Source organism: Thamnophis sirtalis, unplaced genomic scaffold (genome assembly GCF_051295495.1).
Source record: "Thamnophis sirtalis isolate CommonGarterSnake01/CBP01778 unplaced genomic scaffold, rThaSir2_p1.2 scaffold_3, whole genome shotgun sequence".
Taxonomy (NCBI): Eukaryota; Metazoa; Chordata; class Lepidosauria; order Squamata; family Natricidae; genus Thamnophis; species Thamnophis sirtalis.
The window spans coordinates 128,958,472-129,094,725 of NW_028261383.1; the positions used below are offsets into that span (position 1 = coordinate 128,958,472).

The 136,254-nt window shown below is 39.7% G+C and overlaps 2 protein-coding genes across 7 annotated transcripts; one reads left to right on the top strand and one right to left on the bottom strand.

Moving 5' to 3' along the window:
• Positions 1-5,163: 5,163 nt before the first annotated feature.
• SPAG9 (sperm associated antigen 9) lies at positions 5,164-112,473 on the bottom strand. Of its 6 annotated transcripts, XM_087710036.1 has the most exons (30): positions 112,034-112,472; positions 107,601-107,721; positions 95,788-95,858; positions 88,669-88,763; positions 80,434-80,587; positions 70,791-70,998; positions 70,092-70,191; positions 69,232-69,353; positions 62,855-62,912; positions 62,053-62,205; positions 61,919-61,970; positions 61,107-61,237; positions 57,783-57,839; positions 50,034-50,207; positions 45,900-46,029; positions 41,005-41,100; positions 40,267-40,434; positions 38,655-38,826; positions 36,381-36,608; positions 34,173-34,368; positions 28,910-29,029; positions 27,654-27,734; positions 26,396-26,463; positions 21,356-21,504; positions 19,611-19,782; positions 18,106-18,219; positions 15,690-15,728; positions 14,507-14,683; positions 10,894-11,040; positions 5,164-8,800 (listed from the first exon to the last, which is right to left on the bottom strand). In XM_087710036.1, exons 1-30 carry the CDS (start codon positions 112,337-112,339, stop codon positions 8,685-8,687), a joined length of 3,975 nt encoding a protein of 1,324 aa, XP_087566162.1. In that variant the 5' UTR covers positions 112,340-112,472; the 3' UTR covers positions 5,164-8,684. The 6 variants fall into 6 exon arrangements, with proteins under 6 accessions (XP_087566162.1, XP_087566164.1, XP_087566163.1 ...); XM_087710038.1 differs by lacking the exon at positions 50,034-50,207 and having other exon boundaries at positions 112,034-112,473; XM_087710037.1 differs by lacking the exon at positions 15,690-15,728.
• Positions 112,474-129,105: 16,632 nt separating this feature from the next.
• On the top strand, positions 129,106-135,229 carry LOC106546746 (nucleoside diphosphate kinase). The gene is made up of 5 exons (XM_014063700.2): positions 129,106-129,261; positions 131,089-131,221; positions 132,600-132,701; positions 133,663-133,775; positions 134,982-135,229. The coding sequence occupies exons 2-5, from the start codon at positions 131,093-131,095 to the stop codon at positions 135,097-135,099; spliced, it is 462 nt and encodes a 153-aa protein (XP_013919175.1). The 5' UTR covers positions 129,106-129,261; positions 131,089-131,092; the 3' UTR covers positions 135,100-135,229.
• Positions 135,230-136,254: the final 1,025 nt, after the last annotated feature.

Genomic DNA, 136,254 nt, shown 5'->3' on the forward strand with positions numbered 1-136,254 from the left:
ACGGTCGTACCAGTCAGGATCGGCAGCAACCCACCACTGGTCTGGATGAGTTTACTTGCCAAACTGAAAAAGGATGATGAATGTGTATTTAGAAAGACTCCCCCCCTCTCCTTATTTTACTTCTCCCTTTCTCTTTTTGACATTGTGAAAGTGGTGCATGAATAATTTCAGCAATGTTAAAGGATTTCCTAATTAACAGGCACTGGCTGCAGTCCTAATTATATCAGCTCCACTTCTCCTTAGAAGTGTGTTGATCTAATGCAGCTTGAATCTCTAAACAGGCATATTTCCACTGTGTACAAAAATCTGGGGGGAACATTTTTTTATTAACTTCAATTATGCATATCAATTTGTTTTGATATATACATTTCTCTCTGTGTTAATACTTGTTTTGGTGCTTAACTTCTGTACTTTCAATATTTTTAGAACTAAGATATCTAATGCTGCTTGCCGCAAAGCCTGGTATGGTCCCATTAGGGCTTTGATTTTGCCTGTGTACACAAAGCCCAATCCCTGTCAGATGTGCTCCAGGTTTTCCTGGCTGTTCTCATCCATGTCAAACACTTAATTGTTTGTTTGTTTGTTTGTTTGTTTCATTTGTATGCTGCCCTTTTCCCCCGAAGGGGGACTCAGGGCGGCTCACAACTCAAACCAGGGAAAGGGGATACAGACAAATTAACAACAACACAAAACAATACATAATTTAAAAACACGCAACAATCATACCATTCGAGATAGGGGCAACGGTTCTTTAGCCCCAGGCCTGTCGGAACAGCCAGGTTTTAAGGGCTTTGCGGAAGGCCTGGAGGGTGGTGAGGGTGCGAATCTCCACGGGGAGTTCGTTCCAGAGGGTCGGAGCAGCCACAGAAAAGGCTCTCCTCTGGGTAGTCGCCAGTCGACACTGGCCGACGGATGGAATTCGGAGGAGGCCTAGTCTGTGGGATCTAATCGGTCTGGTGGAGGTAATTGGCAGCAGGCGGTCTCTCAAGTACCCTGGTCCAATACCATGAAGGGCTTTATAAGTGACGACTAGCGCCTTGAAGCGTATCCGGAGACCAATAGGCAGCCAGTGCAGCTCACGGAGGATAGGATTGCTATACCTCCCCCACATATTGCCCAACAAATTATGTCATAGTGGGCAGATCTAGCCTAAGATACTGCTTAAGATGGCTCTGGAGCAGTGGTGAAATTCAATTTTTTTGCTATCAGTTTTGTGGGCGTGGCTTGGTGGGCATAGCAGTTGAAGGATACTGCAAAATCTCCATTCCCACCCCACTCTGGGGCCAGCCAGGAGTGCCATTTGCCGGTTCTCCTAACTACTCAAAATTTCTGCTATCTGCTGAATTTCATCCCTGCTCTGGAGCCCTTTAGAATTGAAGGGCTGAAGTTTGTTCAGTGTACCAAGCTGTGCACCTCCCAGTTTCCAGGAATTCCTTAAATACAAGGTAGTCATTGCAGGCAAGACTTGGCTGCTTTCAAGGGCTACTGACAAGATTTCTAGCTGTGCCCCACCTACCCACTTTTAATCTTAAAAAGACATTTTTGAAAATTATATGTTCAAACTAAAAGTACAATCTAAGAAGAAAAACTACCTTATATTTCATACTTACCAAGTCACTAGTTTACCAATAAATTCACTATTATTATGAACTATACAGTATTTAGCAGTATCACTTGGACTTAGATACTGCTTCACAGTGCTTTACAGCACTAAGCAGTTCACACAGCATCTTGCCCCCAACAATCTGGGTCTTTATTCTACCGAACTTGGAAAGATGAAAAGTTGAGTCAACCTTGAGCCAATCAGGATCAAACTCCTCACAGTGGGCAGAGTTGGCCTGCAATACTGCGTTCTAACTACTGGACCACCAGGGCTCTTTACAATATTATTGTAAGATGTCATAGAATCCTTGCCATAGTAGTTGCCAAAGTAACATATTGCTGCACTTTTTTATTAGTGGAAAGTAATGCCTTTTCCAAAACAGATAGATTGTATAACCCTAATTGATAAACAGTCAAAAGTATGTATACATTTCCTAATTTTGTATACATGATAAGGGCTAGCTGCAAGAAGGGTGGTAGAAGCTGAATGAAATGCTGATTCAGAATGTGGTGGTTGTAAAAAACAACAACAAATTACATCCTGGGGACTCATATTGAGAGAGAGATCAAAAATAAATTGCTAATATAACTTGTAGTACTATTTTGGCTACTGTACCTCAGCACTGGATATTGTAGCTTGGAAAATATGCCAAAAATGATGCAAGGAATGAGATCTGCCTTGCAGGAAAGCATATGTGGTTGAACACTTTTAGCTTTGAACACAATTTGGGCTGTATAACAGAAATATTTACAAAACCAAATGCATAGCAGGGATAAGTTACAAACCCTTGAATATCTTCTCCTCTGTTGGGGTCAAGTTCAGTTGGAGGATTTTACAAGGGTAGAAAAAAGATGGCTGTAGGGAAACAGCAGACCTGACCTCCTCTTTTCAAACTGAGCCTCCAGCAGTTGTGGCTCTACAAATGTTACTGAACTGAACCTCCCAGTGTAGCCCATTAACCATACTGGTTGGGCTGCTGGGATCTGTAGTTAGCTCAACATAATCTAAAGGGGTGTTCCATAACTTGTTGTCATGTCTCTCAATCTTCACACTTCAGTCAACAGAAAAAAAAATATTTTATTTCCAAATGCCCAACATTTTAACTTCAAAAGAAGTCAAGCTCCTGAACAGATGAAATTAAATCAAGAAATCAGAACTTACTTTTAGTTCTTAGGCTTGAACTGCTAGTCTTTTAGGTGGGTTTCAGTGCCAATGCTTTATCAGTGTGCATTAAAAACATTGAAAGTAAAACCTAGTGTTAATGATTTTTCCATTCCAGCTTCATTCATTGGGAAAATTATATTCATTTTAGCTCAATAATCATATTTAATATTTTGCACATATGCAAGAAAAAATGCAAATTGAAAACAAAGGCAATACTTTAAAAAAAACAATGCGAAGTGCCTTTAAGAATGAGAAAAAATTGGGAGAATAAGCGTAATTATTTAAAAAGTCATATGAATAGTGAAAATGTTATCTGGAAACAAAGTAAATGCTTTGTTATAATTCAATATTCAGGAGGTCAATGGCTACGCTAAACTTAATGTAAATCTAACATTACTATTCAAATTGTATATCAGGTATTATGCAGACATCTTTAATATTTTCATAGATTCAAATGCAGGTTTTCTAAAAACACATGCATATTTTATAATCATTTATTACAAGAATTTTGTGCAAATTCGTGAAACATAAACATATCTGACATGGGATCTATTTAGCTGCAAAATCTGTTCTTACTCAGCTTCTTCTTGGCAAAATTTCATAGTGGTTACCCAGAATTACAATTTTAGAGAATTACAGAAATAAACTTGAACCTATTTTCCAACTTTTATAAAAACATTTCATTGCCTAGACTTTAAGAGTACCATTTTTCCTTGAAGGGGGAAATAAGTGGCAAATAGCCACTTTCTTCACTAAAGTATTTCATTTTGAGCCTAGCAAGGATTACTGTATCAATTTGATTGTCACAGATAATTTGCCAGAAACAATAATTCCTTTTGAGACTGGATGGAAAGAAGAGCTATTTTCTGAAAATTATTGTATTCTTTCTTAGAATTGTATCACAAAATAAGCAAACTATTCAATGGCCTTATACCTTGTCCCCAGGCATCACTGAATCAAAACTTGTGGAAGCTACTAGAATGCAATAATGGTAAGCATATGGAAATATGTTTTATCTCTTTGATAAACTAGCAGCAATCTGGTTTACAATGGTAGAGCTAAAACCACTTCTCGCAGTTATAGATTACCTATTTATGAACATATTTTTGAAGTAGACTATTTTACCATTAGCTTAGGTGGTAAGAAACTATCATCTACAAATAGCGAGATAACTTTTGTGGTTAGAAGAAACCAGTAGCTTTTAAACCAAGCATCTGTGCTGAATCTTTTCAAAGTTTACCTAATCCAGAAATACACAATCTTCTAGTGTCTTCTAATACCCTTCACATTCCTTTAGAAAGCAAAGCCACAAAGATTGGAAATGATAAAGTGCACAGGGATGTGTCACACACATGAGTGCTACAATATGCTAATTTTTTAAAGAAAATATTGGAAGCTTTTCTTTAGAAATCAGTACTAGGTCTTGTTTACCACTTATATAGCAATAGCAATAGCAGTAGACTTATATACCGCTTCATAGGGCTTTCAGCCCTCTCTAAGCGGTTTACAGAGAGTCAGCATATTGCCCCCAACAATCTGGGTCCTCATTTTACCCACCTCGGAAGGATGGAAGGCTGAGTCAACCCTGAGCCGGTGGGATTTGAACCGCTGAACTGCTGATCTAGCAGTAGCCTGCAGTGCTGCATTTAACCACTGCGCCACCTTGGCTCTTATTAATTTTAAACTGTCCCCACCCTTGGCCACCAAAATGACAAGAAACCATGGTGACAACTTTTGGCAAATATGAGGGCCCCTAGACAAGGGAAGAAAACTGGGAGTCCTATGTGACTGAAGGATCCCTATCTCTGACTTAAGCAATGCAAATCAACTTGCACAAACTTTTGAGTCATCAAATTTGTAAGAAAGCTTTGGACAAATCACTCTCAACTTTTATCTATTACAAGCTTGTCCTAAAGAGGCTTCCTGGAAAAAAGACAAAATACAAATAATTACAAACCATAAATGACTGGTTTGTTGGTTAATTAAAATATATCCTATGAATAAAAAAAAGAATAATTAGTATCATGGGCTTTCAAACAAGTTATATCTTTATTTTCATTTATAGTTCAAGTAAGGAAATTATGTGCTAATACAAATTTGGGAAGTTTCATAGATGACTTTAGAATCTTTTTTCCCACCCTATTCCTTCCAACATGATAGCATGTTTATTTTTTCCTTTTTTCAACATTAAAATTAGGATAATTTCACTGTTTCATATTTGATTTAGATAAATTTGGGAGTTGTGAAGAAGTTTCTACAGCCTCAGAAAATCTATGTTCTTTAATACATGACATGTATTATTTTATTTTTTTTAAAGTTATTTATCCCATGTACAAATTACATATAAATTATAATTGCTGCTGACCAGATATAAGAAATACACCAAAACAAGAATGTTTTTCATATACATATTTATATATTTCATGTACAAAGTTACATTCTGAACCCCCATGGATTCAATAATAAATACTGAAATAATTTCACTGCTATATGAGCTTATCAGCTCACAGAAAAGAAGCCTCAAGTTTAAACAGACAGCAAGTTTAATGCTGCAGTATTGATCTCAAGGTTACAGAGGAAAGTAAAATTCAGCATAAAGTGTCTAGACAACATTTTCAAAAAGTTAATGACCATAAAATGTTTTAAAACATGTTTAAAAGATAGAGAAGTGTGTAGAAATGACATTGTTAGAGAGAAGTATTTAGCGTTCAATGTTTTGAAGTGCAAAACAAAGGTTGTTACAATATGGCATAACCCTGTTAAGAAAATAAAGTTAGCATCCACAAAGAAGTGTGTTTTTCAGTCTGTCGTTTTTTTTTTTTACAAACTTGGGATCTTTACAAAATCCTTTATGCACAGGGTCAAACTGTAAGCGTGCCAAGTCAGTTTCAGTCCTTTGGTAGCTTTCATAATACTCACATGGAAATAAATACTTAATTAAACATTATTTTCAGAACGCCATGTTCTTTAGAACAGTTAGCATATTAGAAGATTATAAAACATTTTAGTTACTAAGGCAGCCTATGATAAAGTGTCTACACTCTGCCAGCTCTAACTGATCCAATGCAGGAAGACCTTGCAAGAAATGAACTAAATGGCAGAATACATAAACTTATTATCTTTTACCATGCAAAACACATTTACCCAAACAAATCATGTGCTGCATTTTTTTTTGTGCTTGAAATGCTCTCTCAAACTATTAACAAAGCTGTTAACTATCAAGAGATTCATTCCTACTTCTGATTTTAGAACTATAATTACATTAAACATATGTCACTCTCAAAACAGATTTGTTAGGCATTCATTTGGGTGCTTGAACTTTAGCAAATTTTTATCATCTACAGAGTGTGCTGGAATAGGGAGTGTATAAGTATAAGTGAAAGGGATCTTCTACATCCATCTTTTAAAACTGCAATTCTTTAGGACAGGGAATAAATTTTAAAATGGAGGTTGAAAATGGTGCTCTTTCCCTACTTGCACTAATACAAGTGTTGATCTCTCTGGTGGACTCCTGTCTTTTCTGCTGTGAATGACTGTTGCCCAAATGAGGACAGAATGGCAATTTACCATCTGGAACGTCATAAAACATTATCAGCCAGATGCATTTTGGTCTGAGCAAGAAACAGCTCACCAATGGTTTTGAAATGAAAATGTTTAACAGAATTCAAAACCAATATATGTGCATTTCATTCCTTTTTCCAAAAACTATTTCACCACTCATGAAAAGCCAGGAGGACATTTCCAAAAACTCTCCTCCAAGTAAGATCCCTTGAAAGGCAACGGGTAACAAAGTTAATGGAACTGGCTGTCTTTTGGACGTCTAGAATTATGAACTGCATGAATGGTTTCTACTGCTCTGAGGACAGGACAAATACTTAAGAATCTGTCTTCTTTTGGCAAAAGCTCCTGGGTGCCTTAGAGGCACTTATGGTGAAGCTTTCGCCAACTCACCTGAACATCTTTCCCAAATTGACTATTAAATTTTCCTAAGATGGAAAAGTCCAAAAGATGCAACAGAAATGTGAGTCTGGTATGGATTACATGAGTGTAGCAGAGGCAATTTCTGAGGGGGAAAAATCCATATCCTCTTAATTCTTCTTACAGGTTTTCCATCAGTGTTTCTTTTATTAAATTCTTAAACTCAGTTCAGCAATTGAAATTTTTAAGTCTGTTGTGATCAGATCACATTGGGCATATCAGAGGGCAAAATATAAAGGTATTAAACATTCAACAATTCTCAGTTATTTTTAGCCACACATTTTGTGGTTAAAATACATACCTACCAAGATGCATTCATTGTGTACAAAATAGGGTGCTTAAAAAGTATTTATACATATAAAACTATAATCAATACATCTGAAGGGAAATGTATTAACTTTTCATCAGATAAGATTATAGTTTCTTTTATTAAAAAGCTGCCTAAATAAATATTTACACAATAGACCTCAGTTTAATGTGATTTTAAAAAGGTGTAGGGCTGTGTGTGTGTGTGTGTGTGTGTGTGTATTGAATACATGTTTCCTTGAGAGATGACAAACTGCTCCTATTGCATAAAAAGTTTTAGGCAGTTTTCCATGACAATTTCTGGTTGTAAATGTTGGCATTTCAAATTTAGAAATTCTTCCCTTTTGTCACGTAGATAATAGCAACTCCCATCTAACTGGAAGAGCTAGAATCTCTTAATGAACATGAGCTGAATGTTAGTGTGTTCACTCCTATTTTATAACAAGGAAAACATTGAGAACCTGTTTATCCTCTGAGTGATTAAAACGATAGCATTTAATTTACCTTTGCCATCCGTTGGATAGCAAATGAGTATACTCAGTCCAAAACTTTAAATGTGAAACGATAGAATAAGTTGCATGATAGTATCTTTCCAATTCCTCAGATTTACAGATGGGTCACTCAGATTTTATACACAGGTGTTCATTCATTAAAATGAGTGAATACACCACTTTATTAAGTGCACCACGCAACATACTGTATAGACCTTTCTTTTGAATGGCATTTGTAGGCTGATAATATGGATTGAAACGTAATATAATTTAAACTTATTTGAGGTTATTCATTATTACTGCTAGCTTGCTCACTACTTACAAGCCCTTCTATATCCCATGGCAAGAGCTGGAATCCCCAGGATCCAATAAATAGGAGCACACAAAGGTACCTATCTTCTGCTCAAGACATATTTAAGGAAGATGCTTTGATATAAGAATGCCCTTTTGAGATTAAACTGGATGCTTCCAAGCTACGTTAAATAAGGAAACAGGGAAAAGTATCCCCCCCCCCCTTAAAACACCACATTTTAAATTTATTCAGGATAGCTGTAGTGATTTTTGGTGTGATTAGCAACTTTAAAAAAACCTTCCGCAACTAAATGTCTGGTAAAGTTTTAGCTCAAGAATCTCAATATAAACAAAGGTCCACAAAATTGGTAGGATTCAGAAATGAAAAAGCAAAAGTCTTCTAACTTATCATAATCATAATTTGAGGTGTTCAGCAAATCCCATATATTACATACATCTTACGCTTTTGAAATACTACCCAGAATATTAATTTGCTATTTTACTCTTATGCAAATGAATTTAAAATGGTTCAAAATATAAACGTAAATTCATTGTAGAAAGTAAGGGGGAGAGTTGTGTTACAGATTGCAATGGGGGCCTATAAGGTGCATTCAGGAGACAAAATATGGCATTTATCTGCTTGGGAAGACCAATTTATTCTCGCTTTGTAACACTGATGCAGTAAAACAGCGTGAGCTGGTTCCTGTGTTAAGGTTTGAGAGGTTTATGATATAAAGTCAAATGACAAAGAAACGTTCAAATCATCTGCAATGAAACGGGTTCCACAGAAACAAAACAAAACTGAAGACATGCAAAAGCTTTTGCAGTCTCAAGCCATTTTCCTCTGGAGCTTATTCACTGCCACACATAACCTGCCACACTATCAGGTGGCTCCTCTCAGCTTTGGCAACGGAAGGCTCAATCGGTAATGCTTCTCCAAGAAGTTCAGATTCACCAACTTCATCACCTGAAAGCAAGAATATTTATGTTCATAATATATAAGTGGATTAGAAAGAATTATACTCCCTGCCGCCCACCCATTCCCCCAAAGCTGTCACATTTTATTATCAGTTTGAGATGAAGGGGAGATAACTACCCCTCATTCTAGAAAATGCTAAAATTTTCAAAAGATATTGAATTATAACTTTAAGAAGAAATTGCTTCCTGGCCTTTTCCTTTTGTATAATAATATATAGCTAAAGAATAGAAACAAGGTCAACTGTAAAATAACATCAGAAATTTCCCTTTAATTAAAATGAATACTTTCCAGGAAGTATCTTGGCATTTATCCATGCAAACGTTCTGAAGAAAGTGAACAGTTAAGATACAAACAATTCTAATCAATACAATGCATGTATAAAGTAGGAAGAGGAAAGGTCCAATTTCTGAGTAACTACAAACTTGAATAACTGGGAATATTTTTGTCATAATGTAGGAGTGGCCCATGTGTTGTTGCTACTATCCCAGGTTTCCTCACCATTGGCCAACCTGACTGAGCTCCTGGGAAATGCAGCTGAGTAGTATCTGGAGGTCCCCAGGTTCTCATCTTGCCATTAAACAGAATTATGGAAAGGTGGTGAGAAAGTACAGGTAGTACTCAACTTACAACTGACTGTTTAATACTGTTCAAAATTATGACAGCTCAGAAAGAATGCTTTGCAATCTATAAAATACTTCCAGCTGTCATAAAACACCCCTCCAAGTCCTGTGATCAAGATCTTGGGCAATCTGTTTGCACTTAGGAACAGTTGCTAAGTGCCTTGTGATCATGTGATTGCCATTTGCAATCTTCTCTGCCAGCTTCCCTGCATAGTCAATGGAGAAAGTTGCAAGCTGTTGCCTGACAAAGGATTTCTCCTCCGCTCCTTGCACGTAGGAGGGAGAGGAACTCCTGTGCTGGGCTGAAGAGCCTTCTCAATCCCTCCTTGTTTCTCCAGCCCATAGATTTCCTTCCACACAAAGAAGGGAGCCCTTTCACTCCATCTGCTTAATGACAGTTGCTTAACAACTGCAACCAACAGCCAAAATTAGTCATTGAGGTACCATATTTTTCTGAGTATAAGACATACCTTTTTCTCCCCTAAAAGAGCGTGGAAATGTTGGTGCATCTTATACACTGAATACAGCCATTTTTGGCCTTTCGAAACCCCACCCCTGCATCCCATTTTTGTGAAAAATGGGCAAAAACCAGGCTGTTTTTCACCAAAACAGGAGTGTTTTTGACTTTCCCCACCCCCCAGAAGCACTCTGTAGGCTTCAACAGGGCTGGGGGAAGGGAAAATGCCCCCGTTTTGGTGAAAACTTTTTTTTCTTACTTACCTCTTCAAAATCTTGATATGTCTTATACACCGGTGCGTCTTATAGTCCGAAAAATATGGTAAGTAGTCATATGGGAATCTCACTTAACAGTCACTTTACTAAATGACAGAGCTTTCATTTTACTGAACACACCCAATATATAGTTTTCATTACTATCACACTTTAGTAAAAAACAGAATAATTTAATAGGATTTTGCATAAGGGAAAGTGTATCTATATTAGTGAGGCTAGATCAGATTTCAATGATCCCCTGAGTTTTATGACCCTAAAAAGCTAATTACAATTTGAAACACAGTCAAACTATGGGGAATAATTATATTTCCCTGCTTTTAGTGGCATTATTACCTGACAGGAACAGATTGTTCTGCTTCTAAAAAGAAAACATTTTTAAAAATCTGGCCTGCCTATAAGGTTCAAGATACATATTTAATTTTCTGTCCGTACAAAGAAAGTTGCATTTTTTTTTAAAAAACCCTCAAATTAAGACACCCTCACACCTAATTCAAATGCTACCTTATTGAGCATTATTTTAATGGGAATGTTCTAAGGTGCCCATTAAAAATGAAAAATATTTGTATATTTGATATTTTATGTAATTATTGGATTAGATTACCAGAATGTAATAATATTTTAAATAACAACAACAACAACAACAACAACAACAATAATAATAATAATAATAATAATAATAATAATAATAATAATAATAATAATTTTCTTTTTGAAAGTTGAAGTTCTTACCCATCCTGAAGTCAATGTATCCTTCTCCTCCACTTATCACCAGTATTGATTTTAAAGGAGTCTGGCTATTGGGTTCCTGTGCAGAGACGGTAGTTCTTTCACCAGATAATTCTGAGCTTCCATCCACTTCAGGACAAATCACCTGACCTAGAAGTGGACAAAGTATTGGTGTTACTTTATTGTAACAGCAAATTGGCAATGCCCAGTTGATTACATGGATCTTTTCAAAAGAGAGCCTTAATGTACTTCCCCCAAAACTCCTCACAATATCAAAAGCAGAAAAAGGAATGACTTCTTCATTTCACTTTCCAAAGCTACTTGGCTTTTGTAGCTGGAAAGAAAATTTAGGGCCATTTTGGAGGAATAGATTATCTATTTTAAGAACAGTGCATATTAACTATGAGAGCTGTACTCAACTCTTTCCATCAACTATAAAAATGCCCTGTTCTGGGAATTAGATTAAATTCCCGCTGCTGAGGGGCCTCAAATTTGTGCTTGAAGGTTGGAGAATACTTCAGAACACACCTGAGTGTAAAGAGAGTTGGGGGAGTGAGGTATCAGAGAAAATATATGTCTTATTTGTGGAAATTGGCTGCCGTGGCCTTCATATACTCCAAAGCCCAAAGTGTTTCTCCATTTCAAATAGCAAGGCAAATACAAAATGGTTATGAAATATGACTAAAAGAATATTTTCCAACTAGATTTGACCCACTCAAATCCATAGATTCCAAGACAAGCTGCTATCAGCTTTTCACTTTTACAAGGCAAACCAACTGAACTATTAGACATTGTTCAGTCTATGATGGTATGTGAGGGTTTTTGTTTTGTTTTTGTTTTTGTTTTGCTGACCAAGGACTGGACACATCACAACACAGCAGATCTGTACATATACTGCTCATCACAGGTTATGTCCTGCTAGCTGGCTGCCTATTAACAGTTGTCAACCTCCAAATGTCACCTCCCACTTCCCCATCTGCTTGCTGTCTTCTTATCTCCTTTTCTCCTACACACCATACAGTCTCTCTTAGCGTTTGCATTTGTAAACTAAGGGCTTGGGTGGGATGAGGCTTCCCTTGCATCTTCAATTTCTGGCCGTTTGGGGAAAAGCACAAGCTGCGCTGAACCTCGGGGAAGTGGGAGTGGGGAGGATTTCTATCTGGCAGTGGCAGCTGCTTTTCCAAACCACAGAATCCCAGCTACACTTCCTCACATGGATGCCCTATATCAATGATGGCAAACCTTTTTTGCCTCACATGCCAAAAGCGGGGGGAGCGCAGGGGGGCATGTGCAGGCGTGCCACACCCATAATGCAATGCGCGACCCCAGCACGCATGATCAGCACTCCCTCCATTTTTTGCATGCTTCCCTCCCCCGGAGGCCCTCCGGAGGCTTCAAGAGCTTCCCTGAAGCCTCCGGAGAGCAAAAAAACAGCCCTACGGGCAAACCAGAAGTTCAGGAACGTACTTCGGTTTGTCTGTAGGGCTGGTTTTAGTCCTCTAGAGCCTTCAGGGAAGCCTCCTGAGGGCTAAAATCGGCCCTACGAGTGCAAAAAAACGCCCCTACAGGCAAACCGGAAGTTCAGGAAAGGACTTCCGGTTTGCTCGTAGGGCCGATTTTAGCCCTACGGAGGCTTCAAGAGGTTCCCTGAAGCCTCCGGAGGGCCTGCAGGGGGGCAGGGGGAGGCTGTTTTCACCCTGCCTAGGCTTCTATAAAGCCTTGGGAGCCTGGGGAGGGTGAAAAATGGCCTCAAAAAAAGGCTGACATCAGCTGGCCAAAGCACATATGAATGGCCAACTGACAGGGCAATGCCTCACGTGCCCTGACAAATGGCTCCGTGTGCCACCTGTGCCACTCGTGCCATAGATTCACTATCCCAGCCCTTTATTATGGAGTTGTCTCCCCTTGGAGATTTAACTGATCCCTGCATTGCTGATCTTCTGCAAGTTTCTAAAACTTAAAATTATGTTAGAGAGCTTTGGAGACTACTAGATGATCCTATTATAAATTTCTGTGGCTGTTTGATTGGTGTTCTTAGCCATCTCTAACACTGCACTATGGAAGTGTTACTTTAAAAACTTCCTTTAAGATTGTACAGTTAACCACCACGAAAGGAAGAAAGCAAGCAGGCTATCATCCTTGTATTAGCTCTCATCCTGATAAGATAGGCATGGTATCTCTGCCAGAGTATTATAAACTATCTGGATTAGATTTAATGAAATGGAAGTAATGCTGTGAATATCAGCTTTTGGGCTGCTACAACACTGTTTGTGATTTATGCTTATTGCAATTAAACATATTTCTTACTACACTAGCCCAAGTCTAAGAACGTAAAACCGTGGCAATGATGTAAAAAAGAAGATTCAGCAACATGCATGAGCAAGTATCTTAAGGTTATCCTAACACATGTGGTAACAGTAATAGCAGTTTGATAATCCAAATATTGCAGCAGTAGCAAAACACTTTCTTTGTATTGAGTCAATTGCCTCTTGTAAGTGAATAAAAACATAAACTGAAAATCTTGTCAATGTTTTAAAAACCTTTTACCTACATTCTAGTAATCCTTTCCTTGATGGTCTTTCCAATGATTCAAAGTTTCTGTGTTAAATATTCTGTCTCATAATGATCACATACTTTCCAATGTTCAAGAATTTCCATATGCTGTTACTCTAAGACTGGTTCACATAATACTACCAGCTTAGTGTATTGTGTGAATCCAGATGGTTAATTTACAATACAATATTCCTTGCTAACCCCCCAAAAATTATTAACTCAGCAAACCAAAGTTAAAGCACTGACTAGGATGATACACAAACACAGCCTAAGCATCAGGATAAAATTTAATTCACATTTAAAGTCTCTTACTTCGTTTATAATTTTGTGACAATTTCCTACCCTGCCACTATTGTTCTTACTTCCTCCTATTACTGTTCTTACTTTCTCCTACATGGTGCCTCATCTTGTTGGTTTTGATCACTGATGATACTACTTATGCTTATAATTGAATAGGTGCAGTATCTTCAAGACAGATACATGCAAATCCATTCTTTTTCTGATACCATAATGAGTTCTCTGGTTATTCTAATGAAGTTTGAGGCAATTTGTCATGTGCCATGACAACTGTGGGAGGAAAGGACCCTTCCTTATGTGGAAGTATAAGTGGGGGGAGGGGGTCTACACTTGCAAGTGCTTTCCCTCCATAAATTCTTGAAAATCCTATAGAAAAACCTTCCCAAAAACATAAAAGACACCCAGTTTATACTTGAGTATCGTGTGGCTTTCCCCTAACTACATGGCTGCTGTCTCAAACTATTCTCCCATCTGTATCTTCTCCTATAACAAGCAATTTGCTGAAGCTTTATGAATATGCAATCATTGCTGGTTTCAACATCTTATCTGAAGCAACGTCAAAGATCAGAAGTAAATATTTTCTCTGGATGAACCAAGAAAAAAACTGTGCTTTTATAAAGAAATTCCTCTTCTGAAACCTTGAGAACACTAATGTACAACAATTTCTCCTCAATGGATGGACTGTAAAAGTACTTTATGATGGAGAAGAAACCAAGTCACCTATTTAAATGAAAGGCTAAAGGATACAATTCTACACAAAGCTTACCAGGTACTGCAACAAAAAACTTAACAGCATCACGATGCCCATGGAAACAAAGTTGTGCATGTGCCATTGAACAATAAGGAATAAAGGTTCCAGGGGTCACTTTGTCACTGTTTTCATCTCCATACACACGTATTACATTGCCAGGACGGTTGCCAGAGCTTGCTGCTGCTTTGTTAGCTACAACGAGAGAAATAAAACATTTTCCAGTGAAAGGGCAAGTTGTAAAAAATAAATTAAGGAACCTTGTGATATCCAATCTAGAAGCTAAAGCAAACTCAGGTAAATAAAATAAAAGGGCAACAAAATGCCAATTCAAGGCAAAGCTAGAAAGAAATAAAAGATAGCATGCTTAGTTGTTGGAAGTACCTCCAGAAAAAAAAATGGAGAAGCTTGCTAGTCGAGCATAACCACACATTTTGCTATTTCAAAGGTCTATGTTCAGGATGAACAATGTTGAATAGGTTATTTCAAACTCCCTAAAACAACTATGTGTAAAACAGAAATATTCAAAATATTAACCAAAGGGGTTTTTTTTAATTTTAGAAGAGGAATTCTTAGGGCAACCATGCTAATTTGTTGTAGCAAATATCAGAGTAGTTTAAATACATTTACTCTACTATCTTTCTGCGAATAAACACAGCTTCTTTTAAAAAGAAGCCTTCCTTGTAAGTTACGAATCTTGGATTTCTTAAAGTCAACAGTACAATTATAGGGATGAGGAAGAGAAAAGAAGAATGTTGTTGGCCGATTCATTTTTCAAATACTATGTTCCTCTGCCAATTTTTTTAACTTACAATTTTTGCCCTTTTTTCATGCTAGACAGACAGAACTATCTCCATTTTGAAGAGTGCTAGAAGAAAGAAAGAAAGAAATGTGATATGCAACCAAAGAAAAATGGTGTGGATTAATGACAGGTACAATGTTATGGTGTCACAAATGATACTGGAAGAAAAACAAGAAGCCAGCATGAAAAGTTCAGCTGCAACAAAATATGAGGCCACTAAACTGTTGAGTAGGATTGGTGGTCATTCAGCAAACATAAAATACTGCAATGCAGGTAACTCCAAGTGGAAATACAGCTTAGGAACAGGGAGGGGGGTGAATTTTAGAGACGTGGGAACAGCCTTCAACGGGCTATTAGAGAAGCCTGAGAATACAGGGTAGGTTCAGGATCAGCACTTACCCCTCAGCCCCAGTAAACGTCCCTGGTGGAGGATTACAGCTAAAGTAAGAAAGGAGGAGAGGGGAAAATGGGTAGGTGCGACAGCAAAGGAGAAGGATTATTCAGAACCCACAATTTGTGTTCTGCTGTTTGAAAAGAGCTTCATGGGTGAGCTCCTACTAGCAAAGGCACAGTAAGGTTACTAGAACAAACACACCGTTTCTTTGTAGGGAAGAATATGGGCAAAACAAATAGCAAAATATTAATATTACCCTTGCTTTATTGCTACAGCTACTGGCTACCTACTGTTATACTGTCATTCCCCTTTCCCTCTTTCTTTTTAAACACATGGTAAGATAGAGAGAGGGGCCACAAATTCAGTCTCTAACCCTCCAAAATTTTGGGCATGGCCCCAAGACTATCAAAAAATGTCACTAAATAGTGTGTGTTAATATGTCAGAAAAGGGGAAGTATTAGGTACATGACTAGAGAATATGATGATTCGGTTTTTTTTTAAAATTTCAAATGTAATCAAAAGTAAATTAGATGGCCTTTTTATTTTAGTCCCAGCTACTAATGGTCTGGACAGAACCACCATCAAAAGCCAAATGTACCTCTTAGTTAAGAAACACTGTGCATGGCCCCCTCCCCACACCTCAAGAATAAAAAAACCTATCCATTTCTTGGGGGGGACACACACCCAGATAGTGAGCACTATCTGTCAAATGTTAATTTGCCTGTTGGTCAAGCAGAATCCAGAGTATCCAGCTTGTTAAACCAGCAGCGAAAAGATAGCTTTTTGGATATAAATACTTACCTAGTTATATGCTGTTCCAACAACGCTTTCATAGTACCTCTTAAAGGAGGATACTAAAAATTTGTGCCTTATGGAAAACTGGCGGTGAAGAGTTGCTTTTTTTCCAGATTACAAGCCATTTCTAGAGAGCGTAATAAAGGAGGGCATGCAAGCCCCAATAGGAATAATTTCTTTCCTTATTTATTTTTGTTGAATTTGAAAAATAATTTTCACTGTTTAAATATATGCATTATTTGAAGTATTTCTGTTTATTGAAGACACATAAGCCAAACCAGACATTTAATGAATGATCAATGAATGGTATAGCATGGAAAACAAATGCATATGGTACTCAAGCAATTAATATGAAAAAGGTTCATTATTAAATTTCTTTAAAAGGAATATTTACTATATAGCAATGCTCTATAATGATCTTTCACCTCTCTCTCTAAATTGCAGACAGTAATATAGAAAAAACTTCTATTTGATATCAGTATTAATAAATCTGGTTGATTCCCAATGTGGAAACCCTAAACAGAAGAATTTGGATGAAAAGACTATGGGCTTTCAATGCAATTGCAGAAAACTAACAATTTAAATAAAATAGAATTTCATAACTATATGTACACCATTCATGCATTCCACACAAAAAAGTAAATAAAAATATAGAATTCATTAAAATTAAAGTGTTGCTCAGAACAAAAGCTATCCCACCCCCCTATTTTTTCCAGCTGCATTATGGGGTTGGAAGAGCAACAGGGAAAGAGACAGCTGCAAAGTCTATCCAACTAAAAAGAAGAGAAGGAAACAAAGTGAATATTAAAGTAGTGGGCTAGAGAAGAGAGGTTGTGAAAAGAAATCGAACTGCAACAAAGTTGTTAAATAAGTGTTCCTTATAACCATTTATTTGTATTTTTTTTAAAAAAAAACTCCTTTAATGCATTTAATCTTAACATATTTGGTCTCATGCTATCTCTTAAGGCAATTTTAATATCTATTCTTTCTGAATTGAAGATCGTGGCTCTTAATTATCAAATCAACAGAGAAGAACTGAGGTCCTCCTACACATATTTTACCCAGAACAAGGCCACATTTCAGCACTATTAACATGCAGAAAATTCCAGTTGCCAGACCTTACACTCCCACAAGCAAAATTCTTATGTATTTGATTTTTGCCACATCTTTATTACTTTATAAGTGTCTCAAGACAGTGAACATAGTAATATTCCTTCTTCCTCCAATTTTCCGCACACATAACCCTGGGAGGTGGGTTGGGCTGCGAGAGAGAGTCACTGGCCCAACATCTGCCAGTCAGCTTTCATAGTTTTTTTCCTCTCAGTTCAACTGTCTTGTGTTCTAAAACTGCATGAATTTCTGTCCCAACATTAAGTCCTTACCAAGATTTAGTTTTAGTAAGTTAAGTTGCCTGGCAGAGAAGAAACTGAAAAATCTCTGTACAGTCCCAATTGACTGACTGATCGATTTTTTTACAGTTTACGTGATGATGCAATCTGAAGATCCTGAGAGCTTATAAAATAGATTACACATCATTGGAAAAACGCTGAATATTGGTCCTATATTTCACACTTGGTTTAAAATTGCTGGCAATCTTGGGTACCCTGCTCATTCTTATAAACTTACTTTCTGTTAATGGTATTGAGATGATGACTCCATTTCCTGTCCCAACCCACAAACGATTGCAAGATACCATCAGAGCTGTGATTCTCACAAATGAAAACCCCAGTTTTCCTGTACCTGAAAGAAGCATGCAGCATTCATTAAAACATCAAAAAAAATCTTCAGAGATCTATGAAATGTTTACATCTAGCTTCTTGTTTTGTAAGCAACAACAAGAAAACCAGCTTTGAAAACTCTTTAAATAACAAAGAAATCAAAAAACCCTGTAGAGTCTAAAACCAGTTTCTCAGTTGCTATTTTGAAAACAGAAGAATTGCATTCACAAAGGAGACAGAGATCCGATACAATCTTCTACTGACTTTTTTTTTCTTCTTCAACCTGCCAGTCCTAGCACCACCACCACCACCATCAATGCTGTTCATGGACTCACTGATCCTGCAGAATATCTTTCAGGGAACAGCACGAAGGGCAGCAAGAAATCAAATATGGCAAGCTCAAATGTAGTTACATAGTTCAACCTTTCCCAACCTGCCCTGTTTCTGATCTGGAAGGACTATGCTGATTCAGAATATAAGAGTTATCAGTACTGTAGCTGAATATTCTAGAGCAGTGATGGATAACCTTTTTGTCCAGGGGTGCCGAAATCACACACGCAACAGCATGCACGTGTGTGCCCACATTGATATTGCAATGAGCCCCACCACCCTGCGCATGCACGTGACACCCCCCCCCGGCAGCCCGTTTTGGCAGGCCTCCCTGAAGCCTCCTGAAACCAAAAATGGGGTGCCCGGGGGAGGAGGGCGCACACCCGCACCCCGCCCTGCATATGCGTGTGCAACCCCATGCATGCACGCAAGACCGCCCCACGCATCTTTCACATGCGCAGCAGAGCCCCAAAAATCAGTTGGCCAGTGGGAGGTGTGCGCGCATGTGCCGTGGAGCTGAGCTGGCCGACAGCTCGATTGCCAGCAGAGAGGGCTCTACATGCCACCTGTGGCAGGCGTGCCATAGGTTCACCATCATGGTTCTAGAGTAAATGGTACAGATGTTGCAGTTGCTGGGATTACAGTATATTACATAGTATCTGCTGTGCATGTGCACACCTGCACCTGTATGCATATACCTGAAAACAAATATATACCATAGTAAGAAACCTTTTTCTTGAATTCATTGTAAACTTCTTTACATAGAAGTATAAAATGTATGTACAGTGTATAGTTTGTTTTCAAATAAAATTATATATTTTTCCTTTTCCAAGGTAAATGTCCAAGTTTCCCTTTTCTCTATTTTTTTTTAATTAGAGATTTCTTCATCTCAAAAAGATAAAGTTTTCTTTTACTTCTTGCAAGGTGATGCTATTGTCAGTGTCCCGCCTAGTATTCTTTCTATATTGAAACATGTATCCATAATTTGGAGGATACTTTTTAAAACACTTAAAATATTATCTACCCAAGGAATTTACTTCATCCAAAACAACAACAACCTCTCCTCCAAGGCATGGGACTTACCTAGCATTTTGCTTACATAAGGCTCAATGTCAACATCTTGTAGGTGCTGGTAAGTGTGTGCATGGTAAAGCCGGAGGGTTGAATCTAAACGAATGGATACCCACACTCCATCTCCCACCCATGCCAGCTGTCTCACTTGGCTCTCCTTCCTTGGATGTGCATCAAATGATTTCTAAAAGAAAATTATGGCTCAGTTATACTTTTTAACAAAAAAAAATTCTCCACACTCCTATTTTCCCTTTAAAATACACTCAAGTGTCTAAGAATCTTCCTTAAATAATAACACATGAACACATACATTTTTCCTCTCTCCCTCTCTTTATATTGTGAAAAGATTTTCAATGCAAGCCTTCTCATCCCTTGATTAGTATCTATTGTGCTATCTTGTGAGTTCTGAAAATGCTATTTTTAAAATGCTCATGCTAATGTCTCATTTTGTTCCATATGTTTGGCCTTCAGTGATATTTTCTCTATACTGAATATACTCATTTCCTTTTAAACTTCCCCTTTTCTATGTTAGTTCTCATTTGGTGCTCTCGTCTATGGAGATTCTCAGTCATCCAGGTCATGGTTGTCCCAAACATGCTTTTTCAAGCGGCAACTGGATTTTCTTGTTTTTCTTTGAAGACGTTTCATTCCTCATCCAAGAAACTTCTTCTGCTCTGACTAGATGGTGAGGAATGGAAGGTGGTCTCAACAACTCACCTGAGGACACAGATAAATCTCCGTGGCCTCAACCACTCTCTAAAAAGAATGCAATGGACCAGCTGTTTGCAAGAAATATAATCCTTCCATTCCCCCATCATCCAGTCAAAGCTGAAGAAGCTTCTTGGATGAGAAATAAAATGTCTTCAAAAAAAAAACAAGAAAGTCCAGTTGTCTCTTGAAAAAGCACCTTTGAAATTTGGTGTGTCCTCTCTTCCTCTCATCATGATAAGATCAAAGGGTTTAGAACAGGTAAAGCTGACTGTTACAGGGAGGAGCAATGGAACTTTGCTATCCTTAAAGCAGCAGGATCATAATCAGGATCGAACATGTATTTCCAGTTTCAATATCACTACTGGATCACTGTTCTGTGTTTATTACTCCTCAAGACAGACCTACAGTTGTGAGTATGGGCAACATATATCAATGTAGAAGACACTGAAAAGTAGAAGAGAAAACCAAATTCCTATTCCTTTTTTTTAAATGAAAAAAATTATCATTTGATATTGGAGGAAAAAAAGAATCAAGGAACAAGGTATAAATAAGGAAATGTTAATTGTTTTTTTTTTGTTTCATAAGTTTATGTTTTGTCCCATTACAAATCAGGCACTGTGCCAAAACATCCAGAGATGGGCTTCAAAAAGGAATATTTAAAAATCTTCTCCAAGCAGAGAGATTATTATTTAATAATCATTATTTAAAATTGTTTTAAGTGAGAAGGCTTCTGGATATCAAGTAGTAATAAAATTGAAGGTATGTGGTCTATGGAAAGGGATGTACTAAGAGTTAAGGAGCAAATATAGAGAAGGAATCTCTGCTATACCTGAAACAGTACACAAGCCAGTGTAAACACTGAAGGAGGAACACTTTTCATGCTAAAGGACCTTTACTGAATAAGCTGCATAAATATGTAAAGAGGTTAATTGGGGCCCTTAGCTTCAAGCAATATAGTGGCTGTTTATACAGTGTTTTTCCTGGTTCTCTGATTAAGTAGCAAAGAGATCAATCCAGTCTGAGGGGAAAAAAATGTTTTCACTTGCCTCTATTTTCATTGCTTTCGGCTGAACCACATAGATTTTATTTCTGTACCCACACCAGACTTTATCGTGCACAACAGTCATACATCGGATTGAATGATGAGGCCGGCCAAGATCTAAGAGATGGTAATTTGTCAAATCCCATTGTCCATCTATAAAGAAAGAAACAGTTAAGGAAGTCAGAAAAACTCATTTACAAAAATATATATGAATAGGTATTATATATTCACATACTTCTAATTTTAATACTTTTAGATGCAACTGTATTTTAAAATCACATAATTGGTGAATGAGATGATGGCAACAGCTATATTATATCCCCCCCCACACACACAAAAAAAAAACCTCAACACACATATACTTTAAAGATAGCTCCTATTCTCATGGCTTTCCATAAGCCATGAGACTCATTTAAAAATATTGTTCATTTGGAAGACTTTGGAGATTGGAGCTATATAGAACTCCCAGTTTCAAGAATGTTATATTTTATTTTAGAATTTTAGAATTTTATTAGAATTTGTAGGCCGCCCTTTTCCCTGAGGGGACTCAGGGCGGCTCACACAAAAACTGGGAAAGGGGAATACAGACAGTAGGACAAAACATGTAATAAAATAGCAAACAACAAACACTCATCATTCGGGCGGGTAACTATCCTATCCCCAGGCCTGACGGGCGAGCCAGTTCTTCAAGGCTATGCGGAAGGCCTGGACGGTGGAGAGGGTACGAATCTCCACGGGGAGCTCGTTCCAAAGGGTCGGGGCTACTGCTGAGAAGGCCCTCCTCCTTGTAGTTGCCAGCCGACACTGGCTGGCCGATGGAATACGGAGGAGGCCTAATCTATGAGATCTTATCGGTCGTAGGGATGTAATTGGCAGAAGGCGGTCTCTCAAGTATCCAGATCCACTGCCATGTAGGGCTTTATGGGTGATTAATAGCACCTTGAAGCGCATCCGGAGATCAACAGGTAGCCAGCGCAGCTCGCGGAGGATAGGTGTTATGCGGGTGAATCGGGGTGCACCCGCAATCACTCGCGCGGCTGCATTCTGCACTAGCTGAAGTCGCCGGATGCTCCTCAAGGGCAGCCCCATGTAGAGCACATTGCAGTATTCCAGCCTAGAGGTCACAAGGGCCCGAGTGACTGTTGTGAGAGCCTCCCGATTCAGGTAGGGTCGCAACTGGCGCACCAGGCGAACCTGGGCGAATGCCCCCCTGGTCACAGCCGTTAAGTGGTGGTCAAATGACAGCTGTGGATCCAGGAGGACTCCCAAGTTGCGAACCCTCTCTGAGGGGTATAAAATTTGACCCCCCAGCCTGAGTGGTGGAATAATAGCCAAATCTTTGGGAGGGAAACACAATAGCCACTCGGTCTTTTCTGGGTTGAGCACAAGCTTGTTCACCCTCATCCAGTCCATAACGGCCTCAAGACCCCGGCTCATCACGTCAACCGCTTCATTGATTTGGCACGGGGCGGACAGATACAATTGAGTATCGTCCGCATATTGATGGTATCTAATCCCGTGCCTGCGGATGATCTCTCCCAGCGGTTTCATGTAGATGTTGAATAGTAGGGGGGATAAGACCGAACCCTGAGGCACCCCATAATTTAGGGGCCTAGGGGACGATCTCTGCCCCCCCACTAACACCGACTGCGACCTGTCCGAGAGGTAGGAGGAGAACCACCGTAACACGGTGCCTCCCACTCCCACCTCCCGCAGTCGTCGCAGAAGGATACCATGGTCGATGGTATCGAAAGCCGCTGAGAGGTCAAGGAGGACCAGGATGGAGGAACGTCCTTCATCTCTGGCTCTCCAGAGATCATCCATCAATGCGACCAAAGCGGTTTCTGTGCTGTAACCGGGCCTGAAGCCTGACTGGAAGGGGTCTAGGTAGTTTGCTTCCTCCAAGGACCGTTGGAGCTGGAAGGCCACCACCTTCTCAACAACCTTCCCCAGGAAGGGAAGGTTGGAGACTGGACGATAGCTATTAAGAACAGCTGGATCCAAGGATGGTTTCTTCAGGAGGGGTCTCACCACCGCCGCTTTCAGTGCGGCGGGGAAGTTCCCCTCCCGAAGGGAGGCGGTCACAACCGCCTGGATCCAGCCTCGTGTCACCTCACTGCAGTTAGTAACCAGCCATGAGGGACACGGATCCAGAACGCAGGTGGAAGTACTTACAGCTCTCATGGCCTTGTCCACATCCCCGGGGGTAACGTCTTGAAACTCAACCCAGAGCTGTTCTACTTGGTCCCCCTGCGCCTCGGCTGGAACTGCGGGGGTGGAGTCCAAGTCCGACCGAAACCGAGCAATTTTGTCCGCTAAGAATTGGGCATATTCTTCAGCTCTGCCCTGCAAGGGTTCCCCCGCCTCCCTTTTGTTCAATAGGGAGCGGGTTATCCTAAACAGGGCGGCTGGGCGGGACTCAGCGGATGCTACCAGGGTGGCTATGTGCGATCTTTTTGCTGCCCTAAGTGCCCTGGTGTATTCCCTGGTGCAGGTGGTTACCATTGCCCGGTTCGATTCGGACTTATCGGACCTCCAACGGTGCTCTAGGCATCTCCTCCGGCGCTTCATCTCCCGGAGTTCCTCGGTGAACCAAGGGGGTCTCCGGGATCCGCCGCCTCGGAGGAGCCGCAGTGGCGCAATCCGGTCGAGGGCCTCCGACGCTGCCGAGTGCCACGCAGCAGCCAGAGTCTCCACCGGATTGTGGGCGAAAGAGTCAGGAATAACCCCAAGCTCTGTCTGGAACCTTACTGGCTCCATAAGACGCCTGGGGCGGAACCACCTGATCGGTTCCTCCTCCCTACAGTGGGGGTTTGGCCTCCGGAAGTCGAGCCTCAGTAGGCAATGGTCTGACCACGACAGGGGTATGATGTCACTCCCCCTCAGACCAAGATCACAAATCCACTGCTCCGAGAGAAATACGAGGTCAAGCATGTGTCCCGCTGAATGGGTTGGGCCCCGAATTACTTGGGTCAAGCCCATGGCTGTCATGGAAGCCATGAACTCCTGCGCCCCATCAGAGTTTTCACCGAGCGACGGCAAATTAAAGTCCCCCAGGACCATCAACCTAGGGAACTCAATTGCCAGCTCGGCTACCGACTCGAGGAGCGAGGGGAGGGCTGCTGCAACGCTGTTGGGAGGCAGGTACGTTAGCAGCAGACCCACTTGACCCTTGAGGTCCAACTTTAACAGCAAAGACTCACACCCGACAATCTCCGGAGCAGGGACCCTACGAGGAACTAACGACTCTCGGATAACAGCGGCCACACCCCCACCCCTTCCCTGGGCTCTCGGCTGATGCAGCACCTGAAATCCTTCTGGGCACAGCTCTACAAGGGGGACTCCTCCCTCTGGGCCCAGCCAGGTCTCAGTAATACATGCCAGGTCTGCCCTCTCGTCTAAAATTAAGTCCCGGACGAGAGGAGCTTTATGTACAACAGACCTGGCATTTAGCGACAACAGCCTGAGACCAGGGTCCTGACTACTTGCGCCATCTGGTCTTGGAGTGGGACTCCTAGGGCCGGAAGGAGGGATCTCTGTAATGTAGCGAACCCTCCTTCCCCGGTAATGGCCTGCCCTAAAGTCCCCGCCGTATCTGCCCCTCCCTGTTACGACCGCAATACCCCGACCCTCTCCCGTGTCTCTGGTCCCCTCAACCACCCCCGTGGCCCCCGCAACTCCCGGCAGGTCCTCCGAATCACGCATACTCATACACTCCCCCAAACAGTCCCCACGTAAGAAGTTAAAAACACAAAATTACAACAATATGATCATAAAAAAGTGGGACATTCATCCATCTCAAGCGTACCTCAAGCATAACCCATACAAAGACAGAAGAAAAAGGTGAAAGAAAAGAAAGAAATTATAAATTGCGCATAAAAATTGATTGGTTTAAAGTGCGAATAGTTCTGGGAAGGTCCAAAAAAAGTCCAAGATGGTTAAGGCAAGCAGAGGGCCTTCTATGTACTGTAAGTACCCCCGCTCGGCCAGTAGTGGCGCTATCTGTGGCCGCAGGTCCAAGGCGGCATCAGGCAACAATGGCCGTGGCAGATGAAAGTGTAGATAAAAGAGCAGATGAAGATATACTCCAAAAGGTCCAAAAGCCGCATTCCAAAAGGAGTCTAGTCCCACCCAACAAAAGGCCCTGCAATGGCAATGGCAACGGCCCAGTGGGGGGGAGAATGCACCAACAGGGGAGGCCAAGCCGAGGGGAGAGGAAGGGGGATGCAGTAGCAGCAGATGAAGACAGCCTCCCATTCTCTCCCAGTGCTGTTCCAGGCTAACCGCCTTCTCCCTGGGGCACTGAATAATCCAATGCAAGTCCACAGCAAATTATATCAAGTATAATTTTTTAAACTGCATTTGTTTTGTGTTTTATTGCATGGGACATTGATAACTGTTGTTTTTATATACCACTGAGAGCCACCATGACTGAATTGCTTTATAGACTGTATTTATAAATTAAGATTAAGATTAAGATTAAATTTATTTGTATGCCGCCCTTCTCCGGGAGGGACTCAGGGCGGCGAACAACTCAAAAGGGGAAAGGGGATACAAACACAATACACGTAATTAAAATACACAAGAGTCATACAGCCATACAAGTCGAGAGGGGAGGGGAACTCATCAACCCCAGGCCTGCCGGCACAGCCAGGTTTTGACGGCTTTCCGGAAGGCCTGGAGAGGGGTGAGGGTCCGAATCTCCGCGGGGAGTTCATTCCAAAGGGCCGGAGCTGCAACAGAGAAGGCCCTCCCCCGGGTGGTAGCCAGATGGCATTGGCTGGTAGACGGAGCCCGGAGGAGGCCGACCCTGTGCGATCTAACGGGTCTGTGGGAGGTAATTGGCAGCAGGCGGTCTCTCAAGTAAATAAATATGCAATGAATGAAGTACTGAAGTAAAACGTTATTGGTTATAGGACTTCAAATTACAAAGTGAACAGATCATCTCTGAAAATACACAAGGTTTCTAATGCATACATCTTTCAGAATCAGATTAATAGTGTAAAATACATGATAGTCTAATATATTGGAATAAAGCACTTACCAACTCCTCTATGAAATATTGCTAAGGTTCCATCAGCTAGTGCAACTAGTACTATTCCTTTTACATGTCTAAATAAAAGAAATGTGTCGAAGTTATATTTACTACAGTAAACAGCAGTAGACTGTTTATTGATTCTATTCAACTTGCATTTACACACTCAGATACAGTTAAGCTTCTTCTCCCTTAAATACTATGCTGTAGGAATCCATAAGGCATGCCATCTGTAAAAGACATATGAATATTGGGGAAGGCGTCTCTCTATAAAAATCGTATCAACAACTAGCTAACATACTGAGTCAAATGTACTCAAAGGGCCTTCAGTTTCTGAAATATGTTTATTGGTCAAACTTATGAGAACTTTGATCCAGTATTTAAAAAGGAGGAAAGTTTTCATGTTCTACATTTTATACTCTTGGCCTCCCAGAAAGGCCTAAAAACATGGATCTGGTGCTTAAGCCTGAGATCCCAGTAAGAGGCTGTTACTTTGGGAGTAGTTGACAAGATAGAGATGATTTTCACCCCCAGGCTGCTCATCATCTTGGGTTTTAATTTTTAATCTTTTTATTCTAATTTTAATTGATTTTTAGCACTTTTTAAAATTTTTATTATATTGTAAGCTGGCCATAGTTGCTGTATTAGTGAGATAAGTGGCATAGATATTTAATAAATAAATAAATAAATAAATAAATAAATAAATAAATAAATAAATAAATAAATAAATGGTGGGCAACTGTAGCAGTAAACTAATATTGATAGAAGGGGCAAATCTTAGGGACAAGATAAGGCAATGAATTAAACACCAGCAACCTTGTTGTGTACATAAAGGGTGCATATAAACAGGTGTTTATATGAGTGCAGTCTCATCCTGAAATTATATAGTTTTTACAATAGAACATTTGCTCAACCAGGAAGAAGACTTAAATAAATCTAAAATGTCTATGTGCAGTGTAGGATCACTCAGCATAGAGGAGACATTTAATCTCTCACATCATCATATCAGAAAATATGGCTGAGATTTTTTTTTAAATTTCTTGAATAGGCATCTTCTCCAACAATTAAATATATCCAGGATTGATCTTTATTAATATATTCATGATCAAAAGCACACCTCTTTGTCACTTATTACCACCTCAATATTTATTTTCTTAAAAATAAAAATGTAAGCAGTTAAACAAAAATGCATATTCTAAAAGTAATTTTCACTCCACATGAATTAATTTTAAATTACGGAAGTGCAAATTAATTTGTAACTACTTACACTATACTGAGAATTGAATCTTTAAGTTTAATTGCATGAACACATTTTCTCCACTGAGCCACTGAAGAATGAACATATAAACTGCAACAATAAAATTAAAATAAGTTAGAAATTCAATATCCTGATGCCCATGTTAACATTGAAGAACAGCAGTATCACTTAGTGGTAGTTTTAAAAAATTACAATAGTAGAAGAGAGGATGTAATTAACTTAAACATTACTTCTCTACAGAAATGTTTCTCAACTTTAAGACACATGGACCTCAACTCCCAGAATTCCCTAGCCAGCATGGTTCAAATATGGAGTCTCTAGTTGTCTTGGGGCTGCAGGGATAGGTTTGTCTAAAAACTCTTACAGGACCAAAGCCTCCATTTTGTTGGTGATACATATCAGTTCAATAAAACCAAAGCAGTGATGAACATAATAGGAGCACCCTCTACCTAATCCTTAGTTCAACCAGACTGTATACTGTGTATCTATTTTGTCCAATTCAATTGGTTTAGTCCCTAATCAGGAAATACTGCAGTGTTCACTTTTCTTTTTAGGTTTGGAATTCATATTTCCTCAGACACACTTTTTCCAGAAGCAAAGGAAAAAAGAAAGCAAGACATGTTTATTTTACAAAGTGGAAAATTGTTAAAGTGTACGTGTTAAAGGAGAGGAAGAAGCTAGCTCTGTTCTGAGCAAAAAACAGGGAAGGACTTGGGATGAACAACAATCTATCACTGAAATACAGAATACATGATTTGCAACTTTCCTAGTTGATGACAGAATGATTGCTTTCTTCTGACTGTCTTTCTCCTTCTGCCTTCACATCAGTGCACAGGCTAGTCTACATTTTCTTTTTCCTTCTTTCTCAATAAGAACCACAGCATAAATAGTAACACTTATCTAAATCTTATTTCCAAGCATCAGCTTTAATTAGTTGAGTCTCACATCATAAGCAGGCCAATGAATGACTAGGGATAAGCTCCAATTAGTATCCATTAACTGAAAACCTCATCTGAAATTAGAATTTGTAACAAATAGTTAAAAATAGGTATTTGGCAATGGTATAAAACTTCAAATTCAAAATGTCTCTAAAGTCAAAACATCTGGTTTGATACCATTCCAACCTTGTCTGAGAGAGAGAAAACTGCTTTGAGCTTCCCAAATTGTCCAGTCACCAATTTCAAACTTAAACTCTGTGTAACACCAATCTTTAGTATTCTTACTCTAAAAATATTACTATTAGCAAAAGTACAAAAAAGGCTTACCATCCATTCTGTGCTCCCAGCCACATAGTAGGTAAAAGGCTACTCATTTTTTGCGCTTCTTCCCTCACAAGATCCTGCTCATTTGGTAATTCAGCAACATCTTTAAACAATTCAGACTCACTGCTCAAAAGGGAAGAAAAAGTCAAAAAAATAAAAAGCATGAAAAAAAAATTCCTGGAATCTAAAAGAATTCTATAGAACATTAAGTCAAATGTTTGTGTTTTGAGGTAATTAACTCTATGGAGAGTTAAATGAATTCTTATAACTACCATCTGATGTAATATTTTTAATAGTTCCTCTGAAAATTCTCATTCCAGAAACTTAATTTGTAGCATGAATATGTTTTTAAACCAGGGTCTTATAGTTTTTTCCCCTATCACTACAAAACAGCTACTGTACATCAGCCATCATCAATATTTGACAAAGGGACTATGCTTAAGAGAAACACTAGCAGTTGACAACAAATCAAATACAACTGAGCTTCCAGTCCTAAAATTACAGAACTGTCACCAACGGTTTCTATTTATGTCGTAAAAAATGCAATCTCTGGTATAGAATGGGGATACTAGGAAGTGAACTCCAGTTTGCTATTTTCCTAGTTCAAAATGCCCCCTTTCCCAAACTACCAATTATTCAACATCCTACAAAAGTGTAAGTTATTGCAATGAAAAATACACATTATGTAGGGGGCAAGGAACAATCTGAAAACAGTATGTTTTTCTGACTACCCTAACATCTTTGAGCTCGGCTGTAGTGCAGGAAAAATGCTGGTTGTTCTGACAAACAATCTTCTGAGGAAGCATAACAAGAAAAATATATCCTTACATGTGCTCCTTGATTATTATTTTTAACGCCATTGATCTTGGTATCTAAGACGGCTGAAAATTAGTAGCCCAGCTCCGAAAACAGGTTTCAGTCATGGTACTGGGGAAGTTGCCACATAGCCTTCTTCCCCCCAATGGTGTGCTACATCTACATGTTGGAAGCAATCATCTCAAGAGAGTGACTGGGTGCATGTTTACGTGGAGAATAGGCAAGTCTAGTGAAACTCTTGCATTCATTCCTGCTTGGACTGAACTGCAGCCTGGCTAAAGCTGCATTCAGAAAACCCAAGGGTCTGGGTTTTCAATCAGAAAGAAAGGACTCTTCCTGTTCTTCATGGAGTTGTTTTTCCCTGCCCCTTGGGGCGCTCTTTGTCCCTCTACTGTATAACACAACTCAGCACAATTTGGAATACAGAATTGAAATTTCCCATATTACAAATCAATGGTGCCAGGTTTTCAGAACTATTAAATAGCTTTCGTATCAGGATTGGGTTCCTGCCGGCGTTACTACCAGATCGGCGCCCGTAAAATTTTCTATGCTTAACATTAAAAAGGGGAGGGGGAAATTACATTTTTTCAATGAAGATTGTTCTGCGCATGTGCTGAACAGAAAATCAAGATGGCGCTGCTGAGGATAGAACCGGTTTGGTCATGTGTCTGGCTGAGTTATTACCTATTCAGCCAAACCTGTTCGAACCAGTACGAACGGACCTCTGTTTCGTATGATTTTAAAACTTTCCAACACATTTAATAAAGAATGGTTATTGTCTGTCCCATAATGGAAAATGTAACTTTGAAGGTACATTAATGAATAAGCTTTGGTGAGGACCCAGATTGTTGGGGGCAATATGCTGACTCTGTAAACTGCTTCGAGAGGACTGTAAAGCACTGTGAAGCAGTATAAAGTCTAAGTGCTATTGCTATTGGTCATATCCAATGGCAGTCTCCTTTTTCTAGATATTATTACCATGATGAACCAAGTCCTTGGGTGGAAGGTAATGCTTAAAACAATGAATGTGCTGTTAAACTATATACCTCCTTGGTATTTTACAGTATTGGAAAATATCATTCTACAGGATCAAGATTTAATTTGTTGATAAATCTGTAGCATTTTTTTGTTTAAACATATGCATCAATTTGTATAAAGATGTGATTAGTATTTTAGTACTATTAGGAAAAGGAATGCTTTATATAGCTATTTTTAATTTTTTAATAATGATGTCAGCTTATCAAGTTTTTTAATTTAAACTTTTATTTAGTTTTGTTTGAATTGCTCAATCTACAATGACAAGTTTTGCATTTTATTTCTACCCTTATTTATTGGGTTTATAAAGTCACTAAAACATATATTAAAAGCCAGCCAATGATAATGAGTGTGCATTTCCAGCTGCAAGTGATACATTAATTATGTCCTTTTTGGGATACCAAAACTGGTTAAAACTGATCATTTCTTATTCAAATTATTGTAGCATATTCAATGTGAGATAAGCAGAAAATAACAGCCAGGCTTCTATCAAAAGCTTAACACACCAATTCTAGCCAATGTACTCTAGCCTCCATTAGATAGCAGAGTTAAATTCACATTGCTTATTATTACACATAAATAAATAAATAAAAAGCTTGGGCTCTGCTTATTGGAAATGGCTTTCCTCGTATGCAGTTTTCTGGAAGCTATGATCTTCATTTGGGCTATCTGAAGAATGCTTGAAAGCTGGAAAAGACAGAAGGAAAGAGAAGACGAGAGCCAGCAGTATGGTGGATAGACTTAATTACAAGACAATAAGTGCACCATTGGAAGACCCGGAAGATCTGGAAGAACAAGTTAGGGAAATCTATCTATGAAGTTGCTACAAAATGATAGTAACTAGATGACATGTAATCAATCAATGAACTTTGATAAGAAGTCTTCTTCCGCACATAATGTCTCACCGGGTGGAGGCCTAGCTTAACTGAAAACTACTAGGACCAGGGCATTCTCAGTGGTAGCCCTGGCCCTGTGGAATTTTCATCTGTTTTAATTGATATTTTGAAACAAGCACAAAAGGGGCTGTTAATGATTTACAAGTTACATCATGAGTATGCATACATTAGAACATAGGTGGCAAACTCGCGGCATCACATTGGCATCACGTGACGTTTCGTGACATTTCCATTCATGGAGCTGGGGCGGGCATGGCCTGCATGTGACGCATCCGGCCCACGGGCCGTCAATAGCTAACTGAACTTCATAGAAGGAGGACAGCACAGGTACACTGGTAACCATTGCCAAAACTTAAGGAAACTTTCTCAAAAAAGAAGAAATTTTTTTGAGGGACAGTGATTCTTCATCCAGGTTGTTATAACTGTGGATGTCCAGCTTCTGCCACTATTTTTTTCAGATGAGTGGGCATCTGAAAAAGATCCTGTTATCAGAAGAAAGTTTAACAGACATTAGGGCATAAATTATATTTGTATGCCAACAGGATATGCTCAGAGAGCAGATTTTACAGATGTTAAGAAAATAATTTTCCAAGTCAGAGCCATTGTATAAATGGTCTGAATGTGTCACAGATCAGGGATTTTAAGAACAGATGTAACTCTCATAAGAATAATTGGTATATATACGAAGACTTCAATAAAAGGCATGTGAAAGAATAACTTGATGTGGGAGTGTGTGGATAAAGACCATCTTTCAGCCTCTGCAAAAATTGGTGGCAATATTGAGAATTTCCATTTTAATGTGCTCAGTTGCGGGCACTGATCCAGTCCAGTCTGAAGAAAGACAAGCACCTGAGGAACCAAGATGCAGAGGGACCAAATCCTCTTTGTCCTGCTCCAAATGCAAAAGGACTGTAGACATTCCAGGAAGCAAACAATAACCTCTAAGATGACTACTGGCCTAATCCACTGGCCTAATTCTGGATGAAGCATGGCTCCATCAATCACTGGTAGAGGAAGAATCTGGAAGAAACCTCAGATTTCTTATCTTTTATGGGAATTGAGGATAATTCGATTATCCCAAAGGACACTGTATGATATTCCAAGTCTATCCTGCTATTATCAAACAATCATGGGATAAATGAGAAGATCAGCCATCTACACTTTGGAAAACTGGTACTTAAAAAGCACAAGTGTCATCAGAAAACTCTAAGGGGAAAAGGAAGCTGTTGGCCTCTAGAGACGCTGGAGTGATCAGAAAGTATAGAATGAAGATAAAAGTAGAAGAGGGGTTCCTGTGACAACTTGTGTACCAGATTGGGGGATTGTCGTCTTCTCTACTGTTAAGGACACAAACAAAGATGGTCTTGGCTACAGAAGTTAGAGAGAAGAGTACCCCAAGCTAGATATCTTCCTCCATTGAATAAAACAAGCATGCTGAAATGCACCATGCAATTGGGTCTACTGGTTCTTCCCATCAGGAGAAACAGCAGAACTAGGAAGGCTTATCTCACGTTAACTGAAATCTCTGCTTGCTATAAGACAAGAATTAAAACTCATATACAAATCATGACTTCAGATTCCAATTTGTTAGGGGAAAAAATGGTTGGGATCCTCATACATGAATAACATTAAAGAAAAAATAGACAGCAAGAAGAAGGAATTTAAATAAATACATACCAGCATTCCTGACCATTCATATAAAGCAAGTATTTCATCTTGCTACTTTTGTTTCTGACTCTAAATAATATGTAAAGACTGCCAAAGATTCTCTCATTGCAAAAGGATACGTTAAGCCTGAAGTATTGAAATAACCAATTCGGATGTGTTTTGTATTTTTATATTATTTCATTTGTATTTATTTTATTTTTATTATTTTGTATTGTAAGCAGCACAATATTATTTATTAAGATGGTGTGTGTGTGTGTGTATGTGTGTGTTTATTCTAAATGAATAATATTGGAAGTTATGCTAATGCCATGCTTACCTGTGCCATTTAAAATCTGAGTGCTGCAACTACGTGAATCACAGAATAATTTGCTTATTTCCTTATTTGCTTGGGCTTAAATGTCACTGTAATTTATGGAGAAGATTACAAAACCCTTTCCAGTAAGAGAATTGCAAAGAGTACATTAAAATGGCAAAAGAAACAACAAGACCAAGCAACAAATTACAAGTGCAGTGAACTTTATGCCAAGGAATACACCAATGCATACTAAAGAGGGGACCTCCTTTTCCCCAATAATGTTTCACTCCAAATTCTTTGGAACAGTCAGGGTTTGATAACTTTCTGAAAGTTAATAGAGAAGAATGTAGTCTAATTAAGGAATGGGGAGTCCAGTTCCAAAGAATTGAGATTGAGAAAGTTTGTCCTACTTGCCCCACCACCAATTCATGCAGATGACATTTATTTGAAGAGATCCAAAGGCGGACCACTCTTCCAGATTTTATTGGATGGGGAGAAACCATCCAATAAGTATTTCCAACCATCGCTTCATATTGCTAGTACAAAATAGGCATACCTAGCCTGGAAAGCCGGAGAACCTTCCACAGTATCTTGGACTCCCAAAGGATCTGTGAAGACATGCTCTGTGTAAACGCCACTTTGCGCAATATCTGCTACTTCTTCTCCCAAGCCAGCACTGACTTCTGTTGCTTCAGTGGCTTCCTCTGCTGTCTGAATATGCTCATCTACTGCATCATTTTCAGCTGAAACATCTGAGTAAATTTTTCAATTATAGGTGAACTTGAATGATCATTCAGCTCCCTGCTGTTATGAAGCATGCATGACTTTAAGTATATTAATTAGTAATTCCTCTTCAGTTCCTTCAAACACTCCCTTCTGCTTTCTCCACTAAGAAGCTGTACTTAAATTAAGATACAGGAAGCCTGATAGTGAGAAGTGAGGAATTCACCCATCTTATCGACTTGCTATGTAACATCAGTGTATACGTTCTTGATCCTGGCCCTCAAAATAACATATTGCACCCACAAACTGAAATAGATTAAAAATATGACACTACTCCAAGAGGTTATACATTTAGATTCTTTCCAATTGAACGTAGCCTTCTTTGTGAACTTAGCAGTGAACATAGAATTATTTCATCATTATATACAACCTATTTTAATTTTCCAGTTCATTGGTGACTGTCCTTATTTTTTTAATTTAATTTATACACCCTATTCAGTTCAAGCAAATATTTAAGGCAACTATTTATTAATAGAATCTATTTTTTCCTTCCAAGCTGAACCACACTAAAAGACACTGATAATCAGTCCTAATATAATTCACCCAGAAACAAAGGACAAGCTACCTCAATATAAAGGCTTTTTTGAAGGCAATGCTTAATACGGTTAGCATTTTGTGAAGGTACTTTTATGCGCACTCTCATCCCCGTCTTTCCTTTTTCCACTCAACTAGGAATCATAAATTGTTAAAACTAACCATTGCTCACTGTTGTCTTTAAATTTAAAAACAATTATTTTGGGAACTAAGACAATTTTAAATTATTATTGAGGAACCAAGAATTACAGCTTGGGTGTTGCAATAAAACTCAAGTCCCATTCAGTCACACACTTCTTGAGAAATACTAAAAAAAAGCATGGAGAAATGTATTTATTCCACCCAATAAAGTTGAACTGCTTTTTCCACATTCATTGAAGTTAGCATAATTTCTGAAATACAGAACGTCCTATCTACAGCTTGCAGTATAAAGCCAGGCTAAGATTAATTGAAAATAGGAATTAAAGTTTTGGTTTGTCTTTTTACTGTTGCAGGAGTATCAAGCCTAAAGCTTAAGCACATAACAATAAATGCCGATATCAGCATCAGTATACAGGTAGTCTTTGACCTACCACAGATCGTTTAGGGACCATTCAAAGTTATGACAACACTGAAAAAAAGTGTCTTATGACCGTTTTTCACACTTATGACCATTGCCGCATCCTCATGGTCACATGTTCAAAATTCAGAAGCTTGGCTACTGGTTCATATTTATTACTATTGCAGTGTCTCCGGGTCAAGTGATCACTTTTTATGACCTTCTGGCAAGTCAATAGGAAAACAGATTCACTTAACAACTGTGCTACTAACTTAACAACTGCACTGGTTCATTTAACAATGGTGGCAAGAAAGATTGTAAAAGGGGCAAAACTCAGTAAGTGTTTCACTTAGCAACAGAAACTCTGGGCTCAATTGTGGTCATAGGTCGAGGACTACCTGTATATCAGAATTATATCTAATATAATAGTAAGTAAAGAGGACATATGGAAATGACATTGTCCTCTCCATCCCAACCTCTGCTTGGAGATTAAAATGTAACTGGTTTGTACGATTAATGTGTTGTGATATTAATGTAAATGCATCTTAGAATATTATAAAACAGTATCTTTTCCTGCATTTTCTAAAAGAATGAGATTTCCCTCTTCAGCTAGAAATGTCAGGGGCAGTTAGAAATAAAATTGCCTTGTGGAATGAATATAATGCTAAATAATAATGTATTTGTTTTCTTAGTTGCACTAAGCTATGTTCTAGAAGCTGAGTAGGAAGAGACCTCCTACTTGACTAGCAGCGTTGTCAGTTTGATTGGGAAATCAAAACTAAAATCCTGGAGGATGGCAACCATTTCCATATTGTTGCTGAGGACACTACATCATTATACCTACAAGTTCGTAGGAGCTTAACCCAACATAAAGGAGAGTTAACCTCTTTTTCACCGATTTTTTTATACCTGGCTGTTTGTTTGTCTCAGGCGAAGCAGCATTGGAACCGTGGGTAGCAGCAGAACTTGTAATGCCTTCAGCTGTACATCCAACTACTGTGATTCCTCCCAACAGACTGTCTGCTTCTGCTGAACTATTGCTATTTATGCTGCCACTCAAGGATGACTTATCCACTACCCCAGAGTCTGGTTCCTGTGATCCTTCTTCTCCTGTAGGGTAGTCAGTCTCTCGAGCCCCTGAAAGAAAATGTTACATTTGTCAGGTTGATTATCATTATTGTCCAACAGAAGGGAATACTTCAGGGTTGAATGTGGAGTCCTAGATACTCTCTGAGAGATAAACCACATTTACATGCCATACAAAAGAAAGAACAAAGCTAAGAAACATCACATCATTTCCATCAGCCAACACCAGATAAACAGGGATTAATATCAGACAAACTATCCAGTAGAAAACAATACTCTAATAAAAAAAATTACCAAAGAGAAAAACCATACTCGAACCAACATTAGTAAGCTATATAAACAGGGAGCAAACCCATTAGCACTGACTAGGCTACCTACTTGGGTAACGAAACATCTACAGACAACAAGCTGAAAGAACACCTAGAATTCTACAAAAGAAAATATTTGTAGCTCAGGGTTGAAATAAGGGGTTCTTGGTGCTCTCAGATCTTAGCTGTTTTCTTTCAGACTAGCACTGATGATGTTATCTAGTTTGGGTAGTGAAACATCTGCACCTAGAATTCTCTACGCCAATCCCTACAAGTTTTAATATGTGAACTACTAAACAAAATTTGTCAGAATCTAGAATAATAAACTCCTCCAGCAGAGAAATACTCAAGAAGAGGCCTGGGCATTAAGAAAAAATAGTATTTAATGTTCTAATATAAATGTACAAAGCCTCTTATTTAACCTGCAAAAATATACAGGAGTGCTATTCAACTTAAACTAGAATAAAAGAGAAAACCCAAAGATCCTCTATAATCTCACTAAAGTTTACTCAAGCTCCACTTCTGTATAGGAAGACCATTAGGAGTAAACCATAAAAGCAAAGTCTGTTGTGGTAAATTAAAATGAAAAGATATTTATTATGGCATCTGTTTTCATTGTCTGCTGCACATGAAATCTTGGTCCTGCCTATGCTGGGTCCTTGAGAAAGACTCAATAGATGCCAAATGCTAAATCCAGTCTTAACATCAGGCTGACTGTGCAACAGGTTTGTTCCATATACAAACACATAATCAGCAGCAAGGATGAAATTATACAACTATAAGCACACACTCCAAATCATACATCAATATAATCATCATCTCTGGACTATCTTCAGGGTCCCACCAGATGACATTCTTTCATAGATGAGCCCCATAGCTGGTCTCTCCTGCCAGATCTGATGGGTAAAGTAAATAAAATGGAGGAGAAATGGTGCCCCAAATAACTTGGTACCATGTCATGTAGGGCTTTATAAAGAACTACCAGTACCTTGATTTGAACCTCAAAATATACTGGCAAAAAACATAGATCAAGGAGCAGAGGTATAACATGCTCTTAGAGTTCAAAACTGCCTACACTTCAGCATTTTTATTATTTAATTAATTATTAATTTGACACTACATATTTTAATCATATCACCAATGCCAATAGGTTACGATCAACTACTTTGATTGATGCAGCTACTTCAAAGTCATTTTAGAAAATTAAAGTATTTTAATTAATGAGTTTTTAAAGGCCATTGCATATAATTCCACAATTCATACAAACTCCTCACCACTTACAATTTTACTCCTATTCCCATCACAAAAGTCAACAATATACATGTACTCCTATCTGAGAATGAACCTTCCACCTGCCAGATAAAGTAGCATAAATAAATAAAGTACTTAATACAGTTATTGGTTCTTAGAAATAACTTGCTCTTTTTACCAGAACTCAAGTCTTCGAAATACAGTATTCAGAATAGATTTTGTGTTTATAAAATCTCAAGACTTTTTCAAATAGATTTTACATATTTTTCCTGAGCCACAACAGAAACGGTTGGCTTCTCTAACAGAATTTAGCCACCTAAGATTTTTGCAATTTACCAAGTTAGTTATATATTATGTAGGCACTTCTAACAGTCAAAACTATCCAAGAGAAAGATTAATAGCTAATTTGCAAATGTTGTTTGAGAATGACTCTACTCTTTAGCTGAATTTAACCAAAGCTGGTATATCTAGCTTTGTTGAAACAAGTGGAAAAAGAATCCTTATTAACTTAAAACAGTTGTTACCCTGTGTCTCTTACCTGGCACACTAGCTATACAAAGCACATGCGAATTGCAAACAATGAAACTGTCTAGGATGTTTCCTGGCTGGTTAGCATCTACAATGATAACTTTTGTAGCAGAATGGGTACTGGTACAGATCCAAACAAGGCTTGATAGTTCTTCTCGGTTTCTCAGTTCTTTTTGCTGGTCCTGTATAGGGAAAATCAAGAACAATAATTTTAAACATACAATTGTATCACACATGATGTGTTGTAAAGTGTGCAATAACAACCTCTGTTTTATGATGAGAGAGCAGTAACACCCGGTTGCCAGATACATATTTGAAATATGCATCTGAATTAAGAAGGTGTTAATAAGATGCAATAAATGGAGTTGGATACCCAATAAATTTAAATAAATAATAATATTACTGTATAGCTACTTACATAATCCTCGCCTCAAATGTGTACTTTCCTGAGACTACACCGCAGCTCTGTGAGCCCAGGAAAAGATACAACTTATTTAAGACAGTGACAGTAAGTGCTTGAGTGTACTTACTTCCCCTCTCAAACACTTTTTCTTTTCGATTTTCATTAGCTGCATATTTCTAATGAGTGAATAATTCCTGCAATAATCACAAATACATGCTCATTGCCAAATTTTGATCACATGACCGTGGGGATGCTGTGACAGACATAAGGGAGAGGATCGATTCCCCCCCTCCCCCCGTGCTGTTGTAATTCTGAATGGTCGCTAAACGAATGGTGGTAAGCCAAGGACTACCTTTAATAGCTTAGCAGGCAACGCAGGAAGTGTTTCTTAATAGTTTGCGGCAGCTTGCAAATAAGGAAGAGAGATGCAAATGCCACAGTAGATTAATAGTTCCCTTTTGAAATGTATCAGGTGGTTACTGGGTGTGTTTGGTTGCAGAGAGTGTGTGGAATACTCCATAGTTACCCAGAATGAGCAAAAGCCTGGAAGCATGACTAGTTTTCAAAGAGGAAGATTTGACAGGGAACAATTTCCTAGCTACCAGAGAGACCCAAGTTCATTTCTCCCCATATAAGAACTTCAATGACAGGAGAGGGAGTTAAAGAGACTGATCCCCAGATCAGTCTCCAACTGTAATTCCAACTGTAATTCAGTCTCTTTAACTAACCAGAGATGACTTAGATTACTTCCCTCCCAATAAATCCAATGGAAGGCAATATGTTTTTGTTTGTCATGAAAGAAAGAAAAAATAGTGGGAGAGAAAAAATGCTCCTACTCTTTAACGTCTTTTCTGGCAAGCTTTTCTGAAATAATGATTCAACTGTCTGCTATGTAAAGCAAACTGTCAGGGGGAAAGAATCAGGACCATTCGTAAGGTTGTAGCCTAGAAGATTTATTCAAGCCTATATCAAGAATCCAGTCAACTAAAGTTCAACATTAAATTGACGCCATATAAGGGTCAACGGTATTCAGGAGAGGTTGGGCTTGGAGTGCTTGTGGGAATCCACAAACTGATGATGCACTTAACTCTGCCCCCCAGCTCTGCATCCCTTTTCTCCTACACAAACACATTTCAAATTCAGGACTACGAACTAAAGTATTGTCAACTACAACACAAAGCAGAAACTATTTGCACTTTAAATCTACCTCTAGCATTACCTTGAGTTCTTGATCCAATCTATCCAAGCTATTTTGAGACGCACTTCTCGGTTTGCCGCTGTCCATGTCTGTAGCTGCAATATCATTGTAGAAGACACTGGCACCAACTACTGAACCACCATCCCGTGTCTTCCCTCCAGATAAGTTCGCTCCTACAGCACACCATAGCTTTAATGACAAGAGAGCTTGATAAACATTTTATCAAATTAAGCTTTAGGAAATGCAATAAGATAACAATGTTTTAAGTACAGCCTGTAACTGAATTTAATAATCAGTACCCTCATCCATCATAAGATCATGAATCATGTACCTTGACTACAAGCCAACCTGACATTTAGAAACAATCGCTATAATCCAGGGCCATCATGGATCCAATAACCAGGCATTGAGGGTAGAAACAAGGGCCAGGCAAGTTGGACCATTTTCAAATAACACACCCAATATCTCTAAGTACATCCTCCCTTCCCCACCATCATTTATGTCTAAGGAATAAAGGAAAATGTAATACTGATTTGATATGAGATTGCCTGCCATACTTATTTCGGTCCATTACTGTCAGGATGTTTCGGTCCGCTCTCTCAATCCCAACTCAGATCATGCAAGGGTTTAATGGACCTCCGCACCCACCTGACACATAACAAATCAGCTCACCCCTCACAGGTTATCCAACAATCCCCCAGCCAATTTGGCATTTATTTACAGTATATGAGAGGAGAAAGAAAACAAAAACTCATCTACCTTCATGGAGGTATCCTTTTCATCAAGTGGTCTCAGATAAACAGGCACAGGCAAATTCCTCATCCTGCTGTCACCCTGAGCACCACCATTTATAATCTAAAGAATGAAAGAAAAGGTAACACTGATTTTGATATGAGGGTGCAAGACAACAGTGAGTTAATCCAGGAAGACAAGAATTCTGACTGCATTTCTTCCTATCAGACCCTTAAAACACAAAGAAGAAGAGATTGATACGGGAAGAGTTTTCTGCTACAAATATAAAAGTCTATTCCTCACCAATTACAGTAGCTTAAATTTAGAAGCTTTTATCTCAGAAAAGCAGAAACAATTCAGTGACCAATTCCAACTCTCTGGTGTGAACAGGCATTCTGAAGAGAAATATGCATAAATTAATTTAAGTCTTGGTAAATTAAAGATTTACAGTACACTTTTTCCAAAGGCCTTCACGCTGAGATCGGGTGACCAAAACTGTAGTAGTTACTAAAAAATACTTGATATAATCCGCAAATATAACTCAAGAACCATGCCTTAGCGATGTTTCAAACAGCTATTCTACTTTACTACTCTTATAGTTTCAATGTCTTTTTGCCTGATGTAACTTCCAGAAGAAGCCCTTATCATCCTTAGTTCTTAGTGTCACAATTGGAGACTTGGGTAAGGCCATGAGGGAGGACTATTGTAAACTCCCAAATAGCAGCATACAATGTAAGGTAGATTAATATGTGACTCGTTTTAGAAAATTCTTCAGGTATAGGTAATTGTGGTTTTAACACATCTGAATTATAATGAAACCATATATATAATACCCATGGGCTTCAAAGCCTAGATTAAGGACAGCATGTTTAAGCTAAAGGAAATCTTTGAAGACCATCTAGGAATTATTCCGTGCTTGCTGAATTCTAATGAAGCATTTTCAATAACCTCTTTAATATATTTAGCATATTCCAATGTTATGAGGATATGACTTTCAAACGCCAAAAGGCTAGGCACAAGTATTTTGAATCTCAGCAGACCCTAGGCGCCAGATGATTCATGAGTCTATTTCCCCCATGTGAAAGATCTCTGACAGATTTTATAGCCCATAGGAATCTTCTAAAATTACATTCATTCATTTAGCTCTGAGCATCAGCGTATATGTTCAAAGTATATACAGGCCTCTTTGATCTCTGTTGAATACTTTGAGGGAAACATATACGTCTTGTGATTTGCTGGGCTATAATGAAATCTAGGTTTTGGTAGCTAAAGCATCTCTAGGAAATCAGGAGTGGTTGAGCAGTTAAACATTTAAATTCCTAGGTAAATTATTAATGGATTTGGAAAGTTAGTGATCACCTTGAGCCATTTATTGAAGTACAAGCGATTACTGGAAATATTGCCTCTGCCTACCCAGTACCCATTACTATCATGTGTTATGTTTCATGCTGGAAGCAGTAATACCTGGGGGACTTTTGTAAAGGAAGTTGGGAGAGGGGGAAATAACACAATTTAAACCTTAAAACAAAGTTTTGTCCTTACCCATTCTCACTGCCAGAGGCTACTGTAATAGAGAATGAAGTTATGCTTATGGAAAACTGCCCACAAAAACAATCTAACTTAACTACTATAGCAGAGATATCAGTCTCTAAATAAACTGAAGCAGACAAAACGGATGCACCTACATTGTTCAAATGAGACTTCCAAAAACGTTCAAATGTATTTGTGGGAAATGTTTATCCAACTTATGGGCATTTTCCTTTTGTTAGCTTTTAAATCAGAACACAAAGAACTTTATCTCCCAAACCCCTCTGCCTAATTCTTTTTAATTAGGTGTATCTCTTGGTGGACAGAAAAGCCCAGTGTTTCTAAATAATCCATCCCACTGTATTGAAAAATAAAAACAGTTACAACTACTTGCATACAACTATCCAAGTTAAATCAAGTTATTTTCTAAAGCGTTAAACCACGCCCAAGCCTTATGACTACAATAACATCCCTAATTAGATTTTTAACAGCAATCAAAGGTCTCTTGTCAAGATTTCCCCTTGTGAAGGAAGTATGGAATGGTGATGCTGAAATTACTATGGCAATATTGACAGGAATCAATGCCCTAATCCCGTCATTTCTGAAGCAGCAAGAATTCCAAACAAGACAAAAGAAGTGTTAACCACAACGGTAGCAAACATCAGACCAAGCGCACTATGCCAACATTCTGCATATTCACCTCTTTTTCTTTTGACCTTCTTTCACATTTCTATAATATCTATCACATGTTGACAGAATTAGCCTTCTTTCTCAAGGCAGCAATAAAGTGCTATTACTCAATGCAGGAGTTGGCAGAAAAAGACAATACCTTTAAATAATAACTGCACTTTGACTCTCTAATCTGTTTGGCAATAAAGAAAAATGGGTGTTATGGCCACTTTGATAACCTACAGGGAAGGAGGACAGAGGTTAGTGGGAAATATTTCCTTCAGTGCCAAGCAACTGGCAGCACAAGATCCATATGTCATATGCCCTCAGTTCCCTGATCCCACAGAATCATCACTCCTTGGACAGAAGAAAGGGCTCAAAGGGAAGCAAGCTACAGAGCTATTATGAAATAGATCAACATCTCTATGGTACAGTTATCCACTCCACTTTGCTACAGAAGTGCTACAGTTACTAAATGGCAGCAGGGAAAGATTTCTACAGTTGTTCAGCAGTATTCCAGAAGACGGTTGGACATGAATCAAGAAGATCCTCATGGCCAAAATGTTGCAGAGAATAGAAACCTTAACATTAGACCTGTCAGCTGATTACAGTCCAACAGGCCACGGACCTCCAAAGGCTCCTTAGAATAACAGCCTAGGCCAGGGCAGTCAAACTCCCAGCCAACGGCCCAGATGCATCATACGCTGGCTACACTTATGCCTGGTTTAGCAAAGGGTGTGAAAGTCCTGATATGTCACGTGACGCTGCTGTGATGACGTGAGTTTGGCACCCCTAGCCTGGCTATCCTGCATTGCACTAAAAAGAAACAATTATTTCAGGCAGGCAGGCAGGCAGGCAGGCAGGCAGACAAGACAAGATGAGTGCTGTCTTGTGATGACATGTCTTCAATAGACAATTAGTGGGGCATTTTCCCATGATAGTATCCACAATGAACTCTTAGCTTCTACTTGATTTTCCCAGGCACGGATTATATTGTCATTTCTTTATAAGACCAGAATAGGTTCCATTTGTTTTCTCTCTTTGAAAAGATTAGGCTTTTTGTTAAACTATTTTTTGTTTATAGGCTTGATAACATTTTAAACCAAAAAGCCCAAAGATTTAAAATACTGAGATGATCATAAGATAACTAAACTAAGTAACAGCAAGTTTGGGCAGTGTGAGAAAAAGAATTAAAGAAACAGAGAAAGAAGACAGGAATAGAAATAAAGATACAATCTGTAGCCAAATCTATTGCATGTCTCCTAATGTCCCAAAGATTCTTCAACTGAAGAAGCTTCTTGGATCAGAAGCGAACCGTCTTCAAAGAAAAAACAGAAAGTCCAGTTGCTTCTTAGAAAAAAGCACCTTTGGGATAACCATGACCTGGATGACTGAGAATCTCTATAAACGTCTCCTAATGTCACATGTTTTCTTTATTTTACATTAAGATATGCCTGGCATCCTATAGATAGATACACACAACCACATCCCATTTTTGATGGATTTGACACAATACAAAAATATTAAACACTCAGGCATATGAAAGTTAACTGATACTTTTAATTTAAAATAAAAAGACCAAGGGGTAGATATGCTTCTACCCAGAGTAGTACAATACTATTATTTTTTTAAAAAGTTTTCCACATCCCTATCTAAGAATATCCTAACAGATAGAGAGAATGGGAGAGAGATCTACAGTTCCCAAGATATATAAAATATGCAAGTTGCAGGGATGCTTTCCACTTTTCAAAGTGCAGCAACTATGTTCCATTACAAAAAAAAAACCATATGGTAGGCCACCCCACTCTTCTTACAGTTTAATATTTTATTGAGTAAAGTACCATTGTTTTACCCATTTATGCCCTGTGGTACAGTGCAACTTGCAAAAGAAGCCTTCCCAGGATTTTCCTTGCTGCAGGAAGCAAGAGGCTTAAAAAGCCCTTTCAGTACCAGAAATAAGAGGAAAGTGGTAAATATTCCTATCCAAACCCAACTCTTGAAATTTAATGAGGTTTTCTTTTTCATTTTTGCCAATACTTAAAAACTTCCATTACCCTTTCAAACTGGTTGTTAATTTTTCATGGCTATTAGTTTTATATAATTATTTGTTTCAGTTCATAGTCTTATTTTATTTAATGGATGCATCTGCATAGTGACATAACATGTAGCTCTAAATCCTCAAACTATTGTGTTTTTCCGTTTTTGTTTTATAAGCAGAAATGCTTTCAGTGATCCCCTTATGGAACAATAATACCTAAACAATAAAGAACAGATAATAGCAAAGTTGAGTTTACCTCTCCTTTGCTAGGTACTGTATATTTCGGAGTATAAGATGCACCTTCCCCCCCCCCAAGGGGTGAAAATCGGGGTGCGTCTTATATACTGAATACAGCATTTTTGACCTACCGAAACCCCTCCCCCTTTGCAAAAATCGACGTGCAGAGGGTTTGGGAGGCTTGCAAAGTGCTCCTGAGAGCTGGGGAGGGCAAAACGAGCAAAAAACTGGCTGGTTTTGCTCATTTTTGCTCCAGCCCCCAGGAACACTCTACAAGCCTCTCAAAGCTCTGCATGCCCCCCCCTTTTTTGTGAAAAACGGTCCATTTTTTTGCTCGTTTTTTGGGAGACCCCCCCAGCCCCCAGGAGCACTTTACAAGCCTCCCAACGCTCTGCATGTCTGGCGCGTCTTATAGCCCGAAAAATATGGTAGTTAATATCTAACTCAATACCTGTTTGTATTTCTGAGGAAGACTCCAGCCAAAAGCTTGCACCCGGCCATCTTCTTTCTGAACATGAGCTTTCACTTGGCGATACTGTTCTCTTTTTTGCTCTCTTCGTGAGGCCATACTGGCCTCAGACCTAGACCACAGGAAACACTTTTTTAAAAAATCCAAATAATTTTATTCCCTTCCATATTGTTAAAAAGAGCATTTCAGATATCCAGATTTAGTGAATGCAAAAGCAGGTATTCTTTAAAGTTACTATATTTGCCCAAATAGTACTCCTGAATTTAAGATAATCCTCCCCTAAAACAGATTATATAAAAGAAAATAATAATTATTTCCTCAATTATTGTATTATCAATGAATCTAAAATATCCCCATTTTACAATAAATCATTTGAGGAAAAAATTAAGACTTTTATTGGGGTAAATATAATAATATTTAAATAACACCATACAAAAAGAGAATGTATTTTCTTATTATATAGAGTAGCAGAAACTGTTGTAGCAAAAATTACTTTCACTGAACATTAAATCAACTTCTGCTAATCTAGACAACATATTACTATTGTATTTTTAATAAAAGTTCATTTCTGAAGCCAGAAGATTTTTTTCCAAGCTGTTTAAAACTACAAAATTAATTTACATGGTAGCAGGCTGAATTTTTTATTTGAATAAAGTACCCTCCACTGCTCTGCAGGAAACCTACAGAAAGTTTTATGCTCTTAATTTATTTTACAAAGTTGCATGTTAATATGAAGATCTTTCTAGATACCCAAATTGCTATGAAATACACACATACACACACACACACACACACACACACACACACACACACACCACACACAATCTTTCTGACATGGCATGTTGTTAACTATCATGGGTATACTATAACTTCGAAGACTGATATTCCCATCCTAAGTAGGTTTGCCCCTCTTCTGTTTTGTCTCATATTTCGATGTCCACAGTATGACTGGAAGCTGGAAATGAGGACAGTCAGCGTATCCCTTAGCAACTTCTAAGAATTTAAACTTGATCTGATAGGAACTTGTCAACACCGATTCAGATTTATGTTCCTTAAAGAAAAGTTGTACCATGCCCAGTCCCTAAGATTACTTTTTCAAAAGTTACTATCAACACAAATGGAAAAATCTGAATAGTATTAATTGTATTTAATTAATTTTAACTAATATTACATTTAATTTCAGTTCCAGATTAAAATTTGGTCTTGGTGCCATTCATTTCTTTGCTGTAATCTAGTTTACATTTTGACAGCAGCCTGCCACACACCATTTGAGTACCATACAAGGCCTGAAAAAAAATTCTACCTATGACGGACCTAAAGGTTAAATTATGGAAGCCACATCTCAAAACTATATAAAAGCTTTAATTACTATAGAGTCACAGATAGGTTTCCAGAAAGATATTGTCCTAATACTTTTCTGTATGTCCATGAGCCCCCTACTCTTTTTCATGGTATTGTGCATGATCTGTCTTGCCTGACTTACCCCCAGAATATGATGGGGCACACAGGAAGTTGATGGTCTCTTAAAAACTTTCTGTATGCTCCAATGGAATCACTGACATTCCATTAGGTAAGAAAGCTGGGAGGAAGAAAGAAATTTAACACGTACATTTCAAGTTTGCAGAGAACTACTGGGCAGTTTCTAAAAATTAAAGAAAGGCTTAACTTGTTTCTGCAAATGTTTCAACAAAGGAATGTGATGGAGGAGGAGCCATGTCCCTCTCCAACATAAATTACACCTACAAGTATCTGTCAGATTCACGCAAACAAAAACAACATAGTTCTTACAGAAGCTGAGTTATTTATGCCTATATTGCCCTTTCCCATTTACTATATAAAAGATAATGCTTTGGGTATTTGTCCTTTTCACAAAACTGCTGTCTGTGCAAACGATATGCAAACTAGACGCTATACATAGAAGCAGTGTTCAAAAGAAAAAAGAAAAAAGTTAAAATAATTTGGGTGATTTTTGTAGTATGTTATGCTAGATTCAAGTAGGACAACAAAGGTTCTACTTTAGCGATGTTGAGTGACTGCCATAGACTGTAAATTATATACGCTTAGACATGTAATAGTTGACTACATTCTTTAGGCTTATGCAATACTCAGAATATTCATAATACTTATCAATAGAAATGCTGGTAACAAGTGAAGTACATATATAATCCCACACAAGGTCTTATATAAATGTGACTTTGCAATAGAATTCCTAGAAATAATCAAACTAGGTGTTTTCCATCATAAAGAATTCTATTGTTTTACATGACTACTGAAACATAGAGAAAAATCTCTCTCCATCAGATAATCGATTGCACAAGCAAACTACTCTGGAAAAATTTGTTCTTTATGGTACTCATCTTGAGTTCTTTTATGTTTTGAAAAGCCACTGGTCTGAATTATGGTTGCAAAATTGTAAGAAAGATGGCCTTTGAGGGACTTAAAACAGAGGTGGTATTCAGCCAGTTCTGACAGGCTCTGGAGAACCGGTAGTGGAAATTTTGAGTAGTTCAGAGAACCAGCAAATAGGCTGGCCCTGGCCCCATTACCACCCAGCTGATCTTCTTTTGTTGCCCTGAACAGAACGGAGCTGGAAAACAGGTTAGTGGAGTGGGGAGGGAATCGGGAATTTGCAGTAACCTCCCCCAGGAGTAGGGAGGGAATGGGGATTTGAAGCATCCTTCCCCTGCCACATCCACCAAGCCAAGCCACACCCACCAAGCCATGCCCACAGAACCGGTAGTAAAAAAAAATGAATCCTACCACTGGACTTAAAGAACTATAATCCTTTAAGAGAAGAGCCACCAGTGTTACATTCTGGGCCAGATGTAGTTTCAAGATGTAGCTTGAATTGCAATAATCCAGTCTAGAAGTAATAAGACCTATGTCACCACTTCTAGTTTTGTCCTCAAGAAGACACCCAATTAGTGCAACAAGGTCAAGCTGCATTCAACACAAATATGAGTCCAGGCATTCCCAGAGTGCAAAGTCCAATCATCAGAAATATATTGACCATGGTCACTATCAGGGACGTGCAGTCAGGGGAGGCAGAGCCTCACCACTGTCATCATGAAAAGAAAAAAAATGTAAAAGGAAAAAGGCAAGAGCTGAGGTCAGGCTGAGCTAGTTGCTGCCAGAGTCACCATGGATGACTCTGCTTAATTATTTTAAAAAACTCTAAAAAAGCACCCTCTACAAGAGGAGGCAGGAGAACGACGTGCCTCATCTAGTCTGACTTTAGGCGTTTTATGATCACTTGAGCAGAGTTAAGCAAGGGTTAAAAGCCTAAAAATTCCCGATGTAGATGAGGCACGTCATTCTCCTGCCTCCTCCTGTAGAGGGCACTTTTTTAGAGGCTTTTTAAACTATTAAGCAGAGTCATCCACGGTGACTCTGGCAGCAACTAGCTCAGCCTGACCTCAGCTCTTGCCTTTTTCCTTTTACCTTTTTTTCTTTTCATGATGACAGGCAAGAGCAGAGTTGAAATCCTCTCTGAAACAGCTGGAAAAGGTACATGTGGGTCGGAGGGAGGGGGAGGAATTCAAACTTCATCCTTAAGTATAGATCTCTCCCCAAGTGTAGTTTGATTGCAAGCAGAGCCACGTTGCCTTTTCAAACACACACACACACACACACACACACAGCTGGATAAAACTATATAAGTCCAGCTTCACTGATTACAAGTTTGAAAAGGCAACGTGGCTCCGCCTGCAATCAAAGGCTTGGATTGGCTCCAATCCAACTTCTGTGTTTGTGTTTGTTTGAGAGAGTGAGAGGGGGAAGGAGATAGTCCAATCCAACTTCTGTGTGTGTGTGTGTGTGTGTCTGTTTGAGAGAGGGGGGAGGGAGGGAAAGAGGGAGGAAAGGAGGAGGAGAAGAAAAAGAATGAAGGAAACTTTTTCGCAAAGGAGAAAAACAAATGCTGTCGCTTTAAATTGGAACTGAGCATGCCTGGCTGTGGAATTCTGGGAGTTGAAGTCCACAAGTCTAAAAAATTTGAAATCCACCACTGTGTCAGTTCCTTACCAGCCATAAACCTCACCACATGTCACTGGTCACTATATAGTTGGTAAGTTCTGCCTACACGTATTTTTGCTCTGTAAAGAAAACAGAACTTACTCTTCACTGAGGAAATCAAAAGCTTTTGATTTGTCACTTGGTAGCTGAGATAAGGTGCTGCTTCTTTTCTTGACTGAAGGAGTTATGTGTGAGGTTGGTGCATTGTACTTAACATTAACTGGTGGTTCTGGTTTCTTAGCAGTGTTGCCCGATGAACTGAATAATCTGCTAAAACTGGAAAGGAAAAAAGTAAAAGCACTTGAATATATAAGTACAGACAGCCTCTTGATCATCGGAGTTTTACATGTACATGCGCATTGAACACACTGCCTTACACAAAACAGGGCAGAAAAGAAGAGCCATTCACTGCTCAATACAGCCACACCATTAGAAGGTAGCTATGAAGATCATCAGAATTAAACCATATGCCTTCAAGTCGAAAATGTTTTGAGGATAGCTAAAGGCTAGTCAAATGTCTAAAACTGTGGTTCTAAAAGAAGGAATGGTTTTCTTTAGAGATGCACAAAAAGATGATGCCGCATTATCAAATATGACAAGACTCTGGTCCCTGATAATTAAGGTCATACTAAGATTATGACCATTTGAAGGTCTGACAGCACTGAAAAAAATTTACTTATAAATGGGTACTTATAAGGACTGCAAGCTCCCTTAGTCATGTGATCAAAACTTGGGTGATTGGCAACTAGCCCACATTTATGATAGTTGAAATGTCCCACAGTCATGTTCTCCTGCCCTGAGCAAAACGACCGTTGACTTACCTGAACGGTCCTTCTATGTGTGCTGCGAGGGGAATCCAATCATGGGTTAACTTTGTCCATTAGCCTAGAGACTGAGTATGTAAATTTTGACCACGCCTCCTCTGACTGGACCGGGTCAGTTTTGCACAAAGTCAGCCATTGAAAGATGTATGTCAATATCACTCATGGCCATAGCCAAAACAGGTATTCAAAGTCATGTCCAGAGTAGTCCAGTCAGGGAAAAAGGCAAGGTTAGTCATAGAGTCAGAGTCAAGGTGGAGCCCTGGCCAGCTGAAACTGCGGGCAGGTTTGGATTCCCCTTGCAGCACACATAGAAGGACCGTTCAGGTAAGTCAACGGTCGTTCTCCTGTGTGCTGCTTGGGGAATCCAATCATGGGACATGCCAAAGCAATTAAGTCCCAGGGCGGGAACTAGGCTGGTCAGGATCCTCCGCATAAGAAAGAACCCTTTGAAACACTCTCCGCCCAAAGGAGGCCTCAGCCGAGGCATACATGTCAACCTTGTAGTGTCTAATAAATGGCGAAGGCGACGACCAAGTAGCCGCCCTGCAAATCTCTTCCACTGAGGCTTGTGTAGCCCAGGCCACCGTGGTGGCCACACTCCTGGTAGAATGAGAAGTAATACGCCTGGGAACCAGTTGGGAATGGCTGTCGTACGCCAATGCAATGCACGCCTTCAACCATCGGCCGATGGTGTGGGAGGACACCTTCTGTCCCATGGACGACGGCTGGAATGAAACAAACAGTGCCTCCGACCTCCGGAATGATGCCGTGAGCTTCACATAACATCGGAGGGTTCTGCGAACATCGAAATGATGCTACTGGCGCTCCTGAGGATGGGAAGGATGCAGGCAAAAATCCGGGAGGACGAGCTCCTGAGCCCTGTGGAACAACGTGTTGACCTTCGGGAGGAAGGCAGGGTCCAAACGGAGCACCACTCTATTGGATGAAATATGCAGAGATCCGCACGAACAAAGAGTGCTGCCAACTCCGACACCCTTCTGGCTGATGTAATGGCCACCAGGAACACCGTCTTAAGCATCAGTAACCGAATGCTGATAGAGTAGATGGGCTCGAATGGGGTAGATGTGAGTGCCCTGAGCACCAAGGTTAAGTCCCAGGTAGGATAACGGTGCACCGTCGGAGCCTCAGATTAGTCGCACCCTTCAGGAAGGCCTTGACCCGTGAATGCTGGGATAAGGAACGGCCCTGACTGCCTCCAATCACCATGGATAATGCTGTGACCTGTCGGCAAAGTGTGTTGGGCGCTAGGCCCTTATCGAGTCCTGATTGTAAGAAGTCTAAGACTTGAGGCACCGAAGCCTTGATGGGGTCGGCCCCGGCGCGGCGGCACCACCTACAGAAGGCTTACCAAGTGGCCTCGTATATACGTGTAGTGGATGGTCGTCGGGCCGCGTGGATAGTGTCAATAACCTTACTTGAATAGTGAAGGCCGGTCAGAATGGCCCGCTCACATGCCACACGGCTAACTGCAGGAGCTGGGGGTTCGGGTGGATGAGAGCCCCCTGGTTGAGCTGGATCTGGTCGTCCGTAATCCTCACGGGCGTGAAACCGACAGGTGCACAAGGTATGCATACCAGGGCCGCCTGGACCACATCGGGGCAACCAACAGCACTTCCGCCTGTTCCGTCAAGATCTTCTGGATGACTGACGGAAGGATCGGGAGAGGGGGAAAGGCGTAAAGGAGGCTGGCCGGCCATGGACTGCGTAGAGCATCCACCCTCTCTGCCCCGGGAGTCTGGTACCTGGTGTAAAAGCGCGGTAGTTGCGTGTTGTGCGGCTGCGCAAACAGATCCACCTCGGGTTCGGCCGAACCGGCGAGAGAGTTCCCGGAAGAGGTCGGGATGGAGTTGCCACACCGCTTGATACACGGTAGCTCTGCTCAGCCAGTCCACCTGCGTGTTGGCCACACCCGAGATGTGCTCTGCCCGGATTGACAATAGCCTGTTCTCCGCCCAGTGATGTAGCTTCTCTGCCTCCAGCATCAGGGCCTTGGAATGGGTGCCCCCTTGGCGGTTGACATGGGCCTTGGAGGCAACATTGTCGGTCAAAACCAGCACGTGGTTGTGTGATACAATGTCCCGAAACTCTAGGAGAGCTAGGCAGATGGCACGTAGCTCCAGCCAATTTGCTGTTTGACAGTTCCTGACTCGACCAGCGCCCCTGAGCTACTCGGTCCAGGGCATTGGCCCCCCACCCAAAGAGGCTGGCATCCGTTGTAATCTGGATGCGGTCCGGTTCCTTGAAGGAGCACCCTTGGAGGAGCTTGGAGGACGTCCACCATCGAAGGGACCTGAGAGACTTGTGTGGGAGTCGAACCTTGGTCTGGGAATGGCTGGTGTGCGCCCTTTGGAAGGGAAGCAGGAACCATTGAAGTGGGCGGGCATGGAATCTGGCCCAGGGAACCACGTTGATACAAGAAATCATTTTTCTTGATTTCCAGTAATTTGGACAGCATTGGCAATGGCAAGAGTCTCTGAGATAGCACCTGATTTGTCAGGTGCTGGATGCTCTGTCGCCTCTCTGGAGACAGGGAGACTTCGCACGTCGCTGAATTGATGATGGTCCCCAGGTGAAGCAGCGATGTGGTTGGCTGCAGGTGGCTCTTGGGGAGGTTGAGAACTAAACTATGACTGCGCAGTGAGTCATCGTGACCTGCAGATCTCGTAGGGCCTGGTCCCGAGATGAGGACAGAACCAAGATGTCGTCCAAATAACAATTCACTCGTATTGGGACCGAGCGAAGTGATGCCGCTACAACTGCCAGGAGTTTGGTGAACGTGCGTGGGGCTGATGACAGGCCGAAGGGTAAGGCCCGGTACTGAAAGTGACGGCCATTGAACTGGAAGCGTAGGAATCACCGATGTGCCTGATGGCTGGGCACGTGGAGGTACGCCTCCTTGATGTCGACTGATGTCATCATGTAGCCTTGGCGGATGGAGGCCAATATGCTTTTGAGAGATTGCATTTTGAATTTTTGATATTTGATGTACCGATTGAGCCTTTTCAAATCTAGGATGGCCCGCCATCCCCCCGAGTTCTTGGGCACAAGGATCAAGATGGAATAGAATCCTAGCCCTTTCTGACCCCTTGGTACCTGTTCTACAGCCCTGATGGTGAGAAGGTGATGTATTTCGGCGTCCATGAGGCGCTTTTTTGTCGGGCACCTGGGTACGGGGCACTTGATGAACCGCCTCGGGGGAATGGAGAGAAATTCTAGAGTGAGGCCCAGCCTCACGACCTGAAGGGCTCAGGCATCAGACGTGATCTCCGCCCACTGATGAGCGAAGGCCAGGAGATGCCCTCCAATGGGTTCTTCCCCTTGTGAGTCACCGGTACCTCCGAAAGGACCGGTTTCCAACTCCACGAAATGGCCTCCTAGCCTGGGACTGCGCCTGGTTCTGCTGGCGACCCCTATCCCTGGCGCCCGCGCGATCCTGGCCGCGATCCTGGGACTGGGAGAAACCCCTGTTGTAGTGAGGAACATAGGGAGCGGGGGCAAATCCGGAGTCCCCGGCCCAAAAGGGCTGTCGCCTATTATAAGGATGTTGTCTCCTACTGGCACGGCCACTGGTGGAAGGGAGAACCTTACGCTTATCCCTGGTCTCAATGAGGATGGGATCTAGAACAGACCCAAACAAGGCTCCACCCTTGAAGGGCATGGACGCAAGGCGCCACTTGGACTTGATATCAGCTTGCCAATGGCGGAGCCACAGCAAGCGCCGAGATGCCACGTTAGAGACTACAGCTCGAGAGGCAAATTTTGCTACACTAAGAGTGGCATCTGCAGAAAATTCCAAGGCTGCCATCAATTTGGTAATATCTTGGTGAAGGCGCATTTCCTCTGGGGCAAGCCTACTCTGCAATTGCTTAAGCCAGACCAAGGAGGTTCTATTAAAGAAGGACGCCACGATAGCTGAGTGTAAGGCCCAGGCCGCAGCCTGATGGGTCTTGCGAATGACTGTCTCGGCCTTACGGTCCTCTGCCTTCAAATCCTCCGAAATTTCTGGTGGAATCAATGCAGGAGAGGCGAGGGCAGCAATAGGAGCATCTACGATGGGGAACTGGAGAAGACCTTCCAATTCTGGAGTAGAAGTGTACACTTTCCTATCCCCATTGCTGGATGGGTTAATCCCACTGCTTTTGAATCAGATCTAGAAAGAGTTTGGGTGAGGGAATAACATCCTGCAAAGCCACTTGCTCAGCAAAGAGGCGTTCAGTTGCATCTAACCCCACAGCTGTGCTATCCTTAGAGGCTGCCTCCCCCATGTGGGTGGTGGTTTTAGCCTTATACAGTAATGACTTAAATAGAGTGCCGGAACAATCCAGGGGCAGTAGGCTGATCCAGGGGTAGTCCTTCATCATCGGAAAACTTCCTATCTATAACCTCACCTTCCTCCACTAAGGCCGACTCCTCGCTATAGACTGAGGGTAGAGGCGAAGGTGGGTCTGTCTGAGGAATAGATGAATCCCCTTGCACTGCCTGGGGATCAGGGCCAGTCTGGGCCACAGTGGCCCTAGGAACCTGGGCTCTACAATGCAGCTCCGCATCTACCCCCCTAGAAATAGCTGCAGATATCAATTGGTACAAGTCAGGAGGAAGGCCCAAATCCTGGCCTTCCATTGGTCTGAGGCCTGTAACAGTAGGAGTGAACGTAGCAGAAGGCCCTGCATGCGGGGGCGAGCGGGCCGAAGCCACACTTAGATCCGAAATGGGAGGAGGAGATTGGGGCCCCAAAACCCCTTCCGCAGAAATGGGAGCCCGAGGCAATTGGATATCAGGAAAACAACCCTGATATGTAGGGTGCACTGGGGAAGCACGTTACGAAATCAGCACCGGGGGTGAGCTGCTAGGTGCCCCAGAGGCCTTAGATGGGGCCTTGATCTTATCCTTGCGCTTATGGGACTTGTCCCTAATGGCGGATGAGGCCCGAGGCCTATGTCTGGTGGCCCTAGTAACGGCCCTGCCGGGCCTTGGGCTAGGCCCTCCCTCGCCAGGGGAATGGGGCTCAAAAGTGGGCTCCACAGTACCTTTGGATACAGACTGGTCTGCCATTGCAATGAGATATAGGGATTTGGAAAGGCTCAACCTCATTTAATGAGTAAACGCCACGAATTGCTCCACCACACAAAGCGCCACGTGAAAAACAGAAGCTGTGCTGAAAAACGACCTCCTCACTGACTCAGCAAGCTGCAAGTGAGGGAAAGAGGAGGGCCATCGGGGCGGCGCCAATACCTGGGCGCAAAATTACACGCCCTGCCTCCTCCGGCAGATTCCGGCGTGTGCGCAAATCCCGATTCAAAATGGCGACCGCCCCAGATGGCGCGAATATTCAAACCGCCAAGGCCCTGAATGGATGCCCGGGGATCCTGCAAGCTGTAAGCCCCATGGCAAAATCGGCCACTGTTCCGTCCAACTAAACGCCATGTGGCAAGGGACGATGCCTGGGGTGAACTGTGCCGCGCAGGCGGGTCGCTCCCGGCGTGAAACGGCGCAGGGCGGCGCACCAGCCCAGGACGCGCACAAAAAGCGAGGGGGGGGGAAAAACACCAAACTCCGCTCTTGGAAGTGCCGCTGCTGTGTCCCGGCGTGACGAGCCTATGGACCTCGCAGCTCCCGATCCCAGGCAAGAGATCCGACGGTGGGGAGGGTCTGGGCTGGCAGCGAACTGCCACCTCCATCTCTGAGTAAATAGATCAGATTAAAACCGCAATATGTGATTGCTGAATCCAATTAGAAGATGAAATTTGTCAATTAGTCTAGAGAGAAAATTGAGATGCGTCTCATTAGGCTGGACTGAGTAAAAAAAACTGACCCGGTCCAGTCAGAGGAGGCGTGGTCAAAATTTACATACTCAGTCTCTAGGCTAATGGACAAAGTTAACCCATGATTGGATTCCCCAAGCAGCACACAGGAGAATGCTTTAGCTTCAACCCTCCCCACCTATCTCCCCTACCCGGAATCTCTGTCCTTTCGCTGCTGTGCACAGCATGGCCAAGATGAAGAGGCCACTGTATTCCAGAATTGCTGTCTCCCTCTGACATTCATGGTCTCATCTCCCCTCTGTTGGGATTGCCAACATCAGCTGGCCTCAAGTGGAGGCTCTGCTGGAATGGGGCTTACCTCTCTTGCCCCCACCATCCCAGTCACCAGGTTTCTATAGTGGGCTTGCCCCAACTTCAGCAGTCTCAGCCAGTGGCACATGCACTTCAGAATGCACTCAACTTTTGAAATTCATGACCTGTTCACTGTTACATCTTTGAAGGTTGCTCCCTTCACCCATTTCCTCTTGTTTCTTTCCCTACTTTTTCAATAAATCTTGTTTTCATCTCTTTTTTTTAATAACAGACTAGCCAAAACATGTCTAGTTAAACTAAAATCAGGGGGTATATATCCAAACATACTGGATTATCATGTTCATAAATCAGTCTTGGTAGTAGAGATTTATAATCCCTGTATATCAGTCCAATACCACAGCAGAAGTAAGAACAGACAACATGAGGAGCAATAAAAGTATTATGAAGACACAAACCTGCAGGATTATGAATCTTTAGCAGCTGAGCCCTGCAATTTTTCCAGTTTGTAACATTTTCATCAACCAAATAATCCTAAATTATTCCTCACAAAAATAAAATATAAACCTCTGAGGACACAGGACAGTCATGCAATCTCTTGTGTACAATTTTAGTAATTATAGCTTTAGTAGTAAACAGCAAGAAGCAAAAATCTGAACTCCTCTCAAACAGATTTTGTGAACTGAAGTCAGTAAGCATACAAATAGCATGGTTTTAAACTGCCACAATTAGAGAAAGATAATTATGTTTCTCTGCTAAGTGCGTAATAAGTGTTTCAGGATGCATCTTACAATATAATTCAGCTTTGACATCTTACCTGTCTGGCATACTAGACAATAAAAGAAAACAATGGGTAGTCATTACTAATTAAAGGTCCATAAATGAGTAATAATATAATTTCTAATAAATGCAAGTATTTGTATCTTTATACTTACAACTGCCAAAGACTCGATCTCTTCTTCTCCTGCATAGCTGGATTTTCTCTTGATGCCCTAAAGAAAATAATAAAAAGCCCAGATTTATAACATCTCTCACACCTGAGCATTTCATACAGTTGGAACCATGTTGGCATTTTATAAGTAAATCCACAATAACAATTTTCCAAATTCTGAAACAGAATTTGAGATTTAGACTAAAAAAAAAACCTACCACAGCTGTACATGAGGATATGGTATTATTGAAGAAAATCAGCATTTGTGCACTGTTGTATCCCCTCTTAAATTCAATTGTATCCCCTATGAAAAGTAATTGCAACCATCCGATACAATAACTAACTCACAACAATAACAATAATCACCTGTACAGGTTGAAAGTATACCTACTACATGAGAACAAAATGAATTTGTTTTGCTGCAATTTGTAACTGAAAATTTTCCTCATGCAGAATAATTCAACCTAATCATAAAAATGAATGATTTTGTTTTCTGTAAAAACTAACTGCTAAACAGTAACCTATCATGCCACAAGATGGCAACAAAATAGGGATGATATAGTTTACCTTAAATAGAAATTTAAAAAAAAATAGTTCAAACTAATTGGAGAAAGCCAATTTGATGTAGGGTTTAAGGCATCAGGCTACAAACTTGGAGATCTTGAGATCTAGTCCTGCCTTTTGCACAAAGCTGGCTTAGTGACCTTGGGTTGTCACTCCCTCTCAGCCCTAAGAAGCAAACTTCTAAAATCTTACCAAGAAAACCGCAAGGGCTTATCCAAGCAGTCAACCAAGAATTAACACTGACTTGAATTCAGTGTCCACACACAACTGGGTACCACTTTAAAAAGAACATGATCAGAAAGGAGCTGAGAAAAGCCAAATAGAGACGTGGAAAGGTATCTTGGCATGCCTACTGCCAAAAATGGATGGTCTTATGCAGTAGAACCTCTGGTCACGAACGCTTCTGACCATGACCAAATGGGGTTTCAACAAAAAAAAGTCCACTTTTTTTCGCGGCTGATTTCCCCTTCCCCGCCATTTTTTTTGTAAGCGTCAAATTTCGGGTCTCAACCAAATTGGGTTGCAACCCAAGTTATAGAATGAATTATGGCTATGACCACAAGTTCTATAGTATTCAGTAAGTGGAACAGATGTTTAATCAACATATTTATCATAGAATCATGGAAACGGAAGGACATTTAGGTCACCAAAACCATCCATTGCTCAGTGCAGGAATTTAAATTAAGGCCTCATAGACAGATGTCTGCATAGCTTTCACTTGAGCACATTGAATGAAGAGGAACCGCTACCTCTTTGAATTGTTTATCATGCAAGTTTTTTCCTAAATTAATCTGAAGGCCTATGAATTACATAAATATGTGCGCGCATGCGCACACTCACACACGCACACATGGCCAGCAGAAAACATTCTATGCTCTGAAAATTATAATGCATGTCCAGCTCTATGCAACAAGGTCAAAGCCAGCCAAATGTACAACAGGACCTAGATAGGTTTAGAGTTTACTATTTAACTGCCTCCATGTCAAGTTCGTTTACACCAGAAGCACAGCTGTAATCAGTAATCTATTCCTAGAGTGATCATGTCATCTGTCTTACTGCAATTAGAATACCAACTTGGCCAGTTTTAAATCTGAAACAGATTTCATTCAGAAATAGCAACCTGGCATTAGGCCTATTTTCTACTAATGGCATGCTGCTTCCCAGTGGTATCCCTCCCAAGAAACAGCTGTTACGAAGCTACTCCACTCCCACAGCAGAAACTGGATCAAACTTCTAAGGACCAAGTGCCACATCCACTTTTGCTTTCCAGTTAGCTATTCCTTTTTCTCTTTCCCTTACTTTACCACTCTGCTTTTCTTCTTGGTGCTTCGACTTTTTCTGCTGCTCCTGCAACAACTTTCTTGCTTCTTGTTCTTTACTTCTTCCATCTCAACAGAATACATAAAATAATAAAACCCATTTTTTCCTCTTCTGTACCACACTTATGCTGTTTTTCATAGCTCATTTCTGAAGTGAAAGCCAGTCTGGTATAGTGGTTAAGATGCCAGGCTGGAAACCTGGAGCCCATGAGTTCTATGCATGGAGACCTTCTTAACCCTAACTTTGGATCAGTCACTCTGTCTTTTAGCTCTAGGAAGGTGGTTATGTCAAACTATATCTGAAATCTTATCAAGAAAACTCCAGGGACATGACCAGGCAGTCGCCAGGAGTCAACAGTGGTTTAAAGGGTGTGCACGCACTGATGTGCACACAGAAACACACATTTCTGAAGGCCTTTAGAACAGTCCTTAAAAATAGTCTAAGCAAATGATGAGAGATGCCTATAAAACCTGGATCATTTTATCATTCTCTTGCAATGTTTCCACATGTCATTTGTTATTGTTAGATGCTTTTTAATTCATTTTCTTAAAGTTAATTAATTGACAAAAATTAATCTTGTCCACTGATGGAAATTTGCCTACAAAAAATAATCTTAAACTTGTTTATATCTATAAAAGCACCACAAAAACGTATGTTATAATAATTCTGTTAACCTTTAGCAGTGATGTTTTTTTTTAAATAAATTCCTTTTGTGAAATGTTTATGTAAAAAAAAACAAATAGTGAAGAATTTTAGAAAGAAAGAAGCATTTTTCTCATGCATAGTAAACAAAATGTATATTAATCTGTCTACAACACTGGTGGGTCCCAGATCCCGTTGCAACTAGTACGATGCAACGGGGCCGAGCGTCCACCACATGCATGGGTGCAGCACGGGCGCAGCACGCACATGCTTACTTACCGCCCACGATGCTGCAGCTGCTGGGCGGAGCGTCACACAGGCGCCGTACGCTCCGTGCGCAGAAGCCCCAATCAGCTCAAATACAGGTAAGGATGGCGGGCGGGCCCTCTGGAGCACCGTACCGGGGTGTACTGGTTGTATCCCATGGTTCACCGACAAATGCGTGCTCGACAAAAGCGCACCGATGAAACCGCGGTGAGAAAACCGCAAGGTCGAAATCACGCCAACGAATGAGCACAGAAGCGTGCCGACAACAGCGCGCCGACAAAAGCGTGCCTTCAACAAAGAACTAATAACAACCTAATAACCCTAACCCTAACCCTGAACCTAACCCTAAACCTAACCCTTACCTTAACTTAAATCGCACTTTTGTAGGCCGGTTTTGTCAGCGCATTGTTGTGGGCACGTTTATGATGTCGCGGTTTTCTCGTCGCGGTTTTGTCGGCGTGATTTTGTCGTGCACACATTTGTCAGTCACGGTATCCCACCACTGGTCTACAATATTACCAAAAATTGCACTTGCCTTATCATCTCAGTCCATCGCACTGCTTCTTGAAGCTCCATTAGCCTTTCTTTGTACTGATTTCGTTCCATGAGAACCCGGGCCATCTCAACACGTGTGAATCGTTTTCTCTGAGCAGTAGGAATATCACTCTGCAGGGTTGAAAAGATACCAAACATGCTTAATCAAGTAGACTGGGAAGCACAAAAGCATACACAGTTTTACAGTACAAGTAGTCCTCGGCTTACAAGACAGTTGTTAAATGAGCTTTGTCCCATTTTACAACCTTTTGCCACAGCTGTTAAGTGAATCTGACTTCCCTTTGACTTTTGCTTATCAAGAGGCTCACAAAAAGTGATCATATGACCCAGGACTTGGCATCCCTCATAAATACATGTCAATTGTCAAGCGTCCAAATTCTGATTATGTGACCATAGGGATGATGCAATAGCTGTTAAGTATCGAAAACAATCATAAGTCACTTCTTTTCAGTGCTGTTGTAACTTCAAACAGTCACTAAATAAATGGTTGCAGATTGAGGACTACCATTTCAGAGCTTTACAGGTAAGTGTGAGTATTGACAGCAGTGAGGGAAAAAGGGCCTCGTGACCAGTTTTGGCCCAAATGGAGAAAAACATGTTAATATCTTTCAGAATCTCTGATTCTCCTCCCACCCCACAACAGAGTATGTTACAGGATTGGGGTATACAAGCAACCTGTAAACTCACATTTCTCTACAATAATGCCGCAGAAAACTAGGAGAATCAACCCCACCATAGTTCTGTAAGAATAAGAGAAAACGTATATCCGATGTTATTAGTATGAATACATACATCATCCTCTTCCTTTGATTTTTGCCTTGCTTCTTCAGCTTCTGCACGGGCTCTAGACAAGAGGAATTAATCAAATTAGTCCAAGAATTCTTCTAGGAAACTCACTATAACACATTCAAGAATTTCATGCTCACTTTCTAAGCTCTTCCTCCAACTCCTTATTCTTCTCTTCAAGCTTTTGTTTGGCTAGTTTTACAGCTTCCAATTCTCCTTTCAGCACATCCTTTTCACATGTCAGTTCATCAACTTTTGCTATTAAGTCGTTCTTCACCACATTCAAGGCATTTCTAGAACACAGATGTTTACAATTAAATCACTTTTAGCAATATTCATTGATAGAAATAATGTCACTCTCACGTCATCACAGCAACATATACAATAAATAAAGTACATGCATGCAATACATACAATATACAAGAAGCAAAAATAAAAATCTGATTTTACTTTTCTAATAATCTATTATTTTGCTAAGTGAAGCCAATGTACTTTAGAAAGGTCTTTTCAAGAAAAATCTTGTACACTCTCATGTTCTGAAGTAAAAAATCCTCATTTCCAGTTACCCTACCTCTTTCGCAAAATTCTATGCCTGTATACATGTGCCATTACACACAAGATTTACAGCAGGGGTTCCCAACATGAGGTGCTCGCACTCTCTGGGTGCGAGATGATATTCCAGGGGGTGCAAAAACTTAGGTTTAGAAGTTTCAAAATTGTAGTGTATATGCATAATTATATGTATATAATTATTCATTTTTGTAAGGGTTGTGAGAATATATCAGAAGCATTTTAGGGGTGCAGGGTATAGAAAAGGTTGGGAACCCCTGACTTAGGGGAAATTATTTTATCCTTTATCAGACAGCATCTCATGAGTATGCAACATCATGTTTAATTAAAGAAACAGGTTAGTGTATCTAAAATGGAGAAATTATTACTCACTTGGTTTCGAGTAGTTGTGTATTTTCTAGAATAAGGTTTTCAACTTCACGTCCCATTCCTTTCAAAAACCGTAGAGAATAAACAAACATTAAAAGACAGAAATGTGCTTTAACAACTGCAAGTTTTAACAAATGCACTGATCAGTATATTCAGCAAATGCTCTGGAGCTCACAATTCTACTGCACAAGACATTTCATTCATTCCCATCTTATAGAAATATGTACAAATTTGTATCCTTAATAAAATGAAATAATTTCACAAGCAAGGATGTTCTGTGATCAGAGCACTATGATCATAACCACTGATCAGAAAAAAAAATCAGATATAAAGTATTTTGCTCTTAGGTTGTAAATGAATCCAGTGTGGAGTTCAGTTTTGAAACCCAAAGGAGAGAGGCAAAATACTTTCGGTCCAAGCACATAAAACAAAATAAATTCTATCTCCATTTGGTAACCACGGTAAAACAACAGAAAAACTTTACATTATGTAATCTCATACTCAAAAATAGGTGACACCACAAGAAATGTTGAATAAAAGAAGCTCAAATGATAGAAAGCTCTTGTAAATGAGATGATGCCTTACCAAAGAAATCATGGTCTTTAAAGCCCATGCATTCCATGAAGAGCAAAAGGAAGAAGAAATATGTAATGAGAACAGTAAAAATGAAGTACAGAACAGTGAAGGCTGAGAATTTGAAACAGGGGTGATTTCAGGGTAAAGCCAGCATTAAATGGCTGCAGTAAGATATGTAGAGCAGCAAAACAAACAGTTAAAAGAGAGCTGTTTCTCTCCAAAGATCACAACAGGTCTGAAAGGGAGAATATCCCATCCCCAATAAGGTAGTATTCAGAAATACTGGTAAAACCTGATTTCACTATCAGAGCTGATAATAGCAGCCATTGCTACCTTTAATGCAAATGAATTTAGAAGTGAACATTGGATTACCCGTCCTCTTTTGTTTTCCCCTCAATAATTTTCTTTAGGGTTTTTAAATAAATGGGGCATTTAAATGACTGAAATGGTACACAGTTTAATGAGATGATTCCAAGTAATTTCCCACAAAAAAACAGCCCTTATCAAGTCATTACAAACCTCATCAACTAAGCCTGTGATGGCGAATTTATGGCACACGTGCCACAGGTGGCACACGGAGTCATATCTGCCGGCACACAAGCCATCAGCTCCATTGCACATGCGCACACCAGCCAGTTAATTTCTGGCCTTCCGGAGGGTTGAGGGAGACCGTTTACACCCTCCCCAGGTTCCAGAGGCTTTCCTGGAGCCTGGGGAGGGCGAAAACAGCCTATCCTGGCTCTGTGGAGGAAATACCAAGCTCAGCTTGGAGATGAGAAGTTCAGTGCCCGTGAGGGGGTTGTGCATACCTGCACATGTGGGGGCACGCATGTATTACGGCACATGCGTGCACACTATTGCACATGTTTGGCGCCCAACAACAAAATCACTGAATTAATCACTGAATTAAACCATGCTTATTTTTTTAAAACATTGTATCAGATTCCAATTCTTCTAAAGTAAAAAATACTTAAAACTTTTTCTTGTAGAACATGCTCTTAACCATAAATATTTCTTTATTTTTACTTTTTTTTGCTCCATTGAATCAAAATTGAATATATTTTAATGGAATGCAAGATAGAGAAGACTACATATTACTACAAGAATTATCTTTTGAAAGGGTGCAGTACAATATGAACATGTCTGATGTTTGACTTTTAATTGGGCCTTTTTACACGAATCTAATCATAGGTTAATTATTTTGGGTTGTGAATTGGCAGTTATCCACATGTACCTCCATTCATATTTAATATAGGTAAAATAAAAGAAGCCATTAATAATGTACCTTAAAAGATCCAGCAAAAGACTAATAGGAATATCTGGCTTCATAAAATGTGTAATGGTAGGAAAATGGTTGATATTACTGCATATACATGAAATGATGGGAAATGAGACCAATACGTGCAGGTATCCTAGCCTGATGACCAGACTCTTAGCAACCATTCAAAGTTATGACAGACCCACCTGCGAAAAACCACTTATGACCCTGTTCCCAGTGGCAAAAAACCACTTATGACCCAGACGTTATGGCTACTACAGTGGCTCCATAGTCATTTGTTCTTATGACTGACCTCAGAGATGCTGCACTGGCTTCTCCTTTGCCTATCCTCCCTCATCCTGTCCCACTGGCTCCCTACCGGCCTTGGGCCTGTTTTCTCCTCCACAAGGCCCCCACAGATTTCTGGGGTTCCAGCCTCATGGGGGGGGGGGGAGGAGAGGGCAAGTCATTCCATCCCTGAGTGTCCCTGGGTCCGAGAAGGAGCCACCATTTTCTGAGCAACCACCAAGGAACTGTGGCTGCATCCAAATGGTAGGCACTTCCAGCATGCAGTCATGTGCCCCAAGGACAAAATGGTCAGTTGTGTGCAGTATTGTGGAAAGCTTGTGGCCACATTGAAGCGGCAGCCACTTCTAGGACACAGCCATGTGGCCCAGAGATGAAGCAGTCTGCTCTGCTTCCCTAACCCACACAGTGCTGCAGAAAGCTCTGTTAGGAAAACACAACAGACTGCTTCATCACTGGGCCGCATGGCTGTGTCCCTATAGTAGCTGCCATTTCGGAGCAGCTACAAATCCACAAGTCTGGAGCTGGATATCTATGAAAGGTAAGTGCACAATGGGTGACAGATGGTAGGGAGGACAGGTAGGGCCTGGTGCGGAGAAGGCAAAAGGTCTATAGGAACTAGTGTGGAGGGAAAAGGCCTGTGGGGACCTGGGGAAAGAGAAGTCCAAGGGCTATGGGGACTTCTAATGTTGGGAAGTAGAGCACAGAGTGTCTTAGGGAGTGGGGAAAACCTTGGGGGAGACTGAGGCAGGTGGGTCTGGGCCTATGCTAGGTCTACTGAAGCTTTCCTCACTTCTAGACACCCCAAGCTCCACTTCACCTCTGTAACAGGGAGAGCAGGGGGGTGGGGGTGATTAAGCAAGGTGAACCCACTTAATGACTGTTGCAACATGAGAAGTACTGGGACTATCTGTGCATCATTTATTTAAGGCTTAAACAAAGCTACTTTCCTCACCAAAAGCCTTGCCTACACTTCAGAGTACAAAACTTTAAATAACTTCTACAGCAAATGGGCTATTTGGTATTTATTATGCTTGTACACCAGAAATTTCCCTCAGGGAACGGGGAAATTCTTGCAGGGAGGGTATTCTGTGAGCAATTATGCCAAAAGTTAGCTGAGCAAGGCAAAAATAAGCTTTTGAAATTCTTATGCATTCAGTACAATTTATTTCAATACCTGATGCTTTAATACAGGGGTGTCAAACTGGCGGTCTGCGGGCTATTTGTGACATGTGCAGATCCACCCCAGCTCAGCGAAGTGAAAAAAACTGTTGCAAAACCTCACATGATGGCAACGTGACGCTGCGAGTTTGACACCCGTACTTTAATTATATGACAAGCAGGCTACACTATAGAAAAATATAAACCATGGGCAGAAGTTTGTTTGTTTGATAAGACACACTCAAAGTACTGCTCAAGTCTATAGATTTTTTTAAAATCCGCAGATTCTGTGCTTTCTATGTGGGAAGCAGGAACACTCTCTGTCCATTTTGCCAGGGTAGCATAATCACATTCTAATCTTTTTGTCCTCCAACTAGCCAGCATTTGTAGTTTTCATCCTACAGCGTGTTTCCTGTTTGTGGGAGTTTCAAAGATTAGAAAACAGCCTTTTGTCCTGCATGAAGAGCTCAAAGAATAATGAAAATAGTTTCAGAAAGATTACTCCTTGCCATGTGCTTGTTCCCAATTATTTCCCCCGGTTGCTGTTTGCACTGGCAGAATTCGGATCAGTACCATAGAAAGGAAGACTATTTTTAATGAATAGTCAAAGTTTGGGGTTTTAGAATACTTCAGTTTTGAAGAAGGAAGTGTTTCAAGTATGTGAACAACACTTTTAACTGTTGGTATTCCGAGTAGAGAATAATTATCAGGCAAAATAAATTAAAAAACACTAGGCAGGGTGCTAGACAAAACAAATTGCAAAACAGACATTATGAAAGCAACAGCCAAGAATGCGGAACTTCAAAACAATCACTTTCAAATATATAAAAAGGATACACACCAGAATATTCTCCTGGGTAAGCAGCCCAAGAGAAAGCAAATTGGAGAATCCCATTTAACTAATGTTGCAAAAGCATGCCAAAATACAGCACAGTAAACTACTAATACAAAACATTTCATATAAAATGTGTTCCCTCAGATTGAGTACAGCTGGGCTTCTATAGAAATACATTATGCATATTGGTAGTCTACTTACACATACTATCCAAATACGAAACAATCTATGCTAAAGTAATTAAGTACATGGTTACAACTGGGTAATATTACAAATGATGACATGCCTATTGATCATTTTAACATTGCATTAATGATCTATTTGAATATACCCTTAAAATTACTTATTTTGACATAAAAGTGAAATTGTCGCAGTCTCTAACATATCTCTTTTTTGTGCTTTTACTAGAGCCATTTCTCCTCTCTTCAAAGCCACTCCCCACTTCTCTAAACAGCAATAACATAACTGAGACCATACTAATAAGGTGCCACTATGAAGTGCCTTTTTGAAAGCTTATATCTATTATAGGACTAACCGTAATGGCTCAAAAGTCTTATTTTTAACAAAATGCAGAAACAGTATGAGCATAACACAAAGTGATGCTAGTGAAATGGGATAAGTTATAAAACATTGGAAGTATCTCCTATTCACTTCTGGGTTTTATTTTAAGCAAACAAAGCCAGGGACGAGGAGTTAAATTACAGAGAGAAGTGGAAGAGAGAGAGAAAGGAAAATTAGTATTTTTCTGTATTTTTCTCCCTAACATAGATATATACTTTCAAATGAATAGAAGAAAGTGTATTCTTCGCATGAATTTTGGGGTGGGAGAAATATTTGAAGAAGGAACAACTCACATACATTCCAGTTGTACAACAAAAGATATGTTACTTAAAAAAAAACCACTTGACATTTTAAGGCATGTTAAACATGTTAAACATCTTATTCCTGCTGATGCCGCCATCTCCAAATACATTGGACATCCGACAACAACCAGGCAATACAAGTAGTCCTGGACTTACAACAGTTCATTTAGCGATCATTCAAAGTTACAACCTCACTGAAAAAAGTCACTTATGAGCACTTTTCACTCTTATGAACGCATCCCCATGGTTATGTGATTTACATTCAGATGCTTGACAACTGACTCACATTTATGACAGTTGCAGTATCCCAGGGTCATGCAACCATCTTTTGCCACATTCTTAGGCAAAGTCAATGGGGAAGTCAGATTCACTTAACAATTGTACTACTAACTTAACAACTGCAGTGATTCATTTAACAACTGTGGCAAGAAAGGTCGTGAAATGGGGCAAAACTCATTTAACAAATGTCTCACCTAGCAACATAAATTTTGGGCTCAATTGTAGTCGTAAGTCGAGGACTACCTGTATGTAAGAAATAACAACAAACAATCTAGAAAAAAAGAAAAAGAAAAAGGAGCAAGATAGCAAACCTAGCAGACATCCCAAATATCCCATTAATGTCTATTTAATGATTACATAGAACATTACCTTCTATTTAATGAGGGGGTTTCAGCTACCTCAGCTCAAAGCGTGAGAGAACAACCAGATTTTTAGGGCACTCCCCATTTCAAGATAATTACTGTACTAATGTCAAAATCACTGCATTTTTTAAACTTTAAAACAGGGGAAACATTACCTTCCCCATTAATTCCTAGATAGAAAAGGCATCTAGGAAGTTCTTTTATAGGTAAAAAGCTACAGATTTCTTAAAACAAACTCCTCCTTTCTCTTCCGCCTATCCTCCAAAAGATTCCTCACCCACATAAACAAAACCAGACTGGGGGAGGTGGGAGGGAAACTGAATGGTAAGGTTGAAGAAATGTAAAATATTAGCGATGTTCATCTAACATATATAAATAGCAACCGAAAGTATAATCATGCAATTGGAAGGTTTAAGAAAATCGCACCACAATGAAATAAACAATATGGTCACCATCACTACCCACTATTTGAGCTGCAAATCTCCCAGATGATTGGCCGAAAGACTGGCTGCTAATAAGAACCTTTTTTAATGAATAAGTACAGCCATAAATATGATTTGTGTGGCAAACATTTAAGCATATGACAACATTAAAGGTAAATAGTGAATGTTTTCAACTCTCTTCACTGGACGATTTATGTATGGAAATATCTTGAGTACTTTTTTCTTACAATTCTATCTTTGAACTATTTTGTAAATTGCTTTCACAATTTCTAAACAGTTTTTTTTAAAAATACTCACCCAGCAAGTCTGCTCCTTCATCCACATCCCCAATCAGACCAGAGCCAGCAGAAGATAGTTCTTCAAACAGTGATTCTGTGTTACGATCAAATGCTTTGTTCTCTATGCCTTTGGTAGGAGTGCTACACAATAAAATTCAAATGTAGGAGGGAGAAGAATTAAATCTTTAAAAAAAAAAACTTCTCCAGTCTACATCTCAGTATACAAATGTGCACACTTTCTAAATCTTCAAGGAGTAGACAGTGTGAATTCTGCTGCATAAACAATTATGCCACAATTAATGGTTTTATTATTTAAGAAAGCTAAAACAAAAACAACACATTCAGCAATCACCCTTCCCACTTTCCTTTCTCTTTCTTTTCCCGGTAGGATGCAGAAATAACAAGCACATTAATCAAGATACTATTTTCTCCTGCACAACACTGATGTTTGCATAGTTACAAGCTCCTCTGATTCATTTGTCTTTCTTCCTGAGTTTTGTATCCACATTGCCACCATAACAAGTTAGCCATTTTCATTTCTACACACACACACACACCACACCCTGCAATCTTTCTCCATGCTAAGCAGGTGGAAATGAGAAGCAGCGTAATAATCTGACATGTTACCCTTAGGAGAAGATATTGAGTGATGGCTACTGCGTGTACTGTTTTGCCCTTCATGGTAGATTAAAGGTTTTTGGGCCAGCGTGTCAATGGAAAATCTGAGTGCCACAGAATGCCTGAACGCTACTACTGACTGCAAAGTATTGATCAAGAGATTGGTCATATGACATAACAACAACAAAATAGCTGCAACTCTCTTGTAATATTTGTATTTTTCCTAAGCTCTCTGGTGACTGAAAATTGCTGGCAAAATACCTTGAACCTTTATATCCACTAAGATCTTTATCCATATCCAACTCTGGAGTGGATTCAATGATTGCCTGAACTTCAGATTTGTCATCATTTTCATTAGCTCCTTCAAAAGAAATAGGTAAATATTGTCAAAACCAGGGAATATGAAATAGAATTAAAGGCAAAATACATAGGATCTTCCCTAATTTTATTCTCAAAATATAATCCGGTGAATTAGTTAAGAATGGGAGAAAATGACTGGTCCCCATTGATACTGAGAGCTTCATGATGAAGTAGGAACTAAAATTTAGCTTTATCTGGTCTGATTCCAACACATAAAATCACTACACTACACCAGCCACTGTATCAATGAACAAGATCATTAGTTTCCAAAATTAATGGTCACTTTTCACAGAACATCTTTTCTAAATGTGAAAATTTTTAGTAACACATGCTGTCATATAGAAAATAATATTTTACCAGCATAAATATCCTTAAATGTGGCAATTTAGTCTTAGTTGATCATACACTAAAACATGCTTGTGATCAGTAAGGCCACCTTCACACGACTTTCCTGCTGCCTTCTATATGCGGATGTCTTCCTATGAGTAGTACAAGTAGCATTCTAAATATTTATTAATTCTAGAACCTGTAGGCATACTGTGGATTTTAAATGACCCAAACCATTAAACGATTAAAAATGTGAATAATCTAGCAACTTACCGATGGATACATTTCTTGTTTCCTGAGCTACCTGCACTTCAATGTGCTTGTTTATGTCCAATTTCTGGTTCCATGAATCAGAATTCTTTGCAAGGCCTTCCTTGTCTTCATGCAGGGGAGACTCCGCAGACGTAAGCACATCTGAAGCAGCAGTTAAGATTGGTGTAGTAGATTTGGACCCTGCTTGGCTAACATCAGAAATTTCATCCTAAAGCATAAATAAGTTTGGCATAATTACAGAATTTATATGGCATATCCCATAACCCTGAATTAATACTTAACTACCGTATTTTCACGACCAAAAGCCGCACCGGATTAAAAGCCGCAGTATCAATTAACGTTATTTTTTTTAACTTTTTCCACATATAAAGCGCACCGGGTTATAAGCCGCACATTTCCCGACGCTTCTGGACATCGCGAGGAGCGGCACGAGGGTTCTTGGCGCTCCGGGGGGCGCCGAGGGCGGCTGGGAGGGGCGCGCGGCTTGGTTTCTCCTCCCTGGACGTCGCAGCGGCGGCCCCGGGCTCACCGATCTCTGTGTTTTTCGCATCGGGGCATGCTCTTGCAGCGCGCCCCGATGCGAATGGCACTGGGATCGGTGAGTTTGGGGCTGCTGCTGCGGCGTCCAGGGAGGAGAAACCAAGCCGCGCGCCTCTCCCAGCTGCTTTCGGTGCTTCCTGGAGCGCCGGGAGCCACAGATGTCCAGAAGCGGCTTTTGGGGCTGGTGGGGATTGGATTTCCGGCTCGGTGGCCCCTGTCGCTTCTGGACGTTGTGGGGAGCCGAGGAGAGTGTGGAGGGGAGCGCGCGACGGTTCTTGGCGCTCCGGGAGGCGGGAGAGGCGCGCGGTTTGATTTCTCCTCCCTGGACGTCGCCCGATCTCTGTGTTTTTCGCATCGGGGCGTGCTGCAAGAGCATGCCCCGATGCGAAAAACACGGGGATCGGCGCGCCCGGGGCCGCCGCCGCGACGCCCAGGGAGGAGAAACCAAACCGCGCGCCTCTCCCGCCTCCCGGAGCGCCAAGAACCGCCGCGCGCTCCCCCCCACACTCTCCTCGGCTCCCCACAACCGCAACAGACGTCCAGAAGCGACAGGGGCCACCGAGCCGGAAATCCAATCCCCACCAGCCCCAAAAGCCGCCTCTGGACATCTATTGCAGTCGCGAGGAGCAAAGCAGCTGGGAGATCTTTTTCCACATATAAAGCGCACCGGGTTATAAGCCGCACTGCCGATTTTGGATCAAAATTTAGGATTTTTAGTGCGGCTTATGGTCGTGAAAATACGGTACTTGAAGTCAGATAATTTACTGTGTTTTGCAGCTAAAAGGTGCATATTATTTTTTGCAAAAGCAATTTCACTTAAAAAAAATCTCTTAATGGAGATGCCACCCAGTTATATTCAAGGTATCAATCTTAGTGATACAAAACACACTTTTCTCATATTCTAACTAAGCATTTAAGTCTTTTTTAATTAACTATTAGCCTTTCGAGGTCCAGACAAAAAGCACAACTATGAGTACCTCACTATCTTTACTGTAAGCTTACATTAACAGAATCTTGCAAGATTTATCCTCTTTTTTACTCTCTGGAAAACTAGGGAAAGTCCTTTCTGAAATGCTTTCCAGCCCCACCCCTTCTGTGGACTGAGAATTTTTTTACATGATGTAAATTGCCATGTCTGCAGCTCTTCTTCCTATCTCTCAAGTTCATTCCCACATCATTCCATTAACCCACCTAAAGTCAACCTACAATACGTCATTTTCAAAGCTTCATCCTCTTCAACCATATTTTCCTTCAGGAGGCCTCAATCCCAATGCCAAGAAGTTCAACTCCTCATTAGCTATACATCCCATACATGAGCCAAGGTGGCGCAGTGGTTAAATGCAGCACTGCAGGCTACTGCTAGATCAGCAGGTCAGCGGTTCAAATCTCACCGGCTCAGGGTTGACTCAGCCTTCCATCCTTCCGAGGTGGGTAAAATGAGGACCCAGATTGTTGGGGGCAATATGCTGACTCTCTGTAAACCGCTTAGAGAGGCCTGAAAGGCCTATGAAGCGGTATATAAGTCTACTGCTATTGCTATTGCTATCCCCTTGTTCCTAAAAATCATATTCAGAAATCATATTCACCTGTTCAATGACTGGCATTGCTGAAACATTGCACAAGCAAGAAAGGAGGTGGAATTTATAGGAATCAGGCTTTTTAAAAAAATTTGAAACAATATTTTATTAGCAATAGCCCTTAGACTTATATACTGCTTCATAAGGGCTTTACAGCACTTTCTAAGCGGTATACAAATGCATATTGCCCCCAACAATCTGGGTCCTCATTTTATCAAGCTCGGAAGAATGGGAGTCAACCTTGAGCCTTTGAAGATTAAACTTCTGGCAGGGGGCAATACTGCATTCTAACCACCACACCATCACAGTTCCTATTGTACCAGTTTGCCAAAGGAAATGAACAAAAGATATATGCCCATAAAATTTCACTTCTCTTTTACTTTCTATAAGCAAAGTATATGTTGTTAACATCATTAGAAAATAAGTACTAGATTAATATATACCTAATTTTAAAATATGCAGAATTAAACATTGCATGTGTGTTTAAATAATTTAAACAATTTACATATTGTCGTATGCTATTTTAATACATCATTTATTTTACATGTCGTACATTCAGAGTATAAAAAAAGACCGTTGGCTTACCTGAACGGTCATTCTCGGGGCACTGCGAGGAGAGTCCAAGCGTGTGTTAACACAGCCTATCTGCCCTTGGACTGAGTGATGTTTTTCTCTTGACCACGCCTCCCTTTGCCTCACCATACTCAGTTTAAAAACGAAGGAAGACAGTTCTGTAATCAATTACAGTCAATACAGTCACATCATGCAAGAAAAACACCCCGGGCGGGATTGGAATCTCCTCGCAGTGCCCCGAGAACGACCATTCAGGTAAGCCAATGGTCTTTCTCCAGTGCACTGCTCGGAGAGTCCAAGCGTGGGACATGCCCAAGCTATTGAGTCCCAGGGTGGGGAAGAACCGGAGCCTCTGGAATTTCAGCTACTCTTTGTAAAACTCTTCTCCCAAAGGAGGCTTCAGCTGAGGCAAAGGTGTCAATTTTATAGTTTTTAATGAAGGCGGTGGGAGAAGCCCACGTGGCCGCCCTGCAAATGTCCAGAATAGATGCCTAGGTTGCCCAGGCCGCTGATGCTGCTGCGCTTCTAGTAGAGTGTGCGGTAACCCGGCACGGAACCGTCTTGCCCTGGTGCTCATATGCCAGTTTGATGCAAGCGCGCAGCCAACAACCCACTGTATGCGATGAGACCTTGCGGCCAAGGGACGCAGGAAGGAAGGAGATGAAAAATGCCTCCGAATGGCGGAATTTCTTAGTCCTCTTTACATAAGTACGGACGGCACGTCTCACATCCAACGTATGCCATTCACACTCTCTAGGGTGAGAAGGGTTAGGACAGAAGTTAGGTAATATAATCTCTTGAGCCCTGTGGAACAGAGAGTTAATTTTTGGGGTAAAGGAGGGATCGAGTCTCAGAATGATCCTGTCGGAGTGAACCACGCACAAAGCCTCCCTGAAAGAAAGAGCTGCCAGTTCGGATACCCTGCGGGCAGACATGATAGCCACCAAAAAAGCAGTCTTGATGGTTAGGTGGCGTAGACTGGCCGTGCGCAAAGGCTCAAAGGGAGGTTTTGTCAGAGCCTTCAACACAAATGGTAGGTCCCATGACGGGTACCGGTGAACTCCCGTTGGACTGATGTTTGCTGTGCCCTTGAGAAAACTCTATCTGAGGGTGTTGACTCAGAGAACGAGAGGATCCCCTGGCTAGGATGGTAGTGCTGCAACCTGACGTCTAAGTGTACTGGTTGCCAGACCTTTATCTAGATCCTCCTGCAGAAAGTCCAGGGTCTGAGGTATCGAGGCTGAAAAGTCCACAATGCCTCTAGCCTTGCACCACTGTGTGAAGGCAGCCCAGGTGGCATTGTAGATTCTGGTAGTAGAGGGCCGCCTGGACGCTTATATCGTTCCAATAACCTTGTTAGAGATGTTCTGTTCCTCAGGAGTTCTCCCTCAAGTGCCAGACGGCTAGTTGCAGCCACTGGGGGTCCAGATGACTGATGGCCCCTTGGCTGAGGGAGACTTGGTCCTGAGGAATTCGCCACGGTCTCTGAACGGAGAGACTGACAAGGTCTGCATACCAGGGCCTCCTGCGCCAGAAGGGAGCCTCCAGGAGAAGTTCTGCTCGTTCGGTCAGGAGTTTGGTCACCACCTGAGGGATAAGAGGCAGGGGAGGGAACGCATATAACAGTCCCTGGGGCCACTCAGATCTCAGTGCGTTCGTTCCCTCCGCCAGCGGCGAATGGTAACGGCTGAAGAAACATGGGAGATGAATGTTGGAGTGTGTGGCAAATAGGTCTACTTGCGGTTTGCCGAATCTCCTCACGATCTGCTGGAACAGGTCCGGGTGCAGGCGCCACTCCGAGTGGTCGATGCGTTGGCGGCTCAGCCAGTCTGCCTCCCGGTTGCTGGTGCTGGAGATATGATCTGCACTGATAGAAGCCAGATGACGCTCCGCCCACCTGCCCAGAGCCTGCCTCGAGCATGAGGGCCTTTGAGTGAGTGCCCCCCTGCCTGTTTATATGGCCTTTTGTTGCCACATTGTCTGTCATTAACAGTACATGAGTCCCCTTTATGAGTCTGGCAAATCGTCGTAGTGCGAGTCGGGCTGCCCTCAGTTCCAGCCAGTTGATGCTGTGGGCAGCCTCCCTCTGTGTCCACTGGCCTTGGGCAAGGTGGCCTTGACAATGGGCGCCCCACCCCTGAAGGCTGGCGTCTGTGGTGACAACGACCCTTTCTGGCTCTTTGAATAGGCAGCCTTTCCTGACTGCCTTGGACCTCCACCAGGCCAAAGATCGGATCACCCTCAGCGGGAGCCGAATATGCCTGTGGGAATTGCTGATCTTCGCCCTCTGCATTGGAAGGAGAAACCACTGCAGCTCCCTGGTGTGAAGATGAGCCCAGGGAACTACTTTCAAGCAGGATATCATGATCCCCAAGAGCTGAGACAGCTGGACGATTGGTACCGACCTGGAAAGCCTGCAGTGCTTCACTTTGTGTCTCAGGTTGGACAGCCGGTCTGGAGAAAGAAATACCTGGCAGGAGGTGAAGTCTACATCTGCTTCATCTTCTTCCTCTAACTCCGATTCCTTAGAGGTGGAGGCTTTGGCCTGATGCTTCTTTTTGGGGGCCTTAGTTTTTCAGGAACCCCTCCACAATCCCTTGGGAAATAGCCAAGGAGATCACCTCCCTCATTTCGGCCAAAGGAGCCGGACTTTTGCCCTTCCTTGGGCAATGTTTGCTAGGCCTGCGGTGGCCAGCTCTGCCTGAGCTAGAATCACCCTCCTCACACAGGGTGCCCTGAAGGGAGTCCCGTTCCTCCCTGATGGAAGAACTAGGGGAATCAGAGTAACCCCAAGAAGCCTCCGGTGAGGGATCCCTGGATCCATACTCCTCCCCAGAAATGAATTTGCTGCCCCCTGGAGACTGGTCCTCCTGAACAGAGTGGGAATGATCCCTGCTGTGAGGGGTTGATAGAGGTTCCGCTGCCTGGTGGGGCCTAGACACCTCCCTGGTTTCCACTGTGGCTCCTGCAGTCCCTGGGGAAGATCTGCCACTAGGACCCTTGTGCCCTTTGCCCTTTCTAGCTATGGGATCCAGCTTGCTACGCTTACTGGAGGGCCCTGCTTGCTCCTCCAAGGCCTCCCTGCATTCTTCAGCCATGTTCAGAGCACCCCACGGGACATGGAAGCCAGATGCTGCTGGAGCGGGCACACGTGTTGGCCAGCTGGCTCGAAAACGCTCTTGCAGACTCTTCAGGAGGGAAGGGCCGCCTGCTGGACGGGGTCCTTCCTCCCACCGCCCTCAGAGCCCCAAGACTTAGCTTTGGAGGGAAGGGAAGGCCAGCCGGCGCCCCGGACTAGCCCCGCACCTCCCTGCAGCGTTCTGCTGTTGAGAGAGTGAATGAGGCTCTCCCTGGGCTGTTGTGGAATCTTCACTCTCCCGAAGCTCCGACAGCCTTCTTTCTTGACGACCTCGCTCCGGAAAAGTAAAATGGCAGCCGGTGCACGTGCAGCCTCCTCCCGCCAATTTCAAGCTCGCCTCAGGGAAAAGCAGATGAAGCGGCTAACGGTCGCCGCTATTGCCGGGCAGACTGGAAACCGCCCCAGCTAGCGGCGAAAGGCCCGCAAAGCCTCCACTGAATGGCGGTTGGGGATGGGAGCCTGGTTCTGATGCCTGGATGGGCCTCCCACCACCCCCACCACTCGCCTGCAGCCGCTGGACAAGTGGCTCGCACACCCTGGATCGCTTGTGACCAGCGGTGTCAGGGCTGGCCCGGGTGACCTCTCAGCTTTAAAGACGAACCTGCACAATTCACCAAATATGAAGATGAAGAAAGGTGGTCCAAGAATTTGGGAAAAAACCCCAGCCTATCTGTTCTTGAACTGGAGCACTCCCAAAACAGTCCCAACGGGCGGACTGAGTTTTTAAACTGAGCATGGTGAGGCAAAGGGAGGCGTGGTCAAGAGAAAAACATCACTCAGTCCAACGGCAGGTAGGCTGCGTTAACCCACGCTTGGACTCTCCGAGCAGTGCACTGGAGAAAGAAAGATGCAAATGGGTAGTCATATAAAATCAATAAATTAATGAATAAAACATCTGTGTTTTAATTAACAATTTATTCCAAGCCTCATTCTTCTTCTCAGTACAATGTATATAAACAATTTAAACTGTTTATAAGCCATCTGAGCAAATTTTAATTGTTTGTCCATTTTAACTGACACTTTGTAATTTGTATCAATAGCTAAGTAATATTTATAATTTCTTTACATTTCATTTTCATTTGTATCAACCTATGTAAGATGGTTGCATCCTACCCTGTTTAGGTTCATTATTGTAAACTATCGAATTCAATTTAGGCATCTACTGACATAGTTCTAGTCTCTTTCATTATACAATCTCATAAAGGAGAAATCTCTCCTACATAGATTTTTGTCCATTATGCTCTGCTTTCTTGGACAAGACATTCTAAAATTATCTTCTGCTCCAGCAAAACACTTCTAGAAATAGTTTCAACTTTGCTGTTAAGAGTGACATCCCTAAATCCATACACCCCTCTCCCAAAATCCAGCAAAGATACCCTGACTTATTTATCCTTCAACTTATCAAAAGAAAAAATATGTTGTTTTATTCCATAAATCCAGACTGAAATGAAGTTTCACTTTGCCTCAACATTTCCCAGCTTCTGTATTCTAGCCACACTGTGAAAAGAATGCAGCACGCAGACCATTGACCTTACCAGTCAAAAAGCTCCCAACAAAAAGCCTAGTTACCAACAGAAACAGAACTTGCAGGCCTTTGTTTGAAAGGTTACGCTGAAATTTAGACCATTCTAATTGCGAAGCGACCGTTCATTTTAAAAACAGCAATTGCTGATCTTCTGCGGTTGCTCTTAAAGTATCAAGCTATCTGGACAAACTTAAATCAATGCTTCAATCAACGCTGATGAATGCTATTAAGAAAATTATGATTACATCGCTCTAAGACCTTAAGTCACTGATCCTCAAACTACAGCACTTGGGCCAGATAAGGTCCGCCAATGCAAAGTATCTGGCCTGCGGAGTGGTGGGATTCTGTCCCACCCCTCATCCCGCCCCTCACCATCGGCCTTATCTTCCAGTGAGCATCCACTCTAGCTGCACTTCTGGTTAGTTATTTCATTGGTTGAGCTGCACTTCTGATCACACCGCTGCAGCGGAAGGTAAGTTCAAAGGGTGCTGTGGAGGACCAGCTGACCAGGTGATCTCACCAGTGCAGCCACGTGATCCAGGGCCGGTGGGTGAGTAGGGTAGGGGCTGCCGATGGCTTGAAAAGCAGCTCTGCTGCTAGCTTGTAAAGTAGTGCTTTAAAAGTCTGTAAAAACGCTTTAAAAGCAGCCTTTCAGGATGTTTTTCACAGCCATATCATCAAGAGCTGGTGGATGAGTAGGGGAGAGGCAAATATAGCAAAGGCAAAGGCAAAATGAACTACTAAATTGGCCACACCCACCCAGTCACATGACCAACTAGTCACGCTCACCCAGCCAGTCTGGCTTCCCAACAGTCTGATGGATCATGAATCAGACCCTTGTTTAAAAAGTTTGAGGACCTCTGCCTTAAGTGTTCAAGGTCTGCTATTGTCATATGCGCTTCTCCTTAATGCAATTTTCAGCTTCACAAGAAAGGAGGGATCACTATTCAGTATGTACAAGCAAAATTAAGAAGTTATTACAATGTTAAGCTAAAGGAGTAGAAAACAGAATTTAAAACTCATTCATCCATGAAGCTTCTAAATGACCTGTGAGCAGTTACACTTTTTCAATCTATCTCATATAATAGCTGTTCAGAAGCTGCCCAGTCTTCTGGAGTTGGCAGCCATAACAAATCCAATAAATTTAATTAAGTGTATGAAAAAACATAAGGAACAGCTAAACTAAAAAAGTATAAAATGAAATTCTGGATGAATTTCATACACATGATGCTTATGTTGATAGATTTTGATAATTGGCATTTAACCATAAGATTTTACAAAGAAGGTTATATATTGTGTTGGGGATTTTCTCAGTTTACTTTGCAGTATTTAGAATATCAATGAATTTAAATATTTCAGATATCCAGTGTCCAGACAAAGTGGAAATGATTATCCTTCACCAGAATGTCTAGAAAAAGTGCAAGAGATTATCCTTCACCAGACTAAAATGCATGTAATCCACATAGCACTACATTTAAATATGTAAGAGTTAACACTACTTTCTCATTGGCTTCATCCACAACCCAATGTGTACCAAACAATGTATCACGTTCAAGTTGAAGTTTTAGGGCTATAATTCTGAAGTAGAGAATTATATGTAATTAATAACCAATTCATATGAATGGATTCATATTATAGCTTCATTCAGGGCTATATTATAATAAAAGTTTGCTAGGTGGCTACCATACAGTCTAGAAGAAAGAGTATCAGTTAAGTCCCAGTAGAAAATACAATGAGTATCGTGGCATTACTGATTTAATGAGTAAATCTCTTTAAGACATTTCATTGATATAGCCAGCATAAAATTAATTATTTTGACACAATTATTGCTATAAATTATTTATCCAAACAACAAGCTTTCTATTAGATTAAAAATATATATACTTGGTTTACTGCTTTGTCCTTATCCTTTTTTTTCAACACAGGTCTTCCCATATTAATTCTTTAAAAACAAAACCACAATCATGCTAATAATCAAAATCTGAAAATAGTAAATATAAATATTAATAATTCCTAAAAACCCTACAAGAATTCTGCCCAACTGCAAGCTCAGAAAACTATTTTAAAAAATTAGAAAATGTTGTCTTCTCACATTCCTAAGTGCTATCAGCCTTTCAATAAACTATAATTAGAAGAAAAGGGAACTTACCTTTAACTCACCTGGAATGAGTTTCAAAAATTTGTGCACTAAGAAAAGACAATTGGAAGTTTAGCTTTTGCTCACACATATACATCCTAAGGAACAGATTAATCATTTTTTAACTGTGAAAATTGAAACAACTCCTTCACCTTGAGGCTGGTGCGGGAACGAGGCTGACTTAGTTCACGGAACTTCCAACTATCTGATCCAGGAGTTTCCACTGATCCTCTCTGAGTATCAGGAGTAAGAAGCGCATCTCCTGGAGGGAGTGGAAATATGCCCAATGATATAGGAGGCTCCTTTCTGTAGATAAGGGGGACAATATCATATGTTATAATTTCTTAGAGATTCTCGATTTTTGAAACTTAAAATTTTTAAATCATATTTATCATTTTAAATGAATTCAAGATAAATACTCTCTTATTACTTGTGGGCATTACTTGTATATATTAATTACTACTTACTTACTTGTGGGCAGTAGACAATGTATATATTAATTCATTTAAGGCCATGTTACAAACATATTTTCCTGAGACAAAGCTGATATTAACACCTGTGGTTAGAAAATCTTGGCTTATATTAAAAGTGTGATGATTAAGCATACATTTCTGAGCAGGAAAGTATCATAGCAACTACACACTACAAGTGTGTAGAAACAAATGAAATAGTTTACGCATCACGTTTGGAAAAAGACAACCAATGATGAAAGATTAGAATTTAAAACTTAATCATCAAGTACCATAACTGTGGTTCCAACAGCTTTTGTAAAGAAACACAGACTAAAAATTCCCAATTTTCACCTGATGAAAATTGAAGGGGAATCCTTAATATTTATCAGATCTATTATGCATGTGCATTTAATTTGAATTGAATTGAATTTGAATTTATTGCACTTATATGCCGCCCTTTTCCCCAAAGGGGACTCAGGGCGGCTCACAATCCAAGTCAGGGAAGGGGATACAGATAAGGGATAAAAAAGACGAATAAAACAATACACAATTTAAAAGCACACAACAACCATACCATTTGAGGAGGGGGGCAAAAGCTCTTTAGCCCCAGGCCTGTCGGAACAGCCAGGTTTTAAGGGCTTTGCGGAAGGCCTGGAGGGTGGTGAGGGTTCGAATCTCCACGGGGAGCTCGTTCCAGAGGGTTGGAGCAGCCACAGAGAAGGCTCTCCTCCGGGTAGTCGCCAGCCGGCATTGGCTGGCGGATGGAATTCGGAGGCCTAATCTGTGGGATCTAATCGGTCTATTGGAGGTAATTGGCAGCAGGCGGTCTCTCAAGTACATTTATATTTTTCTTGATGTTCTTTAATAAAGCTAGGCCAAAGCTGAATGAAATAGGAATTTTCAATGTTTTTCCTTTTATATCAGTGTTCACTGACATAAAGAGAAAAATAAATATATACTATACAAAAGTTTCTAAATTCTCACTCTTAACCTCGTATTAAATGCTAGAAGAAGAAAGTACCCTGCAATATTGTAAAGGTACTTTCTGCGAAAGGAAGCCATACAAATAGTTAGACCAAGAGATGCAAAAGCTAGTTACAACAATAAAATAAATAATATTATAACTGTAAACTTAAATGGTTTACAAGATTTTCTCAGGTGGTAAAGCAATGTGGTGAGGAACCTGATTTAAATCAAGGTATTCTTGCCTATTTAAATTAACATTTTGAAGGGGAATTAGAGTTTATGGAATATAATAACAGGCTATCTTTCCTTTGGAGAAGCTGCCAACTTATTAAGTATCATTTGGGACTAGATAATAAAAGGATCCTCGTTTCCATATGGAATAATAATTAATTTAAAACCTTGGCTGCCACACAAAGACATTCATGATTTCAGAGAATGTTTAACAAATATTGACTACAGTCAAACCAGCACAATCATTTCACTATTCAATTGATTAGTATGCTGGTCCTATGCATCAATAAACCAGACTTGCTCTGCACTCTATAAAAGCTTTCATTCACATTGTATCTACCAGCCAAGTTTCCCACAGAAAGGAGGGTTCCAAGTGGAACAAGACCAAGAAAGACTGCTTCAACTACCTTAAGGTTTCTATAGCGTTTTACACTAGCATTCCTGTGTAGGACATCTATAGCTGCAGGCAGCTATCTCCTTGCTATTACTGTAAGGACTGTAGGTCACATCTATCATACTACGAGGTTTTGCCCCAAAGATATGGGGAATGCTCCCCTGCAGCATTTGGTTATTCTAAGGAAATAGCATTTGCATATGCAAAACAACCAACATGTTTATTGGAATATGGGCTAAAATGAGAAAGCAAGGTGAGCTGACAGTTGGCCAGGCGAAGTGCGGGCGGAAAAGATAGTTACATATCAGCAATGAATCGTTTGTGCCACGAACAATGGAAGATGACCAGAATAAGTCTCTCTGGTTCAACAAATCAACACAAAGTAAAATACCAGTATAGGGAGTTAAATAAAAGGAGTAACTGAGGAACTATAAGTACAATCAGCCAATATCTGCACTACTGGTTATATGCCAAGTGTACATCAGATCATATGGGCTGGCTTCCTCTCAGTGCCCTGATTAGCTTGACAGTGTCCACCGGAGGCTTGTTTATAATTCTCTTCTGCCATTGATTTCTGCTTACCACCAAAGTGAAAAATAAGCTAAAAACAAGCCATGCTATTGTTTTTTCTGACTAGTCACCAGCACACTATACATCAATCTAAAAACAATTTCCAACAAAGTAGCAGCAGCTCTCAGCATTAGTAAACAAAGTAGACAATTTCAAACAGATCCAAAAGCTGTAGTAAGCATGTCTCTATGATGTACCTATGTTAAACGTCTCCTGAAACAAATATGCTGAAGACAGTGCTCATGTAGGTGAGCAAAGGTGGCAATCATTATACATCAGTATGAATTTCTTGAGTAACTCATAGCAACGACATGGGCAGTATTCATATAACTTAGAACTTCTATAAATAAACAAAAGTAGGTCCTTTTTTATGATGCTGCTCTTTTAAAGCATGTCTCACCCAAGGGGTTTGACTGGAGTTCACTGAGCAAAGTCATGAAGGAAGTCATTCCCCTCATTGGTGGGTTGCTACTGCTCACTCTGATCTCATTCATTGCTCATGATTTATGCCACTTTACAGGTAGTCCTCTAGTTACAAGGAACTGTCTTTGCTAATTGATGTGGTCATAAAGTGCAACATCAGGTGACCAAATTGCTTAGTGAAAGCAATCAGTCATAACCGCAAGATCTGCAGGTCATTAAGTGGAAAGGGTCCCAGGCAAGGAGTGTAGGCATGCCGCAAACTTGTGTGAGAGCATAGGGAGGTTGGGAAATAGGGGGCTGATGGGTACAAGCAACCAAGAGGAAAGGGGGGGTGCAGTGCGTGCAAGCAAAGAAATGTTGGGGAGTGACTTGTGACCTTCCCTGCTGGCTTTCCGATTGATTTTTTCCCCAGCAGAGAAGGTTGGCAACAGCGATCACCCAATTGCGGGATGCTGCAATGACTGGGACCCTGAGAATTGGTCATAAACTCCTTTGTTCAGAACCATCATACCTTCAACAGTCACTGAACAAATGGTTGGAACTCAAGGAGTACATGTATTGTCTTCATTTTTATAAAATGTTTTGTTTTTAATATTAGCCCTTTTTAAACATTGTGAGCAATCATAAGAAGCTTTTGATGAGAAAAATAAATGTTTCCAGATGACCCCAAATTTTACTTACATGAAACTCAGAAATCATGTAAAACTACATTTTGCTTAAGGTAAGAATGAATGTTTGTCATTTTAAAAGATCTTCAATTAGTAGCCAAGCGTATAAAAATTTGAATGACCTGAAAGAATTTCCTACTTCTACCCTGAACAGAATTCAAATTATTAGCTTTGCTATTTCCATTTTTGTATACAGGTTATGAATGTACAATACAATATAATACAATAGCAGAGTTGGAAGGGACCTTGGAGGTCTTCTAGTCCAACCCCCTGCCTAGGCAGGAAACCCTATACCGTTTCAGACAAATAGCTACCCAACATCTTCTTAAAGACTTCCAGTGTTGGGGCATTCACAACTTCTGGAGGCAAACTGTTCCACTGATTAATTGTTCTAACTGTCAGAAAATTTCTACTCAGTTCTAAGTTGCTTCTCTCCTTGATTAGTTTCCACCCATTGCTTCTTCTTCTACCCTCAGGTGCCTTGGAGAATAGTTTGACTCCCTCTTCTTTGTGGCAACCCCTGAGATATTGGAACACTGCTATCATGTCTCCCCTAGTCCTTCTTTTTTATTAAACTACACATACCTAGTTCCTGCAACCGTTCCTAGTATGTTTTAGCCTCTAGCCCCCTAATCATCTTTGTTGCTCTTCTCTGCACTGATGTAGAGTCTCCACATCTTTTCTACATTGTGGCGACCAAAACTGAATGCAGTATTCCAAGTGTGGTCTTACCAAGGCATTATAAAGTGGTATTAACACTTCAAGTGATGTACAAATAATGCAAATAGATACACAAGCATCAGAACCATATTAAATGTAATGCTAAGAAAATGTATGGAATCCAGACTTTTCTGTATGTGCCATCTAGACCTGATTAAAACAAGATAATTCAGTTAAAAGTTGGCAATTCACATATGTACTGTATGCCTATACAGTAGCTCCTGTTCAATTCTAAAAATTGTTTGGGAGCACAAATATGTCCCTTGTTTACAACTCTTTAACATAATTACATCTTCTCATGGTACCAGGTAAGAGCTTCAGAAGGCAGTTGTGCAATCCCAGGAAAACTCATAGTTGCTTTAAAAAGTTGCAGGAGATGCTATTTCTATGCTACTGCACATTCCAAAACACCTATCTGAATAGAATCCAAAGTGTGGCAGTGTCTTAATATGCAGTGGCTCGCTAATTCATCAAAATGCAACTTCACTGCATTTGATTGCACATAAAAACAGTCCATAATCTAATTATAATTGTTTATCAGACATCAGATAACTATTACAAACATCTATTTGAATAGATATACACACATACGTAGATCACCATCAGCAACAACATACACAGTGTGGCTACTACATGAACTATCCATGTTTTCCATACAGTTTTAATATAGGAAGGTTCCCAGTCTGCAAATTATGCTGCTATTATGTATCATGTGAAAAGAGTGTGAAAAGAAGGTTCAGTTATCTATGCACATTAAGCAAAGCCATGGCATGTTTAAATCATCTTTATTGAGCAACATTCACACATTTTAACAAGCCATAATATGGGGCATTTATATCTGTTAATCTGTCATTTTACAAGGCTTAATGCTAGAACAATGAAAAACACACTTCATGTAGCGTATTAGTGTGAACAAAACACTTCTCAAACCCCTGAGGCAGCTGCATCTTCTGAAGGCCAACCTAGCAATTTTAAGCACTTTCCCGGGTTTTCCATGTACATTCGGCTCAGTCTGTCATCTAAACAAAACAGCTGAATGCAGAGAAGACACAAAGAACAACCTAAGCCTCAATTCTTCAAGGAGAACTTCACTTGTACAAAATATACTTTGTTCAGCGTGTCTTTGGATGCTTTACACAGCTCTAATTCAATCTTCCCACTTGGATTATTTTGAATTCCACGACTTCAATTTATCATTTTCCTCTAGTTTCAAAGTTTCCACTTGATCCTGAAATATGTCTTGTCAATGGAAAGGACATAACCACTCTTTTTTTATTAGGGAGACTGATCTTATAAGCAATCTGTCTTTAACAGAATATATGAAGATGCTCATACTGTAATAGTACCAAAAAAATTTTTGTTTAATTTTGATTTTTAAATATTTTGTTAAATTTATTTGAGATCCATCTTGCCATGGGGATACTCTGGGCATCTTACAACAGTAAAATGAGGGGAAATGATTTTTAAAAATCAAATGTTAAGTAGGAATGGATTAAGTGCAAATACAATATAACCCATGGAAAGATGCTACCGGTTCTATACATGTGTGCTTAAATCCACCATTGTACTCCATTTATATTAGCTATACTGTAAAAGAGTGAGGGGAAGTTCTACCTTTCTACTTTCTATGTTCAGCTATAGTATGAATGAAAGAATATTCAGGTCCTTTATTCATTGTGGGAATACCACATTTGAAAACTCACAATCAATTCTTCACAATTAGTCAGATTCCTTACTGGCTTGCAAAACTAGATAAAAGGTAACTCTTAGCTACTGAAAACATGAATGCTAATATTTGCAGCCTTCTACAAAATACACGCCTACAATTTAAGACCTGAGTTAGACATTTATGATATGAAGACATTTAAATTTTTTGCTTTGTCCAAAATGTTTACAAAAAACAATTGTGAGTGAGTGAGTGAGTGAGTGATTGTGTGTGTGTGTGTGTGTGTGTGTGTAGGCATATACATTAAACAGCTTTTTGTAAACATTTTTCACAAGGCAAAAAGATCCATCTGCAATAAAATTTAAATGTCTTCATTTTGTATTCTTCAAACTTTCTATGGTCTTTTACTTTTAAATTAAATCTTCTTAGACTGGATTATCAGAATCTCCTGATTATGTTAAGACTCCTCTCTCCCTTGATCTTTCAGGGAAATATGGAAATCCTAATACCCCATGGGAGGTTTGTAGAAGTTCTTATGAGACAAGGCAATTCAACAAAATACATTCATTGATCCACTTACATTAATGTTCCTGTAAAAGACATATATGCTGCTTGCTATACTTTTATGTAACAGCAGAGTTCAAATTGATAAGAATTGGATAAATGGATTCCACCAAATATGCACTATATAGGTAAAATTTCATTTGGGAAAGGTTCCAGATAGAAACATGTTTTACTGAATTGTGGATATCAGACTGCAATGCTTGATTTTGATTTGCTAGCTATACCTTAATATGCATGCAATTATGCATGCCACCAATGTAGATATTTGATTTTTAAGAAATTGAAGTTTTCAAGAAGCAATATTAAACAATGTTGCTATAAAAGTAGTTCAATAAGTCCAGACAAACAATCTACAACTCAGTACTCTGGGTGAAAAAAATATTACTAGATACAGGTTTAAAAAGTATACATTTATATCCTATTTTTCACATTATAATATACCTAAATGCATGCCCACAATCTATTTAGAGAAATAAAATGCAATTATGCCATTTGAATAATCTGTGTTGAAGAATCAATCCCAGGCAGTTTATACAAGATTCTTGAAAGCAAAACACAAACTGAATAAACGAAAGGCTGTTACAGAAAGCTTTTTGAAGTTGCTAATTGCCTGAAAGAGCTTATGGATTTTCTCAAGATTTTCTCTGATTTTGTAATCTCAAACAAAGCACATCAAAAATCCCATCCTGTCTTTACAATAGTAAATTGTACATTTTCTACAAAATATAAAAATTGTGATTTGAAAATGGCTCTTAAAATCAGCACCACCCCACCATTTCCTGCTTTTCACTCCTACTCAAGAGGAGAAATAACATGGTAGGTTAAGAACAAAGAATTATTTTTTTTAAAAAAACAAAGGTTCCAGGGTCAGAATACCTGAGAATCCTTGGTAAATTCTGCGTCAGAGCTGGCACACCAGTGGATATAGAAAAGTGCACAAGCAGCAAAACGGAAAGAGACACTAAAATCGCTGAATTAATGACCACCGCCCCGCCAACGAAGCCAAATACAAATAGCAGCATGCATCCAGGACTCATGGCGCTGCGCTGGCATGGTGAAATGCAAGAACCGAGGCTACGCAGGGGACAAGAGAGTATCTTTGTAGTAAAAGTCTGTCATTGAGCTGCCGCCACAGAAACAATGCCATCAACAGCCGCTTTCCACTATCTTCTGCAGCAGCTCCAAAGCAAAATGACATCACCTCGCTCTCCTCCCCCACTTAGAAAGAAAAAAGCAATCCGAGCGGCTTCTCTTTGCTTCAGCATCTATGCAGCAACCTAAGGATACAAGCAAGCTCGTTGGCAGTTTCCTCCACCCATTACGCTGAACCTTTGCAGCTTGGCTCCACTTGATTGGACAGGAAACTCAGGCGTCTCCATAATGTAGACAAAGCTTTAGTTGGAGATGTCCTTTCATGAAATGTGCACAATAGTATAAAAATGGAAATGAGATTCAGTTATTTCACACCCTTAATTGCATATCCTTTGGTTGTTCTTCATCTCCGTTGGAGAAGGGAAAGAAAAATCCTGCTACACAAAATGAGTTTTAATCCTAAAAAGTGTCAGCAAGGCAATCCCATTACAATATGTTCATTCCTCCTGCAAAACTTCTACAGTCTTTCTGATATTCCAGCAAAAATATAAGTGTGATTATTCATTATTCAAGATCAAAAATACAAAGGTTTGAAACCAAACTGAATAGGTTTTACTCAGGCAAAAATCAATGAAGCTTACCTAATTCTACTGTGCGTGATGGGCTCTGGCTGTTCACCTCCTGTCAACTGATGAAATTTTGCTCTTTCCAAGTGTTCCATGTAATTATGAATCATCTGTTGTTAAAAGGGGGGAGTAAAAGAGTTTAAACTGTTTCATACCTATTTAAGCTATTTTTTTAATTATTTCCTTTCAGTTCCCCAGTATTCCCCCTATCAAGAAACTACTATCAGAGGTATGTTTTATGGACTTCAGACTATATAAATCATCCCATGCATCAAAAACTGTGTTCATAATACGTTAATTGTTCCAAAGTTATTTTACCCTTCCAATATACAACTTTATCTTAATTTACATTAATACAAGCGGTCCTTTTTTAAAAAACACCTCCACATTCTTATATAATTATACCATTTCAGCAACATGAGACAAATATACACTGTCACCCAAGTGCAAACCAAGAGAACCAGTAGAAGCCCCATCCGTGATCAAGTGGAAAAGATACCTTGATAAACTGAGAAAACTTCACATATTTGTTTGGGAAAAGATGGGTGGTTGGAGAAGGTTACACTGGTGCCCAGTTCTGATGCAATGGGAAACCATGATTCCTCATTATGTGAAAGGGTTGTGGAAGATTCTGTGAGGAAATAAGAAGTTTTCGCATCTTCTTTTAACTACAGAAGAATTACCTGCAAATAACTAAATTTGGGGGAACTGAAAACAAGTCTCAACAAAGAAAGGTTTCAGATCCAACTTTTTCAGAAACCATCATTAAACCAGTAACTTGACTTCTAAACACAAGAGGAGCTATGCTTCCAACTCCCTTTATTATGAGAAGGGGAATGGGATAGCAAAGTAGCTTCTGATTACATCTGAACTGAGCCAGAGAAGTTGACACTGGTTTTCATTTGGCACATTTAATATCCCACCCTTATTTTAAGTTTACAGTATATTTTTAAAGCGCACATGCTCAGAGCAATGTATCTGACATTATGAATTTTAGTATATTGTGTCAGCATGCCATTTATGCTACAATGAGGGACAGAAGGATATTGCTATCACACCCTGGTGGTTTTTCCATTGTTGAAAATGAGATGTTGGTCTTTCTTGGTCTGGACTAGGTGAAGATCTTGGTTCAATTATTCTGTAGACTACAGCTGACTAAGGCTTTATTGCATTGTATCTTATGGGGGGGGGGGAATAAGGGGAAAGAATAAGACAGTTGCAGAATCCGTTCATAATGAGTTTAGTATATTAGTCATTAACATGAATCCGTCCGATTCTACTACTTGTGTCACAATAAAATGCTTCCAGATCAATTTCATATAAATGCATTTTCTAAGATTCCTACTGTAGAATTAGAATTAATTGGAAATAAGTCTAGAATTAAAAAGTGCATGCTTAAGCTCTTTAATATACCAACAATCAATTGAGATACTTTTTTATCTGAGTAAATTAAACACATATACCAAGGGTTTTACCAAGAGTTAAGACAGCCAGATCTAAATCAAAGCTTCTAACAAAGGCTTTTTAATATCAGATAAAATATCACATTTCTAAAATGTGTGGAAAAATATTCCCCATATCTTCAGCATCAAAGTAGGATCAGATGATGCACAGAAAAGGACTCATATGCATGCTTACATGATTTCATAAAGATGGATGGCTTATTAAACATTATTCCAACAACTGTAACATTAAAATAGAAATATTTTCATAGGTAATTAATAACTCCCTTCACAGATAAAATTACAGATACATGTAAATTATAATTAGTACAAATATCTCTTTTTGAGTTCGACTATCTATAGCTAAGCCTATCATCATTTCATACTGCATTGTGGTCATTTGATATATCAAAAACATCTTCATAAACATTTCAAATTAAGCAAAATAACATGAGAGGCCACATTAATTATGTGGAAGTGAAATAATTAAAAAATGCTACTGTATGCCATTAATTCAGAAAAAAATAGCATTATTTCTAATCTGTGATGTGTATTTTTGTAATTGGATAATATAAGACTTCTATATGGCTTTCAAATACTCAGAATAATATTGTGTTTCCCCCAAAATAAGACAGAGTCTTACTTTATTTTGACCCCCAAAATAAGCACAGATCTTATTATTTTGGAGATGTGGGAGGCAGCAAGTGTGGTCACCTCATGGCTGCTGCTGTGTTCCAATATTTTTGACTTTGACTTACTTTGACTTAAGTCTTTAGCGTCGGTACGGCATCGCCAATCCCTTCGCTGTAGAGTCGCATGCATCCCGAATCAACGGGATCCATGATTCTAGGCTGAGTACTACTTGAGCTCGCCGGGCCCAAGAGTATTTATTTTAATATAAAGAATATTAAGAATATTAAGAAATATTAAGAATATTTTTGGGGAGGGCTTATTTTAGCACATGCGCTAAAAAGCCCGATTGGGCTTAGTATCTGCGGAGGGCTTATTTTCAGGGAAACAGGGTAATAATTTGCTTTTTTTAAATAAAAAAATAAAGAATGAAAATCAGGCATCATTGGTATTTTTACATTGTTGCTTATATAACCATAACATAAATTAAATGTTATGATCAAGAATTGAGTTTTTAAAAATATGCGTTCATTAATCCTGAGATTAATCCTGACTGACCAAGAACTGCCTTTATACTTTTCTTGGCAGTGTTTTCAGAAATAGTTTGCCATGGTCTGTTATTCTGTTATGCTCTTTTTCCTAGAGTGAGACTGACTGACCCAAAGTCACCCAGCTGGCTTTGTTTCTACAGGCAGAATTGGAATTCATGGTCTCCAGATTTCTATTCTAGCCAGCTGCCTTTATCCATTACAGCGCATTGTGTCAGCCTCCGCTTTGCTGCTGCTTCGGCTGCCATTGAAACAGGGAGGGGGGGCATGGTATTTGGGAGGGGACTCATTGTTGTGCTGGAGGAAGATTCTAGAGTTTGAACTGTCCACCTTACTGCGCATGTGGAGGAGGAGTGTTTCCCGCCAAGGCCAACGGAACCAGCGTTGCATCCTGGTGATGCCTTTCGAAGTTATCTCACACCTGACAATTGGGAGAATTATGATTGGACTGTGCACGGGATGCCAAGGGGAGGGGAATGAATTATACAATATATTATTCGCTTTCGCGCCTAAATAATCAGACTTCGCTTAGCTTCGCTTCTATTCATTTATAATTAGTAAAAGTACACTTGATTTCTATCAATGGAGTCCTGTGGTTTTCTTTCCTGATCTTTGAATGAAGAAGGGCTGACACACTGTCTCTTTTTATAGGCATAGAGAAGTACATATATGAAAGATTTGAGACTTTCCCTTGGCAAAGGGAGACATTAATTGCTGCCTGTTAACATTTCTTGGTAATGATCGGGTTTAATCATTGCTTTGCTTTCTATTCATGCTTTCCATTACCAAATTGGCACTCAAGGTGGCTTCATCAATCAGTACATTAAGAAAGATTCTGAGGGTTCTAAGAGGTACTTTTGGTTAAGTTACGGTACATTGAAATTGTTGCCGTTTCTTCTTAAGTATGTTTTACAGCACTTAATGTTCTCCATCATGTTTGAGAATACTTCTGTTTACCAGGCACCAAAAATACTTCAGCTACAGATGAGCCACAAGAAAATACAGTACTGTATTTTAATATATAGGTTTTTTTTTATCCCTCAGAAAAAAGCAGATCCAGCTGCCTCAGATAAAGCAACCTATATATTAGGATTAAAATCTCTGAATATCTAAAAGTAATGGCATAAATCCTAAATGACCACTATCTTTAATCTTCACAAATTGACTCTTCTAGCATACAGTGACACACTACTGAAAATCTTTTTATTTGATACATCTATGTTAAGTTGTTCAACTTGCTGATGAATATAGGCAAGTTTTAACTAAAATATTTAGTATTGTACAACTATGTTACAATGTTTTTTGTGTGGTCCATAATCTATTTGATACTTTGAAGAGAAACATGTTTTCAATCAAGTATGGGTAGTTCATTTAGCGACAGATTGAAGTTACAACAGCACTAAAAAAAGTGACTTGGGACCGTTTTTCATACTTACAATAGTGAAGCATCCTTGTAATCTCGGGATCAAAATTCAGATACTTGGCAACTGAGTCATATTTAGGATGGTTGCAGTGTCCAAGGGTCATGTTGACCTTATGACAAGCAAAATCAATGGGGATGCCAGAGTCACTTAACAACTGTGTCACTAACTAAACAACTGCAGTGATTCACTTAATAACTGTGGCAAGGCAGGTCGTAAAATGAGGCAAAACTAATTTAACAAATGTTTCACTTAGCAAGAGGAAATTTTAGGCTCAATTGTAGTCGTAAGTCGAGGACTATCTGTAGCTTGTTTCAGTATTATCAAACAATGTAATGGATTTAATTAAGTTAACAGATATTTATGGTTAAGCAGCAGTAATGTATAACATATGTAATTTTAATTTCTTCTTTGTATATATCCCCAAGTATTATGATATAATAAATATCATATATTCTACAGAAAATGTCCACTCATAGAAGTCAAACTATTTTCTAATTTATTAAATCATATATTGAGGGTGGTCTTTATTAAATGCTTACTTCCCAGACAAAGTGGGAGGCATTTTATCATTATAATCAGATCTTTCCCATGCCAGAGCTATTACACCTATAAGAAAAAATAGGCATTTTTATAAGAACTAATATGATTACTAATATCAGTTCCTTTCAAATAAGTTTGTGTAATAATTTTGAATGCAATTGTTATTTCTCAGCAAATAACATGCTTCCTAAACTAAGTTGAAGAATATCTGGTGGGCTAGACATAGCTACAATTCTTTTGTAAATGAGGGATTGTGATATGAACAGAATCCAAACCCATTCAGAGAACAATAAACATAACATTAAATTCTTGATTGAGATTTACAACACACATATATAGTAGTTAATTGGTACATAACAGTTAATTGGTAACACACTAAGTCTCTAAGGGAAAATAGAAATAACTTAATGTTCGTGAACTATCAATACCATTAAATGAGCAAAAGACATATCAAGGTATGCCATATGTTAACCAACAATACTCTAGACCAGGGGTGTCAAAGTCAAGGCCCGCAGATTGGATTCAGCCCTGTGGGTGCTTAGATCTGACCTTTTTGGCTGCCCTGGAAAAGCAAAGGACCGGGCTGCAATGCTTCTGCCAGCAAAAACTACCTCTATTTTTGGCTACAAGGGCCTCTTGCAGCCCTCTGTCAGCAAAAACGGAGCTTAGACTCCCGAGCTCTGCTTTCACTGGTGGAACACTCGGGCCACCACAGGGATCCCCAACATGAGTAATGTCCAGCTGCCTGCCCTGGCCATACCCACCCAGCTACCCAAGGTCAAACACAACCCTGATACAGCCCTCAATGAAATCAATTTTGACCCCCCTGCTGTAGACGATAAATGCAGACTACTGCAGAGAAAAAAAGATGAAATTATTTCTTATTATTCAAGATTTGATGAGGGCAGAACACAGGAATCAAATGCACAAGAAAGGCTTAATACTGCACCTTACAGATTTCTTCTCTGTTTATATTGTCTGTTTATATTGTCTGTGACTGTGGCCTATTAATTCATATATATATTTCATTTGATAATAATGACTGATATCATATGTGAAATTTCTCCCACTACTTTGCCATAGTTACATTTTTTAGCTTGTAACCTTTAAATATGTTCTCTATCTCAGTTTTATCAATGTGTAACATTCATTGCCAGCGATGTATAGAAGTATTAAACTGACCCACTTTGAGAGGTAAATATTGCTTGAAAAGCAAGAATACAAATTCCCACATACTATCTGTGAGATTCAAAAAGTGATCAGAATCCACCCCCCTCAAAATCATTACATAAAGTAAAAGACCTATATAGCTTTATTTCAATCTTTAACTTAATATTGTTCTTTGCATACTTTATATTTCTTTTCTTTTATCCATCTCAATTATTCTACAGTTTGACAATGATATACATAAACATCCAAAGGAAAAACCCCAATTGCACTGGCCACAATTATCATCAGTAGTACTTCACAGTAATTTTTGCATCAAGACATTATTCACTACTTGACAAATATAATCTGGGTATGTGTAGTCCTTGGCTTAAGACCATAATTGGGATTGGAACCTCCATCTCTAAGAGAGGCAGTGATTGGACCTGATTTTATGATTTTTTTGCTGCAGTCATTAAGTGAATCGCACAGTTGTTTAAGGGTTCCCACATTGAATTTGTTTGTTGGAAGCTCCCTGGGAAGGCTACAAATGGCAGTCACATATACAACCACAATAAATACATGCTGATTGACAATAACCCTAATTTTGATCATGTGGGGACACTGAAAGGAGCAGTCGTAAGTCAGGTTTTCACACTGCAATAAACAATCGCTAAACAAATGGTCATAAGTCAAGGATTTCATAATGAAAAAACGCTGCTAACCTTTTATTTAGACTATACTTTGGTTGGGCATTAGACAGATTACATTCAATGATGTTGCCTTAAAAAGCATGCATATCTAATACTTTTACCACAAGAAAATATGGGTTTAAGTGGCATATATCAGAAAAAGCTTTACAAAAATATACAAACATCTGAGCAGCTTGTTAGTGAAACAGAGGATGAGCTTCCAAAGTTCATGGGATCATCATTTCTATCATCCAGAGTTGTTTCAGAGTCAGATGGCATACCAGATGATAAGGATGATCCCTATTTGTAATGGTCATTATAACTGAAAAGAGTCCAGTTCAACAGACTGCTCTTCTCAATACTTTTTTAGGCAATTAAAAATAAAATTCTTATCTGGACTGATCAGTTGGCAGTAAAGGAACTACCTACCTTTCTCAATCATCTGCCAATCTTTCCCATGAGTTCTCCCTTGCCATATTCAATCATGCCACTAACCATGTGTCTGAACTCAAACCATGTGTTGTCAATATGCCATCTGTGTCTACCCTGTCAGCAATATTCAAGACCCTGCAATGCCTTTCCAAAAGCAAAGAATCAAAGCCTTATGAGATTTTTCAGAAAATGCTGATGCAGATTAATATTCTTTGAATACTGCCTCTATGTAATTAGTGAACTCAGGGACTTGTTCTTAAAGTAATATCTGGTTACCTACCTCTGTATGCCTTGAATGAAGAGCATTGTATTCCTTCTTTAGTTCCGCTTCCCTCTCCTCCAATCTACTAACTGAAAAAGAAAATAATTCATTCAGTTTACTATTTTCAACAATAGAAACAAAAGATGTTTACCTCAACCTAGTTTTTACAAATCCAAGCTATCAATTCAAAAGCTATTTTTATCTATCTTCAGGAAAAAGAAATATTCTTGCTTGCTTGTTGCTCTTGACACAAACCGAGAAAGCCAAATTTTAGAAAAAATGTGTTCATGAAATTTTTATGCAATATAATAGAAATTATCCCGAAAAACAAGGATTTTGCGCACATCGCCCAGTACCACATTGTTACAAAATCCTAGAGTTACATTTGATCATTCCCCCACCATATTAGTTTAACATTAGAAGTATAAAAATGAGAAACCTAAAACAGCACTACAACAGAATCAAATTAACAAATTGGCAAAGTATCATTAGCCAACTATGTATGTTTTTAACCATGGGGAAGTAGAAAACAATAAAACATATCATAATAAGTTTGCTCAGCAGTACATCATTAGTTATTGTTTTAAAGAAGAGCTTAGCAGCCTCTAAGCACATAGCAAATATTAAATTTATCTACTTTATACCACCCTGATTAACTACACAAGGGAAAGTAGAGAAGATATATAATCTCAATTTCCTCTAAACTGAGCTATTTGTCAATTATACTTCTGCTCCATCTAGTGGATTACTTTATTGCCATTATGGGAACATATGTGGTGTCAATTAAAGGTAGTACTTTGGATTCTTTTGCTTCCTGAACAAACAGGAACGTTCTCCAGATTTGGTGGTAGCAAATTCATATAGCAAAATTTTTTAACCACCCTATATTGCGGCCTAATGCTATCAGTTTTCTTTAAACATCTAAGAGCATAGTCCGTTAATGTTCTTTATCCACAGCTAAGTAATTGCAAACTGAAGGCACTATCTGACAACAGATGGTCAACATGAAAAAGTTATTCAAAGACATGGATAATGTTGGGTATTATTGTATGATCAACAAGGTCAAAATATAGCCTCCTCCATATGATGGAGGACATTTCTCATCAAGCTTATCAAGTTTACCAAATTATTATCCTGTAGTCCAATATATCTGGTATACACACTAGGCTGGGGAAGATTGATCTATAGTTTAAGTTATTTTTTTTTAAACCCTTTAATGGAAATACCTGGAACATATTTATACACACAGAGAGAAAGAGAGAGCAGAAGAATAATTCCAGAACATAGCATGATACATTATTTTTAACCATTGATCGAAAAGTCAGCAGACCATTATGGCTCAAGGATATTCCTGATACAAAGAGAACCATAGCCTAACATTATTCTGCTAATATATTTGAAGTTAATTGAGAAATTAGAAAACACTGAAGCTCAAACCTTAGGGCCTCTAGGGCCTAGAGGAAGCTGCCTCATTTGAAAAGATGATTAAGAACTGTCCTCAAGTTCAGAAAATGTTTTTCTCAGACTTGAAAAAAGGCAGTAGGGAAGAAACAAAATAGCAGCCCTACTATAGATGTCAAAACAAAAGCTGTCGAATAAGATACGAAGCTTCAAAATTGGCCTCTGTTGACATGGTAGAACTCATCAGACACCAAAGGGTATCAACAGCCTGTTTTAGCTGCCCCTAAACTGTACTTGCTAAGAGGTAAATGAAGAAAAGTGGAGCCATTGTTTGTTTCCATCTGGCAGAAAACTACATGGAGTCTCCGCATTGCTACCATTTAAACAAAAATTCTATACAAAGGCTCCTCTATCCAATTTAAAATGGAAGATGTTTCCATAATACTTACACAGACTTCTTTGGTCAAAATAATAAATCATTTTACCATTTAACCTACAGTATTCTTTGCCAGGTTAATAACTTAAAAGTTTTTCTTCTGAAATTCCTTAAAATATTTCATACTTTGCAGCATAACGTAGGCAGATATAACATGATTATACATAAAATGGCTTTTTTTCAAAGTATTTAATCCACTAATACTGAATTAAACCTTCAATGGAAAGTATCCCAGAACAGTTTATAAAGAACAGCAAGAGTACCTAGTCATATTTACATCCCTCCAACACATGCAGTAGACCACTCTTTGCAATCAAAAATGACCTATCAACAAATACTTATTGGCAATACAGCAAATGATGACTATATTTTTGCCTTTTCTGCAAGCTCTTTTAAACATGGCAGTTCCATTTACCGTATTTTCACGACCAAAAGCCGCACCGGATTAAAAGCCGCAGTATCAATTAACGTTAATTTTTTTAACTTTTTCCACATATAAAGCGCACCGGGTTATAAGCCGCACATTTCCCGACGCTTCTGGACATCGCGAGGAGCGGCACGAGGGTTCTTGGCGCTCCGGGGGGCGCCGAGGGCGGCTGGGAGGGGCGCGCGGCTTGGTTTCTCCTCCCTGGACGTCGCAGCGGCGGCCCCGGGCTCACCGATCTCTGTGTTTTTCGCATCGGGGCATGCTCTTGCAGCGCGCCCCGATGCGAAAGGCACTGGGATCGGTGAGTTTGGGGCTGCTGCTGCAGCGTCCAGGGAGGAGAAACCAAGCCGCGCGCCTCTCCCAGCTGCTTTCGGTGCTTCCTGGAGCGCCGGGAGCCACAGATGTCCAGAAGCGGCTTTTGGGGCTGGTGGGGATTGGATTTCCGGCTCGGTGGCCCCTGTCGCTTCTGGACGTTGTGGGGAGCCGAGGAGAGTGTGGGGGGGAGCGCGCGGCGGTTCTTGGCGCTCTGGGAGGCGGGAGAGGCGCGCGGTTTGATTTCTCCTCCCTGGACGTCGCCCGATCTCTGTGTTTTTCGCATCGGGGCGTGCTGCAAGAGCATGCCCCGATGCGAAAAACACGGGGATCGGCGCGCCCGGGGCCGCCGCCGCGACGCCCAGGGAGGAGAAACCAAACCGCGCGCCTCTCCCGCCTCCCAGAGCGCCAAGAACCGCCGCGCGCTCCCCCCCACACTCTCCTCGGCTCCCCACAACGTCCAGAAGCGACAGGGGCCACCGAGCCGGAAATCCAATCCCCACCAGCCCCAAAAGCCGCCTCTGGACATCTATTGCAGTCGCGAGGAGCAAAGCAGCTGGGAGATCTTTTTCCACATATAAAGCGCACCGGGTTATAAGCCGCACTGCCGATTTTGGATCAAAATTTAGGATTTTTAGTGCGGCTTATGGTCGTGAAAATACGGTATACTTGAACTAACTGGTCAACATTATTTACATTTCCCCCCCTTCCCCAATACCTCCCTTTTTGGAGAAAGCAATGGTTTGACCTCTGCAAAAAAAAATGAAATTAAAAAAAAACACCTGCCCAACCGCTTTGGTAAAAACACAATGGAAGCAAAGCAGCCAGAGGATTAAAAAAAAATCGCTGCCCATACACAAATTACATTCCACATTATAAAGTAACATCACTTAAAGCAAGGGATGAGTTGATTAACTCTGCTTTAGCTATGTTCTAATTTTTTAAAGAATCAGGGCATCACCCTAAAGCACAATGCAATTTAGCATGTCATATGATGATGCCCAACATAAAGGCAAGAATACAGAAAATCAGCCTTGTTCCACTGAACGCACAGAAGATTGAACAGCTGCTCACACTCCACTTTGCTCTTCAGTTCTGCATAACTCCTCCTTAACAGCTGCTGCATCCATTTCTCCTACAAGACAATAGCTATGTAGGCACAGAATCATGAAAAGGCAATATTTTAGCAAATTCTACCTTTAAATGAACAAGTTATATCATTTTGCTCTCCTTCCTAAGATAAACAACTTAGTTCAAAATGGTCCTTATCTTAGATAAGATTTCATACATACATATGTATGATTATATATGACCCATCATCTTAAATTTGTAAATTTGCTTTGTTTTTTCCCTTAAAAAAGAATGGTTATTTCTTTGCAATTATTGAATTATGTGCAATCAAATCAGTACTGAATTTCAATTGCCACATAGATAGATTTTCTCCAGGACAGTCTGTCCCCAGTTTGGTCCTTCTAGTCTTCCAAATGCACACCTGTCAATAGTGTAATCATGTCCATCCCCCTTGCTTCTGGCTGTCCTCTTTCTTTTTCCCCCTTCCCCTGAAATTTTCTCTATTGTTTGTCTATGCATTAATATTATAATATCTTCATTTTATTGTAATTTTTTTGACTATCATGAGCCATCCAGAGCCACTGAGAATTGGATGACAAGCATGTTTCATTTATTATGCTTAGATACATAGTTAGACAGAGGTTTAGACTGGATTTAGCGTTTTTGTCCTCTCTTACCAAGGATTTAGGATAGTCAAATGTTTTCTTTAATATTAGTGGTATTGTCGCAGTATGTAAGCTGTTCCAAGTAATGCTGCCTTTGGCTGACAATTTTGTTAAAGATGATGGTATTCAAGGGTGCTCCAGATGTTTTGGGATGGCACCCAAGGCACTTATTGCTACTTGTATTATCTGTTGCCACAGTCATTCTACTTCTTTTTCCAGCTCTTGTATTTTGTGGTTTTCTCTTTTCTCTTCTCTTCTGCTCTTTCCAGGGACTGCAAAGTCCACTATCTAGATTTTTTTATCTTTTCTATTGACAATTATTAAGTCTAAGGTATTATGAGGCAGGTGCTTGTCTATTTGAATTCTAAAATTACAGACCACTTCTTCATTTTTTATTAATTTGTCTATTTTGTAGACCACCAGTTCTTACTTGCAGGCCAGCACTATTTCTTGCAGACATTCCAATGCATTGTTGTTATTTTGTCATGCCTTTGTTTCTAATCAGCCTCTGCAAGCTTGCAGCAATTAGCTATGTATGATCCACTGTTTCTCCAGGTTTTTGGCAGAGGCTACATTTGTTGTCTATTGCTATCTTCTGAATTGTGGCTTTATATGTATTTAATCTTAAGGCTTGGTCATCTGCAGCCAGAATTAGTCCCTTTGTCTCCTTCTTCAACTTTCCTGCTTGTTGGAAGGAAAATCCATCTGATTTAATTCCAAGATGGGAGAAAGACGCTGGAAATAACATGGAGGCTGATTGGAAAGGAAGTCTCTGTTCATTGATGAGCAGAACTAACATGCACACAGCATGCGGTTCTGGGACAGCTGACAAATTGATTTGGTTTTACATGGGCTTTTATATAGGTTTTTTTTTTACAGCATTTTGTAATCTGGAGGATTGCTTCGTGGTTTTTTATTATTTGATTAATTTTACTTGTTTTGTAAAGGCGCATGATGTGTCTTAATTATCACTTCCTTAATCCTAATCCTGCAGGCATGTGAATTTGATTTTATCCTGTTATCTATTGCCTCTAGCTAGACTGCCTATCTTTGTTGTTGTTAGTTGTGAAGTTGTGTCCAACCCATCGTGATCCCATGGACAACGTTCCTCCATGCCTTCCTGTCCTCTACCATTCTCTGGAGTCCATTTAAGGTCATGCCTACTGCTTTGGTGACTCCACCCAACCGCCACATTCTCTGTCTTCCCCTTCTTCTTTTGCCCTCAATCATTCCCAACATTAGGCTCTTCTCCAGTGAGTCCTTCCTTCTCATTAGGTGGCTGAAGTATTTGATTGTCATCCTCAGGATCTGGCCTTCTAAAGAGCAGTCAGGGTTGATTTCCTCTAGAACCTTGATCACCTTGCAGTCCAAGGGACTCGCAGGAGTCTTCTCCAGCACCATAGTTCAAACGCCTCAATTCTTAGGTATTGTTTCCACTTTTCTCAATGAAAGGTGTTAAGATCATGTCCTGTCCTTAATCCCATCACCTGGAGGTGAAGGTGTCTTGTTTGTGAATAGGCACATTAAGTAAGACTGGGGATGCTTTCTGCCTCTAAGAGCATGTTTCTCCATTTCTCCTTTGGGGAAATATAATATTTTGCTTCTTTTAACATTCCCAAAATATTTCATTCTTGGGAGGGGGGGGTGTTCCACATGCTCTTAGCCAGTGTAAGGTCTTTTTTTGTTATCTGATATGATTCTTATTGAATCTTAGTTAATTTCCAGACTGATTCTCAAACTTCTGTTCAAAGCAAATGCAATTCAGAATATTAATTATTCTAAACTGAAATTATCAGGATACTGATAAAGCACTCTTTCCATCTTTTTGTCTGAAAAGGTAAAATATACTGTTCCAAGGTTTAAATACAATGCATCTACTTTGATTCCTCATGTCATTTTTTCTTAAGCATAGATTTCAGGCCAGCTATACATTGCATGCTTAAAACTCACACTAGCCAGGATTTCACATCAGGATTTGTTCCTTTAAATGGCAAAGAAAACGTCAGCATTTGGCTGCAAGCTTTTGCTTTTTGTGGTTAGGTTACTGTCTCATCTAAGCCCAAAGAACAAGGAGAAAAAATAGACTCCATGCATGACGCTTAGCAAGATTCCAAACTGACTGGCATGCAAACACAGTCAATGCCTGTGAACCCAGGACATCTGAAAAGAACATCACAAGTTTTATATCTTGTGTTATCTACAATTCTGAATAAATAAATGAAATGGTAATACTAGCATACAAGAGCATTATCAACAACAGTGCTGGTAAAATAAAGACTCTCACAAGATAAATAACCCAAGCAACAGATAGCAGGAATTATTCATTTACATTACATGCATTATTTAGTGAATAAAGAACTTTATGAATCTGGAAAAGAGGAGGTGGACATTTTTAAGATAAATTACACAGAACTATCTTCTTTTAGGTTATTTTAAGTATAACAATAACATTTAAAGTGAGAGATTGTTATACAATCCAAATTCATCTTTATTTTAATTTCAGATAGGCTATATTACACTTAGAAGAAAAGTGACATTCTTACTCTTAATTTATAGATCTTTATCTGTCTTTAAATTAAGAATACATATAGCTCTGGGAAATTAAAATGTAAGCCAAACTGTGCATTTCCTAAAGAACACTCTTCCTTTACAAAAATAAATCACAGGAAGGCCTAGATCCGTGATGATGAAACTATGGCACACATGTCAGAGGTGGGCCTCTCTGCTGGCATGCGTGCCATCACCGCAGGTCAGATCTCTGTGGCGTTTCTTTTGTGAGCTTCTGTTTCCCTGCAACAATGAAACAGAAGCTCACAAAAGAAGATCTTACCTCTTGCCACCCGGCCGGCATTGGGATGCCCCGCCTCCCGCCAGCCAGCTAGTCTTCAAGTCTCTGCTGCGCATGCACATGTTCACATGCATGTGCACCTTTCAGTTTGTGCATGTGCGCGCAGAGTTGGGGCACTCGGTATCTAAAAGGTTCACCATCACTGGCCAAAATGCCAAGTGATTAAGCAGCTTAGAGTAAACAATTACAGTAGTACTATATTTTTATACAAATGACCTGGGACACTAGAAATTACAGGAAGATGAAGTTCTCAAGCATACAAAATTTAAGAAAAATAAATTGCAGGTGGACTAAACAGAAAATTTCTAACAGTTGGAGAGATTAGAGAGGAAAGGATTAACAAGAAAGAAAGCACACAGTGGGAAATACACTGGGCTGTCTGCCTAACACACTTGTATCTGCTGGTGCCAGCACATTGCTTTCAATGTGTATTCCCTCATAGTATGCCCACTTACTGTTTTGTAATCCCTTCCTCCCCAATGAATGTAAATGTAAAATGGAATTCTCTCCTTGTAATTATTCCAGCCCAGGAGGGCATTCAGGGGAGGATAGCTAATGGGCTTCTGGGGGAAGCCAGCCATCTGAGGACAGGCAAATGATGCTGGCTATTTGCAGCTTCTACAAAGGAACAGAAGTGGATCAGTTCCCTTTGATCTTCTGATGTGAAACTGCCCAAGCTGCTTCTCCTTACAACCGTTCCTTTTTCTCATGAAGAGACCACAAGACAGTTACCTCGGGTGGAGGGGAGGGGACAGGGGGATGGGGGAATTCATCATTTTGCTCCAGCTGCATATTGGAGCCTTTTGAGGACACTAGGTTTGTGTACTTCTCTTTCTAACTATTTTTAGAAATTGTCAATTAATTTAAGGAAGTTAGTCATTCTTTTCAATAAGCTAAACGTACCCAATTCCTGCAACCTGCATGTGTGTGGTCTTACCAAAGCATTATAAAGTGGCACTAACACTTCATTTGATCTTGATTCTATTGCTCTATTAATGCTGCCTAGGACTGCATTGGCTTTTTGGGCAGCTGCAGCATGCTGCTGGTTCATAGTTAAGTGATTGTCCACTAGGACTCCAAGTTCCCTCTCACAGTTACTAATGTTGAGCCAGGTACCACTTATTCTATACTTGTGCATTTGAGATTTTTGCCTAAATGTAAAACCTTGCTTTTCTCTACACTGAGTTTTATCCTGTTAGATAGGGCTGTTGTGGCTCGCCAGGAACATGGGCCAGTCCTGGAGTCTGGGGCGTGTCGGAGGCAGAGATGGGACCATTCATGTCCACCTGTGCCTTTACTCCCAAGTCAGCCCTTGTTCCTTAGCTGTTCCCTTCTTTTGGCAGCTCTGTGCACATTGGGAACAGGCTCCAACTTTTCTTCTGCCCCACTGATACAACTGTTCTTCTGCCCTACTGATATCCGATTCCAAAGGCAGCTGATAACTACCAGTTGGTCCTGGCCCCATTTCTGCCTCCGACACAGAGCACTCGTCAGAGCCTTCCCCAGACTCCAGGACTGGCCCATGTTCTTCCCCAACCTCCTCACTGTCTGAGTCTGCCACCAGCTCCACTGGCAGGCCACAACAAGAGCCTGTCAGATCCACCATTTTCAGCTTGGGGCCACCCTTGCAACCTGCCATCAAAGAACAGGGGGAAATAGCAGGGGGGATGACAAATTGGAAGCAATAAACCTGTATGTATTTTTGTGTGGGAATTCAGGAGGGAATGACAGCTAAAGAAAAGCTAATCACTGTTCATGCCCAGGTATCTTCAAGGCCATTTGCCCTGAGTGTGAAAAGTTAACAGCCCAAACGCCTCCATGTTCCCAAAACTTTCAGGCGGCATCGCATTGAGTGGGTTTAGACAGGTCGTGGGGGGAGGGACAGGACTGAAGGCAATAGTTTTGTCTTGTTGCGCAGGAAACTCAGATTTTGTCTGAGATGCATCCAGCATCTCTTAGTAAAAGTACCTTTCACTTCAACCAAATAGAGTCAAAGGTTTCTCTTCCCTCAGCGATCAGACTGGGGCAAGTCTGGCAAGGTCCAATTTTCAAGACTGTCAAGATTGTTCTATATCCTGTGTTTATCTTTTGGAGTATTGGCTGTTCCTGCCAGCTTGATGTCATCTGAAAATGTGATGAGTCCCTCTTCTATCCCCTTGTCTAAGTCATTGTTGAAAATATTGAAGAGTATTTGGCCTAAGGCAGAGCATCGGGGTACCCCACTACATATTTCCCTCCATGTAGATGCAGTTCCATTAAGGATTACATATTGAGTGCGGTTGGTCAGCCAGTTACAAATCCATCTGGTAATGATGCTGTTTAACCCACATTTTTCTAGCTTATCAAGTTGCAGTTTGTGATCAATTTTATCAAATATTTTACTGAAGTCCAAATAAATCATTTCCACAGCATTTGGCGGGCCCACTAATTTTGTCACTTTGTCAAATAATGCAGTAAGATTTGTCTGGCATGATCTGTTTCTGACAAATCTATGTTGGTTTCTAGTGATGACTTTGTTTCTAGGTGTTCACAAATTTGTTGTTTGATTATTTCATACTTAAACCAGTTTTACATTTAACATTTTTCCTCTAAAGTAAGGAAGTTTGGATAGTTTTTTAAAGGAGAAATTCTTTCTTTCTACTATGCTTAACTTTCATTTTTTTATTTGTATTTGGATACTGGAATTACTTTATACTTGTGAAATGTGGTTGAGCTTATAAAGTGAAGATATGGAATTGTACTTGAAGATATTTGGAATATTGTGTATTGGAGCTGTCTTTTATAAAGCGAGAATTGTCCCCATTTTGTCATGTCAAACTTTTTACATATTAATAAGTTGAAACCATTTCAACTTTTAAATGGGATTTTGTTATAGTTAAGACGTGAGATGGTTTATATAAATCAATGCTAAAACTTAACAATTATGTATGGATCTTTTGTTGGTAACTGGATTAAGATATTATTTATCCAATTTGCCTACTTACAAGAAATGGATTGTGGGGTGGAGAGATTTATATTTGTTAGCTAAGAAGAAGTGATGATATTAGGGAACTCTTTATACTCACTACCAAGTGAGTGAGGAGTCATTTTCCAGGATGGGAATTCTTTATATATTTATTTCTCATGTAATTCTCTTTTTGCTTTCTTGGATTCTATTATTTTTTATTGTTTCATTTTCCATTTCAAGCTGGAAACATAATCATATGATTTCCTACCTAATGAAGGATTCACTGAGCCAGGAATAGAGATATGTGAAGCATTTTGAGGTCAAAACATTCTGTCCTTAAATAACTTTTTCCAACCTCAACACACACAAAAAATCAGAATAGGGTATTTGAGGTTGGAACATTTCATCTTTGAAGTGTTTTGTAGAGTTCTAGATAGTGGACTCATATGAAATGTTTAAACAATTATAAATCACAAGATAAGCAAACACTGTATTGCAATCACCCAATCTACTATTTTCTAAGAATCTACCTGGTATACCAAAGCACTGTTGGAAGTACAGATTATATTTCAGGTTCATGCCTTACAGGCTTTTAGGTTCATTAAATGAAAATAAACTAAAATATTAAATTAGGAAAGATAAGGCACTTTGAGAGTACAAGAAAAATTGTCAGCAGTCACACTTTCACTTAAGGTGATCGAATATCCAGGATTAATATCCTTAAAGTCCAATAATTTGTTAGGCTGCTGGAGGATGGAATGGGACAAATCGCCAGATTACAAAGAATTGATTTTGTCTGATAAAACTGTTTCTGAATATAATGTATCAAAGTATTTTTTTAAAAATAGGCATACTCTATTTATAAAAAATATAACAATTTGAAGAGCTACTGCAGTAAAGTACATATCAAAATTGACATTTTTTTCTATTATTATTTGCCTTCTTTCTGAAGCGTTTAGCTATTTCCATCAGAAATAACTTCTTAAAAACTCCAATATATGATTTTGGAGATCTCCTTACATTTAATAGTTATTATAGAATAATAATAGAAATTTTTAGCACTAAATTTCCTGAAACATTTTAAAAATATTTTGAATCATTTTAACTTGAAAATATAAAGTTAAAGATAATAGGAATCCAGTTCAATTTATCTAAACTAACACCAATCTAGTTAGCATGAGTACAAGTATATCCCAAGTGAGACAACAAGTATATTCCAAATGTGATTCGTAAGAATAAATGGGGATTTATGAACAATCTTAAACATGTTTACCTATAAATAAGTCTCAGCAAGTATTATGGAACTTTCCCCCCAGAAAAATCTTTGTCTCTTAATCCTTCTTAATATTTCAACCTGTTGCAGATCTAGAATGACTATTGTATGATTATTTTAGATGGACAAATTACTCCAAACAACAGTTAGTTGAACATCTTTCATAAAACTCTCCACTCAGCTATCACAAAAAAAATTAACTAGGTTAGTATCTACATGAATTATACTAGTTAATACAAAATAAAGTACACACGCCTTTATGTATTTATTTATATACATGTGTATATGCATTGAGATGAGTAGCTACACAAATTTATAAATAAACAAAACAACGTAACTAGGGAATCATTTTGGTACAAAACTCCTTCATGATTTTCATTCCAAAATATAAATTAATTGTGTGAGTAATTTAAAAGGACTTAATTAAAATTTACACGTATTTCTTACTTACTTTGATCAGCATAATTTTTTGCTTTCAATTCAAGTTGCCGAGTTTGTGACTCTAAAGCTTCTACTCGTATCTGTATGTCTTTTTTTTCTTGTTCTTGAGAATCTTCAAATTCAATAAATTTCTATGTCAAAAGAAAAAGCATTTATGAGTATATTTAGATATATTATATATTTAAATACCCTGTAGAAGCTGTTTAACCTCTTTTCCAAACCATTTTAGCAGCACAAACAAAAGAACAACACATTTTTCTATCCAACTCTATACTATAAGAGGATACAATCCTGATTCTTCCAGGGATAATTTTAATCCTGTCAATGTAAGAATATGGGGTATGTCTAGCCTGTGCTGGCTGCACTTGGACCATGTTATTTTGGTCAATACTGTGATGGAAGGACTATAGGCTACATCAGAATTTTAAAAAAGAAATCCAGAAGGAAAGCAATAGCAAACCATTTCTGTACTGTTGCTAAGAAAACTACTGGGATGTTTCCATGCAGTCATCAGCAATAAAGTTAAACTTGCAGGAGATTCCACTTTTACAATACAGGTTTTGTTATAAACATTAACAATATCACTCTCCATATATCTATTCCAAAGAATCCAGGACAATCCAAGATTTTGGAAATGTATACTGGGGATGGAGAACCCAATTTAACAGTCTGCTCTATTGACAGAGAGACACAGCTCTTAGATAAAGTCCACAGACTAAGCTATTTAAGTAGTCCTTTGAGTCTCGAAGTTTTTAAGGGATTATTCAGTGTTTAACAGTGAGTTTCTAATCCATTTATCCTGAGCCTCCCTGATAATCTAAATACAATTTCAAAATAGAACATAAACTTTTTATTCTTAATAAAATAGCAATTCAAACAATTTAAAGTATTCAAAGTAGTTAAAATCACGTAATACCTAAGTTTTAGGTCTATTTAGTACTCTTGTGTATGAATATGGCACTGAATATTCAGATCCTAAAGATAGAAATCTCCCAACCAACTTAATTTTAAAATAAAAGCAAACATTGATATATCAAATGGCAAAAAAGAACACTCTACAAGTGTCATCACCGGATATGTTAAGAAAACATTTCATAACACCAAATAACAGAAGTAAAATTACACTAGCAATATAATATTGCACTAAAGATATATACTCTCTTGTCCAAGGTATTCTTGAGACGGACAACAACAATTACAAATTGTTGTATACAAAATGTATACATTTTGGATAAATGTTTATTCTAGTCAAGAGACATACACAGTTCGATGCTGATGATTAGAACATACACTGCTTTCTGGACATTTCAAAACATCTCAGAGAAAGCTATCTTTAGCCCTATCAATATCAGAATGCTTGTTTAAAAAACTGTTACACACAAATCACATGTAAATCATAGGCTAATTTCATTTCTCAAAATGTTTAATATAAATTATGTCTGTCGGAAAAGATGCAAGATAACACTAATGATAGAAAATAGCCAAGTGCTCTACTTAAAATAGTTTTACCCGCTTCTTTAGCCAAAAGAATCCTTACAAATACTATGTGAGACATACTGCCTTCAGGCACTAAAGAAACAGTGATAAACATATTCTTGACTGAGAAATAACTGCACAACAAGACCTATGACAAGACTCTTTTACTTCAGATGCTACCATAAAGTAATATCATAAATCACATAAATCATATGAGAAATAAAAATTAAAATGCTTAACTGAGGCTAGCATAAAAATCCTGCTAGACTTTATCCAGTATCTTGTCACCTTCTTAGATACTTCCTCCACTCCACATAATACTCCCAAACAGATTCAGAAAGTGCTACAGTTTTCTGGAGAGATTTCAGAAGGTGAGAGGAAGGTAAGAGAAGTGAGGAATTCAGCTTGTCAACCGTCTCTGCATAGCTAATGGAAGGATACCAGTAGCTATGGACTGTCACAGTAATTACAACAATTACTGTTGTAATTGTCTTACAGCAAACAATAAATATGCCACGTAGTGATTGCATTCAGAATTGTTCAAATAAATAAAATAACATGTGAAACTATTTAATGTCAAGTCAGAACATTAATCCATCTAACTTGCTACAATGATTCTACACATCAATAACCCTAAAGTGTCTAACAGGTTGTTTTCCTAGTCCTATTACTCAACTCCTACTTAATTGGAGTTTAAGCAAAGCAAATGTTCAGTTAAGTTCCATGGATAAGTAGCAAATAATTATTATTCAATAAAAAGTTCATTTCTACTCACATTCCTGTCAAATGCATATGTGAAAATAAATTTAACTCTTCATTTTGAAACTAATTTTTCCATTCATCAATGCATTTATATAAGTAATGTTGTGACTCCTTATAATTTGGTAACTCACAGCCAAAACCACAATAATTTCTGTATTCATGACTAAAATAAGTGGCATGGTTCATCTACAGATCTTGAGCTAAATATTATTTGACACGTTCGTTTCTGTTGACAGTGTCTGTCCTAATTTATCATTGATTCTCAATATTATTTGCATCTTCTTAAACCGCAATATAAACCCTTTTAACAAATGAATGCCCAGAATTCATTTGGGACTGTCCTACCTTGCCCACAGGTCAAAAGAAAATTTTCCCCTAAAGTATGGAAGAAATACCACCACCACAATACTTATAGTTTAATTGCTGTTCAAAATATGTTACTGAAACACTATAAAAGTTGTCAACTCATGAGTATCACAGTTTTGAGGAATCAGACTGAGAGTTCTAGTCCTGCCTTAGGCATGAAAGCCAGCTGGATCACCTTAGGTCAGTCACACTCTCAGATCAATCCATCTCACAAGGTTGCTGTTGTGGAGAAAGCAGCAGCAGCAGCAGGAAGGAGGAGGAAGGAGGAAGGAGGAGGAAGGAGGAGGAAGGAGGAGGAGGAAGAGGAAGAAGAAGAAGAAGTAGTAGTAGTAGTAGTAGTAGTAGTAGTAGTAGTAGTAGTAGTAGTAGTAGTATATGTTTGTGTTTGCCCTTGAGTTATTTATACAAAATAATAAAGGTTGTTTTAAATAAATGAATAAATACATTCTGAATGTAGCAGGTGAATTTAGAATGCCATGCATCAATAGTATAGGTTTATCAAAGAACTTACCTAAAAAGCTCGATTGTGCTATTGTTTAATGAAAAGCAACTTTCAATGTTACAGGTGGAAGAATTGCATAAGGATGGATTACTTGTTTTTTCCTCTTTCGTCTATTTAAAATTCAAAGTTTCATTTATATATAAGCAGATATATACTGGTATAAAGACAGCAAGATAAAATTAGATTTTTTTCCCAAATTAACAGTCTTTAAAATCATGGCACCTATCTTTTAAAAATTCAGCATGACAGAAAAAGCATATTACTAGCAAACTTTCTCACATAATGCATTCTATCTATACTTTTTAGCATCAAATGTGTTGTAAAAAACTAATTTAATCTCACTCCTGATATTTAGCATCTTGGAGCTTCATGGGGAAAAAATGCTTTCCTACATTATCTGTTGCTTCAAAGTTTTCATTCTTCAGTACTTAAGACCACGACTTTCCAAACCTCATAAATTCTCAACAAGAATGGATTTATTGAGGCCTAACATTGCATAATGAGCATATGACAACTACCACAACAACTAAAATTACTGCCCCAGGGCGTGAAAATGTTGAAAGCAATAAACTGAGCCTTTCAGAAGTTCACCCTCTTCTACCCATTGCGTCACAAGATACAGCTGGCAAAGATCCTGTGTTAACAGCCGGCCAATCAGATTCCTCTGGAAGGATCACAAGCAAAGCAAGCAAAGCATCTCCTTCAAATCAACAGTATCCCTTACCCCAACTGTGGGACCAGCAGCTTTACCACAAGGCCTTCGCTACAAAATTTCACACCCATCCCGATGGCTCATGGATTTTTGTATTCTAAAAACGCTTCCCCCCCCCCCACCAGCCTTCCATGCAATGACAATTATAGCCAACTTCCATTTTGGTTGTGGAAGTATGTCCCAGGCAACCAAGCACCAGCAAGCCCAATCTACTACTGTACACCATCCACCTCCCACTTACAACTGCAGGACTGTAACTTTGTTGCTTGTATCCTTATGATTGATATTGATATGTTTTTCTGATTGCTTATTTGTACCCTATGACTATCATTAAGTGCTGTACCTTATGATTCTTGACGAATGTATCTTTTTATGTACACTGAGAGCATATGCACCAAAGACAAATTCCGTGTGTGTCCAATCACACTTGGCCAATAAAGAATTCTATTCTATTCTATTCGGCTTCTTCATCGTCTACCCACCAAACCTTTAGCCACCCAGCCGCCGTTCACGTGTCCGTGTAAGCAGAAAAGTCTCTCTGGAGATCCTCCGGGGTTGCCAACATCACCCCCATTCTTCACCACCTCGCCCCAAGTCGTCGTGTCCCCCCCCCCCTCCTACGCACCTCCTCGGCCTGTTTACGCAGCGCCTTCTCCCTCTCGTACTGGGTGAGAAGCTGCTCGTTGTCGTCCCGCAGCAGCTCCAGCTCCACGCTGGTCTCCTGGCTGTGCGCACAGACCGAGTCCAGGTTCTCCAGCACGGCCACCACCAGCGGCATCAGCTCGGCCACCACCTCCTCGTCGTAGCGCCCGATGAGGCGTTCGAACTCGCGGTAGATGGAGCCCGCCAGACCAGACACCCGCTCTGACATCATGGTCGGGCCGGGACCGCCCGGGTCCTCCTGGTACACCACGCCGTCCGCCAGTTCCATGGCCTCGGGAGCAGGCGGCGCGCAAGGATACCGGCCGGGCGCCCAAGGCCGGAGGGCGAAGAAGGAGGGGAAGAAGCCGCAGGAGAGGCAGCGCCTCCCTCCGCAACGGAATCTGGACGGGAAGGAAGCCTGGGTGAAAGGCGCGCGGCGCTGACCTCACCCACGGCGCCGAAGCGGGGGGGGGACGCGGGGCAGTGGCGTCAAAAGTGGGCGGAGCCGAATTCTCCAGACCTCGGGAGTGGTGGGGGTGGAGCTTAGAGCTGCTGACGTGCCATGGAAAAGAAACTAGGGCGGGGCGGGGCACTTGGTTGTGTGGGTGGGGAGTGACGAGGAGGGGAGGGGTTGAGCAGGCGGTGCCGTGGTTTGTGTGGATGATTCAGGGAGAAAATTGGTGGGCAATTATTCAGATTGCACCACCCCCGTTTATCCCACCTTTATCCCTATAAACAAGATCTGAATCGCTTTTCCTCCTTGGGAGCTCGAAGGCAGTGCACGCAATTATTCAGGCGTAGGTTGGGCAGCCTGCTGCGCGGTTGCTTGGAAGAGGTGTGCGTTTCACGCAAGCACACAAGAGTTGTGGCTTGGCGTATATAGGGTGAATCCAGGTATACTGATTTTGTGAGCCTCTGATGGCAGGGGTGAAATTCAGCAAGTTCTGACAGGTTCTGGAGAAGCGGTAGCGGAAATTTTGAGTAGTTTGGAGAAGCAGCATAGATCACCTCTGGCTGGCCCGAGTGGGGTGGGAATGGAGATTTTCCAATATCTTTCCCCTGCCATGTCCACCAAGCCACACCCACAGAACCAGTAGTAAAAAATTTGAATTTCACCACTGCTCTGATGTGCCTTTGTTAGGTGAGCGCGGCCACATTGGCTTTATTCGATAATAGAATAGTTACCTTGTCTTAGTTTTTAATCCCCTTCATGGATTACTGCCTTGTTGTGGTGAAGGGACTTGCGTAGCTCAATGAAGCTATGAGCTGTGCTATGCAAGGCCATCCAAGACAGACAGGTCATAGCAGAGAGCTCTGACAAAATGTGATCCACCGAAGAAGGAAATGGCAACCCACTCCAGTATTTTTGCCATGAAAACCCCATGGACAGCGTTGTCCATGGGGTCGCAATGGGTCGGACAGAACTTTGCAACTAACAACAAAGAAGTTTATAATAATATACAAAAACATCCAAGCTGCAGTGCCAGTGGATTGGTTTTCAAATAAACATATGTAGGCTTGGTCAATAAAACTGCTTCCATGGGATGTAGTCCCACAGATTAAAATGTCATTTACTCGAGCAAGTTTGCTGAGTTCACATGACACAGGGAACTGACAGACTTTATATAGGCTTAATTTGTACCACGTGTTGTAACGTGGGTTGGGTCATCATCATTGGTATGCAATGTGAAGATAGAGTCTGGCTGCAAGAGTTTGGAGTGAGGAGAGTGGGAGAGTTAATGATGACTGCTGGCAAAAATAATTATTTGATTTGTAGAAAAAGTGGCAGTTACAGAGACAAATTATAGTGGAGAATGAACAGTGTAATAGAAGTTAATAGATGAAGCCTATTAGGGCGTGAGTAAAGAAGCAAAAACATTTTAACCTTACCTTAATTTCACAATGAAAAGGGAAACCTGTAGGGCTAAAATTGATATTGAAAAAATATTACTAACTTTTCATTCTTGATTAATATTCCTCCTTATTAATATATTGCAAATGTGTTATCCCATATTTTTACTTACATATCACTATAAATATGCACACATTTTTATTTGTTTCATGTGTATAAGATAATAGATATACATACATGCAAGATTTTGAATACATTTAAAATTAGCAATATGGAAAATATTTTCTGGAATACATTATTAATGCCACTAATATTAAATAGAGCTTGCCCAGACTGCAAATTAGAGGGTGGAAGGGAGGGAAAGAGAGGGAAAGAGAGAGAGGGGAGAAAGGAGAGAGGGAATCAGAAGAGAGAAAAAGAGAAGGTGAGAGGGAAGGTGTGGAAAGAGGGAAGAGGAGAGAGCAAGGGGAAGTAGAGAAGAGAGAGATGGCAAAGAGAAAAAAGGAGATAGGGAGGAGGAGAGGGAGAGGAGAAAGGTTGAAAATGAAACAGACTATAATATGGTGTATGGAAAGCAGAAGAGCACATAAAAGTTGATGTGGCTTGATAGTAAGAGGAATTGATGTAATATTGAACATTTAAAAAATGTTTGTTAAGATGTAATGGTATACTTTGGATTATATGTAGTTAAAAAATAAAAATAAAAACTTTTTACAAAAAAAGGTTATGAATACATGAAATGGATACAAACAAATGGGGACAGTTGGACAGGGACGGTAGGCACAGCCCCTTACAGGTCTCTTGGGAATGGGGTGAGGTCAACAGTAGACAGTCTATATTACAGAGCATGTTGTAAGTTTTTGCCCCTAAGGAATTTGCAGTCTAAATTTGGATGGTGAGAAGATAATGAGAACTGGCGATAAAGGTAGATGAGAACAACATGATTTTGTATCTGTTTCTTTAGGAAGGGTACTTGGTGCTAAGACAAAAATTAACAGAAAAGATGGTTAATAAGAAAAATTGTACAAACTTGAATATGTAAAATCTTAGCTTTTTAAAAACCCAAATCTGAATTAAGATTATAGCATCTAAAGACATTTTTAAAGAAAAATGAGCAAGTACGTATTTACTTGAACATTTAATGCTATACTGTAATTTTTGAAGAAAAAGAATAGGTCTTGATAATCTGAGAAGAGATCCTCACAGTTGAAAAGTTAAAAATCTGTCATTTTCTTATTCAGAACAGTAGGTTAGCAATAACAAGAAGAGGAAAGGCTGGGCACATCAAAACTTAGGTCTGATATTCTGAATGAGGTCCAACACTGTTAGCTTCCGATAGACATACAGTAGCATTAATGAATATTGCAATTTATTCTGTTTCCAAACTATCTCAGCCAGCAATTTCCTGTTGAAACAGTTACAAAGGGTGAAAGCAACAAATTAGACTATTGCTAAACTCAAGATGGATATTGATTTCACACAGTTGTTAAAATCTATTTTCTAATTTATTTTATTTTCTAATCCTTACATTTAATTTATCAAACAGAAATTCCAGTAGCTATGACTATTGTGTGACTTAACTTTGCTGTCTGCATACAAATAACATTGGCATTTAGGACACAATTTTAGGAGTATGCCTTTTAATGAGCTCCCCCTACTGATCCTGCAAGAGTATATGTTCTATATTTCTTTAAATCAAATGCTTTCATTACTGCAGAGTTATAGCCCAAAAAAACTTACAAATTGAGATAACTAGTTAAAGGAAACTACATCTATCTAGTTTTCTTGAATGATTATGGCATGGGCAAAGTACATAAATGGAACAGGTGACATAGTGGAATAGAATTCAGAATACATATCTTAAATTCCCTTATATTTGAGATAGTTATTGAATTATAATGAATAATTTTCAATATTCCATATAATTTATTTAGAGTAAGCCTCGTAGACCTTAGTTGGACTGACCCATTTGTAGATATTAATCACATAATGTTGTGAACGAAGCAAATGCAATGGTCCAATGACACCTGAAAGATCTATCTGTCTGTCTGTCTGTCTTCTATCTATCTGATTTGTATGGCTGCCCATTCTAAACAATCTTAAACTCCACCCAACTGGGTGGCTCAAAGATACATTTTTTTCTGAATTAAATCTTGTATTATTACAAAGGGTATTCCTAGACAGGTAAGTCTATTCCACAATGTTCTGTCTATTTTATTATTGGCCTTATACCTTGTATTTATATCCTTTTTATCAGAGGTGGTAGTCAGCCAGTTCTGACCGGTTCTGGAGAAATGATAGCGGAAATTTTGAGTTGTTTGGAGAACTGGCAAATACTGCCTCTGGCTGGCCCCACCTCCATCTATTCGCTGCCTCCCAAGTCGCAGCTGATCAGCTGGGTGGGTCTTCTTTTGTTGCCCTGCACAGGAGAATGTAGCTGGAAAGCAGGTTAGTGGGATGGGGAGAGAATGAGGATTTTGCAATATCCTTCCTCTGGAGTGGGGTGGGAATGGAGATTTTGCAGTATCCTTCCCCTGGAATAAGGTGGAAATGGAGATTTTGCAGGATCCTTCTTCTGCCATGCCCACCAAGCCACACCACACCCACCAAGCCACGCTCACAGAATCGGTAGTAAAATACTCAACATGATTTACAAGGCAAATACAAATGTTGAGAATACAAAAGGCAAACAAGCAATACCAATAAAATTAAATCCCAAATTAAAAGATAATTTGATAACTAGACAGATTATTTGGGTATAAAAGTTTCTTCACCATGTGGAATGGGAAAAAGGAATGATTACCTTTAAGATTAGTTGTTCTGTTTGCTTCACCTAACTAAAACAAATGAAACAGGATATTGGTATTAATACCCCCTGTGGGGAGGTAAATGAGTAATAAATGTCATGTCTCTGTTTTGGGAGATTGTGTACGAGGCCTACATGACACAGGAAAGGGGTCTACATGACACAGGAAGGCCAGGTATTGGGATGATCGATAAGTTGGCTAAAAGTACAAAAGACTGTAAACAACTGCCCTTCGGGGTTCAGATTTTGCTTGACCAATCGCTACTGAACCTTTGCGCAAATAAACCTCTCCCTCTGACAAAGAGCTGGTCTTGTCTCATTTTCTGCTACATTTCTGGCACCCCAGAGTGGGACAAGCAGGCGATCTTTCACTCCGGACGACCAGACCCCACGCTGGTGGAAGGATCCGATCCCCGGGTACCTCAGGCGCCACGAGGCTTCTTGCTTCGGAGGAAAGGGGGAGGACACCTTTCACCATCGAGGGAAATCCCAGTCAGCCCAAGGACCCTTTGTGTAAGAAAGGGAAAGGAGAAAATCTGAACAAATCCTGGCCAGGACGAGAGGGAATACAAGATCTGCTGGCAGGCAAGTATAATATAGTGTTGTGTACCTACTCTGCTAGAGAGTAGAAGAGGGTGCCTGATCACCACCCTGGACTCGGGACGTCGATCCTAATGAAGTCCGTGTTAGGTTGTGTGGGAGGTTAAACCACTGCAGTTTCCATTGGTGACTGTCGAGTGTCCAGCACCGCGGGTCAGTGGTAGTGTTTTAGAACATGGGAGGAGGAGAGTGTTGCCTTGTGTGTGCATGTATGAGATGAAGGAAATTCCTACTAAAGGTTTGCCTTCAACCTGAGTAAAAAAACACCTCTGCACATTTATCTGGCCAACCTACTCTATTGGTCCTAAAGTAGAAACCTGGCCTCTAGAAGGGAGTTTTGATTTAGATTTTGACAACAAATTTGCTGATTTTCTGGCCACCATTTCATCTGATATGAACTGAAGAGAAGTTCTACGTGAGGTTTTTTTTCCCCTCAAAGTGACTGAGGAGTCCACAGGGATATGTTAGAAACCTGTTGCAGCAGTAATAGTTGTCTTTAAAAAGGAAAGGAAAGTTCGAGCCCCACCCAGATGCAAATGATGTGTTAATGAAAGTCTCCATACATCTGGATTTTTAAAAATATGCCAGCACCCTGCTGGGAGATCAACATAGAAACGGAACACCCCAGGGCAGAGACAGGTATTAACAATCTAGTGCATAAGGAGATAGAACAATGGGCATAACGAGCAAAAGTAAGAAATTTAGCAGGTAATAAGGTAAAGCCTGTCTGAATGGGAAGTCTCACCACCCTCCAGACCTTCCGCGCCGCACTTAAAATCTGGCTATCCCGGCTGGCCTGGGGTTAAAGACTCTAACCCCTACTCAAATTGTATGACTGTTGAGTTCTTAAATGATGTAGTGCTTTTATGTTGTAAATTGTTTGTCCTTCCCCCCCCCCCTTTTTGAACTGTGAGCCGCCCTGAGTCCCCCCAGGGAAAAGGGCGGCATACAAATAAAGTGAAACTAAACTAAACTAAACTAAGTCCTAGGTAATTGGACTTGATTAATTTGATGTAATGTCTGTAAAAATTCTTAGGTATGCATCTATACTAATAACGTAGAATTGAATGGCGTTGAATTGATTGTGATATGTTTAACCAAGCTAGCAGAATAAATAAGCTTCTCAGCTTGGGCTTGAAGCTGTGGGGTATGGGAGCGTAGTTAGGATTTAAGCTGCTCTCCGAGTTTCCCCACTGCTTGGAGAATGAGCCACATGTTTCTCAAGGAAAGAAATTTGAAGATTTAAAGGGACAGAACCTTCCCCAGGACTGAAAGTGTTGTTCCATGGTATGTGTGCATGTATGTGTGTGTGTGTAATCATTTCCAGATCTGGAGGGAAGTTGAGATCCCTTAATAATATAAAATGGAGCTCATTGGCTTATGTACAGCTCCCTGAAATACTTGTAATAACTGCTTTGCATGAAGAAATAATGAAATGGGATTTTTGTGTGTGAAATTAATATACACAAGCAGTCTGATTGCAGTGCAAAGGTGAGCATGTTGATGGTAAAAGTTGGTGTGAATGTACTTCCCTTTTGCTTAAAGAATTGGAGAAAATTATTTTGTTGAGAGAATGCAGAGTGAAAAAAGGAGTGAGATTCCTGTGTGGGTTATTAATTTTTCCCCTTGTCCTCTTTCTAGTGGGAGGGAAAGTTTGTCCAAAATGTCTATATTTTCTGTATTGTAGAAGCAACTACACACACATAGAAAGAGAGACAGAGAGAGAGAGAGACCCCATTCAGAATTAGATTGAAACTATCTCCTTGACTTAACTTAACAAACCTTTTCCTAGGTTGATTTTTGCCCTGGCACAAAAGCCTAAGCAGTGATATCTCCCTTTTAATCCCATGGGGGAGGGTCAATTCCCCTCAGACAATCAGTAGCAGGAAAAGGGGGGGAGTGCGGCTTTTCTGCTCCCTTTAACATTTTTTTTCTCTTTACCCTTCTGTCTCAGAAAGGAGGGGCTACTGGGTGGATTGCTCATGTAGTTTTGCCTTTCATTGTTTTGGTTTTCTAATATTTTCTTTTCTGCTCTGAATATAATTTTAATTTTGTTATTTCTGGGAAAGTTTTGAGGTTTAAGATGTTAAACTAAACCTATATAAAAAGAAATGATTTTGAAAGATTTTGTTTGCATTTGTACCTGTTTTAACCTACTTAATGAGAATTTGCTTCCATCTGAATGGAATCTGAACTTAACTCACATTTTACTAAAAGTAGAGAACTGACACAAAAGTTTGATCCAAATATATTTCAGAGCATGGACCCAAAGTACTCCATTTAGATTGTTTGTTTTATTTTTGAAGCTGATTTTCTTACCCCTATTTTTCCCCTTCCTTAAATGTCTTTATGTTTGAATGCATTTTGAATGCTTTGTTGGAGCATCACAAGTTGTTGCCCTTTTAGAAAAAAATCTAAAAGATGGGAAATGTGGAATGGAAATTATGACAGAAGCTCAGAAGGTATATGTGAATAGAGATGGAAGAGAGGATAAGAAAGTGTTGTTGTCAGTTGTAGGAGTAATGATAGATAAGAGGTTAGGAGACCAGAAAAGACAGAGAAGGGGCTTTAGAAATTGAGGATAATGGAGAGGAAGGTGGCAAGGCAGGGAAAGAGGAATGTGGGCAGGACAAAGTGGAAGAACTCAGTGTTTTAGATGTGGAAAGGACGGGCATTTTTCTAGAAACTGTCCACAAAAGGAAATAGAAAGAGAGAGGGAACAGCAAGTATATTGACTGATGGATAAGGATGACGAATAGGATGGGAAGGATGAAATGTTTGTTGGTTATTGTGGATCATTTGACTCGATGGGGGGAAATGCCAATGCAAATACTACTGTTAGAATTTTGTTGGAACATATCGTACCCAGAGGAAAGAAGTGGGAATATCACATTTAAGATGTTATTTGGAATACCAAATATGGGAAGGGAAGGTCTACCAAACATTGAAGTAAAAGACAAAATATGTACAGGAACTTTCCAGATGTTTTTCTCTCTTAAGACAGAAAGGCATTCATGTGCAAAATGCCACCCTTGAACTTTGCAGTGCACCAGTTAAAAGCAGGACAGTGGGTGCTGATAAAGACCTGGAGAGATGGAAAACAAACTCCAAGTTGGGAAGGACTTTTAATTGTCCTGTAAACTACTGAGACTGCATTTCTGACTGCTGACAAAGGGACTCATTACTTTTGAATGAGAGAGCCTGTGCCAGCCCTAAAAGAATGGAAGGTGGAGTCTCACCAAGGAGACCCACTGAAGCTGAAGTTTCAATGGACTTAATGGACTGGTGGACAATCATGCTACCGATAGGAAGGGCAATATTTGCACTCGGACTAATTTTTGTGTTATGTAGAGTAGAGTGGTTTCCTATGCTCTTCCTTCAACTGCAGAAACCTGTGATTGAACAAATTCCATTGCGTGCCCTCCGGGATATCTTGGTTTTGTAATTGTACTTGTGGATATTGTTGTTCTTCTTCTCATTGTATCAATTGTGTTTTGTGTGTTGGGTGTCAGGTGTTTATACACCAATTAATCACTGGAAAATGGACCACAATATAAAGAATTTGGAATTGGAATAGATAGAAAAGGAAAAGATCCATAGGGTTGGCTAGTATTGGGAAAAAAACTAAAACAAATACACAAAAGTATATTTAGTCATAATACCAGGAATATGAAAAATTAGAATTGCCTGAATTCCCCAAGAGAGTTGTAAATATGTTTGTACAATTGGCAGAAGAAAGAAAAAAACTCTTACAGAAAAAAACTTGTGTGCGGTGGTACGAAATTGGGAGAAAAGTGGCCATGGGAAGTTTTGGAAGCTAGCCCACAGATATTCAATAATATATTTAGAGCAAGAAACATCACAGCCAGAACTTGCTTTGCCAGTATTATCTGGACTCTGTCAACCAGCTTAGTGGGAAGGAACTGTTTTACAAGAAATCAGAGTGTACCGGTGGGAGACCTCATATGTTTAGGTCTAGGAACTAGGGACTAGGAATATAAATTCTGGACGTCACCCAATAATGGAACAGAGCCTGAAAACTTTGATACCACCATACTTCATTATCTGGGTAGTAAATCAGAAGTGTGGATTGCCCCAGATAATATGTATTGGACAGGGGCAACCTTGCATATGAGAGATTACCAGGGAATTGGTCAGGATCCTGTGTTCTTGGGTGGATCCAGCCCTCCTTCTTCCTATTACCCATCCAGTCCAGGCAGGCACTGGGAGTCCCTGTTTATGACCTGGTAGGCCTGAAAAGGCTTAGAAGGGACATGGAAACAGCATTTTCCAATTTCCCCTGTAAAGAGTTGGTCGAGTATGAAAAGACTGGTGTTTGGGACTCGGAAAGAATAGTCTGTACCTATGGGCGAGTTACTTGGGCAGAGGATGGGTCATATGGATACCGGACTCCTATCTATATGTTAAACAGAATTAGCCGATTACAAGCAGTGTTGGATCTGGCTGGTAAAAGGTTAGATAAGGCCCTAAACATATTATCTGGAGCCACGGACAAACTCAGGATAGCTGTATACCAAAATAGATTGGCCTTGGATTATATCCTGGCTAAAGAGGGAGCTGTGTGTGGAAAATTTAACCTTTCTAATTGTTGTTTACAAATGGATGAAACAGGAAAAGTCATTAAACAATTGACCACTGAAATGAGACAACTCACTCATAATGCTGACCAGAAATGGAGTGGATATAACTTTAAAGAGATCTTTAGTGGATGGTTCCCTAAACTGCCTGGTCTGCAAGCTATAGTGTTAATCGCCACAGGTTGTATCATCACCCCATGCATTCTCCCCATCTTCATAACAGCCTATCATTATTAGCAAAAAGGGAGGCAGTGACACAGGTGATGGCAATGTGGGAATATGAGAGAATAACGGGTACAGAAAATTGTGAAACTCCTCCTGAAAATGCGGAAGAGTTTCAAAGGGGGGAATAAAAGAGAATTTGATAACTAGACAGATTATTTGGGTATAAAAGTTTCTTCACCATGTGGAATGGGAAAAAGGAATGATTACCTTTAAGATTAGTTGTTCTGTTTGCTTCACCTAACTAAAACAAATGAAACAGGATATTGGTATCAATACCCCCTGTGGGGAGGTAAATGAGTAATAAATGTCATGTCTCTGTTTTGGGAGATTGTGTACGAGGCCTACATGACACAGGAAAGGGGTCTATACGACACAGGAAGGCCAGGTATTTGGGGATGATCAATAAGTTGGCTAAGAGTATAAAAGACTGTAAACAACTGCCCTTCGGGGTTCAGATTTTGCTTGACCAATCGCTACTGAACCTTTGCGCAAATACACCTCTCCTTCTGACAAAGAGCTGGTCTTGTCTCATTTTCTGCTACAAAATAAGTTATTAAATAAATTAACAGTTAAAAGCTTAATGGAAGATATGTGTTTTTACCAATATCCTAAATATTAGGAGAATGGCACAGAAACAGTTTTGCCTAGGTAATGTATTCTATAGCCCAGGAGCCACAGAGATCACCAAAAATGTTAGTTTTCTCATGTCAGTAGGAAGTGGACCCCAAAGTAATCAAGAGTAATTACAAAACAGGTTTAGCGTTGAGTTTTTGCCAATGGTGGATTCTTCTTTGAAACTTCAGAATTCTCTTAAGGGCAAAATTAACATCTTTGATCATGCAAAGAATTTTCTATAGCATAACTGAAAAAAAATTGCTACTGTAATCATTAGAGAATTCCTTGATTCAATTTTCACCTTTGGATATGTGCCATAGCAACCTTCTGTATCCCCATATTTTCTAGAAGCGTGTCAATTTTGATATTACCCAACTAGCCTGGCTTTTAAATGTACAGATGGGAGATGACACATTAGAAAGCTGCCAAGCTGGAAGAAATTATCCTTTCGTAATTGCTAATTATCTTATTGGAATTTTTAATTAAAATTATGGTACAAAAGAACTACAAGTAGTCCTCGACTTACAAGAGTTCGCTTAGTGACCATTTGAATTTATATTGGCACTGAAAAAAATGACTTATGACCATTTTTCAAACTTATGACTTGCAGCATACCCATGGCCATGTGATTTACATTTGGACACTTGACAACTGGTTCATACTTATGACACTTGCAGTGTCCCAGGGTCATGTGATCCCTTTTGCGACCTGAGAAGCAAAGTCAATGAGGAAACCAGATCCACTTAACAACCGTGTTACTAATTAAACAACTGCAGTGATTCACTTAACAAATAGGGTGAGAAAAAGACATAAAATGGGGCAAAATAAATTTCTCGCTTAACATAAATGTTAGGCTCAATTGTGGTTGTACATTGAGGAGTACCTGTACAGATATGGTGAAAGGAATTCCTTTTTCCCTTTTCGGTATGGATCAATCCCTTCTCTCTGATTTCCTAAATTCTGATGCCGAAAACCTAGCCTAAGGATAGGCCAGAGAATGGAATTTGCTAGCCTACATATAATCTTCATAGATCACACTGAGCAGAAACCCAATACTGTGTTTTGTTTAGAAATATATTTATGGCAGTGATTCTGAAAAAAGTACAAAGGCTGAAGTCAACCTATGGTTCACTGAAAAATAGACTACAATGGTTGTGATCCAGGGGTGAAATCCAGCAGGTTCTGACAGGTTCTGGAGAACCAGTAGTGGAAATTTTGAGTAGTTCGAAAAACTGGTAGCAGAAATTTTGAGTAGTTTGGAGAACCGGCAAATGCCACCTCTGGCTGGCCCCAGAGTGGGGTGGGAATGGAGATTTTGCAGTATCCTTCCCCTGCCACGCCCACCAAATCACTCCCACCAAACCACACCACGCCCACAGAACCGATAGTTAAAAATTTACATTTCACCACTGTTGTGATCATTTATGAGTCTATGAGTATTATTAATATATTCATGGATGCATATTATACAATATATTATTCAAATGATTTGCCATTAAATATATGGATTTTATGAAGGATGACTATAGAAGCTATTTGTTTCACTTTAAAGTTTGTAAAAACAATGGAGGTGAGATATAAAGAACTAAAAAGTGTCACAGATATTACTGTGTATACAACATCACTGCAACATAATTTAAATAATAAAATCATGAAATTTTCAGTATGTAAAAAAGATTCATAAAATTCAGCATTGTTTTTGTTTCAAACATACTGCATATCTGAATTTCAATAATCATGATGGAAAATAAAGCTTTAATACTGATGATAATTAAACTCTTACATCAATCTCTTCCACTGGCTCTCCCACCTGAGCCAGTTTAAGGCAAATTTAGTATAGCTGCTTATGAAATGTGCTTTTACAGGAAAAGATTAACATAACAGCCATTAAGCTCTACATCTGTTACAGTGTTATATAATATTCTGTTTTGAAAAATGTGGGTTTACTTAAACAGACCCATTCATTTATCTATTATACTAGATGCATGTTTTCAAAGTGTGTGTCATTATGCTATATTTTTCTTCTAGTTGTGGTATATATGCTAATAGTATGCTGATTTGCAAGAAATTATCTGTACAACAGACCTAGCTTAAATTAAGCATGTGGGCATGCTTGGAGAAAAATAAGGACAGTAATAGCTGTGGTCTATGACCATTTCAAAAAAAGCCACAGCTTGTGCAATAAGTGAAGTTGGGAAAAACACCTCCTGGTCATGGGTTCTACATATTCCATTAGGGAGTGTGAAACCAGAGTGCAAGATTCATATTGAAACCTATGTGTTTTGGGGAGAGTATAACTCCATCTAAAGCAAAAGTTAGAAATGAGTCACCTTCTGAATCAACAGCTGGGGTTGAGTACCAATCTCTTTCTTTCCACAGCCCCACCCCATCATGAGATATCACGTTTCTGAACTATCCTACTAGCTTCCAACTCCATATATATATGTGTGGTGTGTGTGTGTGTGTGTGTGTGTGTGTGTGTGTGTGTGTGTGTTTTATTTGTGCTGTTGTTATAACAAAGGCAACAGTAAAAATATTGGGTTTCTGTCGTGATGGACTCTTGTGACGAGCCGAATGACAGATGATGGAAGCAGTTAGCTTCCTCCCATAATTGGGGCTTACCAGGGGTTGTAAAAATCTAATATATATATATATATATATATATATATATATATATATATATATATATATATATATATATATATATATATATATATATATATATATATATATATATATATATATATATATATATATATATACATACATACATACATACATACATACATACATACATACATACATACATACATACATACATATATGTATTTTTTTTATTTGTGCTGATAAATAAATAAAGGGAGACTAATATAGATCTATTTCAAGCTATTTAGCTCTCATCAGCTAGCCATACCCTTACTGGGACTTGAACCTGGGCTATATGGCATACTAGGCACACTAGGCAGAGATCTTAGCCATTAGGCCACAGGTTTTTTATCCGTTATCAGCGAAGCCAGGGTGAAAGGTATGTATTAGATTTTTATATATGTATATGTATGTATGTATGTATGTATGTATGTATGTATGTGTGTGTGTGTGTGTGTATATATATATATATATATATATATATATATATATATATATACATACATACACACACACACACACACACACACACACACATACACTATATATATATATATATATACACTATATATATATAGTGATATATATCACTATATATATAGATATATATAGTGTATGTATGTGTGTGTGTGTGTTTGTGTATGTATGTATATATATATATACATATATACATATACATATATATATATATATATATATATATATATATATATATATATATATATATATATATATATATATATATATATATATATATATATATATATATATATATAACTATATAACTATTCTGTAGCTCAATGGTTAACACATCTGCCTAAGAGGCAATAGAGCACAGGTTCGATTCCCAGCAAGGGTATGGCTAGCTGATGAGAGCTAAATAGCTTGAAATAGATCTATACTAGTCTCCCTTTATTTATTTATCAGCACAAATATAACAAATGTAACAAAAAGGCAACAGTAAAAAATATTGGGTTTCTGTCTGGATGGTCTCTTGTGACGAGCCGAAGGATAGAGAATGGAAGTGTGACCTTCTTCCCATATTTGGGCATACCAGGGGTTGTGACTTTAAATATATACCTTTCACCCTGGCCTGGCTGATAAGGAGTCGAGTTCTGTAGCTCAATGGTTAACACATCTGCCTAAGAGGCAATAGAGCACAGGTTCGATTCCCAGCAAGGGTATGGCTAGCTGATGAGAGCTAAATAGCTTGAAATAGATCTATACTAGTCTCCCTTTATATATAGTTTTATCTGTAAAACACCCAGATAAAAGGCTATAGCAACTAGTTAATCTTTCTTAGCTGCCCATCCTTCCCCAATTGGGATCTTATCACTTTAAAACTGCTGTGGGACAGAATTCTGCAAATGCAATAACAACAGAGAAGCAATGTCATTTCACCACTTTTACTGCCACAATCATGTCCAATCAGGTTCCCTCGTCTTTTACCAAATGCCATCCAGGTGTCTCTTCTGGTATTTTATCTCTTGGACCCTCTTAATCAATCAAGGCCACTACCACTCTAAAATCAGCGCACAGCAGCCATTAATTACTCCATGTTCCAGTATCAACCGGGTCCCCAACAGAATAATCCCCTCTCCCCAGATATTCCCCAAATTTTGTTAATGATTCCTGGGATGGACCTTTCACATAATTTGTCTTCTGCAGGATGGTAGTGGTATCTTTTAATGCCATGGTCAACTGATTAATTTATGTCTCCACTATCAGATAACATCTGAACTGCTCCAAGATAGATACTAGTTTGTATGTATGACCTCCCCTATCTGTTAAGTCTGGAATGATTTGGACTAACCCTATAATTGTCATGGTATCCATGAAATCCCAAGGATAAAGGATGATTGAAATTTCCAAACACACTGATCTTGGGCATACCAACCACTAACTCTGGAGTGACATTGACCAGCGTGGGCAAGGCTGCTGCTGTGTAGCTGTGAGGATGGCACAACGGTAGCACTAACAGACGGTCTGTAGGATGCAAAAATGCAAAAAAGACCTCAGGTCTGGTCACATACGTGAAAAAATGCTTCTAGAGACTGTTGAGGTTTCCCGAGAGACACTTTTGTACTCTTTAAAATCCAAATGTTACTGCAGCTAGTGTCATAAAATGAATGTAGGCAGTTGCTTTAAATCAGCTCAGGTTATGAACTGCTTTCTCAGCTTTGAACAAAATTAAGTGTTTTATACTAGGTTAAACCTGTGCAGGGAAAGTTAGGACAATACGCTTGCTAAAGTGTGATTGACTAGCCTGCAGGTCAAAGGGCTGTATAAACCCACCTGATATAATTTCTGATTCATTGGGTTTACTGAACCCAGACAAATGTGAGTTAATAAACAAGGGTGAAATTATCCATGGCTACATGTGTAGTCCAAATATAGCCTCTGTCCACTGTGATTAAAGTTAAGCAAAAACCTTTGCACTGTGATTAAAATTAAGCAAAAACCTTTGCTATCTACCAATACATGTTGGTAATGGATTTTTGGTGGGTTTTTTTATGGTTTCCAAAGACACTGAGATGTCATGATTCTTTAGTGAACATTTGTAGCTACTTCACTCATTGTTTTGCTTCTAATGGATTAAGCCAAGCACAAAGCCCCCCCCAAAAACCCTATACAAACAAAAATATGAAGCACTTGCCCACTCTAGAGGATAATTTTAGACCTATTAATCTCTAAAGTAAGTTTCTTTATCCGCTAATGTGCCATGGTGTTTTGAAAAGGTCGAGTGAGGTGAATAGGGCAAAGAGTCTTAGTCTTAAGTAGAGTATCTCCCAGTCCATTAGTGCAGAGGTTTGATGTTACATAATATGCAAAAGCTTCACACGCTAGACAAAATGGAAGAGTGGTAACATGCCCCAGGAGGAGGAGGATCGTATAACTGTACATCATGTACAACTTCAGCAACAGAGTGGTCAATGCCTGGAATGCACTATCTTACTCTGTTGTTACATCTTCAAATCCCCAAAACTTTAACCTTAGACTGTCTGCTGTCGACCTCACCCCATTCCTAAGCGGTCTATAAGGGGGTGTGCATAAGGGCACCAATGTGCCTACCGTCCGTATCCTATTGTCCCCATTTATTCCTACCCATTTCATTCATACTCATGTTTATTCTTATACTTGTTATCTTGTAAACGATTGGCAAATAAATAAATAAATAAATAAATAAATAAATAAATAAATAAATAAATAAATAAATAAATAATGTACTGTAAGGAAGTTGCTCTGATCTTCTTCTGAACTTAGTGCCTTCTGCCTACAAATCACCTACTCCGGTTCTGCCAGGTCTCCATTCTTATTGCACGTTCCATATAGAAACAAGACAAAGGCTACTTCTCTGCACCTATTCGCGGGAAAAAGCAGCAGGTATTGGACCTATGTGGGTAAGGGGACCTCTGAAAACACACCTAGAAGACGCCAGGTTAAAGGGAAAGCGCCACACTCCCTCCCTTTCACTCAAGGAGAAAAACACGGGGGGGGGGGCAGGTAGAGGTCTCCTCAGGGCAGTGTTTCCCAATCTTGGCCACTTGAAGATGTCCGGAGTTGAAGTCCTTGAGGGGGTGGGGGCAAGCCCCCTCCCATTTCCAGGGCCAGACTTCTGTAGGGGGTGGAAATCCCACTCGCGAATCAGGAAAGGCAACTTACGCGGTCGGGGGTGGGGTGGGGGAAACACGACAGCGAAGCCCGCCTTCTTCGCTGCCGCCAAGGGGTGGCTCCGGTGAGATTCCGGCTTTAGCCCAGCCTGGCCTCTCTTCGCTCCTCCTCTTCCCCAGAAGGATTTCAAGGAGGCAGCTGCTGAAACCACCCTGCCCCGCTTTGCCCGGCCGGATCAGATTTTCCTGTGATTTGGGGTAAGTGGGTTTTGTGCTTGGCTTGCCTCCTTTCTTCGGAGAGAAGCAATCAAAAGCGAAGGAAAAATGAATGCCTAAAAAAGAAAAAGAGGACCAGAACCGGCCAATCTAGCCAGGGTGATTTTATTTCACCAAAAAGGCTTCGCAGCTGCCATGCCAGCAAAAGGAGCAATTGCTCGAATCTCTTCTTTGGGAAGAAGCCCTTCCACGGATCCAGGCAGGCCGGCGGAAGGCGTCGCTCCCCCCCTTTCCGGTCTCCGTAACCTGAAGGCGGCCGAGGCGCTGCCCCCCTCTTCTCGGGCAGCCCCACCGAGGCTCGAGCAATTCGCCCGCCGCGGAAATTGGGCCGGCGCTACAAGCTTCGTTTCTTGGGAGACGAGAGCGGCACCTTCCCGGCTGCTGAGTTGCTAAGTGTAACCTCTAACACGTGTCGCCGGCGGCGGCGGCGAACCGGGGAACAAAGCGTGACACGTGGATGGACGGGCCTCTGCTAGCCTTGGGAAGGGAAGCTGCCCCGCGATGCGTTTTTAAGGAGGACCCAAAGGAAAGGCCGCTCAAAATCGAGAGGAATAGAATAGAATTCAATAGAATAGAATTTAATAGAATTCAATAGAATAGAATGAATTCAATAGAATTCTTTATTGGAAAGCCAACACCTAATCGCGGAAGATGAACAGTTTTCTCGAGCCCCTTTTAGGTGTATCTGCCTCTTTACAGATCCTATATTTGTGGTAGAAGCACGATCCGTGTCAGTGTTTCAGGGATGAAAAAACCCAGTCCTGGGAAGCTTCACCAGTTATGTGAACTGGGCAGATATAAGAACCGTTCGGAAGCGAAGGCTATGAATGCTCTTTGGGCATTCTCAATTTAATTAAATTGAGTTCTCAATTTAAAAAGTATAGTGAGCCTATACTAAAAAAAAAATATTTGCCTTTGAGTCAGTTTTTAGATTCCTAGCGACTGCCTGGACTAATCCTTAAAAGTTTTCTTAGCAAGGTTTTTCAAAAGTAGTTTGCCTCTGCTTCCTCCTTAGAACTGAGAGTGAGTGACTGGCCCCAAGGTCACCCAGCTGGCTTTGTGCTTGGGGGAGGTCTAGAAATCATACCACCATACAAAGGGGCTCTCTATAATCTAGGTGATAAACTACAGCTCCCAGCAACCCTTATTTGAAGGTTTCTGGGTATTGTAGTTTAATCATCTCTTGAAAGCATGAACATTTTTGTCTATAGATTGACCATGAAATAGTTTGTTACTTTAGCAATCCAGGTCAGAGAAATGGATTAGAGACTGACTACTCCACTTTTAGAAAGGAGATGAATGTGCCATTTTTAGGGGAGAATACAGCTTTAATTTTTTTCAAAAAAAATCTAAAATAAGAGGAACATTTCAACAGGACCTCCTTGATGAGCAGGAAGATACATTCTAGAGAATCAGAATTGGAAGGGGCCTACTTATCAAATTGACTGCTCATCCAGAAATGATAGTGCTAGTGCATTCCTTTAGCAAGAAACACTTCATCTCTTCAAACTTGATTCCACTGTTAAAGCAACATGCTTTTACCAGAAATATTTTAACTGCAGCTATCTTGTGATGGCACTGAGCCTTCCAAAGGAAATCTAATTTTCTCTCTCTCACCTATTTCTCCCTCCCTTCTTTAGCCAAGGAAACTTAATACACCTGTCTTTTCATGCTTAGGCTCTTATGTACTTTAAAATCTTTGCTGCTATAGCTTGCTAGTCACCTATCCATTTTCTCCATTTAAAACTGGTAAAACCAAAGTGTTTTGCGGTTGATTTTCACTGATTTCTTTCTGCTTTTCTCTTGCAGAATTATGGCTTCTAATACAGAACGTACATTTATTGCGATCAAGCCTGATGGAGTCCAGCGGGGATTAGTGGGTGACATCATCAAACGATTTGAACAGAAAGGGTTCCATCTAGTAGCTATGAAAATGATCCATGTAAGTTTCATATTTGGCCCATGTGGTTAATTGAGAGATAATGTAAGCTCTCCATATGAATAAAATATTCTCACATATTGAACTGCATCAGTTTAAGTTAGGGTTAGACTAAGCAATTCAGAGCTATTTTAGCTTACATTTCTGGCATTCTGTTGGTTCTCCACTTGAGTTTGCACTCTCTCTACCCACCTATAGAAATGCAAAACTAGCACATTTTGAGAGTTCAAAATCAGATGAATTCATAGAAGAAGGCATGGACTGATGGTGTTTATTTATATGACATCAGCTGAAATATTTTAACATATAGAGAGAATTTATCCAAAAACTTCATATAATTATAACATTCCACATTCTTGTGATTTGGGAGGTTATTTCCTGATTGCGTCAACAAATATGGTTATTATCAGCTTTTCAATTCAGCTCAGATTACAGTTGTAAAGATAAAGACATTTTTAATATCTATGACCATTTCTAGCAACTTGTACAAAACTCAGGGTGGAGTACAGACTGCTTTAGGAAATAATTCAGTTAATCTTGATTATTTTCAATCTGAAAGCAAAAATAAATTTTAAATTCCACATGTTCAAGTTTATCTTCTTACTGATCTGTCTGGAAGTCCTCTTGTTTCCGGAGCTGTAGAAGGTTCTCTTAAAACCATAAAGCTATACGAATGAAGTTGTCTGATTTTGGTTGGAAAACTGTACTTGGCAAGATGGTATGTAGCTTTTACAGTAACAACCCTACTGGATAATCTGTTAATATTGGTTATCCAAACTAGTACTACTAAGGAGAATTAGCTGTGTTTACTTCATTATTTGGTATGATATTCTTAGTTGTGTTCACAGAATGCAGGCAACATTATCACTTGCGCCCCCACCCCCACCTCCCCAATACCAGCAGCATATGATCAGAAGAGTTCCCATGAAAAGTGGGAATTGACATTTTCAAGCTTCTTCAAGCTACCAAAAAGAATGCTTTGAAGCAGCAATTTGCTACATTTTTCCCTTGTGCATTTTAAAAGGGGGGGGGTTACTGCTGCAATGAGCAGAGACAAGTCTCATATATGTTTCTGCCTTCCTTCCATTTTTTCCTGACTGAGCAGAGGGTATGAAATAAAATAACCAGCAATAAAGTGCCTCTATTTATTCCATTTTTGAAGGCTGTCTAAGAACTTTGTTCTGGTACCTGGACAAGAGGTTAATCTTGTCATCCTTGTTGAGATAATTGATTGAGAGGAGTTAATTTTCCTTCCCGCTTGATCTGCTAAACTCTCTCATTGATGCTGGTGCAAATAGGGCCATTCAGAGAAGACAGACTTAAAATAGATTTCAGCTGATAAAAGAGGTTTAATCCATTGCTGCATTTCCTTTCTCTAAAGGCATCTGAAGACCTGCTTAAAGAACATTACATTGACCTGAAAGACAGACCTTTCTATTTAGGTTTAGTTAAATATATGAATTCTGGGCCTGTAGTTGCCATGGTAAGTATCTATTTATGAACATTTATTTAACTTACCCCACCCCCACCCCAATTTTCCTGAGAAAAATAATTTAATAGTTGGGCAATTTACCAGCTTTCCTATATAACAATCATGCATTTCCCTCTAGGAAACAGCAAATGTAATACAATAAATACTACATGTATTTAAAAAGTACTGCTCTAGCAAAGGTTTGCTGTTTTCTCTTGGACCATAGAATTCTGCCCATTTGAGGGATGGTCTGGTGGTTTGGGGGAAATTAATTTCCTGAACAAGAAGTAGTTTATGATGCTCTGTATGACTTTTATTATTATTATTATGTAGTAGCATTTAATATATTGGGCATCTGGTCTGTGATGGTAATAACACTTTGATTGGATTTATCCACACAAGACAAGCTAGTTTCATTCCTGGACTAGAAAAGTATCCCAAGTAGGGGAATAGGGGTATGATAGTATATAGAGAAGTAAATTAAACATCCTTATTCCATCATATTAAAATCTAAGAGTGTGTAAAATGGTGATATATTTAGAATAGATAAAAGGAAGAACATATAATAATGCATAGAAACATGAAATTCATTCTGTAAAATAGCAAATTCAGTTGCAATTTAAAAATCTCAATGAATGGGATTTTCAATGGTGATTAGTATATATTATTATCCATTATTATTACTGGATAAAAGCTCCGGAATAGGGCTTAGTCTGCTTCAAAACATAAATATGAAGATACTGATGCATCTTAATTCCTTTTTGTATGATTCCCGTTGACCAACATGGAAATCAAATGCTTTCCCTCCTTAGCTAAGATTCCTAAATCTAGTAATTCCAGTTGGTGTCTAAAAAACTAAAACAAAAATATACTACTATATGATTTTTAAAGATTTTTGTAATGCAATAAAGCCCGCAGCTATTCATTCTGACAATATCATATTTGCATCTATTCAGTAAACTTGTTTTTATAGGTTTGGGAAGGACTTAATGTTGTGAAGACAGGCAGAGTAATGCTGGGAGAAACCAATCCAGCAGATTCCAAGCCTGGCACCATTCGTGGAGATTTCTGCATTCAAGTGGGCAGGTGGGTGCTGCAATTTATTTTTTATAGATTATAGGAAGCCCTGCTAGAAATCAGATTGCTTCAAAAATAATGTCAGATGCAATTAATTTGTATAAAATGTTGATCTTGTTATGCTAATGCTTATATAGCACTTAATGGTGATAACAAATTTATAAAATGTGCTACTAATGTACTGATCAATGTTTAGGTACATATATTCAGTAACTAAAAATAGTTAGCTGGCCTCAAGTGCAAGTCCACATGTTCTATGCTAGTAAGAAATGTGATCTTATACGCCAAAAGCCCCAAGTATAAAATATCTAAAGCTGGGGCTATATTGTACTGGAGATTCACTTACCCCCAAGTACTGAGTGATTTCTATTGGAAATCTCTCTTGATTAGCACCTTGGTGTTAAAGAATTGTCATTGTATACTACGCATAAAAAAAATGAAGTGACAGATGCTTAAATTTTGGATTTCATATAAAATTTACTTTCAAAAGGCCCTCAAAACAGGGAAGAGGAAGGAGTAAATACATGCAACAACAAAATCATTATCTTATTCACTAAATGGGATCGCCCACCCACTTAAAAACAAAATCTAGGCAAGGAATTATTCATTGCATGGACTCCACATTATTTTTTAGATTTCTTATTTATTGATTTCTGATGGCTAAAGAAACATTGTCTATATCAATAATGGTGAACCTTTTAGGCACCAAGTGCCCAAAGTGTGCGTGTATCCAAACTGCAAGCCATGGGGGAAAGCAGGCTGGGCATTAGCCTTTTGTCAGGAGTGTTAATTTAATCTTTGCCTAGCATTCATATCGTTGATGCACAAGGTAAAGTTTGGCAAAAGCATGCCTGGCTATAAACTTTATTGCAGCTAGAATACTGTGCTGTTAGTAGTAGAGCTCAAAAGCATAGGATACTATGCTTTTGAGTTCTAATATGATCTGAATTACTAGTTGAGAAATGGCCACCTTGTTCAAACTACTTAGTGAAATCTACATTATAGTTACTTACAGGAATAACAATGTAAACAGTTTATACAATCATCAGACTTGAGTGGTCCATAATTGATTATGGATGGTAGTTTCATCTTACAAATTTGTGAAGGAATTTAGAAATAAGCTTGTAAATACGATTTTTTTTTTAGCTACAAGCAGTCTATTTAATTTCTTTAACTGCTCCACCAAATATCCTAACATCTTTGTCTTGTCTAAAGGAACATCATTCATGGCAGTGATTCTGTGGAGAGTGCGGAAAATGAAATCAGTCTGTGGTTCAAGCCTGAAGAACTTGTGGACTACAAATCTTGTGCTCAGGAATGGATTTATGAGTAAAGTAGTCCTTCAGAGGAGTCGTGCCTTCTTTCGACAAGTCATTTCATTCCATCCTTGCATTACAAGGGAGCAGTTAGCATAGTTACTTCCTTGATTGGCAATATGAAATAAAGGTATCATGAACAAATAAGTGTTCTTGTCTTTAAAGAAATGAAAAATTATGTGTGAATTGTTTGAAGTGTATTCATCGTACATGTGGTTGTGATTTTAAAAAGATCTTCAATAAATGCAGATGAGAGACATGCTAAGAATTTCGATTTGAATGCAAGACAAGCTATTTTGGCTATAGCAAGCACACTTGAAATGTCTGAAGTGCTTTCAACGAGATCAGAACACTTTGAATTCCAAATCTGTTGCATTTTATAAGGAACAATCTTGCAACAGCACCTAATTAAATAGGCTAATTCCTGGTTAGAACTTGGATGGGAGACCACTAGTGAATCCCAGGATGGTGTGTCAGATTGAGGAAACAAAATGCATCCTAGAAGGCAATTCCGTATTCCTGAGAAAAGTACACAAAGTCCGGCATCACTCAAGGAAATATTGCCTTTTGCAAAATCTCCAAATGTTATACTCTTGTAATAATACTTTATGACATAATTCACATTGAGCATCTTTACAACAATGAATATTACATCACCTGCACAGTGAAAATTCACTTCTTGAAGACTTCTCAGCTTTTCTCTTGCTTTTTGTAGTGAGTGAAAGTACATGGTAAGCAAATACCAGTTACCAATAAAGTATCTTTTTAAATACAAGTAGTCCTCAACTTGCAATCACAGTTGAGCCTGAAATTTATGTTGTCAAGTGAGAAATTTGTTAAGTGAGTTTTGCCCCATTTTACGACTTGCCACATTTGTTAAGTGAATCACTGCAGTTGATAAATTAGTAACGCAGTTGTTAAGTGAATTTGATTTCCCCATTGTCGGAAGGTTGCAAAAGGGGATCACCTGTCCCTGGAACACTGCAACTATCATAAATGTGAGTCAATTGTCAAGCAACTGACCATGGGGATGCAGCAACCTAAGTATGAAAAATGGTCAGAAGTCCCTTTTTTCAGTGCTGTTATACCTTTGAATGGTCACTAAGTGAACTGTTGTGAGTCAAGGACCTACAGTACATAATCCCAATCTTTAAAAGCAGAATTCATTTACC

What these genes read in the sequence shown, in the direction of transcription:
- LOC106546746 (XM_014063700.2), top strand. Translation starts at nt 131,093, where the DNA reads ATGGCTTCTAATACAGAACGTACATTTATTGCGATCAAGCCTGATGGA. An exon ending in TAGCTATGAAAATGATCCAT is followed by an intron (nt 131,222 to 132,599) that starts GTAAGTTTCATA and finishes CTTTCTCTAAAG; the next exon opens with GCATCTGAAGACCTGCTTAA. An exon ending in CTGGGCCTGTAGTTGCCATG is followed by an intron (nt 132,702 to 133,662) that starts GTAAGTATCTAT and finishes TTGTTTTTATAG; the next exon opens with GTTTGGGAAGGACTTAATGT.
- SPAG9 (XM_087710036.1), bottom strand. Translation starts at nt 112,339, where the DNA reads ATGGAACTGGCGGACGGCGTGGTGTACCAGGAGGACCCGGGCGGTCCC. An exon ending in CTGGGAGCACAGAATGGATG is followed by an intron (nt 27,735 to 28,909) that starts GTAAGCCTTTTT and finishes TTATTGTTGCAG; the next exon opens with TTTATATGTTCATTCTTCAG. An exon ending in CTCAATACCATTAACAGAAA is followed by an intron (nt 15,729 to 18,105) that starts GTAAGTTTATAA and finishes TTCTTACTTTAG; the next exon opens with CTGTAATCCTCCACCAGGGA.